This window comes from Dama dama, chromosome 2 (assembly GCF_033118175.1).
Source record: "Dama dama isolate Ldn47 chromosome 2, ASM3311817v1, whole genome shotgun sequence".
NCBI lineage: Eukaryota > Metazoa > Chordata > Mammalia > Artiodactyla > Cervidae > Dama > Dama dama.
Genome location: NC_083682.1, coordinates 10509729 through 10635872, shown reverse-complemented (window position 1 = coordinate 10635872; position 126144 = coordinate 10509729). Strand labels below are relative to the sequence as shown.

Below are 126144 nucleotides of genomic sequence, written 5' to 3'. Positions count from 1 at the left end.
ATAACAATAGTTTCCATTTTGTGACTGCTGGGAACTCAGCCTGGGACAGCATACAGCACAGAAAGAATCCCACTTACTCCTTGTGATTAAGTATCCCTCTACTTCCCCATCCCACTCTACTTGTGTCTTATAGGAGGCTCAGAGAGGGTGAGTTACCTGCCCAAGGACACACAGCAAGTAGGTGGGAAGCCAGGGCTTGAGCCCAGGACCCTACCCTCTCCTCTCTGAGCCTTGCCTCTCCTTCAGGCCCGCACAGTGCCCGCATCTACTGTGATGCCTTTCTTCCCCACCCCCTGCCATTGACTCCAGGACTGTACTACGTGACGTGGTCAGGGGGCGGAGCACCGGCGCCCTTCTGAGCGTGTGTTGTTAAATGTTCGTAGCTTGCTCCCCTCACTAATGCATGTTCTCACTGAAGACCAACAATGATGGCAAATAGCACTTACCAAACATGCCAAGCGCGATGCTAAGCACTTTTCATGCGTTAGCTCATTTAATCCCCATCACCACCTGAGAGGCAGGTGGTATTAACCCGTTTTATAGGTGAGGTGTGGAAATGTGCTCTAGGCAGTCGCCTGACAGAGAGCAGGGCTTCCTGAACTCCAGCAGCCTTGAGATACAGGGTGCTGGCCTTGTCCTCCTGTAATTCTCTCCTCTCTCCATCTCCTCTGGCCTGTTTATCCGATATCTGTATATTTATCCAGCGGCCTCAAACCTTTCTCTTGTCTGGTCTGATGTGTTGGCCTGTGTTGGGCTGCCTCCTTTGCCGTGGGGATCTGCAGCACCCATTTCAAGGGTCCCAGGATGGGTGATTTTAGGGAGACAGCAAGGCAGGTGGAGGCTGCCAGGCTTGGATCCTGTCTCTGGCTCTGCTGGGCAACTTCAGATGAGTCATTCAGCCTTTCTGAGCCTCAGTTGCCCCATTTGTATAACAGTAACAATGATATTTACTCTGTCTCCTTCTCTGGCTGTGCCCATGCTCGGAGGCGGTGCTGGGTGGGAAAGACACTCTGCTGGTCAGGGGTTAGAATTGCTTGTGTGTGAGATTCAAAGCTTCAGGAGCTGGCATGAAGGCCAGGAATGCTTACGACTGGGCATACACCCGGGCCAGGGATCTACACCCACGCTCTGAGCTGCCTGTACGGACTAGTGAATTCCGTGGTTTATCAGCTGGAAGGCCTTGCTTGAGGACCCTGCTGGGCCAAAAGCTGGGCAGGAGGTCCCTCAAGGGGGCCAGGCCACAGTCTGGTGTCCCGGATGGCTGACCAGTGTGCCTGGGCCCTTTGGGGGCCACCCCGCCTGCCCTGGGGCCTTGGGTCATGTGGAACTGCACGGGGCCTGCCTGAGCTTCCGACCTCACCACCCGTCTCGTCTGCCACTTGCCCGGGCAGCCTGACCAGGTCGCTTCAGGCAGGTTCGGTGCGGACAGAGGATGCCTCACCACGCCACCCCGGGGTACCTCCCCTCACCCTTCCAAGTATGCGGAAAGCCTGGTGGAGAGGTGAGCCCCGTGTCTGCTCCGGAAGGCGGTGAGACCGTCAGTCTCCTGATGGCAGGCTTCCCAGGGCGTTGGCTAGAAACCCTCTGCTTTCTCATCAGCTTTACTCCGAGCACGTCTCAGCCCTGGACCGGGTCTGGGGGTGGCGTCGGGGGGGGGGGAGGCGGTTCTCCCCCAGGCCCCGGGGAGGAGGGCAGAGGCCTCAGACTGTGGCAGGGGCGAGGCCCACCTGGCATGGCCTTTGGAAATCTGTGGCCGGGCTGCAGCGAGGTGACGGCTGGTTTCATTTCCCAAGTTTCCGCCCTCTGCAGGCGGGGATTACATCAGACTCTGCTTCATAGGAGCTCCACGCTGCCCTGGGCCAGCTGCCCCGCTACAGCTTCGGGCCGGCCTGGGTCCTCCCGGCAGCCCCGGGCCCAGCGGACCATCCTGGCCTCTGCAGTCTCATTGGATGCCCTGCCTCCTGATTGGCACTGCCCATCCAGCCCTCTCAGCACGGCCGAGCCTCCCAAGACCACGCTGCCCCTCTCGTTCTTCCAATCACCCAGCACCAATTTGTCCTCTCTCTCTTTAAAGTCAGTGTAACATGGGCCTGTGAACATGAACTTCAGCATAAAGCTCCATTCGAGTCCACTGCTGTGTGGGCAAGTCCCTCAACTCTCAGAGCCTCAGTTTCCTCATCTCTAAAGTTGGGGGGGGGGTGTCTAGTGGAACACGGCATGCCAGGCAGCTGTTGGGATCAAATGAGATGCCACCTCTTTGGACATTGCGCTCAATGCCAGGAGCACTGTAAATGTTAGCTGCCTTCCACTCATCTGTCCCCCCAGGGGACCCCCGCCACCGCTTTCGTGAGGCTGCATCTTGCAGCCAGGCAACCCTGGTGCTTCTCAGGGCTGGCAGTGGCCCGCCGGCCCTCTGGCGTCCAACCCTGTACCCGCCCCAGCACTCTCCGAGGTGGCCCGTCCCTCTTGGTTCCTCTCCTAGTTTGGTTTCCTTCCCTTTGGCGCCTCTTCCATCCGGCTGCCTTTTTTTTTTTTTTCCCCTTTCATCCACCTTTTCCTCCCCTGAGGTCTCTGGGAGAGGCCAGTCTTTCCTTAGAGAGTCTCTGACCCCTTTGCGCCAAGCAGCCGTCCCCCCGCCCCTCCCCCTCCCCACGACTGTGGGAAGATGGGCCGTGGGTGAGACTGTGCATCCCGAGCATGGGGGTCACGACTTGGACTCACAGCCAAGAACGCGGGCGACCTTGACAAGTCCAGAGTCCCATCCAGTCCTGTCCAGCCCTGGGAGCCTGTCAGCTGGGGCAGCCTCTCCCGCGACTGGAGGAGGCCAGCCTGCCGGGCCACAGTGGTGCTTCCTGAACCAGCAGACCCCCCTACTTCATCCTCCTGGGTTCCGGGGACTTGTGGAAGGAGAAGGCGAGTCAATCCCGGTGTCCCGGAGCCAGAAAACCCAGTCACATCTGGAGTCTCTTTCCTCCTAGGAACTCAAGGAATGTTTCTCAAGAGGTGGCTTCAGACTCATACCTTTGAGAGAACTTGGTCTTCCGCCCGGCACCGTCCCCGGGACCCAGGCCAGCCTGCAGAGCCAGGAACAGCCCCGTCACTTGTAAAACTCCCGTCCACCCACTCTCAGGGACCCTGGTCAAGCAGCTACTGCAGGCCAAAGTTCTGTGCCTGGAGCTGGGAGTAAGCAAAGTTACCACCGCTTCCTCAGAGAGTTCCCAGGTTAGGGCCGGATACATAAACAGACAATGTAACAACGGCAACAAAGCGCCAAGAATCCTCTCCCTGCCAGGCACACCTTCCTCGGTGCTCTGTCTGCGGTTAACTCATTTAATGCGAAGAACAGACACAGCTCTGGTGCAGTGGGCACCCACCCAGCTCTGTGCTGGGGCCGTGCCCTGGGAGGGAGGCACGTGCGTTTGACAGCTGAGGGATGGGCTGAGGATCTCAGCTTCCTTGGAGGATTGAAGAAACCTGCTCAAGGCCGTGTGTTTGCAGCTGGCCGGCTGGGCCTCGGACCCTCATTGGTCTGGCCCCTGCTCTCGGGTGTGGGGGGGTGTTCCTTCTTGCTCCCCGACCTGGCATTGGGTTGGGGGACCCCTTTAGGCCCAGGAAGGACAGGTTCCTACAAAAGGAAGACCCCTCCTGGAGCCACCCTGTTGCTGAGAAGACCAGCCTCCCATCTCCTTTGTCACTGCCCACGTGTGGGCCCGTCCGTGGCTCAGGCCCTGCTCCTTGGCAGGCCGCACGGGGGTGGGGGGGGGGCTTCCTCTCACCCCCACACCCCCTGCCAGCCTTGCTGAGCTGCTGCAGATTGTTCCCCTTGTTGCCTGCCTGCTCCACCGTGCGGCGTAATAAATGGCTAACAGAGGGCCCCCATTCTTTGGGACCGCCTTCTCCATTTCTTGGCCCCTTCAGAGAACCTGATCCCTCCCCCCTCCACCCCAGGTGAACCCTATTCAGCAGGCTTCCGGCGGTGGTAACTAAGCCAGGCGCCCAGCCCACCACCTGCTCAGTACTTTATAAAAGTTTAACCTTAATGGTGTAATGAACTCCCATCATAAAGCGGCGGGAGCAGTGCATCCTGAGATGTATAAATTACAGGCGCCTCTGAAGTTGTAATTGGAAATGGCAGCAAGGGGAAGGTTGAAAGGGGCCAGCCTCGTTGGGCTGAGCACAGATATTCTCTGCTGCCTTTCAAAAGGCACACATAGAGCTGAGTCTGGCTGCGAAGAAAGAATGTCCTCAGACCAAACTGAGCTCCTGGTACCTCCGCCCCAGTTCCCGCTTCCTGCTCCCCACCCCCACCCCCCCACCGTGTCCGCAGAGCCTGTAGGTTTCAGGAGGCGCAACCCCCACCCAGACCAGGGCCACCGACAGAGTGGGCCCAGAGGGAAGGAGGCGGGTGTGGACACAGCAGACAGCCCACCCCCGAGCCCCGTCTGCATTTCCCTGGGAGCACTTCTGAGCAGTTGGTTTGATTCCCCTGGTCTCTGAGGTCTCACCTCTTGCCATGATTGTCGGGCTTGAACGGAAAACTGCAGAGGGTGTTGAGAGTTGGGGTGAGGAACCCGGGCTCTGGGGCTGGACCATCCGGCTTCCTGTTGCAGCTCCTGCTGGTGGCACTTATGAGACCTTAACAACGTCACGTAACCTCACAACTGCAGAATCTCGGCTGTAAAATCGGGAATAATTGACCTGCGTCGGAGGAGTGTCAGGAGGATGACACGGGATGACGGAGTTCAGGTCCCCGCAAAGTGCCGCTTTATGGACTTCCCTGGTGGTCCAGTGGCTGGGACCCTACGCTTCCACTGCGGGGGTCACGGGTTCCGTCCCCAGCTGGAGAACTAAGATCCCGCAGATTCCCTCTGAGGCCGGTGGGGCCCAGATCTGCCCCCTGGGACGAGGCTCGCGAGCGCAAGGCTCATCTTGAGCGGCCGGGGCAGAGTTCAGGCCCTCAGAAGAGCTCACTCAGTGCCCGCTGTGACTGCCCTTCCAGGCAGGTGCCCGGCACCTGCACTTGCCCACTGTACTTGGACACGGTGCCCACACCGGTTTAGTCTGAGTGCTCTTGCGTGTGGCCCATGAACCAGCGGCAATGCCTGAGAACAGGTTAGAAAGGTCAGAATCTCAGGGCTCCCTTTCCCCCACTAAATCAGAATCTCTGGAAGGGGGGCCCAGGACCCTGCAGTTCAAGCAGCTCTGAGGTGCCTCCTCGGCTCACTCAGGGAAGAGAAGCATGCTGGGCTTCATCCTCTCCAGGAGGGCATCTCTCAGTGCCAGGAGGCTCACCCAGCCTCAGAATCTCCTGGGGTTGACCTTGATGGCCTTGATGGGCTCAGCTGTAGGTTCCTGGGCCCTACCTCAGACCACTGGCTTTCACAATGCCTGGTGGGGCCTGGGAGCCTGCGTTTACCCACCTCCTCTCTGCCTAGTCAAGTTTGAGAGTCCCTGGAAATCACTCATTGTCTGAGAGCGGTGGAGAAGGGCAAGACCCTTCTACCCACCGCCCCATACTGCACACAAGGCCCTGCCTCTGCTGGGGGAGAATGGACCCCAGATGGGGGCCAGGAGCCCCCAGTAGCCAGCACCACCCCGCCTGGGGGCCCGGAGCGGCTCATCCTTGGGTCCAGCTGTGGGGCTTTTCTCACAGTGAGAAGGGGAAACAGCCTAATGGCCACCAGTAGGAAATTGGTTGAATAAACTCACATACTGCATGCACATGGACTGCTGTACAATAATGAGGGAAGATTGGGCTAGAAAAATGTTTAGTGAGGAGAAATATTCACCTTCTCTGGCTCAGTTAAAAAAAAAATGTGGCAGGTACAGAATGATCCTGTATTTGAACAGGGAAGAATGACTACACAGATCTTAATAGTTAATAATTTTCCTGGAGGGATCCTGGATGATTTCTGTTTTTTTGTTTGTTTCTGTTTTCTATGGAGAACATGTACTTTGTGATAAGAAGGAAAAAGAAGGCATAGGTAATCTTCTCTGGTCCCGGGTCCTCAGGCCACAGGCGCCGGTAGCAGCCTAGGACCCCCAGAACAGTGTTTCTCTTGCTCAGCCTGCCCCCCGGGGTGTCCTTCCTCTTGGTCTCTTCCCTTCCCCTCCAGGCTGCGCCCAGTGTTCCCCAGTCCTTCCCACTGTTTCTCCCACTTTTTCACTTCTTCCCTTCTTTAAATTTTCCCCTGGTGATGGGAAGGCACCTCCTCCTCCTCTTTACACAAGAGAAATGAGTGGGAAGGAGAGAGCCAAGGGAGGGGCCATGGGAGGCCCCCTGCCCACCCCCCGCCCCCCAGCTTGCAAGCCTCAGGGGACAGACTTCAGTTTTCATCAGGGCATCATCTAGGAAAAGCCGAAGCCTAAATTCCAGAGGCTAGGCACCTAGGATGTGCTTGAGAAGTAACGGTTGAAGTGAATGAGTCTTGGAATGAAGCCAGGGACAGGACAAGGCCCCATAGCTGTGTGACCTCAGGCACATCAGCGTACCTCTCTGGGCCTATTAGAGTCGTCACCACTCAGATTCAGGGAGTCTTGAACTCTGAGTTCCCTGGCCCCTTCCAGCTCTCATCTCTGGTGAGTCACATACCTTCCCACTCTTGCTCCTTTGCCTGGTTTTGTAAGCAGTTTGTGCAGTCCAGGAAAATCTCACCTGTCCGTTCTGGCTGCCCAGTTGTTGCAGGAAGGGGGGACCCCTTCCAGGGTCCGAAACTGGGCTCTTGTCTAACACTCAGAAATGAACTGTCCAAGGAGACACATGTGCTGACAAAGCAAGAGATTTTATTGGGAAGGGCACCCGGGTGGAGAGCAGGAGGGTAAGGGAACCCAGGAGAACCGCTCTGCCGCGTGGCTCGCAGTCTGGGGTTGTATGGTGATGGGATTAGTTTCCGGGTGGTCTTTGGCCAATCATTCTAATTCAGAGTCTTTCCTGGTGGCGCACACATCGCTCAGCCAAGATGGATGCTAGCGAGAGGGATTCTGGGAAGTGGACGGACACGCGGTGTCGCCTTTCAACCTTTCCCGAACTCTTCCGGTTGGTGGTGGCTTATTAGTTCCGTGTTCCTTACCAGGATCTCCTGTCATAAAACAACTCATGCAAATGGTTACTACAGTGCCTGGCCGGGGTGGGCGGTTTCAATCAGTGTGCTTCCCCTAACAACTCCCCCTGAGAGACTTCATACTCAAGATACTTCTTGGGAATTGGGGCGGAGGTCTCTTTCTTCTGTAACTTCTTCCTGCTGTGCATGGGCATAGGCCTGCCTAGCAGAGCAGAAGTCTCTCTCTCCCTGATCTAAGTTGGGGTGTTCCACATCTGAAACCAGCTTTCACTCTTGTAATAACAGCAATTTAGTTTGAAACTGTTGGCACCTCTCAGAGATGAAATAGAAAGGGGCCAAACAGGAGACCTAACAGGATGGTCATCACTGGTTCCCAGAAACAGGAGGCAACATTTGGGATGAGGGCTGCAGGGTTTGTGGCTTTTTTTTTTTTTTTTGATTGGTTGGTGGTGAAGCAACAGAGCTATGCTCCAGGAATCTTGTGTTTAGTCTGAAGTTACCATCCTCCACCTGGGTGGGGGCTCCTGTGACGTCGCTCAGTTGTGTCCAACTCTTTGCGACCCCATGGACTGTAGCCTACCAGGCTCCTCAGTCCATGGAATTTTCCAGGCAAGAGTACTTGAGTGGGTTGCCATTTCTTTCTCCAGGGGATCTTCCCAACCCAGGGATGGAACCAGGGTCTCCCACACTCCAGGCTGAGGCTTTACCATCTGAGCCACCTCAAAAGACATTGTTATGCATATTTCTTTGAGTAGGAACCAGGACCCTGTCTGGAGGCTGTACCACCATTTGATTGTTTCTCCTGTTTCTGTATTCCCTCCCTTCCCTGATTAGCAATCGTTTGAATCTACCCTTTGGAACTCAGAGAAGGTCAAGGAGGCTGAATGAAGCCTATATCCTACAGATAAGAAATGGAGAACACACAGCAGATCTGTACTCCAGAGTTGCCACCCCACAGAGTCCTGCTCAGTTTTAATTTAGGGAACAGGGCAACTATGACTGTGATAACTTCCTGTCAAAATGGGGCATAGGACTGCCTCAGCTTGGAGAAGAGACACTGAATTGGAAGTATTCCTGAGTTCCAAGTCCTACATCTGAGCCTTGTATGATTAAAATCTCAATCCCTTGGTCTGCCATTTTGTTGTAACAGACCCAATTAGTAGTAGCTGGAGGAGGGATAACTGGAATTTTCATAGACAAAATAAATCTCTTTCTTTTTAGAAGAATAGGCCTGAAACCCAGTCTTGACCTGGCACTTCGGGGAGACTTGTAGCCAGGTGGCCAGTTGCCTAGTTTTATAAAAAGTAAGGTATAAGTTACTAGCTTCCAGCAGACACTGTTTTGAGAATGGTGGCATCTAAGCCTGACACGACCCAGAAAACTCAAGTGTTTAGCAATACAACGTCTAATCTGAAATTTCACCCATAGTAACACCTGGTTATTTCCCAGGATGTCTGAACCATAGCTGAGTACTCTATTTTGACTTTTAATTGTAAAATTTTCCTTAATAGCCAAAGCAGATGTCACCATTAATGATGTCAGTGTTTCTCTAGGTATGAGAAGATGCAAGAATTTGGACTCATAAAATCTCCTGAAAAGATCTAACTATCTGAAGGCCTGTTCTGCCAGTTTTTCTCAGAGCACAGAGTGCCTCATTCCTGATTTTCACCCTGAACTCCTTTCAGGGCCATTGAAAGTCAGCAGTTGCAGTGGCCATGATTTAATCTCTGTAGATGTAGATAGCAAGTGTCAATCTTCAGTTGGCAGAGCCCCTTTTGCTCATAAACTTGACCATGATTTTGAGGGGGGCATTTCATGACCATTTTATCCCATGGTGCTGAGAATGTCCATTCTCAGGTTTGGCAAAGATTTTGTTGACAGGCCACTCAATGTGCTGTTACTAGACTAGGCCATAAAACAGTGTCCAAAATTCTCTGGACCACCTGTCTTACTAGCCTCTTGGTTCAGGAAAACATTCCCTCTTGTTGCTTCTTCCCATATCTAGAGTTACATTGTTATCATCCTCGATCTCATAGGGAACTATATACTATTCTCCGAGGCCTCATCACACATTTGGCAGTGTAAGAAACAGCAATTTTGTAAAACAGGTGAAATACAAAGAACATAGCCAGCAGTATTAGTAAAGTCACAAGTAAGACTTAAGTTAAGAGCTTCCATTAGATGTAGCCCAGTATATCCCAGGTCGTCTGACTTAGTCTACTCTGCACGAATCTTTATCTTTCAGTGAAATTATACATTGGCACCACCATCTATAAGGCACATAGCCCAGTTTTCTAGTGTTACTAGACTGATTATCCTTAGTATGATTTAATTGTTTCCAACACAGAGGAGACTTTAAACCTAAATTACCATAGCCTGGTAATATGTATATATATATATTTATATATATATATAAATCCATCTCATAATTGTGGGAGATTTCTTTCTCCCTTGCTGAAACTTTTCTTGTTGCTCTGATTGAGCTTGAGTAATAGAAAAAGGCTCAAACTTATGGCCAGAATCAGAGTAGGCATTATTAATTGGCCCAGTGAGGGGATCCCGTCTATTAGTATCACAGTGACCTGAATATGACTATAATTTTTTTTTTTTAAATAAATTTCCTCAGGGCCAACCAGTTAGAGTCTTGTAGTAGTGAAATTTACCAAGGTAACCCAGAACTAGATACAGGTAATTGGCCACAAACCCAACAATTGGATTGATTTCTCAGGCCTATGAAAGAAAAGCATTTGATTTATATGCAAAGGTCTAAGAAGTCAAGAAAACATTATAAATGATCATACGAATCAGGTCCAGCATCTTGGGCAAGCTGTCTACCTCTGATGTCGTCTTCTTCTCATTCTGGTGTAGTGTAGTTTCTCCTGACAAAAAGTCCTTGCATCCAGGTTGGAGACAGTCCCTTAAATTATGTCTTTTTCCATCCTGGTTGCAGGTCATGAGGCATCTGATCTTCACCCAAAGATAGATTACTGAGATAAGCTTCAGAAACTAGATACAGGTAATTAGGGTGTGTTTAGGGGTGTTCTTTAAGAATTCAAACTTAGGGTGTTCTTTAAGAATTCAATTAAATTTTGCTTAGGGTGTTCTTTAAGAATTCAATTAAATTTTACATTAATATCAATAACAGCAAAGAACTATCCAAGAAATGAGTCTTACTATATGCAGCCCTCCATTAACAAACTGGGATTTAAGGTTTTTTGAAATATCTTTTTCTCCCTGAAGTTACCCTCATTTTTTTCCCCTCATTTTTATCAAATACAACCAAATTAAAGCTAGTTTGTTTGCAAAATAGGTCTGTTCTCACTAATTTTGGTCTGATGATTTATATAACCATAATTGATTATAGACTTTTTATTTTGTTGAAACATTTATAGACTCTCAGACTGAACTTTTAATATAAAACAGGGCTGGGAAACTCACACCAAAGGCTTATCACAGATTTTGCCTAACAAATCTAGGTGAACTCTTCCCTTTTTAAGGTCTCAAAAATTCCTTGAGATTTTTGTACCTGTTAGTGAGATAACCTTCTTAGCTCATTTGATAAACTTACTGGAAACCTAAGAGTTTCAAATTTCTGGAGGCATCAGATAGAGAGAAAATATAATTGTTTTGTTTATAACGTATAATTTTACCAAATTATTTTCATAATTAGTTTGAGAGGAAGGTTTTCCCTACTCCCGGAAAACACAAGATTCAAACCTGTAATTTTTCAGATAGAAACGATAAAAATTATAAGCATATTCGCTGGTTCATTCAGTCCTTTGTTAACTTTTGTGAAGTCATCAGGTTTCTCATTAGAATACCAAGACATATCAAAATGTTAAGAACTCCATATAATTTCTAGGATGTCTGTATTAGTAATTTTACCATACATTATAACATGAGCAGATTTATTACTCATTTGATAATCTTTTTTATGTAATTTAACCAACCAAATAAACACAGTTTAATATTTCTCTTTGGGATGTTTCAGGGGCCCTCTGAAGCACCCCCAAAGTTAGCTAGAGGTCAAAGGAACTTCAAAAGAATTTGATTTAGGAAGTTTTATCGAAAAGATCAATTAAAAGTTTAGAACACTTGGTCAGATTTAGTCATTGTTGATGGGTGTATCATTTAGCTTGTTGATATGTCACAATGGGCGTAAATACCAAGGCTCAAGGTCTAGTGAAAGTCAGCTCCGCCATCTTGGACCTAAATGGCTCTAACCAGTTTTTTTATGTCATTCCTAACAAAATCCATTTATCTAACTAATTGTAATCCAATTTTAGAAAATCCTGATCATGCATAACTCTTTTTAGTATTTTTTCATACCTTTTTTTACTGAAAGCATACTTCCTGCTTTCCTTCAGCAACCAAGAGCTAACTTTTATATTAGCATTTTATAGATTGGTGAGCATAAATACCAGTGATAATTTCTAAAACCCTTGCTTTCTTAAAACATTTTGGGATGGCATCAAACATTATTCATGTATAGTCCCAAATCTCTTTAGTTTTCCTGTAGAAGGAAATCAGTGTTTAGTAGTAAATGTTTCAAAATCTTATTTTATTTGGAAATGACCTAATTATTCAATAGACTTCCAATACTTAGTTTAGCACAACCCTTAGAAATTCAAGTTACGCCAATCTGGAGAGACTATTGTAGACAGATATTCTTAAAGAATAATTATTCTTAATAGAGTTTATATACAAACTCATATCTCATTTACATTTTTTAGAAGTTTTTTCACTCGAGGTAATTTCCTTGTTGACAAACTTGTAACAGATATAATATTTAACTTACATTAAACCTAGGTACAATGAAAATATTCTACTTGATGTTAATTACTCTGACATGTCTATATTAGATAGGTCAACAAACAAACATTAATATCAGGTATTTAATACTGAATATTTCCCAGTTCACCTGAACCTGGTATTTATTGTTTAATTTAGAATTTTTTGATTTGTAACTGCTTACCTTTCTCTAAGCCAATTAAATAGAGCTCATTTACAAATTAACCTAAAAAAATATTACCCAGAGACAAAGACATACCAAGACATATTTAGACAGATACAGTGCGAGATCTAGCTTCATTTTCTAAGTTTGGTCATGAATTAGATATTACAATATAAAATTTACTAGTTTATAAAAAAAAGTTGAAATAAATAAAAATTTTAAAGGCTTTTTCCCTTTTCCCCTCAGTCTCAGGAGTTAGAGATGGTCTAAATAAGTATTGCTGAGAGCCCTGGTCTCAAGGCACAGGGAAAGAAAATCAAGGTCTAAACCAAATGGTGGCCAGACAAAGGAAAATGGCCATCAAAAATCACAACACAGAACAGAGTTAAAACACACACGTATAAACCTGGCAGTCCTCATCAGACACTCCCTTAAATACAAGAATACAGTCTCTCAGAAAACCTTCTATAGAGACACAAAACTTCAAAAGGAGGAAAGGAAGGCAGGTTGAAAGAAGAAGGGGGAGGAGGCGGGAAAGGGGGGCAAAAGGGGTGGCCTTGCAGACATCTCCTGCCACCTGCAGATACCCAGGCATTACAGGACTTTTCCCTGGGCTTCCAGAGAAGGGAGGACTTGAGCTCGGCCCTACCAGAACCAGAATTCAAGTTCTCTGCCAAGAGGAGGTGATCAGTCTCCAATCCTCAGCTCAAGCTGAGGCCCTTTGACCAGATTCCTGTGTCCAGGACCAGGGGATTAGAAAAATGGGAAGGATAGGAAGGGCTAAGGAGAGGAGAGAGAGGAGGGGAGAGAGGTCAATAAAGTCTCTTGTTCCTTACCAGTCGGGGCACTCTGGCCAGTTGTCCACATCAGCAGGAGACCAGGGACAAAAGGGTCCCAGTTGTGGCCGCTGGGTCTGGTCCATTTGCAGGCAAGCTGGCCCCTGAGTACCCCGAGTGGTCAGGATGTCAGTCTCAGCGAAAAAGAGTCCCACCAGAGTCGCCATTTGTTACAGGAAGGGGGACCCCTTTCCAGAGCCTGAAACTGGGCTCTTGTCTAACACTTGGAAATGAATTGTCTGAGGAGACACATGCTGACAAAGCAAGAGATTTTATTGGGAAAGGGCACCCGGGTGGAGAGCAGGAGGGTAAGGGAACCCAGGAGAACCGCTCTGCCATGTGGCTCGCAGTCTGGGGTTGTATGGTGATGGGATTAGTTTCCGGGTGGTCTTTGGCCAATCATTCTAATTCAGAGTCTTTCCTGGTGGCACACACATCACTCAGCCAAGATAGGTGCTAGCGAGAGGGATTCTGGGAAGTGGACGGACACACGGTGTCTCCTTTCAACCTTTCCCAAACTCTTCCTGCTGCTGGTGGCTTATTAGTTCCGTATTCCTTATCAAGATCTCCTGTCATAAAACAACTCATGCAACTGGTTACTATGGTGCCTGGCCAGGGTGGGCGGTTTCAATCAGCATGCTTCCCCTAACACAGTGAGACTGTGCAGAAGCAGCTGCTCGGGGCAGGGCCCTCAAGGCGCGGGTGAAGGGAGGAGCAGGAGAGAGGGGGACCCATGGTGCTGGGAAAGCCACCCGAAGTCGAGGGCTTGAGGGTATCCGAGCGTCCCTGGGTCTGATGCTGGCCTCCCACGAGTCCTCCTCTGTCACCTTTGCCCTGCCTGTGGTCGGGTATCATTTTTCATCATCTCCTGCCCAGAGCTGCCTTTATCCCAGTGCCTCCTGCCCAGCTTTGTAGCTGACACTCCGTTTCTATTGGGCCCCAGCAGCCCCGAGTATCTACCCTGTGAGCTGCTGTTTTCCAGTGAGTGGCTCAGTGGGGAGAGAGGGTGGGAGAAATCCATTCAAGCCGTTTGCTTTAAAGACATTTCAGTAAGCTCATGGGATTTGTGGTCACATCTCTTCAGTGCTCTTTGAAAGAAATGGATGGGTTTTGGGTCTCTCCCATCACCAGCTTCCCTGCCTGGCAGCAACCCAGAAGCCGGAGTTGGGAGCTAGCCCTGATGCTCAGCCCAGAGCGCCTCCAGGGCAGAGGTGAGGGGGGGCAGGCTGAATGCTGGCTGGGGCCAAGCCCCTGCACAGGCTGTGTTTGCCCCCCAGGGGTTCTGGGAGGCTAGTGTGTATGGGTGCAGGAGGAGGGGGAGGACAAGAGTGACAAGTGCCTCCCCCCTCTTTAGGCCTGGTGGTGAACTCCTACTCAGCCGTCAGCACCCGACTCAAAGCCTTCTCTGTCTTGCCTTGGGCTAAGCAGCTGTCCTTGCTGCGGGGTCCCTGGCGTTAGAGCCCTGTATTCACTGCCCCGCGTGTGGGTGTCCTCATTATTCTGCACCGTGAGCTCATCAGGGTTGGGGCTTGTCACTTTCACGTTCACAGCCCCGAGGCTCCTAATTAAGAGTTCATTGAGCACATCGGCTGGGTGGGGCGGGGATGGTGTCTGCTTTCCCACCCCTGGTCTGAGGGTAGAGGATGCTCAGAATACCTCCCTGCCCTCACCTGTGCCCAGAAGGTGGTCCTCCCTGGGCAGGTTTAGGGCTGGGAGGGAATGAAATAACGGATTGGGTGGGGTCGACAGTGAGGCACCCGCTAGGCAGGATCTTGCTCAATGGGGCCCCCCGCCCCAGCACTCTCAGGCAGCCGGCAGTAACGAGGTGGCCGCTAACCGGTCTGGCGGGTTTGTGGGGACCTGGCTGGGTTTCTTGAGGGACAGGACGTCCTGCTGGGGCAGGCTTTGTGTCCGTCTTCTCTGTCCTCCCCACTCAGGCTGCTGGCCTTGCTCTTCGCTTTGCTCTGCCTCACTTCTCCTGGACAGGGCCTTGACCCTGCCCTTCCTGGAGACCAGGACAGCTTGTGGTGGGGGTGCCCAGGCAGGAGACTGGCCAGGGCCCCCCAGGAACGAGGGAGAGATACCGAGAATACCAGGAACGTGCTCTGGAGATACCGAGACCCCAGGAAGCAGAATACCCACAGGCTGGGGTGATGGGCGCTGGGCTGGAACTGGCGGCCGCGGTAGCGACCATGCTCCCACCTCCTTCCCAACCGATGCTCCAAGGATGAGAGACCAGAGTCCCGAAGAGGCCGCAGAGCAAGGCCCAAGCATGGAGCTCCCATTCTAAAGCGTCTCTTGAGCAGTTACTCCTCCCTGCCCCGCAGCCAGGCTCCCATCTCAGGGAACAGGGCGTGGGGGTGGGGAGCCCTTGGGGTGTTCCTCTTGCCCTGTGCCGGGAGGGGCTGGGCGCCCTGCTCTGGAGGTGTCAGCGGAACAGTCACCCAGCAGTGGGTGCAGGCGTAGGGATTCCCCTGGCTGACTCACTCACCCCGGCCTGCCTGTGCCTCAGCCCAGGCGGGAGCTGTTCGTGAAGGTGTTGCTCACTCGGAGGGTGTCCCGGGAACCAGGGGAGCTGGGGCTGAGTGGCCCCGGGCGGCTGGGGGCAGATTTGCCCACGGAGCCCTCAGGCCTCCCCGGACCCCTGCACCCAGCTGCCTCCCCCACCCATCGACATCTCCATTAAGCACAGGGATCCCACTTTCCAACACAAGAGGAGCCTTGAGGCCTCGGGGGTCCTGAGTCAGGGCCTGGCTGCTCCCTGCCTCCCTGAAAGATTCCCCCCAAGGGTGATGAAATGCCTTCCCTCTGGAGAACAGAGAAGCCATTGATTCCCTTGATCCGCCCGGGCACTTCAGAGCCAGGGCGACCCGATGGGGACTGAGAGGCAGGAAGTGGGGCCAGGGCGGTGACCCAGCCTGGGGGCCAAGAGCCCCTGGAGAAGGAGAGAAAACTGCAGGCTGCCCCCCGAGAAGAGTTCACACAATCCAGTGCGCGATCTCCAGGCCCACAGATGCCCCGCGGAGCCCGTCTTCAGACCCTCTGGCCACCGGCTGCCTGTGCCGTCCTCCGGAGAGCAGGCAGTGGGATGGAGGTGTTGCAATCATGGCGTGTTGGGGTGGGGGGGTTGCTGGGGGAGGACCAAGCAGACAGAAATGTGGAGCGCGCGGCTGGAGAGAAGGCCTGTGGGGGCGGCAGCAGCAGGCTGCGTGGGGAGAGCCGGGCTGGGAATGGGATGGGAGGCACAGTTCTGGGTGATTGCCCCAGAAATCCTGCCTTCCGGGTGCCAAAGGGGGTGGGGGTGCTGCCCTCTGACTTCTCCAGGCTGGAATGGCAGGGGCCGGCAGCCCCTTAACCCACCCTCTCCGGGGACTGGGCTGCCCAGGGCTGAGTGAGCTCCACGGAGGGGCATTCAGGACCCTGGCACAGTTCAGTCTAGGCGGGCAGGCTTCTCCGCAGCCCACCTGCAGAAACCACCCTCCTGGTCTGGTGAGAGAGGTCGCACGTGTGGTTGGCCGGGTGCCACGGGGCAGCTCCAGCGTCTCTGGTGAGTGGGCCACCCAGCACCCCTGCAAGCATGCCCAGCCTTGTTGGCCACATGAATCCCTCTGTAAGCAGGCTCCGGGCAGGGCGACCCGGGGGGAGGTCCAGAGCAGGCCTGGGGCACAGCCAGGAAGACAGGCCTCTCCTTCCCTGGCTTTCAGCTCAGCCCCCTGCCGCAGTCAGGGGCATGCAGGATAAGGGAGGCCTGGTCCAAACCAGGATGGGCCCTTGAGGCAGGGCCAGCCCCCTTAGCCCTCCGAGGGCTGCGTTCTTTAAAGGCCAGAGAACAGCCCTGCATGGGAGCCTGCTGAGGCCCCAGGAGCCGGGTCCCAGGCCAGGGTTCTGCTCCCAACCTCCAGCTGACCTCGGGGTGGCCTGGGGCAGTTCTCCACATCCTTAGTGCTCCCTTCCCTCCCTGAAATGCAGGTGTGTGACTCTGTGGCCCGGAAGGTCCCTTCTCACCCAGATGTTCTCCTGTTGCTCACTGAGCTCCCCCAGCTTAGAGAATAAAGGAGGGCCCAAGGACCATCTCCTAACGGTTCTCGGTGGCCAGGTGCCCCACACCCTGGGGCAGAGCACAGGTGCCCTCCTGGACTCTCCGTGTCTCCTCCCTCCTCCCTGGGGTGACGGCCGAAGTGAGACGGTGGCCGCGAGCTCCCAGTACAAGGCCTTCCGGCAGGTCATCTAGCTCTCACTGAACTGGTGTTGTTACCCTTGTTATCATGATGTCTGCAATGTTATTATCATTGTGATGGACTTGTCCCCTCAGAGCCTGTGGGGGGCTCCCTGGAAGAGGTGGCTCGCGTCCTGGGCTGGCATCGCCTCCCCCTGCCCCCTGCCCCAGCCTGCTTGAGAAGCAAGAGGTCAGGCGGGGGCACCTGAAAGGTCTGGGTGGTGGGAGGGGGCCTGGCCCCTCTTGGGCTTGGCTGAGCCCGCCGGCGCCCATCTGCGGAGGGGCGGCCGCCCTCCAAGAGTTGGCTGGGAGACCTCCAAGCCAAGGAGTGCGTGTTCTCCAAACATCTTGTTCACAGCAGATGGCAGCCACGACTCCCTTTCCCCCTGCAGTTCCGGCTGCACTTCCCTTCCCTGTGCTCACCCTCCTGTTAACTTTGCTTTCTGCTTTGGGAGACGGGGAGGCAGCCTGCAGCCCCCGAAGCCGCCTCTGACTGTGGGGAAGCTTGGTGCGCAGAGCGCGGACGGTGTCCAAGCAGAAGAATCCCCGAGCACCCATCAGCTTCCTGAGGGAAGCTGTCTTGCCTAGGTTACCACACGCTGCCTGAGTTTCTTTGGCCAAAAAAGGCCAGTGGCAAGATCTCGGAAGAACAAGGGCCTGGGACTGGTTTGATGTTTCTTGAGCAGCTGCGAGGCCCCAGGCGTGGTCTGGGTGCCAAGGACACAGGCAGAAGGTGCCGTCCTGCCCTCCATGAGCTCCCAGCTTGGTGGGGAACCAGAGTACCTGGGGCAGGAATGGAGGGGCACCAGTCGGATCTGCCTCAGGGCTGGCAGGCTTCTGCGGGCTTCACAGAGGAGAGCGTGCTTTGGCTAAACCCTGGTAGGTTGAGGAGTTCGCAGGAGAATAGGACTAGAAAAGGCATCCTCTGCCAGGAGAATGGCCTGTGTGCCAAGGCACGGAGGCATGATGACCTCTGATGCCGCAGAGCACTCGACCATGGTGAGTGATAGAGCAGAGTGATAGAGCAGAAAGCCAGGTGGTTTCACCAGCGTGTGCTGCTCAACCCCAGAGGAGGGTCTGTGAGGAGGAGCAGACCGTGACCCTCTGGTTGCTTGTGGGGCGGGGCCAGCCTGACGCAGTAGCCCTGCATGGGGGCCAGTGGGGCCCTCGGCAGCTGGAAGGAATTCTGGGATCTGACTCATGGTTGCCCTGAGTTTGGGGCCAGCAGGAGCATCTTCTGCTAGTGGAGCAGCCCTGGCTGGTGGAGCACCTCCTGCTGGTGGAGTATCCCCTGCTGGTAGAGAACCTCCTTCTGGTGGAGCACTCCTGCTGGTGGAGCACCTCCTGCTGGCGGAGCACTCCTGCTGGTGGAGCACCTCCTGCTGGTGGATCACCTCCTTCTGGCGGAGCACTCCTGCTGGTGGAGCATCCTCCTACTGGTAGAGCACCTCCTGCCTCAGCTGGTGGAGCATCTCTTGCTGGTGGAGCAGCCCCTGCTGGTAGAGCCATTGTCAGAAGTCTCTCCCAGAGGCTAAGACAAGGGAGCCATGAATAAGCGTGCCCTCAGAGGGTGTGGTGCCCAGACTCCCACGGGTGCTGCCCCTCGTTCTGTGACCTGCCCCGGCTTCACCCCACGTCCATGTAGCACTGGACAGAGCCTCCGTGAATCAAGACCCTAGTCTATGCCAAACCGTGCTAAGTGCTCCCACACAGGCCTCCTCCCAATTAACCTTCACAAGAGCGGTACCTGTGGGCATTGCCCCAGGTCCCGAGACTTGTTCAGAGTCACCCAGTCAGGAACATGGCCAAGGTCCAGGCCCAGGTCAGCCTGACTCTCCCTGGCAGCCTCCTGCTCGGGTACATACCCTGTCCCCTGGAGAAGGCTTGGTGTGCAGGGTCGGGTGGGGGTGGCCCGCAGTGTTTGCTTTTCCCAGCCCTGCTTTTGCCCTGCCGCCAGCACCTGGCTGACTGTTTGCCCAAGGATCTGCCCTCCAGGAAAGTGGGTGGGACTGGGCGGGGGTGGCGGACGAGTGGTCCACTGCTTTTGGCGTCCAGCTTTTCCGTGTAACCGAGAAGGGCTGCGCTGCCCGTAAGCGCCACACCCTGCAGTCCGACGCTGCCCCAGCAGTGCCTGGCCTCGCCCGCGCACAGCATGTGACTTTGCACTGCTGGGCCTGGCATGCCTGGCGTGCCAGGGCAGCAGTGGCAGCGGCAGCTGGATGGTCAGCAAGGAGCAGGAGAGGTCCCCAGAGCCCTTGAGTCAGGGCAGCAGCATGGAGGCGAGGCCTGGCATCAATGGGGCTTTTGTGCGGCCAGGGGCAGAGGAGCACGTGGCCTAAGCTGGGAGCATCCCACCGGACACCTGTGTCCCTTCCTTTCCTGGGGCAGCTCCGCCTGTCCACGGCCCTGCTCTCTGTCCCAGCGAGGAGAGTCTGCCTTGATTCAGGCCTTCCCTGCCCTGCCCTCACCTTCTTTCAGATGAATCAGAACCAGAAACTTCCCTGGTCCTGGGCCTGCCCCCACCTCTCCTCCTGAGAGCGGCATTCACTGACTGGGGAATGTGTTTGGTGGCTCCCTGAAGTCACAGGCTGGATTTTTGGGACCAAGGGGAACAGATTAGGTAAACAGAGGCTGGGAGGGTCTCGCGTCCCAGTGGAGAAGGAGCAGTTTCTCCCCAGAAGCTGGGACCCCAGGGAGAGGCCTGAAGGAGCTGGACAGGGAGCCAGCACCCTGCTCCCTGCAGTCCTGCCTGTGGCTCGGGTCCTGGGAGAATGAGGGATCTTGCCCCACCACGGGGTGCCCACCTTGCTTTGCACTGTGGCCTTTAGCAAGCCCACTGCTGTGGCCCGTGGTCACTCCACCCCTTGGTGCCTGCCAGACAAGCCGTGGGGGCCAGAAGGCTGTCACCAAGGGGCTGGACTGCACCCACCATGGGCTGAGAACTCTCTACACAATGGGCAGCCAGGAGCACGTCCTAGCTCAAGTTGGGGACGGTCTTCCCAGGGGGGCACGGCCGTGTGAGGTTGTCCAGTCACTCCCATGCTGGCCCTGGGGGAGCTGGCTGTGTGCTGGGGCTAGGGAGGCAGCCTGGTGTCTCCACCACCACCTCTTATCTGGGGAGCAGGACCTACGTGGAAGAGGGGAGTGCTAGTCCTCTGAGGCTGTGATTTAAGTCACAGATTTAAGTCGGACACTCAGTCGTGTCCAACTCTCTGCAACCCCATGGACTGTAGCCCACTAGGCTGCTCTGTCCATGATATTCTCTAGGCGGTAATATTGGAGTGTTACTGGTTGCCATTTCCTTCTGCATGGGATCTTCCCAACCCTGGGATTGAACCTGCGCCTCTTGCATCTCCTGCATTGGCAAGGGGTTCTTTAGCAGCTGTACCACCTGGGAAGCCCCAGCTTACCCACAGGTAGTATAAACCGAGCCCAGTATGAAGCCTGGGTTCTCAGACAGCGAACCCCATGCATCTCCCCCGTCTGCCCCCCGAACCTAAACCAAAGTGCTAATAAATGAGCCCATTGATACGTAATCCATCCCACTTTGGATTCCTCTGGCTTTTTTTCTCTGAGGAGCTCCGAGCACTTCCCAGATGTGATCTCATGTGTCCTCCCAAGTCCCAGAAGAGCTGAGAGGATTCCAGATGCCAAGGGTGGGCGGGCCGCACAGAGCCGGCCACAGGGCCGAGAACCAGCCTGCCTGCCGTCCAGACCCGCCTTGGTCCTCTGCCTCTAGTAAGGGGAGGCTGGGGCGTGTCTCCCGCTGGGCCTGCCCTCAGCCTCCGGTCTCGGTCTCCCGATGGTGCAGGAGGAGGAGGGATGCTGGGAGAATCCCGATGAGGCCCCACAGGGGCGGGGGTGTCGAAGCCCAGGGTTCTGTCTTAAAGGGAAGTAATCATACTTTGAGGCTTTTTATAGTGCTTTCCTTCTAAGAAGCTTCCGCTCTGTCTTGTTCTCCTCCCATTCCTAGGAAGTTGGCAGAGAGCAGATGAGGGCCACAGGGAGGAGGGAGAATGAGGATCTGCAGGGCAGGCCCTTTCCCTGGTCATCTCTGGTCCCCACCCCCAGCCAGCCCCCAGCCCAGGAGGCAGCCACTGTTCCTATGCCCATTGTCTGGAGAGGAAAGAGGCTTCAAGGCTCCGCAGTCACGGGCAAGTCACCGATGGCCTAGGTTTTGGCCTTGGTTCTGATTGATCTAAAATACTGGGCCTAGAATGATCATTCCTGGCCCATCTCCCTCCCAGGGCAGCTGTGCAGTGGTATCGATATTTCAGCATCTTTCCTAGGATTATGTCTGCAAAGCAGAGGCTGAAGGCCCTTGGCAGGTGAGCATTCGGGAGGAACAAAAAAGTGAGTCCTGGGGAAATGGGAGAGCGTGTGCATTGCATGCTCAGTCGTGACTGACTCTGCGACCCCATGGACTGTAGCCCGCCAGGCTCCTCTGTCCATGAAATTCTCCAGGCAATAATACTGGAGTGGGTTGCCATTTCCTTCTCCAGGGGATCTTCCCAACCCTGGGATCGAACCTGCATCTCTTGTGTCTCCTGCATTGGCAAGGGGTTCTTTACCAGCTGTACCACCTGGGAAGCCCCAAACAGGAGACGACTGAGGCTCTAAGAGGGGAGTCATTTTCTGGTTGTTCCCTTTCCTCTTTGCTGACAGCATCCCTGGGATCCTGGGGAGCCCCCTGGCCCCCCGGGCTGCAGGCACATGGGTCTCTCAGGGACCCTGTCGTGGGGAGGGGGCTCGAGTGCTCGCCACACTCCGAGAACACAAGCCCCAGTCTCCCCGCTGACGTGTGCCTTCCCTTCAGCGGCAGGCTTTGCGGTGGGGGGTACCACAGGCCACCCTCCCATGGACAGGCAGGCCTGGGCGCCTGCTGGGAGGCCACGGGAGCAGGTGCATCCATGCAGTGGAGCCCCTTAGCCAACAGGACGCCCCAGACAACTGGCCGCACCCTGGCTCCACCGTTCAGTGTCACCCCAGCAGATCACCAGCACCCCGATGCTGCATTTCTGCATCATCGAAGCAACGACAGCGCCGCGTTTCTCCCCCGCCTCGCCCGCAGTGTAGTCTTCAGGCACCAGGGAAGCCCGTCCGTGGCCTCTGCTGCAGGAGAGCCATCCAGGCCCGAGCTGGGACTCAAGGCACATGGCCAGTGGGTGGAATGGAAAGAGCTGGGGCTGGAAATCAGGAGCCTGGTCTGGGCTCCACTCTGCACTGGATTCCCCAAGGCTGTACTTTAGATGTGGCTCCTGCCACCTGCCAGGCCCTCTGCTGAGGGCTGGGGACACACCAGGGAAGGAGACAGACAAGGCCCCTGCGCAGGAGCCACATCCTGGTGGGGAGACTCAGACAGTAATGTGCGTGCTAAGTCACTTCAGTTGTGTTCCGACTCTGTGTGACCCTATGGGCTGCAGCCCGCCAGGCTCCTCTGCTCATGGTATTCTCCAGGCAAGAATATCAGAGTGGGTTGCCTCTTAGATAGTAAACACATCAACCCATGAATAAACTAGAGAGGGTTAGATGGTGGAAAGTGCTGAGAGGGAAATAAAATGGTAATGTGATGGAGAGGGCCTGCGGGCTGCCCTGAGGCTGGGCAGGAAGGCGGGAGGAGGGATGCATGAGCTGGGATTGGAATGATGGGGTGGGCAGGGGGGTGGTGTGTCCAGGAGACAGGACAGGCTTGGCTGTCTGAGGGACAGAGAGAAAACCCGCGTGCCTGGGGCTTGGTGAGCAAGGGCAGCGTGGAGGTGAGGGCAGGCCGGCCGGCAGAGGAAGGAGAGTGTTTTCTACATGTGATGAGCTCCGCATGGAGACTGGAAATGGGGTGTGGGGGCGGGGGGGAGGCTGGTCGACTGGCAGAGACATCCTCTCTCCAAGCCTGTTTCCCCGCTTTAGTGCAGCACACTCCCCCCTCCCCCGGGTGGTGGCATTTGTGGTCAGAGCCAGCGGCCAGGAGAGTGAGGACATGAGCACGGAAGGAGGAATGCCTCCTCCCTCAGGCTCGTGATGGGGGTCCCTCGGCTGGGGGAGTGGAGCCCAGGGATCACCTCTGAGTGGGTGCCTGCTGGACAGACGCCCTGGCCTGCCGCACCGCCTGAGGGCAGAGCTGAAACTGGGGAGTGGGTTCCCCTAGGATGTGGTGGAGCGGGGCATGGCCCATCCTCCCCTGCCTGCAGGAAGAGACTGGACAGGAAGTGCTCCAGGCGGGCAGCCCCGGGTGGCGGCTCAAGGCTCTGAGGGCTGATGTAGTGCCGGCCCCTCGGCCTATCTGGGGGAACCATCATCAGGCTGGGGCGCCCTCAGCAGTGCCTGGTCTGTCAGTCCCACCATCTGCTGTATCTCGGTCTGGCCCCCACTTCTCTCCCCTATCATGCCCACCTTGGCCCGGAGCTTCCCACCCAGCCCCAGGGTGAAGCTGGCTCACAAGACCTCAGGAGCCTCTCCAGCGCATCCCTCCCCTTGGCTCCCATCTGGCCGGTTCTGGTCTTCACTCCATCCTCCAGGTTCCCCTCCCCGCCCCGCACATGGACCTGCCGCCCTCTCCGAGGGGCCAGGTTACTCCACCTTATACTTCAGATCTCAGCTCTGGCTCCCAGTTCTTAAGGCAGCTGCCCCTCAGCTCTTTGCTGGGGCTCCGATGAGGACCCCTCTTCTGAGCACAAGTTGTAGAATTTTTCACTGTCATATGTGAAGATTAGCTTCCAGCCTGTCTTTCCTTTCTGGCCTGCCGGATCCGTGAGGGCTGGCCCCACCTGAGCCTTTACTTATTGCCGTGGCCCCTTGGCACGTAGTGGGCTCTCTGATTGTGTGTTGGAGGGTGGAGGATGGTTCTGTGTGGGAAATTAATTTTTACGACGTTTCACCTGTGCTCACACCCTGGGGCCCCACCCCGGGGCTGCTCCTGGCCTCCTCTCCCCTTAGGTCCCAGCGCTGCCCTGAGCCAGGGAGTCTGGAACCAAACTGGCCACATGTGGGGATTGGGGGTCCTCGAAACCACCAGGCCTGGGGCCACACTGTGTCCTCTGCTCCCAGGTCCACTCAGCCCTGGGGTTTGGGGCCTGGACCTGCCTGGGGTCCCTCGAGGGGGAACGGGCCCACTCAGATGCCTGCCACCGACTGGAAGGAGGAGAGTCAGTGTCGAGTCCATCCAGGCTGGTTTCCGGGCGGTGGCAGGTTTGCAAGCCAGGTGGCGTTGCCAAGGAGCCGTGGACTGGGGCGGGGGGCCCGGAACAAATGGCCTTGGGGCCTTTGCCCATGGGCTTTAGGGTGGAGGCTGCGGTGGGTGGTCTTAGGCCTCCCACCTGTCTCCTCTGCGGACTGGCCAGGCCGTCGATCTCGGGGGACCCAGCGGCCCTGGCGCTTGCCACCAAGTGGTAGAAAGGATGGTGGTGGGAGACGGGTTGGGAAGCCGCAGCCATCCCCCCCAGTGCCGGGGTCTCCCCAGCCCCGGCCGAGGCCATGCTCACCATGTGGGTGGGCTCTTGGGATGCAAGGACATTCTGGTCAGGCTGCCGCATCTGATGCTGGCGGGGAGGGGCGCCCAGGAGGCCCCAGAGCCCACAATTCTAGGTCACCTCCTGCACCATCGGAGGCAGGAGCCATATTTATAGCAGCCAGCGGCCACCGAGGGTGGGGCAGTCAGCAGGAGCCGTGACGCAGGCCACCCCCTCCGGTCCCCTAGCTCTCGCCGACTCCCCCACCGCCACCCCCGACTCCAGAGGCTTCCTGGGCAAGCGGCGGAGGGCTGGGCCTACTGAGGAAACAGGCCTTGTCACCCTGCTCCCCAAGCCCCGGCAGGGACACGGTGCCACTCTCCGCCTGGCAGGAGCCTCGGCCCCAGTCGGTCTGGCCAGGACCCTGTCTGTCTCCTGGGCCCCAGGTGGGCACCCCGTCACAGTGCTCAGCGCCCGGCCCTGCCGGCCTATCTCCGTGGTGCCGTCAGCTCTGGTTGAAAGGTCTGGGCCCTGGAGTCACTGGCAGCTTTGCCAGCCTCCCTGCGGCTGCCAGGTGTGTCCCTGCTGGTGGCGGGCAGTTAATGGGGCCGCGGGCGCCTGCCCTAGGTCGACGGGGCGGAGACCCTGCCAAATGCCTGTCACCTCCCCACCGTGACCTTGTGAAATGGCCGTGGAGTGCCACTGGGGGTGGGAAGGGCGGGCAGCGGATGCAGTCACCAGGGCTGCTCCTCCTTCCACCCCAGGGAGCACGCCTGGAAGCCGAGGCCCCAGGAGTGACAGTGTGATGAGCCTGGGGCCCCAGGCCCTGAGGGTGAGTCCTCTGGGGAGGAAAGTGACACCCTACTCCGGCGCCCAGGTCGGGCCCTGCTCTCTCCCAGGCCTCATGTGCCCAGATACAGAGCTGGCCCTTAGGTCCCACCCAGGCCTGAGGAGGCAGAGGCTGACCTCTATTCGGGGCCTGATGGAGTCACTCCCACTGTGGAGGCCAGTGTCCCCCAATTTCCAGTCTATGTTGTCCTGAGCCACTGGGCCCATCCCCTAGCCTGGGGGGAGAAGTAGGGGGAGGCCAGTGGGGGGGCCTCCGGTGTTAACAGACAAGGTGAGGCAGGAGGGCCCGGAGCCTGCAGGATGGTGAGCCAGAACTTCACTGATGAGGCGTGGGCTGACCAACCAGGACTGGGGCTTAAGGCCGACAGGATGGGCCCTGGGCTTTGCCAGGGAGGAGCCCCTAAAGTGAGCGGGTATCCAGAGAGAAAGAAGCACCAGGCAGGGGCCATGCCACTAACGAGCAGGAGAGGGACATGGGTGCAGGGAACAGGCTTGCTCAAGAGCTGGGCTGGAGGGGCTGGTTGGTGCAGAGCTCAGTAGCTAATGGTTGGGCGTTGTCATCTTATTTGAGAGGAATTTAGGGGCTTCCTTGGTGGCTCAGTGGTAAAGAATCTGCCTGCAATGCAGGAGACGTGGGTTTGCTCCCTGGGTTGGAAAGATTCCCTGGAGAAGGAAATGGCAACCCACTCCAGTATTCTTGCCTGGAAAGTCCCATGGACAGAGGAGCCTGGCGGGCTATTGTCCACTGGGCCTCAAAGAGTCGGACACAACTTAGCAACTAAATAGTAACAACAACAAGGGGAATTTAGGAGTTTTAATGCACTTGTGAGGAGGGGGTTAATTTAGTTAAAACTGTAAACAGAGGTGTGTGTGTGTGTGTGTGTGTGTGTGTTCGTTCAAGGCTGGAACCATCCGAACAGCAAGTATCCCGTGTATGCAGGACCCAGCTCTCAGCACTTCACAACTTTGAACTCACTTTGTCGTCTCCCACGAGGAAGGCACTGTCATCACCAGCCCTGCTTTCCCGAGGAGGAGAAAGCAGTGGTTGATTCATCCTGACTTGGAAGGTCATGGCTCAGTGCACGCCTGAGTGGACAGAGACACTAGAACAAAGAGCAGGTCTACCCTGTTCTCCATCCAGCGGCCTTTGGAGCCCCCAGCCCTCCCTGGAGACTTGGGGTCACATGCTTGGGCCTGACTCTGCTGTGCCCAAGGAGATGTGAGGGAACGAGGGGGCCAGAGGGAGTCTCCGAGCACCTGGGTCAGTGTTTCCTTCGGCGCCTTGTGGCGCAGGCCAGGCAGACACTCGTGATGGCTGAATTTGCCTAGACCCCTGGGTGAAGCCCCAGGCTGTCTCCTGCACCAAAATAGCAAGTAGAACTCTAAAAGCCAAGGCCAGAGTGGACCTACCTGAGAGGTCAGGCTGTTTCCAGGGGTTTCTCAAACGTTTTTAAGCCCTGAGACCATTTAGCTCAAACACAATGTCACAAGGAGCCCCAGTGAGTAAAAAAGCTAAAATAGCCACTCTGACCAGCATAGCCTGCAAGTCGCAGCCTGCCGTGACCCGCCCCCCCCCACCTCCCGAGGCCCCAGGGCCCATGGAAGCAGCACCTGCCGCCTCCTGCAATGCTCCTGTGGCACACGGGGACTCTGCAGACCTCGTCCCCTGGGAGAGAGCTTGTGTTACCCAGTCACTCGATCCTTGCCCGCTTCTGCGATGCCCAGGGAATGGTTGACGTGAAACTCGATACCCGAGCGCAGGGCTATGCCCGAGATGGCCGTGCTGCCCGGGGAGGTGGCCCCCCTCTGCGGATCCTCCGTAGCCCATGCAGCCCCCGACCCCGGAGTCGGGAGCCCCCCAGTACAGGCTGCAGAGGCAGGCGCGATAGGACCGATAGGACCGAGGTGGCACAGGGTATGCGGGGCATGGGGGCGGGGTTCCCGGCGGGAAGGTGTCAGGCGAGGTGTGCCCACTTAGCAGACTCATTAGCGGCCTCGCTGGGGGCTCCTCATGAAGTGGAGGGTGCTAAATCCTCTCGGAGGTGTTGCCAGCACCCCGAACAAGGAGACTCTTCTCGGAAGCTCTGGGAAGCCAGGCCAGAGTGCTGCAGATGAACTGCCTGGTGGGGTTTCTAGCGACTGGCTTGCCAGAGAGCGGAGGCCCCGGGGGAGGCCAGGGGCCAGGGGGTCCACAGGGGTCACTGCCCGCAGGATGCTGGAGTGGGCACATGGGCATGAGCGGTGGGCCTCTGCCCCTTGGGGCATCCAGAGTCTGGGCTGGGAAGGGCCCTACAGGGGACCCCCTGAATCTTTGAGACAGACGACGGGGGGCGTCTGCAGGAGCAGGGGGAGCCTTGGGCCGGAGCTCCCCCTTCCGAGCTGAGCTGTGGGATGGTGATTCTCATCTCAGTGGCTCGTCCTGGGTTAAGGAGTCAGGGCTGGTGAGGCTTCGGCCTGGGCAGGTGAGGCTCCTGCCATCTACCCAAGAAGGTGGGTCAGGGCATCCTGTAGGCTGGCTCGGGTGAGGGCAGGCATGGGTCAGCCTGGTGGCCAGGGGTGGGGAGCAGGGCCTTTCTGTGTGGGAGGCCTGACTCGATCGCAGAGATCAGCGGCCCTGCCACAGCTCAGGTGGTGAGGGATTTGGGCCGTGAGGATGAGGTCTAAGCACTCTCAGGAGAAGATGATGGATAAATGATGATGGTGGCAACGAACACTTGCCAGGCGCTGAGTGCTTTCGACACGTTATTTCATTTACTCCTCACGACTCCCGGTGAAGCAGGGACCTTCGTTGTCCTCTCCTGCAGATGAACAAACAGAGACTCAGAGAAATGAAGGTCACAGACACCTCGAAGTAATAGAACCAAGATGCAAACTCAGGGCTGTCCCACCTCAGGCTGGAGGGAAGCCAGCGGTGGGCTCCTTGGAGGAACCATTACCCTCCAGGAGTTCGCATTTGAGACTGCGGGTCCCAGGGGAAGGGGGGACGAGACACAACCACAGGGGCAGCGCAGGAAAGACTCCGCCTAAATAGAAACAAACCTGTGATGGGCGCCTGGCTCCATGCACAGACAGGCGGGAGGAACTGGCCAGGAGCTGGGAGACCAGAGCCCGGCCTCTCAGGGCCGCCCCAGGGCACCTCGGCCCCAGGCACCAGAATGAGTGTGGGACAAAGGCCATTCCTAGTTTCAGGAACAGAAACTGTCTCCAGGGAAGAATTCAGAAACAAAATCTGGACTGGCCAGAGGGGAATCTCTTCTGTTCTCCGGAACAAGTCCATTCTGGCCCGGGACAAAGCTGGAGGAGTGGACCAGGGAGGACTGCAGGGTGGAAGGAGGGCCCGGCCTGACTGCCATGCCTGGGGTAGGGAGGGGTGGAGGGGTGGGGGGGGGCACATCCTGCTGCCTCTAGGGGCGGTGGCCCCCCCCCCCAAATTCATCCCCCAGCAGCCAGCCTCCCTCCCGGAACAACTAGCAGGAAACGAAAGGCCTCAATTGATTCCCAGGGAGTTGGCTGGTGTCAGTGACAGGGCCCGTGGCAGATGGCAAATTCCGCTTGTTGTAGACGAGTGGAAAATAATTAGCGTGAGAACGAGAAGCTGAAGCCTCTGCTAAACGGAGCCCTGATGAGGGCTTGTCGGGAGGGGCCAAGGGCACAGGCTGGAAGCTCGCGGCCCGGCTCTCACCAGCTGAGTGACCTTGGGCAAGGGACCTAACTTCTCTGGGCCTGTTTCTTCATCTGTAAAATGGGGTTGACAATAACACATAGCTCATAGGGATGCTAGAAAGATGAAATTAAAGTAGGTGATACCTATGAACTGCTCACTGCTGTACCTGGCGTGTAGGAAATGCTATGTTAAGAATTTTTTTTTTTTTTTTTTTTAATAACTGGTGATAGAATAGTTGCTGGCGCCATCTCCAGGTCCAGCCCAGCATGACTGTAGGTGTGGCCCCCAGCAGTGGGGCTGCTTCTCTGCATCCTCTTCCCTGAACTCTGTGCCCAGGCCCCAGAGTGCCGGTTTGTGGGCTGCCGCGGCTGCTCATGGGCTTCCCTGATAGCTCAGAAGGTAAAGAATCTGCCTGCAATGCAAGAGACCCAGGTTCGATCCCTAAGCCAGGAAGATCCCCTGGAGAATGAAATGGCAACCCACTGCGGTCTTCTTGCCTGGAAAATTCCACGCACAGAGGACCTGGTGGGCTACAGTCCATGGGGTCGCAGAGTCAGACACGACTGAATGACTAACACACGGATGCTCGTGGGTGTGGGGAGGACACCGCAGGGAGGCCCAGCTTCACAGCCTGACTTGGAACCTCGCTCAGTCGGTTGCTTAACCTCAGAACCTCAGTTTCCCCATCTGTGACATGAAAGCATGACATGAAGTCATGCCCACCCACGGGCTCCTAGTGAGGGGAGTAGGAGGCACCTCCCTAGGTCCTTCAAGGCTGCCCTGGTTAGGGGGGTGGTGGGGGTTGCAGGAAAGCTGCTCATGAGCCTGGAACCCTGGGGAGGGGGGGCGGCGTGGGGCGGGAGCAGAGACAGCAGCGTGCCCCCCCACTACCCCGCCGCGGGCCTCACCAGACACCTGTTTCCGTCCCAGGGCCTGGGCGTGTGAGGACCCATCTCTTGCCGAAATCCGTCCCCAGCCCTGGGCAGGCTCGCCTCTGCCTTCTGCTCCGGCACAGCTGACGTGTGAAAAGCAACAGCTTTCGGGCCCGGACTCCGGTTGCGCACACCCCGGCCCAGGCGGGCGGCCCCCGCGGCCCCTGCCCCCACGTGTTCACTCTCTGTTGCCTCCCTCGCCGCCCTCCCCCGGCCCTCGCCTCTGCAGGACCCTCACACCTGGGAGGCAGAGGGACCCCCAGGGCAAGCAGGAGGGGCAGAGACATTGTCTCCTTTGAAGTAACTCCAAGAGGCTGCTTTGAAATCCCAGCCCTGCAGCCTGATGAGGCTGAAGTAAGGGGACACATAAAGTTTCTAGCTCCGGGCTGCAGCCCACGCACCTGCAGGCAGCCCGTGGAACAGCCTCTCCTCAGCCTCAGTTTTCCTCATCTGGGAATGGGGTCGATGCTCACGGTCTCCCCCTAGTGGTGGGACCAGGAGTCTAGAGCCAGAGGAAGACCCAGACGGTGGGTTGTGGTCCCCAAGGCCCTGGCGCCTCCCTCCAGCGGGTGGGGGAGCATGAATAGCCCGCTCCCAGGGTTCAGAAACGCATTTAATTGGATCCTGCACCTCTGAAGTGCCGCTTAAGACACGGGCTGTGGAACTAGGCTATGTGACCCGGGGCAAATCACTTCATCTGTAAAATTCGGTAATAGCAGTGCCTCCAATGAGGACTGAGTGAGTTATGTGCACAAAGGGCTGAGAGGAGGCCCAGGACTCGATAGGCAGCTGACAAATGCTGGAGGGCGCAGAAGGGCTGAGTCCCCAACTCGCGGTGGGAGGAGCTCTCCTCCCTCACCCGGAACCGCCCTGCAACCTCGGGAGATGATTGGTTACTACGTGCAGCGCCCCTCCCTCTGCAGGTGCTCCCCGTTTAAGTCTCACAAGCCGGCAGGGAGGTTAACAAGCTCCCTAACAAGCCACATAGCTGAGTAGTAGTGTCCGTGCCAGGATTCCACCGCCCCGGGAGCCCGTGCTCTGGACAGAGATAAAGAGGGCAGGAGGCATCTGCCAGCCCACATAGGCCAAAGGGCAGCCCCTGTTGAGTCTGGCCCAGCTGGGACTGAGCCTCTAGGGGACAGCACCCGCCCTGCAGGCTGCCCGGGGGCCCAACCTCCCTGCAGTCAGTCCTCCAGGTCAGATGACCACCCTTCAAGACTAGTCAAGCTCCAGCGGCCAACACAGACAGACCCAGAGGGCCTAGGAGGCAGCAGGTCCCTTTCACCGTTTTGGGAGCATCTTCTCTAAGCCCTGTCGCATGGGGGCATCCCATTCATTATGGGAATGGGAGTCCTGGGCCCTCCCCTCAGAACCCCGAGGAATACAACACCTTACAGAGTGCTAAAAGAGGCCTTGCTAGCACGTGCATGCTCAGTCGTGTCCAACTCTTTGTGACCCCACGGACTGTAGCCCACCAGGCCCTTCTGTCCGGGCAATTTTTCAGGCAAGAATACTGGAGCCAGTTGCCTTGCCCTTCTCCAGGGGATCTTCCCAACCCAGGGATCAAACCCACGTCTCCTGCATCACCTGCATTGGCAGGTGGATTCTTTACCACTATGCCACCTGGGAAGCCCTAGAGAGTGCATACAGACTACCCAATTTCCCTTTTCACTTTGGCCACCAGGCAGCATGGAGGCTAATGCTAGTTTTACATGCAGCTCCTATGATGGGCTTTATGTCTTGTACATGTACGATGATTTCCCCAGCCTTCTATTTTAATTTACTTACTTTTTGTTTTCAAGTTTGTTTTTAAATTTATATTCCACCTTTTCATTGTTTTGGGTTCCTATATAGGTACATGCAGCCTTGGATGCAAATAAATGTTAACAAATACAAAAACATCAGCTGCCCCTTAGTCCAGGCTCCTCATTCTTCAGAAGAGGTAACTGAGGTCTGGAAGGGCAGTGACTTTCTGTCCTGGGGATGCTGCCCGTGGTCTGGGACTGGCAGCTCCGGAGCGTAGCTGGACCTGGCCCGATCACCAGCCTCAACCAGCAGGGCTGTTCAGGATCCAGGGAAGGTGGGCTCAGGGCTGAGGTCTCCTCCTCTCCTTTGTCAACTGAGCTGCAGAGCCGCGGGGACCCCACCCTCTGGGCAGTGGAGAGCTAGCCGCTGATGACTCTGCTTGAAACTGCTCAAGTGATTGATGCCTTCTTGCAGGTTGATCTCCAGCAAGGGAGCTCATGTGAATTTTGCTGGCTTCCAAGAGGGTTCTGTATCCAGAGTGTGATAGAGGATCTCAGCCCAGGCTCCCTGGGGCGACACTCTACTAACGGGAGCGGCTCTCAGGAGTTGGAGAAGGCGTGTGCTGTGTTGCAGGGAAGGGCCTGGCCGGCTCAGAGACTCTGGCTGCACGTCCAGCTCCCGCTGAGAGGGACATAATGGGAAAGCTGGGAGCCTCTGGGGCCTTCCTGAACGTGTTTCCTCACCCATAAATGGGGGCCCCAGGACAGTTTCCAGGATCCCCTCTAAGCCTGACATTCCTGCAGTGGGTGTGGGCTTTAGATGGCAGGAGGAAGGACCCGAGTCTCTTGTCTGCCCAGCCTCCTGCTCCTCAGAAGGTGTGGGGCAGGGTCTCTGAGCCTCAGCCTCCTCATTTTCAATGAAAATATGAGTGGAAGAGCCACGTGCGCTAAACATCTGTGACAGGTGCTGGCTTAAGTGTCTGCGACTCATTTAACCCTTGTGACAGTTCCGAGGTAGCTACTGTTCTTCGCCCCATTTTAGAAATAAGGAACCATGGCACAGAGAGGTTAAGTAACTTATCCAAGGTCACATAGCCAGGAAGTGCAGAGCCGGGACCCAGACACATGTGGAATGAGAGTGAGGCTGTCACCCTGCATCGCCGCTGTGAGGATGGCGGGCAATTCGTCCAGGACTCAGAACATGGAAGGTGCTCAGCTGATGTCAGATGTATCCTAGTGGCCTGGACCTGGCTGTCATCCCTTCCTTCAGGCTCAACTTCCAGCCCATCCTTGGGTCCAGATGCCCGAGGCCACCTCTGCCAGGTGGGAAATTTCATGGGCTGACCTAGGGGCTGCTGGACGGGCCTCCCACAGCACATCATCCTGTCCCCTGTGGTTGAGCCTGACTCTGGTCCCTGGCCCCACTGCAGACTAGCGAGGTGACGTCCCACCTCCCACCAGCTCGAGCTGGAATTCTCCGTGCCCTGGTCCCTCCCCCTGGAGCTCTCAGCACCCCATCAGCTGGGACCCACTGCTGAGGGGCTCTTCTCCCTGAAGCCTGCTCCCAGGGCCGAGCTCAAGGGGATCTTCGGGTCAGGGGATGAGGCCCAGCCCCATCTCTAAATAGCAGCCTCCCAAAGCCCATGGCAGGGCAGGGGACCCTGTTAGGATTCAGGTCAGTTCAGTCCAGCCGTTTCTGATCAGTTAGAGCTGATCAGGGACATCCCAGCAATACCTGCCCAGACCCTGCACCTGTCGCAGGTCACCCTGCCAGGAAGCCCCCAGAAGCCCTGTTGATACGATCCCCCCACCCACCCACGAGTGGAGCCTGGGCTCTGCCGGGACCCATGCAGACCTCTGTGACCTCATCCCAACCCTCTCTCGCTGCAGCCTTCTGGGGGCTGTGGTTGTCCTCCTTTTGCAGCTGGAGAAACTGAAGCCCTAGAATAGTTAAGATAGCCAGAGGAGAGAGTGGTGCTCTGAGAGCGATCAGGGTGAGGGTGCTGGGGAGGAACATTTCCTCCAAAGTGAAGGATTTGAGCTAAGAGGGGCAGGAGTCATGTCTCCTACCCTTACGGCAGCTGCTTCAAGAGGATGGAGCAGTGGTTTGGAAGGGCCAGGGCTGCCCAGGGGGAGAGGGGCTGTGTTCACACTCCAGGGACAAGAGCTGGGGGGGGGGAGGCGTGTGAAGGAGAGCAGTGCTGCCAGGCCCCCCCCCTCCCCGGGGACTCTCCGTTGAACACAGCCAGCCGGGATGGGCAAAAAGGAATCAGCAAGTGTAAGCCAGTATGCCCAGGGTATTGAGATGAGGGGATCCCATAAGGGAGTGGCTTGTTCTGCACGAGAAGGGGTGGGGGGGGGGGGTGCCGTCAGGGAGGGATTCAAAGAGGGCTGGCTTTTGGTTGGCTTACAAAGATGAGTAGGATTTTGCCTGCCAGAGGAACCAGGATAAACAAAGCAGATTCCAATGAGGTGTTTTTAAGGGAGCAACAAGTTTGGGGATTGGGAAAGGAGGGTGAGGGAATGTGAGGGGTCACTGGAGTGCCTCCCCAGCCAGAAGGCAGCCCTGTGCCTGTCTGTGCCTTGGATCCCTAGGAGTTGGGGAGTGACTTCCTGCTCCAGGACTCAGAGAGGGCAAGGCCCCTGCCCAAGGCTGCACAGCCTGCCTGCCAGCTGCTGCAGCCGTTAGGTGCTGCCTGATAGGCTTGGACTTTATCCTGCAGATCCCTGGAGCCATGGACGATTTTTAAAGTAGGGGTCAGCCTGTACATTTTTGAAAAACAGTTTTGCATTTTTAGAAAGAGGAACTCGGAGGATGGTTCATACTTAAATCAAAGGCCTGAATCCCCATCAAGGAAACTGGGTTTTGTGAGTGGAGGAAGAAAGGGCCTCAGAGTGCCCCTCGTCATTCCACCCATGTGTGGGGAGCGTCCTGGGCGTTCACACCTGCCTGGGCAGTGGGGGGGATGTCCAGTCAGCAGCATAGGGGGCTCCCAGCAATGCTTCTGTTCTGCACCCCCTGAAGGGGGCACTGCCCCTCCCCTGGAAGTGCCCCTGGTCTGGATGCCCTCCGTCCCATTGAGGCCCCTGTGCCCTGGGGGAGGAGAGCCAGAGGAGATGCTTTGTGGCCTCCCCAGACCAGGAAGTAGCCTCTGCCCTCCCCCATCCTGAGACATTTCCTCCAGATGAAATCACATCCCCAGCAGGGGAACAGGACCCCATTGTGAAGGGCTGGGGTCTCGAGAGAAAGGGCGTCTTTCAGGCCCTTAAAAATAGCAGTCCTGAGATTTATGAATCCACATGGAGTAGCAGGGTCCATCCTCCCCCTGCCCAGCAGCAGCACAGGCCCTGTCCTCACCCCCCCTCACCCCCCATGACCTGGTGGTGACCAGGCGGACAATCTGCCAGCCCAGGCAGGGGAGGGACAGCTCGTCCACCCGGTTCACACGATTTCTCTCTGCTTCGTCCTCCTGAGCTAAAACCGCTGCTGGCTTCGTCCAGCGCTGCCAAGGCCTCTCGTATGGTTCGCACCAGACCCTTAGCAGGTGGGGACCATCGACATTTTACAGATGGGGAAACTGAGGCACAGCTAGTAAGTCATACCATGAGTGGGTGATGGAGCCGGGGTCGGGAGCCAGGCAGCCCTGGACCTGGGATTCTGCAGTGGCGAGCTGGCCCCGGAGGTCGTGGGGTGTGGTCCCCAGACCTGTTACCGGGCACCCCGGCGGGGTCAGCCCGCAGCCACCCTGCCATGTGACCTAGGTGTGACCTAGTCAGTGCCTATGCGGGCAGTCAGCTGGGCACTCCTCCCCTCGCCGAGCTGGGGGGGCAGAGGCTGCCACTCTTCGTATCACTACAGGGGTCTTGACAGATCTTCGGCCCCCTCTACACGGGTGCCAGGCTCCCCGCCCACCCACTTCTACCAGACAGCCGGGAGGGTGGGGCCACGCGTGAGGTTGTTCGGTGATAACGTGTGAGTTGAGGGAGTTTTAGCCATTCTAGACTCTTTAAAAGGTGAAGGGTTGGGAGAGGAGGCGGTTGGGAAGGGTTCACTGGGTGTACCCCTGAAAACGAGACGTCCTGGGCTCCCGGCAGGGCAGCCCGCGCCTGCCAGCCGCTCTGGGACAGCCCTCCCCTTCCTCTGCTGGGGTCTGGCTTGCTGAGAGCGGCTGCTGCACCTGCTGGGACCTCGCAGTGGTTTCACATGTGTGTGTGTGCGAGGGACCGCCGGGGCCCAGCCCCACGCGGCTCCTCACCCTCCGGGGGCCACCTGGCGTCGAGGAGGGGCTGGCGGCTGCCATCCCAGCTGTTGACAGCTCCGTCCTCCCCAGCCCGGCCGCCGCCCTCGGCGTCCCAGCCCCTCCCACCCCTCCCGCCCGACCCTTCGAACCGAAGCCGGCGGCGCGGCCAGCCCCTCGTCCCAGACAGGCAACTAGAAGCCCCGGCCTCCCGCGGTCCCAGACCCCCGCCCCCGGACGCCCCGCCACGCAGCGCCGGGCTCTCCATCCTTCTCCCGCTTCCCAGAATCCGCGCTCCGCGCTCCGACTCCTCCTTGGAGAGAGTGGGATGATGTCACTTCCTGAGGGTGGGGGGAGGAGTAGGCACGACCCCGGCAGGCTAGCCCGCCCGCCTGCCAGGCCGCCACCTCGCTGAGAGCAGCCTGGCAGCGGCCGGATGAAGCGGCTGCACCCGGGAGAGGGCGACGGAGACCGGCCGGGCCGGATGTGCTGGGCCGGCCACCTGGCCCCACACCCCCCAGCCCACCCTGAGGGCCGTGCCCACCGGCCAGGGAGACTTGGCCACTTGCTGAGTGATGCTGGTCTCCACGGACGCTCTTCTTCCCTGGAGCCGTCACCGGGGAGAGGAGGACTTGCCACCCAGCCGGGACCAGGTGCCATGTAAGCCTCTGCCAGCCTGGGAGCAGCGGCCCACCAGCGCCCAGCCTCCTGTCGCTGGGGTTTCTCTGTTGAGTTGAGCGCGGGGCTACCCTGAGCCCCTCCCCCGTGTCTCCCCACCAGCCCCCTGTGGGGAGCCAGTGGCCTGCGCCACTGCCCTGGTTCCTGGGGCTCTTGGGAGGGGAGGGCCGGACTCCTGGGCCCTTCTCCCCAAGCTTCCCTGCGGCTAATTTGAATTCAGCTACTTCGGAGAGTTGGGATCCAGGCAGTAGAGACTGCATGGCTCAGGTGGAGCATGGAGGGTGGAGGGTGGCTGCCAGGAGGATGGGATAACCCCAGGGCTCACCCACTGCCCTTCCGGCAGAGAAGCTGGGCACCCCAGCGACACTCCTGACCCCCCCACCCCCCCCCCCGCCCCGGCTCCCCGTCTCAACCAGGTCCTTCCCTACCAAGGGGCGTCGCTGTGATTGGGGATTCTGTCTGATGGGTGCAAAATCAGGTCAGAGTGTCCTCCTGGCATTCCAGCAAAGCATGAAACAGACCTCATTCAACAGATATTTACTGAGCACCTACTATGTGCTGGGTGCTCCCATCCTCCATGAGTGCTCCCATCCTCCATGAGTGCCAGCCCCACGCGTGCGCTCACCCCACCTTCCCCAGCGCCTTCAGCCTTCCACCTCCCTGGCTTGGCTGATGCCGGGAGACAGGCTCAGGCTTGGGCTGGGAACCCCCCACCCCACACCAAGGACTGCATGCACTGGATAGGTGGGTGGGGGTCCCCTGATCCCTTGGAGGGGGGCAGGAATAAGCCCAGGTCTTTAGTGGAGCTTAGCAGTTCCTGTTGGGGTAACCCAACCCTGAGCTGATCTCAAGGGGCCTGTGCCACTCTTGGGGACAGGCAAGTCCTCGGGGGTTAGACTGAAGCCAGTGTCTGGCTACTGCAGTTTTCCATACTGGCTCCAGGGGGATGGACATGGTGGGAGGTGGGTCCTGCCCAGGGACGGGACTGAAGCCCTGGGGATGTTGTACTAGGAGGATGCCCCTGCTGCTGGGCCTGCCTGGCCAGGAGCACAGTGGCCCTGGATGCGACTGCGGCCCGGGCAACCTGGGGGTCATCTGCTCTGTTTCAGGAGGTGAGCGCCAGGCCCGCTGAGCCTCCGCAGAGCTGCCAGCCATGCCTGGGATCGTGGTGTTCCGGCGGCGCTGGTCTGTGGGCAGCGATGACCTCGTCCTGCCAGCCATCTTCCTCTTTCTGCTGCATACCACCTGGTGAGCCTCAGGGCCATGCACAGGCCTGCGGGTGGGGGAGTCACAGGCCTGGGAGAGGACTTCTGACCCTCTGTCCTGACCCTGTCCCAGGAGTCAGCGCTGAAACATCCACCCCCTTTAGGGCAATACCCGCGCGGAGCCCAGAGACCCTGCTTGGCCACTCCGGGAGCTGACCTAGCCCTGGGCTCCCTGCTCCCACTGCCCTGTCCCTGGGCGCCTGTGTCCTCAGAGGGCCCTGCTGCCTGGCGGACAGTGGTCCCCTGCCCAGTTAAGCCCTTCCTCCTGGAGTCCAGGCTGGGTGGGGCCGCCTGCCAGGGGCTGCCTAGCCCCTCTAATATACACATTCCCCCAGGTTTGTGATTCTGTCCGTGGTGCTCTTCGGCCTGGTCTACAACCCGGACGAGGCCTGCTCCCTGAACCTGGTGGACCACGGCCGCGGCTACCTGGGCATTTTACTGAGCTGCATGATCGCCGAGATGGCCATCATCTGGCTGAGCATGCGCGGCGGCATCCTCTACACAGAGCCCCGTGAATCCATGCAGTACGTGCTCTACGTGCGCCTGGGTAAGGGCCACCCGCCGTGGGCGGGGGCTATTCCGGCCCTCGCCACCCCCACCCGCCTCCTGTGCCTAACATTCATTCAGCCAGCACCGAGGGCCAGCAGCGAGCAGGCAGACTCCCTGCACCCACTTCTGGACCAGGGATGGGCAGACTGCAGCCTGGGGGCCAAATCCTGCCCGCTGTCTTTTTTTTTTTTTTTTAAATAAAGTTTTATTGGAACCCAGCCACACTCAACTCATTTAGTACTTACCACCTCTGGCTGCTTCTGCACAACCATGGCAGAGCTGAGTCACTGTGATGGAGAGTATGACCCACAAGGTCTAAAATATTTACTCTCTGGCCCTTTATGGAAAAAGCTTGCCGACCCCTGTTCTGTCTAGGCTGTGTGTGTCTCTTCAGCCGCTTTGTGATCCTTCCCCAAACAGGCCCTCCTCCTCGTCCTGGGGAGGCCCCTCAGGAGCCTAGACCAGCTCCCTGAGGACACACCTGTCTCCTCCTCCTGGACTCGGGTTCAGCCGCCTCCCCCGGTCACTCCTGCTGGACACTCTTGTGCTCCCATGGCCTGAGCTTAGCCCTCTTCCTGTGTTAACTCAGGGAGGAGCCCTTTGTTGGTCTCATTTTGCAGACGAAGAATCTGGGGCCCAGGGAGGTTAATTAGCTCCCTCAAGGTCACACAGCTAACAAGTGTGCAAGTGTCAGAGTTGAGATTTGAACCCAGGTTGTCAGACTCCAAAACCTGGACTCTTGGCTGCCACAAGGGCTGCCTGTGGAGCTGGGGCTTCCAGTGCTGTCCCCGGGGTGGTGGGGGGTGGCGTCCGTTCTCCCCCCTGCTCCCCACACCCAACCCCATGTCAGCCCTGGGCTCAGCCCTGGACAGGGCACCTTGAGCAGCTGGTTCGCCCCTTTCCTCTTGTTGCCTCAAGTGCTGGAGGCCGCCTCCCCGGGAACAGCCATTTCCATGAAATGAACACCCTGTCCCCCAGTTCTCACAGCCCTGAACTGTGGACCTCATCACTCCCATTTTACAGAGGAGGAAGTGGAGGCTCAGAGAGATTAGGTAACTTACCTAAGATACAGTATTAGTTGCTCAGTTGTGTCTGACTCTTTGTGACTCCATGGACTGTAGCCTGCCAGGCTCTTCTGTCCACGGGATTCTCCAGGCAAGAGTACTGGAGTGGGTTGCCATTTCCTCTTCCAGGGGGTCTTCCCAGCCCAGGGATCAAACCTGGGTCTCCTGCATTGCAGGCAGATTCTTTACCACTGAGCCACCAAGGAAGCCCCACATCTGATCCCAGAGTTCACCGATACAACTCTAATTCCTGAAAGAGCAGGGAAATGCCTCTTCATCATCCGCCTTTGCAGTCACCTTCTCAGGGAAGTGTCAGGGCCGAGGGCACGTGAGCCAGAGCAGGGGATGGGACGGCCACACTCCCCGGGCCTCTGCACCTTGAGGCCTGAGAGCGGGGCAGTGGGTGGTTTGCTGCCGAGGAGCCGGGCCCAGGTTCCAGGGCCTCCCCATCCTTCAGCCGGGACCCTGCTCTGCTTGCAGCCATCCTGGTGATCGAGTTCATCTATGCCATCGTGGGTATTGTCTGGCTCACCCAGTACTACACCTCCTGCAACGACCTCACTGCCAAGAACGTCACGCTCGGTATGTTGGTCGGGCCTGGGGTAGAAGGGCCGGGCCAGGTTAGAGAGGGCAGTCCTGGGGTGGAGGGGATATAGCATCCTTAACCCTGGGTTGGGGGCTTCCCCGATGGTTCAGTGGTAAAAGAATCCACCTACAACTGCAGAAGACATGGGTTTGATCCCTGGGTCGGGAAAATCTCTTGGAGCAGGAAATGGCAACCCACTCCATTATTTTTGCCTGGGAAATCCCATGGACAGAGGAGCCTGGCTGTAGTCCATGGGGTCTCAAAGACTCAGACACGACTGAAGTGACTAAACAGCAGCGCATTCCATGGACAGAGGAGCCTGGCGGGCTACAGTCCAAGGGATCTCAAAAGAGTCACGAGTGACTGAGCACTCATGCAACCCTGAGGTGGAGGGGACATAGCCAGCCCTAACTCTAACCCTGGGATCGGGGGTCCAGGGGCCAGGTTAGAGGGCAATAAGCTCAGGCACCTTGAGACGGAAACAGTTTCTGTGAGCTTGGCTGACGGATTGGCTGGGTGAGGCTGTAGCCTTCATCCTGAGGTCTGCTGTCCCCCCACTTGGGGGCCCTGGTCTGCGGGTGCACAGCAGAAGGCACAGAGCTGACCAGGGCTCTGGAAACCCACATAGCCATCTGCTCTGTGCCAAGGATGGGCCTGGCGGGGAGCAGTGGAGGGTGGTCACAGTTCAGCCAGGTAACGGCCGTGTAGCTGGAGGTTGGGGCTGGGGTCTTTGGAGTCTGGTTGTCAGGCCCCAGAAGCATTTTGAGGTAGGGAGGCCCCAGTGCCCCTTTCTTTCAGAGAGGTGTCCCCAGTGCCATGCCCCTTGGCTTCCCACCCCTCCTCCGCAGGGATGGTCGTCTGCAACTGGGTGGTCATCCTGAGCGTGTGCATCACGGTCCTCTGCGTCTTCGACCCCACGGGCCGCACCTTCGTCAAGCTGAGAGCCACCAAGAGGAGGCAGCGTAACTTGCGGACCTACAACCTGCGGTCAGTGGGCCGGGCGGGAGGGTGGGACTTGCTGACCCCGGGCAGGCAGAGGCCAGCCCTGCACCTCCCTCACTGCATCTCAACCTGTGTGAGTCCCAGGTGCTGGCCCAAGGTTTACCTCAATTTCCTGGTCTGTAAAGTGGGAACGCAATCATTTCTGCCTCATGCAGCTGCCATGAGGTTTATCAGAGTGATGAACACGGACGCTCACGGGAGCTTCGTGCTCAGATCATCTTCGGGACTGAAAACATGAGAGTAATAGTAGGAAGCACTTGGACAAGCAAGCCCAGAGATGCATGTATTAACTTACAATAACTCCCTGAGGTCGCTGTTCGTGTCATCCCCATAATACAGATGAGGAAACGGGCACAGAGAGGTTATGTGACTTGCCTGAGGTTGCACAGCTCGCGAACAGTGGGGCTGGGATCAAGCTCAGACAGTCTGGCCTTAGAGCCCTGACTCTTAACCACTAGGCGAGGCTGCCTCTAGGATTAAGGGGGCTAGAAGAGGTTAACCAAGGCAAAAGGCTTCTTGCAGTGGGGGGGTGTTTTGCACAATGTTTTGGAGAAGGAGGGAAGCAGAGAAAATGAGGCAGGGCGTCCGGGATGGTCACAGAGTTCCTGTTTATTGAAAGAAAAAGAGCAGAGGGGCTTTCAGGGTAGGCCACAGTGGCTCCCGTTCATCGAGCTTCTGTCCTGGGTTAGGCCCTACACTTCCACAGCAGTCTGTTTCATCCCTTTGCCAACCCTGGTGCGGCTGTGAGACCCATTCTACAGATGAGCGGTCCGAGTCCCAGGGAGGGCAGGCCACATGCCCGGGTCAGGTTGGTGGGGGAGTGGAGCTGGCACTCCACCCCCAGCCCAGGGCAGCAGGGTTGGGAGCCCTCAACCAGGGGAGCGGGTTGCCCGGGCCCCCACCCCACCCTCCCATGCCCCTCCATCCAGCCCCCCGGGCCCTCCACGTCAGCTGGGCCCTGGAGCCAGAGCTACACCCGCGCCTGGACTGGCCACCTCCCAGCCCCAAATGCCAGGTTTGGGAGCCAAGGCCCCAGAGCCTGTTGTTCCTCCCGGTGGCGCAGCTGGCCACCACCACCCGTCCCATTTTGCTCATTCCGAGCACATGCCCCCACCTGACCTGGTTTCTGGACTCCTGGGGCCCTGGGGGAAAAAAAAATTCCCCTCCCCTACTCTGGATAATTGCCTTTGGGGCCCAGGGCAGCCAGTGCCTTTACAGTGGGGGTGGGGGGGAGGTGGGTGTTGGCGGTGGCTGTCATCTGAATTAGTAAGTCTTCCGGGCCCTGTTTGGGTTGTAAGAGGTCTCAGGCTCCTAGACCCCCACCTGTTGCGGTTTCTCCAGCTCTCAGATGGGCTGGAGGGGGCAGCCCAGTCCACGACTGCGTTACTGTGACCACCTCTCCCGCTCTTCCCCCGGCCCCCTCACTCTGCTCTTAGACCAACAGAAGTTTTTCTTAACAAGGACATTTTTCAAGCCTGCTGACCCTTCATCCGCTTCCAGGTTTGGTTTTGTGCACAAGTCGTGCTGCTCCCACACCGATGGTTTATTTTAGTTTCCGGGAGTTAGGTTGCTGCTCAAGTCCTGGGCCCTTTCTTCTTCCGGTGAAATCTGGTAGGATTTGAGATGGGTTCTTCCCACCACTGCTCCTTGGGAGCCTGACCTTGGATCTCTGCAAGAGTGTCTGCCCTCCCTTCGCTTTAGTGAGCCCCAGGGCAGAGGGGTGCAGGTCCATGAACTTTCTGTCCAGACCGAGTGTCTTGGTCTCTGTAGCCCAACGGATGTATTAGGCCAAACTTGTCGTTGGTGCCATCTACCCCCTGGTGGGCATAAAGGGTACTGCAATATAGTATACAGGACTTAATCTGCCAGGGGGAAGGGAGGAAATTGTCTTTGAATGTTTGACCGCCAGTTTGGTTAGAAAGAGTTAAAGAATGTGATGCTCTGGGAACTTAGCTTAGCTGGCATGCTGTCCCTTCATCCAGCCCCCAGTAGGGGGGACATTGGCTTAGGATATGAGGCTGCCCAAGTCCCTTAGGGCTGGCAGGTTCCAGAAACAGCAAGTCCCTTGCCCTGTTTCCTAACCCCGTCCTGTCGCCCTGACGGCGCTGTGGCTTCCCTGTCCTTGTGGCCCATAGCGCTGTGGCACCAGGATTGGGAGCAGGAAGCGGCTGTTAGCTGCAGAGAGGAGGCGGAGGCAGCGACCGCCTGGCCTGTCACTCCTGATGGATGCTAAGTGCCTTGCAGGCATCCAGGGTCATTCAGAGCCTGCCCCTCCTGACCACCCAGCACCAGGCTCTGAAAGGACTGGCGGGGAGGGCGCATGTCACAAAAGCCAGCCAGCCCCTCTTGCTCAGTCTGGAAATTTACATTTTTAATGTTGGATCTGTGATCTTTATGCTCAAAACACACACCGACCTCTGGACACTCAGTGTTGGAACGGTCTCCGTGGATAACCGGCCAATCATTCTCGCTTTGAGTGCAGACTCCTGGGTATCCTGCCTCCCCATCAAAGCAGCCATACCCACTGGGGCTGGGGGTGGAGGCGGGGGAAGGGAGAAGGGCCAGCCATGCAGATGAAGGGCAGGGGCCCTCTCCCTTATAAGATAATGGATCCAAGGCACTGCAGCATGCTGAACCTCATTCAGCCCCTTAAGCTTCCCCAAGTACCGAGATGAGAGAAAGCCTTTCTGAGAGGGGAACAGGTCTGGCCAGCAGGTCTGCTCCCAACGTGGAACAAATCGGCAGGGAGGCCCAGCACCCTGCCGCCATCTCCCAGGGCCCTTGGTTAGAGCCTTTGGAGTGGGTTTCAGGGCAGCCCCCAGTTCGGGCTCCCAGCTCCGAAGCCCCCTGGGTGTGCTGGTGTCCCTGTACCAGAGGCACAGGCCCCGGCCTTGGCCAGCAGCGCGCCATCGTAGGCCAGCAGGAGCCCCTCAGGGAGAGCCCTGCAGGCTGACAGCTCACTGGCCACCCGGCTTTGGCCCGGCCCAGGCCTACTGCCCCCCAGACCCTCCTGCCGGGGAGCCCTTTGCCGGGGTCCTGGGAACAGGCTGCTCTGTTACTGTAACATCTAGGCCCAGCTCTTCTGGTCCAGCCCTCTGACCTCACACATACCAACTCTCCCCCACTGCAGGCACCGCTTAGAAGAGGGTCAGGCCACCAGCTGGTCACGTCGGCTCAAAGTGTTCCTCTGCTGCACTCGGACGAAGGACTCCCAGTCAGTAAGTACTGGGAAGTCGCCGCCCTGGGGCTCAGGTCCTCGTCTCTGCCGGGTTGGGTGGGGCTGGGCTTTCGAGCAGGACCAGAGGTTACAGCCTGCTCCTCAGAGGACCTGTTGTTATTCACCGCCCGACTCCCTCCTTCGTGTGAAACAGCCCTTCCCTTCCTTTGTCAAGGGACAGAAAAATGGGAAGACTTTTTATTTGACCCCCTTGGAACTTAGAGATGAGTCTAGGAGAAGAGGTACTCAAGTATCAGGGTGACCTGAAGACGAAGCAAAGCAAGCAGCATCTCACCAGCCACAAGGGCTTCTCTGATGGCTCAGTGGTAAAGAATCTGCCTGCCAATGCAAGGGACATGGGTTCAATCCCTGGGTCGGGAAGATCCCCTGGAGGAGGGCATGGCAACCCACTCCAGTGTTCTTACCTAGAAAATCCCATGGACAGAGGAGCCTGGCGGGCTACAGTCTATGGGGTCACAAAGCAGTCAGACTAAACCACATCCAGCTGCAAGTCCTTCTGTAAGATCAGCAGCCATGTGGTCAGTGCGGCCATCGCTGTCCTCCGCACCCACTAGGGCGCTGCAGAAGGAAGGTGGGTCAGCAGTGGGTGGCTCCCCGGGTCGGGGAGGGGAGGCAGGGCCCTGGGGAGCCCTCCATGGAGCGCCCCCCAGTGGAGCGCCCCCTGCAGTGCTGGCAGGATCCTTAGGGATCATCTAGCCCCACCCCTCATTTTGCAGATCAGGCAACTGAGGTCCAGAGAGGTGGAGTGACTTGCTCAGCGTCCCACAGCTAGGTAGTGGCAGAGCCAGTGAGGTCAGGAGACCACTCCTGCCCGAGCCAGACAGCAAGTGCCCTCCATGGAAGCCACCGGAAAAGCCTCCAGTGGCTCCTACCCACCCGCAGCCCCTGCTGAACCATAGAGTGAGTAATCCAGAGTAAGAAAGCCCCGCCCACCCCGAGGTTCCCTGGTGGGTGGGAAGCACCCCCCACGGGGCTCTCTGGGCCAGGTCTCATCCAGGGCACACCCACCCCTCCTGGCAGGCAGATTGGGGGCTGGTGTTGGACCCTGAGGAAAAGGCTGAAGTCTTTTCTCAAATAAGGCAGGGGGGCTCCCCAGAAGCTGGGTCCCACCAGACACTGATGGTGATCAGGTCAGGTCAGGTCAGGTCCCGCCCAGAGTTTTGATCAGCTCATGCTGTGTTGCTCAAACATTTGCACTGGATGCCAGGATTTAAAAATCGGGGGCGTTTGTGTCAAGTTCAGTATTTCTAGATTCGGCCCTTGCATTAGGCGTTTGAGTTTGCAGCCCTTGATTTTTCTTCTCTCACAAGTGCCAGACGCTCAGGGGCGAAACCCAGCAGGAGAAAGCTGGTTGCCATGGGTCTGTTCCCACCACAGCCTCTCCTGACAGGTTAGGGAAGAGGTTCCAGGCTTCCACTTGTCGGGAGGCAGACAGGACTCTGCACAGGACTGGCGGGGTTGCCTCTGTCCTCACGACCTCCCCCAAAGCCCCGGCCCCAAGCACGGGTGTCCTGAGGACAGAGCTTTCAGGGCAGCTGGGGGCCAGGGGCCCCGCATCAGACGCCCCTTGTCCAGGCACATGGTGGGGGTCTCTGCGCCTCCAGCTGTGGGCAGGAGGGGGAGGGGGCCTGAGACCCTGGGCTCCAAAGGGCCCTTGGCAGGGCCATTCAGGGTCACAGCTGGAGGGAGGCGGGAAGAAACAGCGTGGAGAAAAGCAGCCAGGAGCTCAGTTTTGGCTCCTCTGCTGGAGAGAAGGGCGGAAGGAGAAACAGGCCGGGCCTGCAGGCCTTGGTTCCTAGTCCTGGAGCAGGAAATGGCTTGGGGGCATCAGGCCGGTGCCTGAGTGCCGAAGGAGCGCCAAGGACAGGAGGGCTGGGAAGGGGGGGCCAGAGAAGGGTCCCTGCAGAGGGACCCAGAGCGGATGCCCATCCCCGGACATTCATGCCCGGCCTCTGTCCTCTCTCCTGCTCCCTGCCACTGCCCCCCGCCGCCTCCCCGGACCACGTAGGACGCCTACTCGGAAATCGCCTACCTCTTTGCCGAGTTTTTCCGAGACCTGGACATCGTGCCATCGGACATCATCGCCGGCCTGGTGCTGCTCCGGCAGCGGCAGCGGGCCAAGCGCAATGCCGTGCTGGATGAGGTGAGCCCATGCGCGAGTCACGTCCCTACACTGCCCTCTGCCGAGGCCGTCCCTGCCGCCCCCAGGTTCCATGCTCCCCTCCCTTCCCCAGCTCACCCTCTCAGGGCCCCTGCTCGAGCTGCTTCCTTCTGCAGGGCCCAGAGGCTGTCTACACCCATCTACCGTCTAATCACAGCGGCCCCACGACCCACCCAGTGCTGCGCTTCAGCCTCCCTGCTTGCCTCATCACCTGCCCCCCTGCAACTCGCCAGTCCTAGCTGGGGCCAGTCCTAGCTGGGGTCTCGCAGCTATGTTTTCTTCTGGCCCTGGGCCGGCTCCCTCCCCTAGCATGGATGCTTTGGGTGGAAGGGAAGCAACTGGATATATGAGGAGACCTCGGATTTGTAAAGCGGGCCCGGTCGTGGAAGAGCTAGAAACCACACACCTCTTTGGGTTCTCAGGCCCTTGGGAGGCAGGCAGAGTGCAGAGCCAGGGCCTGGACCCCTTTCTCGGGCTGGGCCCCGGGCAACCACCCTCACGCGCCTGTCTTGCAGGCCAACAACGACATCCTGGCCTTCCTGTCTGGCATGCCAGTGACCAGAAACACTAAGTACCTCGACCTCAAGAACTCGGTGAGTCAGGACCACCCCCACCGCGTGCCGGGTCCCTCTCTCCCTCTGCTGGGCTGACCCGAGCAGACCACCTGCCCGCGGCCCTTGAGGCACTGGCTGCACCTGCTCCGCTGTGGGTCCCGCCTCGGCCCTCCAAGCAGCCCCCTTCCTCCCAAGCACACTCTGACCTGCCTCCCTCCACATTTGTCTGGTTCTGCAGGCCAACCCCCTGAATCGGTTCCACTGAGCTCAGAATGTTTGGCCCTGGCCTCCTGAGATTGTCAAGTACTTCCAGGGGCTGAGCTGCTGTTATTTTTGCCACGGTTGTTATTGTTATAAAAGGCAGCAAGACGTAGCACTTGGTTTCCAAGGGTTTTGTTTTTTTTGTTTTTTTTTTTTGAGTAGCAGGAGCTCTTCTCAAGCGCTTTTAGTAGAAACTCTGGCGTTGTGTGTCCCAGTGAAGGGGGGCTGGTCCTAGGCTAGGGGAGCCCCTCACCCAGGGCTGGAACTGCAGCCGGAGAGCGGGCCCTGCGCTGGGAGCAAACGGGTTTAATGTGCGGCTCCCCGGCGGGGGCTGTGACCTTGAGCGAGTCCCTGACCCGGCTGAGCCTATTCCCGCAGCGGAAGCGGTGCTGGGCCTGCCTTCCACCGAGAGCCCTGGTGGGGAGGAGGTGAGTGAACACTGGTGCCCGTAAGGACAGCGTTAGAAAGGATTCGGCCTTCACATCTGACTCACCTGGAAACGCCGGTTCTCCATCGGCACCCCCCCCCCCGCCCGCCCCGCTCCCCAAAGCGGGCGGGGGTTGCAGCCCTTCTCCAAACAGCCCCTCCGTAGCAGGCCCCCGGCCTGCCGGTCCCCGCCTCCCTCGGGGACGCCCGCCCGGCTTGCTCTCCCCTGCGGAGGGGTGGGGCGGGGGCGGGGCCGCCGAGCCCCCAGGTGCCAGTGCCCCGCCCTCCAGGCGTGAGCCAGAGGTTAATTACCTCCTTCTGCGCCTTCCTGAAGAGCAGACCCAGCGGCCCGGGACGGTTCCATCCCTCTGGGCCCTGATTAAAGTCCTGCTTATTTCACTTCACAAGATGACTAATCACCGTCTTTAACTTTTACAAGGTGACTAATTCCCTCTAAGTGCAGGAGTCCCCCAGCGCCTGGGGCGCCCAGGACTGGGGAGAAGCGGCTTCCCTGGGACACGTGTGCCTCCTGACTGCCTCCCTGGGCAGTCTGGCTGATAACAGCAGCCACCGGCCTCAGACGGCGGCTTTCAAACCAGCGCCTTTCTCAGAACGATCCCGACTGCCCCAGACGCCCTTGAGTCAAGCCAGGGTCTCCCTGAGTGCAGAGCACAGTCGGGGTGATTGGTCTGGTCCCCAGCATGTCTGCATCTTCAGGGCCGGCCCTGCTGCTTCTGGCCTGGGCATCCTGCTCCAGAGGGGAGCGTCCAGGCCTCTTGGGGTTCAATTGCCCTTCCCGGGGCCTGATGGCCAAGGCGGGTGATTGTGGCTCTCACCTCCCCCTCTCCCCTTCTTGGGAAACCGGCAAGGAAATTGATCCAGTGCTCTGAGTGTTTTTCTGTCCCCAAATCATTAATTCTGAGATTGGAGCAACAGGACAGGTCTCGGGAGGTTTCGTGCCCTGGTTGCATGCAGATAATTAGGGAAATGCAATTATCATCTGGAGGCGTGTTCCCTCCTCCACGCGGGGTGGGGGTGGCATGGTCTGCTGCCTGTGGGGAGGGCAGCTCCCGCCTCCATTGCCTCCATGGAGGGGAGCCCGTGGGCGCCGAGGCTACAGGCGGGAAGGGCAGAAGGTAACCTTCCTCTGCCGCTTCTCTTCCAGCACGAGATGCTCCGCTATAAGGAGGTCTGCTATTACATGCTGTTTGCCCTGGCTGCCTATGGCTGGCCCATGTACCTGATGCGGAAACCCGCCTGCGGCCTCTGCCAGCTGGCCCGGTCCTGCTCGTGAGTACCCTGGCCTTTCCCCAATCCCTGCCAGTGGCGAGTGCAGAAGGGCTGAGGTCACAATGCTGGGCCAGCCCATGGTGGGGCAGGGTCTCCCTAAATGGACTGAACCTGCTACCGTGCCCCCCTGTGGCCCACACCGCTGCATTTCTGCACCATCTCTGGGCCAGGACCTTTCTGGTTCTGCATTATCATGGCTGGGGTTTTGGAATCACTCTTTGTGGGTTTGAACCCATACTTTGTCATTTTCAGAGTCAGGCAAGTCAGCATACCTCTGCAAGCCTCAGTTTCCATCTGTGAAATGGGGATGGTAATACATACCTCCCAGAGCTGTTCTGAGAGGCTGAAATGAACCCAGCATCTGGCTGGCTTGCCGCTTCCTTCCCCCCTTTCCCCATCTCCCTCCCTGCCCCTCTTGACCACTCCCCTCTGTCCACATCCTCCCTTCTCCTGACTCCCCTCCTACTCCCCTCCTGTGCTCTGCCTTTCTGGAAGAAAGGCCTTTCTGGGTAGAGGCCCAATCCGAAGAAGCCTCTGGAAAGGCAGCAAGAAGGCCCTTTGTGAACGGCTCCAATCCTCTTCACAAGGAGTTGGCAGGACCTCAGCTGGGTGCCACCCTTGGCCAACTGCGGGGGGTGGCCAGGGTGGACCCTGCTTTCCTAAGTGGGCCAGAGGAGGGCTTGGCTCCGTGAGGGCCCCTCCCCTTTTCTGGCATCTCCACCTTCTGCCCAGGCCTGGCAGAAGGAGGATGGTTGCCCGGGTTCCCTGTTCCAGACAGGCTGGCATGCTGGGCGGGCAGCTTCTGTCCACCACGGCCCTACCCTCGGGGCCCACAGCAGCCACCCTGTCCCTCAGTGTCCTTTCCCCAGAAAGCCGGGGGGCTCTCTGGGTTGTCATCACCACCCCCCAGTTGACTGATAGAGCCGACCAGGGCACCCCACGCCCCTCCCTATCTCTGCCAGCCCACAGACAGCATCCTTGGGAACCCTGCGGCCTCTGAGAGGTCCTCGGAATGAGCCCAGCACCAGGAGTTCTGAGACCCGGGCTCCCACAGCCCTGGCAGGGCTTTCTCACTTACTTACTTACACTGCTTACTCACTGGCAGGGCAGGAACGACATTTGCACAGGCAGGGTCTGCCTCTCCTGCCGGTGGGATCTTTCAGAAGCTGGGAGGGAGGCGGTGTCCCTGGCGGTCTGGGCATCTGAGGGGCTCTGCCAACAGGGGCAAGGCTGCATTCGTATCAGCTTCTCAGAGCTGCCAGGAGAGGCAGCAGAAAGACCTCAGACCCGTGAGGGCCCAGCTGGGTCCCTGCCGAGAAGAGCCAGGTGCCTGGTGGGTGGAGGAGAGGCAGGCCCGAAGTCCCAGCCCACAGCCCAGAGAGTTGGGCTCCCTTCTCCGAGCCCAGCCTGTCCACAGCAGCCCAGGTTCCCAGCACAGGCTAGAGGAAGGACTGCCCACCTGCCTCAGGCCCAGGCCTGTCACCTGGAGTTGTTTTCCCGTCCCATGCAGAGCAAGGCAAGCCAGGCCTGCCTATGTGCCCCCCAACCCTGGGGACACCCCATTCAGACCCAGCCCTGCCCTGGACGTGTGGTTGGTCTCCTGTGGGCAGGAGAGGCCCTGCCAAAGGCCAAGCAAATGCTCAGGGCTCCCGCAGCCTCTGAGCCCCTCAGCACCCAGCCTCCTCTAGGCGGGAGTGCTGGGCTTAAAGGTGCCATGGGCCCTTCCCTCCCAGGCTGCTGGCCCTGCCGCTCTCGTGGTTCCCCAGGCCCCCAGATCACTGACTCGGGGGCTGCCATCTCCCTGGTGCCAGGCTCTTTGTGCATCTTGGGCCTTTGATCTCACCCCAGCCTTGTGAAGTAGCTCTTGGCATCTGCCCCACCCCGCCAGGCCATCGCAGTCAGGAAGGGCCACCGGAGCAAGCATTCCAGCCCGGGCCTCTGTCTCCCCAGGCCTCACTGTGGCAGTCACAGGCTCAGTGCTGGAGGGCCAGGCTGAGGTTGGAGAGGAGTGCTAGCTGCCTGAAAATGAGAGCCTGGCCCACAGACCCAGAGCTGTGTCCATTTGGACCAGTAGTGGCAGGGGAGGGAGTAGGGGTCTCCCGGAGTAAATGGAAGTGGTCGCCCACCCCAGACCCATCGCTTCCAAGACGTGGCTTGACCCTGGGTTTTCCCGCGGAGGCCTCTTTCCGTTGGGAGGTCTGCATCAGTCCCCCAGGGGCTGCTGCAGTGAAGACAGACCTCTCCACATCACCTAAATCTAGGATTCTTAGTAAAATCTTAGCCATCAAATCAGGAAAGTAGATGGTGACCGCAGCCATGAAATAAAAAATGCTTGCTCCTTGGAAGAAAAGCTATGGCAAACCTAGACAGCCTATTAAAAAGTAGAGACATTACTGTGCCAACAAAGGTCCGTGTAGTCAAAGCTATGGTTTTTCCAGTAGTCATGTATGGATGTGAGCGTTGGACCATAAAAAAGGCTGAGCGCTGAAGAATTGATGCTTTTGAACTGTGGTGTTGGAGAAGACTCTTGAGAGTTCCTTGGACTGCACAGAGATCAAACCAGTCAATCCTAAAGGAAATCAGTCCTGAATATTCATTGGAAGGACTGATGCTGAAGCTCCAATACTTTGCCCACCTGATACAAAGAGCCAACTCATTAGAAAGACCTTGATGCTGGGCAGGATTGAAGGCAGCAGAAGTGGATGACAGAGGATGAGATGGTTGGGTGGCATCACTGACTCGATGGACATGAGTTTGAGCAAGCTCCAGGAGATGGCGAAGGACAGGGAAGCCTGGCGTGCTGCAGTCCATGGGGTCGCAAAGAGTCAGACACAACTAACTGAGGGACTGAATAGCAACAGGAATGCAGGCAGATTTGGGTCACATGCTTTCTGGTTCCCTGAGCCCCATATGTTGGGTGCTAGCTCCCTCTGGTGGCCCAAGGAGTAACTGCACCCAAGATGGGTGCTCTGCTCAGCAGCTCACCCATTCATTTTGGGGGAGCCTACTGTGTGGTGGAGAAGGAAATGGCAACCCACTCCAGTACTCTTGCCTGGAGAATCCCAGGGATGGCGGAGCCTGGTGGGCTGCCGTCCCTGGGGTTGCACAGAGTCGGACACAACTAAAGCGACTTAGCAGCTTAGCAGCAACTGTGTTGTGGGCAATACCAAAGAATGTTCAAACTACCCCACTATTGCACTTATTTCACATGCTAGCAAGGTAATACTCAAAATCGTTCAAACTATGCTTCAACAGTGTGTAAACTGAGAACTTCCAGATGTACAAGCTGGATTTAGAAAACGCAGAGGAACCAGAGATCAAATTGCCAACATCTTCTGGATCATAGAAAAAGCAAGAGAATTCCAAAAAAATCTGCTTCATTGACTACACTAAAGCCTTTGATCATGTGGATCACAACAAACTGTGGAAAATTCTTCAAGAGACGGGAATACCAGACCACCTTACTTGCCTCTTAAGAAACCTGTATGCAGGTCAAGAAGCAACAGTTAGAACTGGACATGGAACAATGGACTGGTTTCAGATTGGGAAAGGGGTATGTCAAGGCTGTATATTGTCACCCTGTTTATTTAACTTATATGCTGAGTACATCATGCAAAATGCCGGGCTGGATGAAGTGCAAGCTGGAATCAAGATTGACAGGAGAAATATCAGTAACCTCAGATATGCAGATGATACCACCCTTATGGCAGAAAGTGAAAAGGAACTAAAGAGCCTATTGATGAAGGTTAAAGAGGAGGGTGGAAAAGCTGGCTTAAAACTCAACATTCAAAAAACTAAGATCATGGCATCTGGTTCCATCACTTCATGGCAAATAGATGGGGGGAAAATGGAAATAGAGACAGACTTTATTTTCTTCAGCTCCAGAATCACTCCTGACTGTGACTACAGCCATGAAATTAAAAGGCACTTGATCCTTAGGAAAAAAGCTATACAAACCTAGACAAGGTATTACAAAGCAGAGACATCACTTTGCCAACAAAGGTCCATAGCTTTGACTATGGTTTTTCCAGTAGTCATGTATGGATGTGAGAGTTCGACCATAAAGAAGGCTGAGTGCCGAAGAACTGATGCTTTTTGAACTGTGGTGTTGGAGAAGACTCTTGAGAGTCCCATGGACTGCAAGGAGATCAAACCAGACACTCCTAAAGGAAATCAGCTCTGTATATTCATTGGAAAGACTGCTGCTGAAGCCGAAGCCCCAATACTTTGGCCACCTGGTGTGAAGAGCCGACTCATTGGAAAACACGCTGATGCTAGGAAAGACTGAGGAGGGTAGGAGGGGAAAGGGGCAACAGAGGATGAGATGGTTGGATGGTATCATCGACTCAAATGGACATGAGTTTGAGCAAATTCCGAGAGATTGTGAAGGACAGGGAAACCTGGAGTGCTGTAGTTCATGGACTCGAAAAGAGTCAGACACGACTGAACGACTGAGCAACAACTGTGTTTTTGGTGCTGGGGATGCCCAGACAAGGAAATGCAGCGCTTTGGAACACAGGAGTATTTTGGAGAAAATTGAGCTGACTGTGTGGTCAAACTGGGGAACACCGGGCAAGGGGTAGCTGTCATATGAGATGGCCCCAGGTGGATCTCACAGCAGTATAAACTTTGCACAGAGGCCTCAAGAAGTAAGGGATCCGGCCACACAGTATCCAGGAGGAGAGTGTTCCAGGCAGACGGAACCGCAGTGCAGAGATGCTGAGGAAGGAATGTATCACCAGTGCATCGGAGAGGAGTGGGAGGCAACAAGCCAGAGAATGGGGCCAGATGGAGCTGGGCCCTCAGTGCTTGCTCAGACTCTGGCCTTTACACTGGGCAGGAAGGGCAGCATTGGAAGGTGTTGAGTGCAGTGATGTGGCTCCTCTTATATCTTTTTAAAAAAATAACTTTATTTATTTATTTGTTTTTGGCTGTGCTGGGTCTTAGTTGCTGCACGGGCTTTTCTGTAGCCGTGGAGAGTGGGGGCTACTCTTCCTTGCCATGTGCAAGCTTCTCACTGCAGTGGCTTCTCTTGCTGTGGAGCGTGGGCTCGATGGTTGCAATTCCCAGGCTCTAGAGCACAGGCTTAATAGTTGCGGCTCATGCATGGGCTTAGCTGGTCCAACACATGTGGGATCTTCCCAGACCAGGGATCGAACCCATGTCTCCCGCATTGGCAGGCAGATTCTTTACCACTGAGCCACCAGGGACGCTGCCTCATCTTTTATCATAGAAGGTCACTCTGGCTGAGAACGTAAGGGGCAGCTGTGAGTGAGGAGGACCAGTTGGGAGCCCCCGTGACACTCTGAGGCAGGGAGGCAGGGATAAGGTGGCTTGGAGCGGGGCAGGGGGTGGGGAGAGGTGAGGGAAAGCATTTGGCATCTGGATGTGAATTTGAAGGCACAGCTAATGGATGTGCTGACTGACAATATGGGATATGAGGTGGGTTGAGGACCCAGTGGTTCTAAGCATGGGCTGAATGCTCAGGGGCAGGTGTGGGGGACTGTTGAAGCAAGGGGGCTAGGCCCTTGGGATCTGGAGCTGAGGGGACTGCAATCCTGGGGGATATCTGGGAGGAGGGTTTTCATGGGTGGTTGAATGTGAGCAGGGTCTTGGGGGCTCTTTGGCATTCAGGTGGTATTTAAAGCCCAAGACTGGGTAAGGCCCTGAGAGCTCCTGTCATTAGAAAGAAGAGGAGGTCCAGGGCTGACCTCTGGTCTCAGTGAGAAGACACGGACAAGAAGAAGCACTCCAGGAGAGGGCTCCCTCTGCCAGATGGAGAGAGCGAAGCGGGGCGGGAGAGACCCCCTGGGTCATGTGTTGTCAAGAGGCCGAATAAGGCGAGGCCTGGGGAACAGACTGGAGAGCTTTGCAAGGGTGGCTTTCAGAGAGGGCGTGGGCTGGCTGCAAGAACAGGTTCCCGAGAGGATGGGGGAGACCGTGGCTTCATCGGGGTCCCAGGCTCTGAGCCCTCTGCCCCCCGCCCAGGTGCTGCTTGTGTCCTGCCCGGCCCCGGTTCGCCCCCGGAGTCACCATCGAGGAAGACAACTGCTGCGGCTGCAACGCCATCGCCATTCGACGCCACTTCCTGGACGAGAACATGACCGCGGTGGACATCGTCTACACCTCCTGCCACGACGCGGTGAGGGTCCCGGCGGGCTGGTGCGCAGCCTCCCCGCAGCCTGGGTCCTGCGCAGGGGCAGGAGCCGTTGGCCTGGCTGGCATGGCTCCCCTAGGTGGGCAAGCCAGAGCTGGGCTGCCTCCTTCTCCCCACATCCTGGCCTGGGCCCACTCTGGGGCTCGGACGTGGACCCCAGCCCTGCACCTGCTGTTGCGGCTTCCTGGCTCCAGCCTTGGGGGGAAGGAGTTGAGGGACACGGAGAGGCACTCTGGAGGGGAGAGGGCAGCCCCTCGGACTGGGCAGGCAGGACCTGGTACTCAGGGCGCCCGAGTCAGCAGAGGTGGGAGGGCAGGGCAGGCTGGGTGCTGGGCTGGGAGGGACCTACTGTGACCCTTGCTGGCCTCAGGGGCCAGTGGAGCCAGACTCCTGGGCCCCGAAGGAAACCTGCTTCCGTCACTTCCCCACATCTGGCCCCAGCCCAGGGGCCACTGAGGCTCACGAGCTGCCCTTCTCCCAGGTCTATGAAACCCCCTTCTACGTGGCAGTGGACCACGACAAGAAGAAGGTGGTGATCAGTATCCGGGGAACGCTGTCCCCCAAGGTACGCCGTCCAGTGACCCCACCCGGCCCCCGGGCCCCCTCACAGCCCCTGGGGGGGCACCCACCTTCTCCCTGTTCTCAGCCCCACGCCTCACCGTTCTCCCTGCCCCCCAGGACGCCCTGACAGACCTGACCGGTGATGCCGAGCGCCTCCCCGTGGAGGGCCACCACGGCACCTGGCTGGGACATAAGGTACCCCCCTCCTCTCGTGGGCCCCCAGTGGCCCCCAGGCTTCTCCTCTCTGCTGCCAGCAGGCAGGCCTGGCCCGCGGTTGGGGCGGGGGCTCCTCCGGAGTCGCTCCTCTCACCAAGAGATATGGTCAGAGCGGTGTGGATCAGTCTGGAAGGTCCACTGCCCCCCACCGGCCGGGAACCGCACAGCCCTGTGCAGCCCAGACCCTGTCCCACAAGAGAGAGTTCAAGCAGGCAATGGAGAAGAGATCTCACTGGTTCCTCTTAGACCCAAAGTCCCTCTGAGCCTCAGTCTTCTCATCTGTAAAATGGAAATAATGTGATCAGGTGTCCACCAGCCCACCCCCATCCCCCCCCCACCGCCAGGTTGTCCTGAGGACCCAAGGGGGACGTGGGCGGGACGGGGCTGGTGAGCTTCACATCACTGGCCTCACTGGTCCCTGACGGGCCCCCCTGCCTCCCCATGATAGTGACACCCACCTCTGTTCCTCCTCATCCAGGGGATGGTCCTCTCGGCCGAGTACATCAAGAAGAAGCTGGAGCAGGAGATGGTCCTGTCCCAGGCCTTCGGGCGAGACCTGGTGAGGGTTTTTTCATACCGCAAGCCCTCCCGCAAAGCGACAGGTTGGGGACAGAATGGGTGAATGATGACGCACCCCTACCCGCCCCCCACAAGCCGGACTTGGACACTCTCCTTCCATCCCAGGCCCCCAGCCTTCTGCTCACTGCTCAGCCCCTCCCACCCCCTCTGGCCCTTTCTTCTTTTGTACCAGCTCCTCTTGGACACCTCTGCTTGGCCCCACCCGGGGGGTGGGCACCTGCTCGGTGCCGGTCAGCTGAGGCACAAAGGTGGCTCAGGTCCAGAGCTTCTGAGATGCTGAGCAGAAAGAACACAGAACGTGATTGCAAAGCAGATAGAAGGGGTGCTGCTGTGGATGGGGTGATTTGGGCCCGGCCCACTGCCCACCCCTCCCTGTGCAGGCAGGCAGCTCCCAAGAGGCTCCCAACTGCCCTTCCCACAGTCAAGCCGTCCCTGGGCTCAGGAGACCTGGTCCAGCTGTTGGGAGCAGGTCCAGCTGTTGGGAGCAGGTGACCACATGGTCATAATAGAGCATAATCACCCATATAAAGGTCTGTCCCAGGTGCAGGCTTCTCTGGTGGCTCAGAGGTAAAGGATCCACCTGCCAATGCAGGAGACCCAGGTTCGATCCCTGGGTCAAGAAGATCCCCTGGAGAAGGAAATGGCTACCCACTCCAGTATTCTTGCCTAGGAAACCCCAGGGATAGAGGAGCCTGGCGGGCTACAGTCCATGGGGTCTCAAAGAGTCAGACATGACTTACTGACTGAACAACAGCAATAATCCCAGGTGCAGGTGCATCCTGGAAAATCAGGAAGCGCTTCTCCAAGGAGGTCACCTCTGTGCAAGGTTTTGAAGGATGAGTAGGAGTTTGTTAAATAGTCTCTCTAAGAAGTTGCTCCTTGGGTGTCTAGCTTGGCTCTTCCTCTGCCCAATACAACACAAGACGTGATCCCAGGACTCTGGGGAGCACCCTCTGCCTCCCTGGGGTCAGCCTGGCAGCAGCAGGTCAGGCGTCTCAGGGCTTCTCTCTGCCCCCAGGGCCGCGGAACCAAACACTACGGCCTGATTGTGGTGGGCCACTCCCTGGGCGCGGGCACTGCCGCTATCCTCTCCTTCCTCCTGAGACCCCAGTACCCAACCCTCAAGTGCTTTGCCTACTCCCCCCCAGGGGGCCTGCTGAGGTAAGCGGTCCAGGGCCCCAGACTTGGCTGGGGTTGGTGGGGCAAAGAAGGATGGTGGGGGGAGCTGGCTTGGGCCGGGGGCTGCACTTGGCAGACTGGTATCTGGTCATCAGGGAATCTAGGGATGGCCTGGAGGGTGGAACCGGGTGCTCTGTCAAATACCAGGCCCACCCTGGGATCCAGCCCCAGCAAAGAGTTGCTGACAGGGTAGGCGGGGCAGGGACCCCAGCCCCACTCCCCACGGGGTCTTTTTTTTTAAATTTCTTTATTTGGCTGTGCCAAGTCTTAGGTGTGGCACTCGAGGTCTTTGCTCTTCCTTGCGGCCTGTGAGATCTTTGTAGTTGCCGTTTGTGGGATCTAGTTCCCTGACCAGGGATCGAACCCAGGCCCCCGGCCTTGGGAGCATGGAGTCCTAAGCCACTGGACCACCAGGGAAGTCTCCCCCCAGAGGGTCTCGAGTCAAGAGACTGCCTCCAGGAGTGCTGGAGCAGAACCCCCCCGGGACACACCGCACCCCTCCGCTGCCTTAGCACCCCTTGGATTTCCTTGCAGCGAGGACGCCATGGAGTACTCCAAGGAGTTTGTGACGGCTGTGGTTCTGGGCAAAGACCTTGTTCCCAGGCAAGTGGGTCCCTCTCTCCCCCGGCCTGGTCTGGGCTGTCCTCCCCCTCAGCCCTCACCCAGGAGGCCCATCTTTCTCACTGAGATTCCCACCTCCTCGAGGGACCCCAGAATCCCCCCCACTCGTGTCCAGGGTGAGAGGAGAGGGTAGGCCCGGCCTGCCCCACCGCCCTCCCTGGCCCCGCTTCCTCGCTGGGCCCTGCTGAGCTGCAGGCCCTGCCCCACCCGCCCTGTGACCCTGATGGACCGGTCTCCTTGTTCCTGGGGCTCCGGCTGCCCCTCACCCCCACCTCCCCATCCCTGGCCAGTCCCAGCTGACGTTCTGTCTTGATCCCTCCCCCAGGATCGGCCTCTCCCAGCTGGAAGGCTTCCGAAGACAGCTCCTGGATGTCCTGCAGCGAAGCACCAAGCCCAAAGTGAGCTCGCTCCCCTCTCTCCCGCCTGGGCAGCCAGGGCTCTGGTCTCCCCGACCTCCTCCTGGCCCATGGGTCCCTCGGCGCAAAGCACAGGGGCCCTCGCCACGGGAGGCCAGACTGGGGGTGTGGCTGGTGTCTCGGGGACCTCAGGCTCTTAGACTCTCAGCATCTCTGCGCTCTCCCCAGCTGCCCCCTGTCTGTCCTTGTGCAGATGGGGAAACTGAGCCCCACAGTGGGCAAGGGACTCACTTTTGCTCACACATCCCACTGTAACACAGTCAGGACTGGAGCTGAGGACTCCTGAGTCCTGGCCCCTGGGCCCAGAGCCACCTACAGTCAGGCCAAAGCAGTCCCGAGGTTCAGTGGTCCCATGTGACTGGAAGTCCTCCTCCAAAGCCCACCGCGATCCCCCAGGCTTAGGGAGGCTGGAGGTCACCTGCAGAGGGGACCTGGGGGCAGTGGGTTCTGATTTTGCCTGCAGCTGAGAGGAGAGAGCCAGCCCTTCCTAACCCCCTTGCTCAGGTCCGTGTAGGGTGGGACACTGGAGGCTCCTCCTGTAGCAAGCTGGCCTTCAGCGTGCTAGGCCGGGGGTGGGCAGGCTGCAGCCAGGCTCCCCGAGGCAGGCAGGGCCTCTGTGCCCCCAGGCCGGCCCTCTCTCCACTCACTCTCTCAGCCCAGGTGGGACCATTCCCAGCCTTGGTGCACAGGACCCTCTGGCAGGCAGGGCGCTGGGCCAGGTGCCAGGTGCCAGGGTGGGCAGGCAACAGAGCCTTACGAGGGGCCTGGTTCCAGGATGTGGAGCTGCCCCTCCCAGGTGCTCGTCTGGCCCAGGAGGCAGTGGGGGGACCTGATGCTGGCCTGGCCGAGTGGGTGCAGCTGACCTGAGCTTCAAGGTCTATTCTGCCTCTGACTTACAGCCTAGAGCACGTCCCCTTCCTTCGCTGGGCCTGTTTCCCGTCGCTCCACAAGGGGTTGACTAGTTTTGCAGTCCCAAAATCCAGCCATCCCACGCCAGCTGTCCTTGGCACCTTTTGGCCATCATGGCCACCAAGCACTCCAGCCCCGGCCTCTTCACTGGGCGCTGCCCTTCCCCTGCCCCCTCCCAGCTCGCCCGTCACCTGTGAGCCCTCCTTCTGAGCACTTCCCCAGCTGGCCAGCGCTGCTCAGCCCTGACCCCCCCTCTCCCCCTGTCCCCACAGTGGCGAATCATTGTGGGGGCCACCAAATGCATCCCCAAGTCAGAGCTGCCCGAGGAGGTGGAGGTGACCACGCTGGCCAGCACGCGGCTCTGGACTCATCCCAGCGACCTGACCATCGCCCTGTCAGCCAGCACTCCCCTTTACCCCCCCGGCCGCATCATCCACGTGGTCCACAACCACCCAGCGGAGCAATGCTGGTAGGTGCTGCCTGTGACCCGGGCAGCTGGGAGGCGGCAGCGGCCGGGGCAGGGGGGCAGGGGATGGGCCGACCTTCACTCGGTCATGCTCGGGGCAGGGGGCAAAGGCTGGGCAGTGATGGCCCAGGGCCCCCACTGCGGGGCTGCCCCCGTCTCGGGCCCTGGACATGGAATGATCGGCCAGCCCATGCCCCCAGCATCAGCCCTTCCCTGGTGTTCCCCCAGCACAGCTCTCCCCACTTGCGTCCATTTAAAAGCAAATGCCCTGGAGGGTCACCCTAAGGCCCCGGCTGGCCCACACCTCAGCTGCTGGGATCAGCTGGCAGTCAGCTGGTGGGGGCAGGAGAGAGGAAAGGAAGGGGGGCATCAGAGAAACTTCTCCCACCTCACTCCCCCCACTCTGATCTCTCAGAGGAGTGAACTGGGACCCTGCCCCAGGGATGGAGCAGGAATGGCCAAGACCACAACTCGGCTCTGTGATCAAAGGCTCTGTGAGGGTCAGGACAGGGCCCCAGGTCAGCCTCTCTCGCTCCGTTTGGCATAGGTGTTCCAGGTGCAGGTGGGGAGCGAGGAGCCCAGGGACGCAGCCCAGCTGGCCTGGCCAGGCAAGGGGTCTCCAAATCCACGCAGGGCCGAGAGCAGGGCCAGGGGGCCAAGGTCAGGCCGCCCTCACCCCCTCCCCCTGCTTCCCTCTGGCCCCTGTATCCCTCAGCTGCTGCGAGCAGGAGGAACCCACGTACTTCGCCATCTGGGGCGACAACAAGGCCTTCAACGAGGTGATCATCTCACCGGCCATGCTGCACGAACACCTCCCCTATGTGGTCATGGAGGGGCTCAACAAGGTGAGCTGCGGCCCCCGCTGTCCGGGTCCGTCCCCACATTGCACACAAGGGGGCCACGACACGCAGAAGCGTCCACTCCCTGGACACCCAGTGGGCCGGGGAGCCCCTTCGTGTCCTGGCCTCCACACCCCGGCTCTGTCCACACCACTGTGTGGTCCTGGGGTGGGAAAGTCTAGAAGATGCATGGGGACCTGTCCCTGAGGCAGGCTGGGCTCAGAAACCCTGAAGCCACCTGGCGCTGGGCGGATACACAGCCAAGCCGGGGCCGCCTTGGCCATCTCCCGGCCGTGGAACGGCCGACCACAGGGCAGCTCCAGTCTGGCCCATGTGTGGGGCGAGGCTCCATCACAGGGCCCGTCCCTGGCCTTCCTGGAGGAGCGGGGGCCTGGCAGGAAGGAGAGTGGGCCCGGCTGACCCCATGAAGGTCTCTTGGGCCTGCCACCCCGCGCCCACTCGTGATTGTCACCCCTCAGCCACTGCCTGCTTCCCCGTCCCATCCCCAGGTGCTGGAGAACTACAACAAGGGGAAGACTGCCCTGCTGTCCGCTGCGAAGGTCATGGTGAGCCCCACGGAGGTGGACCTGACCCCCGAGCTCATCTTCCAGCAGCAGCCGCTGCCCACGGGGCCACCTGTGCCTGCCGGCCTGGCCCTGGAGCTGCCCGCTGCAGACCACCGGAACAGCAGCGTCAGGTCAGTGCTGTTCCCCACCCCAGGAAGTGCGTGCAGGGGCCCCAAGTGTGCCTTCAGAGCGTGAATGCTTGTGGACCTTCGTATATACACCCTGGGCCCTCGTATGTTCACACAGCTCTGTACGCATGCACGGGAGCAGTTGCCCCCTTGTTTGGGGTCACTCTGCTCTGCCCCCCACTGCCCCTCAGCCTGCCACCACTGAAGCCCATGTGGGCCAGTGGGCGTCTAGGGATGCACACACCCCCAGTCACAAACACAGATTCACTCATTAGCCGTTTAGACCCGAACAGGTGGACACCCATGCACTTACACATAAACACACACATTTGTTGTTCTGTCGCTCAGTCGTGTCTGATTCTTCGTGACTCCCTGGACTGCAGCACGCCAGGCTTCCCTGTCCTTCACCATCTCCCGGAGTTTGCTCAAACTCATGTCCATTGAGTCAGTGATGCCATCCGATCATCTCATCCTCTGTTGTCCCCTTCTCCTCCTGCCTTCAATCTGTCCAAGCATCAGGGTCTTTTCCAGTGAGTCGGCTCTTTGCATCATGTGTTAAAGCATACATGTGTATATACTTGTGTTCACAGATAGTAGCTCTGAGTGTACAGAGCCGCATACAGACAGACTCACATATAGAACACACACCAAGACAGCAGCCAACACACTTGTACGAACACAGGTATATGCTTGCACGGGCAGCCATGCATGTAAATGAGGGATGCACTGTGCCCAGACCCAGCCACTCAGATACCTGGACTGGCTGACACGCAACGCATGCTGCATACAAACAGAGGTGTGCGCACACACCCTGCGTTCATACACGCCCTTTGGGGCCTCTGAGGCTGTGGCTCTTGAGGCGGATGGGGCTCCTCCTGCCTCCCTGGGACCCTTCCCTCCCAGGTCCTGGGTCCCGGTGACAAATCTGGCCCAGAGGCAGTTGAGAAGGGTGCTGGTGGCTTCCCGGCCCTTGGCGGGCATGCTTAGACGTCTCTCCCTGCTGCTGACCAGACGGGGGAGCCAGTGTCCGGGCAGCCACAGTAACCGCTGCTTCCCCGTCCCTGGACTTTCATTCACTCCCTGCAGCCCGGTGTGCGGAGCCCGGGGCTCCGGGGCCCCATCCAGCAGAGGGCTACACCCCCTGGGAGAGGTGGGAGGGACCCCCCAGGATGAGGAAGGAAGTAACAGCAGCTCGGAAGGGACCCCCTCTGGGTGCTGGCCCGGAGGGTGCTGGACCTGGTGGATGCGGCTCTCAGCTGTGCCGCCTCCCTCCCTGCCTTCCCTCCTTCCCTTTCTCTCCTTCCCCTCTGCCTGCAAGGACCTGGGGCAGCCAGTCTCTCTGGGCCTCAGTCTCCTGGTCGGTACAATGGCACTAGTGTCCCCTGCCCACCGCTGTCCTGCTCAGCTCTGCATCAACCCTCCTGTCTTCTATCTTGGGGTCTCCTGAGCTGGTCTTAAAAATGAGGGTTCCCTGTTCTCAGACCATTCAACTACCTCCCCCTCCTCCCCTCCCCAAGTTCCGTCCAGCTAGAGGAGCTGGGGGTGGGTCTCCCCGCCCCTGTGAGTCTCACCCTTCCCTGCCCTCCCCCGCTGCAGGAGCAAGTCGCAGTCTGAGATGAGCCTGGAGGGCTTCTCGGAGGGCCGGCTGCTCTCCCCCGTGGCCGCGGCCTCGGCGGCCCGCCAGGACCCGGTGGAGCTGCTGCTGCTGTCCACCCAGGAGCGGCTGGCGGCCGAGCTGCAGGCGCGGCGGGCGCCGCTGGCCACCATGGAGAGCCTGTCGGACACGGAGTCTCTGTACAGCTTCGACTCACGCCGCTCCTCCGGCTTCCGCAGCATCCGCGGCTCGCCCAGCCTCCACGCCGTGCTGGAGCGCGACGAGGGCCACCTCTTCTACATCGATCCGGCCATCCCCGAGGAGAACCCGTCCTTGAGCTCACGCACCGAGCTGCTGGCGGCCGACAGCCTGTCCAAGCACTCGCAGGACACACAGCCCCTGGAGGCCGCCCTGGGCAGCGGGGGCGTCACCCCCGAGCGGCCCCCCAGCGCGGCGGCTAACGAGGAGCCTGAGGAAGGGGGCGGAGCCCCCCGCAGCGTAGAGCTGGCGCTGCAGGAGAGGCGCCTGGGGGACTCGCCCAGCCCGCAGGTGCTAGAGTTCGCCGAGTTCATCGACAGCCTCTTCAACTTGGACAGCAAGAGCAGTTCCTTCCAGGACCTCTACTGCATGGTGGTGCCGGAGAGCCCCACCAGCGACTACGCCGAGGGCCCCAAGTCCCCCAGCCAGCAGGAGATCCTGCTCCGAGCCCAGTTTGAGCCCAATCTGGTGCCCAAGCCCCCGCGGCTCTTCGCCGGCTCGGCCGACCCCTCCTCGGGCATCTCGCTGTCACCCTCCTTCCCACTCAGCTCCTCCGGCGAGCTCATGGACCTGACCCCCACGGGCCTCAGCAGCCAGGAGTGCCTGGCGGTGGACAAGGTCCGGACTTCTACCCAGGCTGGCCGCGGGGCCAGCCCCACCAAGCAGGACGACCTGGTCATCTCGGCACGCTAGCAGCACCCAGGAGTGGCTACCGACCTTGGCCCAGGCCAGAGCAGGTGGCTCCTTCGGGCTCCTGGTGGCTGCCCCTTGGGCCGGGCAGCTTTAGGGAGAGGCCCCTCCTGGGCCAGTGTCGCCTCAGGCGTTGAGCACTGCTGCTGAGCTGGGGGGTCCGCCTCCCTACCTCAGCTTAGGACCCCCCTGGAGCCAAGGCAGCTGGGATCTGGGCCCTCCAGATAGGGAATGACAGGGAGGGCCGTGAGCAGGGAGGAGGCTGCAGGGACAGCCTGCCAGGGGTGGGGCAGGGCCGCACTCTGCCCTCCCAGCCTGACTGCTCCCCTGCAGGGGCATCCTGGCACCCCCTATTCCGGGACAGGCCATGAGTATGCTGACTCCCCATCACTGCCCTCTGGCTGCTCTCCCAGGGCCGAGATGGAGAGCGGCCCCCTCCCCACATATTCTCATCTGTGGTCCAGGCTGGCACCTGCCCTGGCCACCCCGAGATCTGGTGCCTGCTGGCCAGCCCCCTGGGGGTGACCCCCCCCAACCAAGGTGGCCCGCAGTGCCGTGTATGTTTACAGAAGCTGCTGGGCTGGGCTCAGGATGTGTCCTGGGCTTGCAAGCCCCCCTCGCCCTTGCGATCGTGTGTTCAGCCGCCCCTTTCTAAGCAGGTAGCGGCCAGCCTCCACACGGCCCACAGCAGCCATGGGGCCTGGAGGGGGCCCATCCATCTCTGCTTGATGTCCCTCACGGTGATCCCTCTGTCGATGGGTCCCGGGTACCCGGGCCTGCCTGCCCTGCCAGCCTGTCCCTTCCTGGCCTGCCTTCTACCCCCAGGATCCTGGCCACTCAAAGGGTGGAGGGCACAGGTGTGAAAAGCCCTGGCTGCAGATTCAGTGCCCTGGGCAGAAGGAAGGCCCCACCAACACCCCCCCCCCCTTTTAATCACCTCCCCCAGGCCTCGGCACTCCAGGCCCTGGGGTCTGAAACCAAACAAGCCTCCGCTCCCCGCAGCTCCCACTCCTTGCCCCCCGCCCTGGGCTTTCTCCTGGGAGCTGGGCTCTCTCCCCTCCCACCTGCCGTGTCCTGTTGTCAGGAAGTGGGGCCAAGAGTAGGGTATTGTGGGACCTGGCTAGAGACCCGGGAGGGCCAGGGGCTTAGCCTGAGGCCTCCACAGCCTCCACTGGAGGGGGGTCTTCCCTGCTAGGTTGGGGAAGCATAGGGGATGGGGTGGAGACCCTGCCTGTCCCTGGAGGCCCAGCAGGGGGTGGTGCATGCTGGGGTGGGGATGTGTGTGTGTGCATGTGCATGAGTGTGTGCCGTCCCTGAGGACAGGGTCGGGGGGGTGGCTGGAGCGCCCTCCCCGCCCCGTCTGCCCACTGGCCTCCACCTCGGCCTGCCGAAACAGCAGGCAGCGAACATGAGGGGCGCCATGCAGTGGGGGCCATGGGAGGAGCTCAACTTCTGACACACGGTCCCCCCCTTGTCTCGCCGGCCACTGACCCCTGGTTTAGAAGACGGGTGTGTGCCGAGGCGTTGACCGCCTGCTTGTGCCTTCATCTCCTCGGAGGCATGGTCCCCCCTACTCTGGGCTCACCCACGGCCTCCCTGGGTCGCCTAGGGCTTCCCTCACCAAGACCCCCATCTCACGATCACTGCTATCTGGGACCCCTGCCCACCCTACCACATGGGGACAGAGACCTGGGAGCTGGGCCTCCCTCACCCTCTGTGACTCCCACCCTCATCAATCTCCCTCACCCACCATCAATCTCCTGCCCCTGCTGGCTGCCCCCCCACCGCCCCCCTGCACAGAAGCAAGATGGAATCAGTGGCTCTTAGAGTTAAAAAAAAAAAAAAAAGACAAATCATAAATCAGAGTAAAGTTCCAACTAGCACCCCAGCCAATAGCAGGGGGGCTTGGGATCTGGCCTTTTAATTCCTCCTCCACCAGGGTGGGCCTGGGACTTCTGAGGGGGCGTGGTGCCCACCCATGCCCAGGACTGAGCCATCAGGGACAGACTCCCCACCCCCAAGGCTGCAGCCACACAGGGTTGCAGGCTTGGGGCTGGGGCAGGCTCGGACTCAGCCCTGGACGCCCCCGGGTCAGCCCACCCCCTCCCCACCTCGCCCCTGGAGGATGGGCCTGCTGCGTATGTCTCCCTTCCTCCACGCACCACACTCAGGGGGGTCTGAGCCACCCCCCTCAGCCCAGCTCGGCTCAGACAGTCCCCCCACTCTGTCCCCCAGACCCGCAGCACAAGGTCTCCCGGACGGCACCGGCCCGTCCTCCCAGGGGCCTGGGCGACCTCCATATGCAATCAGTAGTGAGAGCTGGGCGCCACAGACACTCATGCACTGTTCGTGCCATCCTCCCGTGACTTTTTTTGTACCTAATGTATGAAAGATCCAAACTAATATTGCTGTAAAAAGGAGAGACAAATTAATATAGCTTATTCTATAAATACATCTGTATATAAAGGTTTCTGTATATTGTATAGAGCTGTGTATAAACTGGATGTAGAAGCACGCTGGCTGCCTGGAGTGACCTCTCTTGCCCGCAGGTTGGGTGGGGGTGGATCTCCGTGGCAGAGTAGTGGGAGGGGAGCCCCCCACCCCAGCCCGAGGCCGGCTGTCACCGCTGTTAATGCCCTGGTCCAGGGCCACCCTTGAAGTCGCAGTGAGAGACCAGAAAACACTTGAAGCCCCGTTTGAATGGGGGCAGCTCCTTGTTGGGCCCTGCCTGTGTCAGACACGTGCCAGGGGATCTGTCTGACCTTGTTAGGGCCCTTTCTTCCCCCTGGCAGATCTGACAGTGCCTGCCCTTCCCCACTCCGACACCGACTGCTGGAAGCCAGGGGTAGGGGGTGGCCGGTTGGTGAGGGCACTGAAACTCCTGATCTCGGTAGCACTGGAATGCAGGGGCCACTGGAAGTCTTTGCCGAGAGCTTCCCTGTGAAAGTGTCTAGTAGCTCAGTCGTGTCTGACGTTGTGATGCCATGGACTGTAGACCGCCAGGCTCCTCTGTCCATGAGATTCTCCAGGCAAGTGGGTAGCCATTCCCTTCTCCAGAGGATCTTCCTGGCCCAGGGATCGAACCCGGGTCTCCCACGTTGCAGGCAGATTCCCTACCGTCCGAGCCACCAGGGAAGCCTGTCTTGGCAGCACTCAGACCGGAACTCAAGATCTCCCATCATGGAGACCTCCTAGCCCACCTCCCCTAGGGAGGGTGCAAAAGCCCTGGTCAGGCCCAGGGACCCCCTTCCAGCCTGGCCCCAGGCCAGTGAGTCCTGCGGAGTGGCTGCAAGGCCAGGGTGGGCTGGTGGCCAGGCCGCCTGCCAGCCCGGTGCCCAGGTCTGCCCCTTCTGCACAGCAGATGGCGCTGTTCCTCCAGCCAGTCCCGAGGGGACCTGCACCAGCACCGCCCAGGCATGGACCAGCCAAGGTCTGACCAGACCTGGACCTTCCCCTCCCAACACTGCCCAAGCTCCCAGCTCTGAGCGCAGACTGAGGGGTTGGGGAGGGTGACAGAGTGGTTCTGTCTTCCCCCAGGCCTCTTTGAACAGAGGAAGCGGAGGCTACATAAAGGTGGAAACCTTCTTGAGGGCGCTCAGGCCCAGGGACAGACCTAGGACTAAAATCCAGGCCTTCCCAGCCCCGGACGGTGGCCTCCACACTCGCCTAATGGTTTTCAGAGGTTCTTCACACCTTGTGGTCTCATTTGATTTGCAAATTGTCCTATCAGGGGAGCAGGAGCAGAAGCTAAGGATCAGAGAGTTTCTGTGACTTGCCTGAGGTCACACAGCCAGAGTGTGGAACGGGGAAAGGCTCTCATGAGGAGCGACTGGGGGAAGGACTGGAGCAGTGCCTTGCCTCCCAGACCCCACTAAGCACCCCCGGATGGCCTGTCCCGTCTCAGCTGGGAGGGAGGTGGGAGAGAGAGGTGAGTCTGCAGGACCCCTCGCTCGCTGACTCCCTGGGTTCACGCTCACCACCCTTTGGGCCCTCCTCTCTTCCTCTGCAAAGTGGGCAGGTGCCAAGGGCTGTCTGAGTCCACAGGAGGCCCGGAGTCCTGCAAGCTGCAGTAGGGAGGGTTCTGTCCCCAGCGCTCCACCCTCCCCTGGGCCAGCCTCCAGCCCGTTACTTATTAATGGTCATGTCCCTGCCTCCCTCTCCCCAGGGTTGCCTGCTGAGTGGCTGCCTCTTCCTGACCCGACTGCCCCCTCAAGGGCCAGCGCTGGGCTCTGACCTGGAATCAGAGAAAGCCTCATTTATCAATCACCTCCCTGGTACTTAACCTACACCGTGAGGTGGGAATAATGGGTTGACTCAGAGATGGAGATGCAGAGGACGGGCCTTACAGAATGGTTGAGCCAGCCCCAGGGACAGCTATGTCAGCACGGAAATCTTGGTCCCTCACTCGTGTGGCGTGGTGAGGAGGGGGTACTGGCAGGGACTCCTCTCCATGGAGGGGTTCCCTCAAGGTCCTGCTTACACAAGGCTCTCTGGGGCTCCCTCGCCAGCCTCAACCTCCTTCATTATGGAGTTGGAGGGTGGCAGCTTTGACTCTTCGCTGAGCCCTGGAGTCTGGGACCTTTCAGCCACCCTAGTCCCCCAGCACAGAGATGAAGACCCCAGGGGACCACTCCTCCCTCGCTCAGTGGTTTAGTGGAGTCAGGGGAGACAGCAGGACTAGAACCCCCTGAGCGAGTTCAGCTCCCATGAGATGAACAGGAAACCCCATCCCACCGCATGCATCTTCAAGGCTCATGCGCCAAGACCCAACAACCCAGCCTGAGGACTTGGGTGCTGAGGACGAAATACGCATAGCCCCACCCACCCACTGCCAGGGTAAGGCATCACTTGCGGATGGGGACCGCCTCCTAACGGTAGACTTTTTGGGCACCGCGTGGGATGTGGCAGGAAGACCTGTGGATAGGGGAGGCTTATAAAGAAGCTGATTTTCCAGGCGGTCCTGGGCAACTCCTAAAATAAATTCATTTTAAAAAATCACTCGGCGTAGGCGGGTGTCTACTTTGTCCGCTGGGCGGGCCTGACCCGGGTGGGGGAAGGGGCACAGCAGAGAATAACAATTGTCTTAAGGGAGGCTGCAGAGGGGGAAAAACCTCTGGGGTGTATCAGCTGGAAAAGAATAGACGTCTCAGTGTGGCCCTCTCCCTCCCTCAGTCGGGCCCTTGCGGGGGGAGTGCCGGTCAGCACACACAGCTGGGGCCTCCAGCAAAATCCATTTCTATATATCTAAGAGCAACAGCTCCGAGAGCGGCCCCCGGGGGACAAAACCTCATTGTGAGGTGCCCGCCGGCCTGGGCACCCCCTCCCCCAGTCCCAGAACTGTCGTGGCATTGACCCTCCTCGGCGGGCCACCACGGGCCTGCTGACTGGGCCACATCTGGGGCTCGGGCCCCGGCCGTCCCCCCAACCCCCACCAAGGCTGGCTGCTGGGGAGGAGGAGGAGGGTGGCGTGGGTGGGAACCGCTTTGCAGGCTCTCATCGCCACCCCCACCCAGCAGCCCAGCTCGCCCCCCACCCCTCACTGTCTTCTGAGGGGCCACCGGTGGGCTGGCTAGACCGGCATCTTGATCTGCCTGTGGGTCCCCCCACCACCCCCTCCTTGCCCTCTGTTTCAGTTTTGTCGTCCGGCAATCAGCGCCGAGGAAACCGAGCCTGAATATTCACGGCAAGGACTGAAGCTGAGGCTGAAGCTCCAATACGATGGCCACCTGATGCAATGAACTGACTTCCTGGAAAAGCCCCCGATGTTGGGAAAGATAGAAGGCAGGAGGAGAAGGGGGTGACAGGGGCTGAGATGGTTGGGTGGCGTCATCGACTCAATGGACATGAGTTTGAGCAAGCTCCGGGAAATAGTGAAAGACAGGGAAGCCTGGCGTGCTGCGGTCCCTGGGGTCGCAAAGAGGAGAACACAGCTTAGTGTCTGGACAACAACAAAACAGGGCTGGGGTGGGGTGGGTTTTTTTTCCAGCCCCCGTGCTGTGTCTGAGGACCCAGGGAGGCTGTGAGCGGAGCCACTCTGTAGTGAGATGATTTGCTGGGTCCGGAATTCCAGAATTCCCTGCTTCCGAGGTTTCAGAGTTCTAAGATTCTGCAGTTTGAAGACGCCACCCTCCAGTCATTCATTCATCACATCTATCAATATTTTGAGCACCTACTGAGTGCCAAGTAGCATTTTTGGTGTTGAAGTTAGAGCAATGACCAAGTCAGAAAAAGCCCTTACCCTCATAGAGCTTCCATTCATGAGCGAGGAGAAGAATGATACAAAGAGTATCATACAAAGAATGAACAAAGAGTAGACACAAATCTTTTATGTGGTGAGAAAGAAAGGCTAGGTAGGGGGACCTGGGCTTCCCAGGTGGCCCTAGTGGTAAAGAACACGCCTTGTGAAGTAATTAGCCTCCAACTAATAAAAAAAAAAAAAAAAAAAAGAACACGCCTGCTATTGCAGGAGACTTTAAGACATGCGGATTCAATCCCTGGGTCAGGAAGATCCCCTGGAGGAGGGCATGGCAACCCACTCCAGTATTCTTGCCTGCAGAATGCCGTGGACAGAGGAGCCTGTGGGCTACAGCCCACGGAGTTGCAAAGAGTTAGGCACAACTGAGCGACTTAGCACTTACGCACACAGGGGGAGTTGCTTTCAGTAGGATGGCCGGTGAGGTGATGAGTGACCTGAGACTGACTACTCTGAAGGAACCAGCTCAGGGGAACCAATGTTGCAGACAGATGGAACAGCATGTGCCAAGGCCCTGCGGCAGGTGTGAGTCTGGCATGTTTGAGTGATGGTAAGGAGGACTTTTGGTGGCTGTGACTTAGCAACGAAGAGAAAAGGAGATGATGAGGTCAGCATTACAGGCAGGAGCAGGTCACACATGGCCTTGGAAACCAGGGTGGAGGTTTAGATGTTGTTTTTATTTTTTAAATTTTTATTGGAGTATAATTGATTTACAATGCTGTGATAGTTTCTGCTATATAGCAAAGTGAATCAGTTATACATACATGTGTGCTAAGTCTCTAGTCACGTCTAACTCTTTGCGACCCTACGGACCGTAGCCCATCAGGCTCCTCTGTCCATGGGATTCTCCAGGCAAGAATACTGGAGTGGGTTGCCATTTCCTCTTCCAGGGGATCTTCCCGACCCAGGGATGGAACCCTTGTCTCTTAAGTCTCCTGCATTGACAGGCGGGTTTCTTTATCACTAGCACAAACTGGGAAGCCTATTAGTTATACATACACAAATATAATGCCATTTGCAGGAGCATGGTAGGACCTAGATACTATTTTCAGTGCAAAGGGAAACCCCAGGTTTTAGGAAAGAAGTGACATGATCCGATCTACGTTTTAAAAAGAGTGATTTGGGTGACTACCCTGGCCATCCAGTGTTTAAGACTCAGTGCTTTCCAATGCAGGAATACTGGGGTGGGGGTATCCATTCCTGGTTGGGGATCTAAGATCCCACATGCTGTGTGGCTGGCCAAAGAATAAATAAATAAATATAAATAAACAAAAAGAGTGATGTGGGAGGGTTATAGAAGAGATCAGTGGAGAGAGAGGCTGTGCTGTTCGGCAGAAAAGAAATGAGAGGCGCTCACAGAGATGGAGACAGAGAGAGAAGGCTGGTGGATTCACTCGGTGGATTCCTCCTGGATGACGGATGGAGCAGTTTCCCAGGTCAGACGGGACCTGGCTCTGATGTTGCCTTTGACCCTAATCACTTTGAAACTGTTAGACCTGGACTGTCCAATATCGCAGCTACACATAAGCTATTTAAATTTGAACTAAATTAAAATTAACTAAAAATTGAGAAGTCAGTTTCCCAGTCTCAACAGCCACTTTTCAAGTGCTTGGCAGCCAGATGTGGCTGGCGGCGACCCTGATGGAAGACAGAGAAGGATTCCCCCATCACTGCAAGGTTGTACAGGACAGACTTCCTCAGACGGTACTGAACTTCACTGAGCCTCAGCGTTCTCATCTGTAAAATCACATAGTAGTCTCTCCTTGACTTAGCAGCAGCAGTCTCTCCTTGGTAGGGTACCTGAGAGGATGTACTCAGAGATAATCCCCGTAGAGCACTCAGGGTGGGCCTGGCCCCCAGCGAATGTTTGAGAAATGCAAGTTATTATTGCTGAGATGGGCGGTGGGTCAGCAGAGGAAACGGGGGCTGTCCCTGAGGTTTGGTTCTGAACATCTAAGATTGAGAAGCCCGCTGTCTTCTCTTACCCCAGGGGCAGGCGAGGACTGCGGGGGTCCTGGCCTCCCGCAGCCCAGGGGTCTGGCGGCGCATAGAGCCCCCCACCCCACCTCAATTAGGACGCCCCCCTTCCCGCCGAGCGCCCCCTGGAGGAGCCGCGCGCAGCCTGCCCGGCGCGGGGCTGCGGAGGACCGGCAGGGGGCGCGGCGCGCGGCCGGCGGGCGGGGCGCGTGCGGGGCGGGCAGGGGCCGGGCCAGGGCCGCGCTGGGGGCGAGCGCGGCGGCGGGCCGGGCGGGACCGCAGCGGGAGCCGAGCCGGGACTGTCGCGCTGGCCGCGCCGGCGATGCCGCGCCCCCGGGCCGGGCTGTAGCGGGGCCGGGGCGGAGTACGCGCCGGGCAGACCGGACATGGAGGTGGTGGACGAGACGGAGGCGCTGCAGCGCTTCTTCGAAGGTGAGGGACCGCGCGGGGCCGGCGGGGACGGCGACCCTCTCGCGCTGGGAGCCCCTAACCCGGTCTCCCTGGGGACCGGGACCTCTGACTGTGCTTTCACCACGCCGGGACCCCGCCAGAACGCCTGCTCCGGACGGGGGCCCTCCTCCGTCTCCTGCAGGTTAATACCCACCTCTGCTGAACTTGGGCTCACCCTCCCTGTCCCTCCCACACCCAAACACACACAACTTCCTAGGAGCTGCGTCCCGTCCCTACTCAGCCCTCCTTCACGCCTTCCAGGACCGCATTCCCCTCTAAATTCTGACCCTTCCCGACCCCGGGGATCGTCTCTGTGCTTCGCTGGAACCCCCTCTAGCCTGGAGCCCCCAGCACGCCTTCCGGGGGGTCTTCCATGCCTCTTAGGCTGGCACCCCAGCGTGCCTCCCAGAGACTGGGACCCTCGCCTAACGACCCAGGCGCCCTGCGTGCCTTTCAGGTTGGCACCCTGCTCCCGCGCCTCCCGGCCTGACTCCTAGGAGCGGGGACCTGCCCCACGGTGCTTCCCGGAGCCTAGGACCCCCATTAAGATGGGGAGACCCCCTTCAGGACGGTCACCCACCTTCTCCAAGGCCGCCCCCTTCCCCACGGCTGGACTTCCCCTGGAAGCAGCTACCCCTCCCCTACTAGGGGCTGGGGTACCCCTCCCCAGCATTCCTCTGTGGGCAGGATCCCCCCCCCTCCCGCCCCCGCCACCTCCAATGCTCTCCTTGGGCTGGAAAGAGTTGAAGTTGGCATCACCCCCCCCCCCGCCCCCACCCCATTAGCCACCTCCACCCTCTGAGACCCTCTGGCTGCCTCCTGCCACCCCCAGGGCCCTCTGGGCTGTGTCTCACACCTGTCCCTGGAGCTCTGACCCCTCAGACGGTGCCCCTGTCCCAGGAATGACCTCTTCTCCTCACCTTGACCCTAAAGGACCCTCGCCAGGGCTGGGATCTTCACACACCCTACAGTGTTTTCTTCTGCCCTCTCCCCGCTCCTGAGCAGTGGTTTTGGGGGCGCTGCACCTTCATCTTGCCAGCTCCTCTCCCCTTTTCCTGAGTAGCCTCCACCCCTCCTCCAGGCTGTTCCCCTCCCGGGTGCTGAGTTCAGGAGGGAAGGGACAGAGGGGGAGGGGGACAGGCGCAGGCGGACGCCCCCAGCTTCTCAGACCCTTGCTGGAACATCTAGCCAGACCTTCTGGGTGCTTTTGTGTCCTTCTCCACCCACCTCGGCAGCCCACCTTCGCCCCTATCCGCTCCCCCGTCCCTGAACCCATACCCTGCACCTCAGTGCTTTCAGAATGCAAAACTCGATGATCCAGAACCTTCCGTCAGTGTGAACCTGCCCCTGGCGAGTTGCGGGTGGCCCACGGGGCACACAGGACAGGGAATTAGGGCCCAGGTTTCAAGCCCAGCGCCCAGACCCCTTTGGAGTCCTGTGAGGGAGTAAGGAAGGCCTTTCTTTGACTCAGTTTCTCCCTGCAACTTCCGGGGGGTGAGGGTGGGAGCCTTTGTCCACTCTGCTTGCTGCCCCTCAGCCGGAAGTCACAGACAGGGAGAAAGCTTGCTGAACAGCCCAGGTAAGGGCATTCCCAAGCCTCAGGCCTCCCCACTGCAGTTTTTGGGAACCCCCACAGCCCCAGATCCGAGAAGTCAGTTTGGGACTGGGTTGAATGGTTCATCCTGAGTGGTTGGGCATTTGAGGGTCCTGACATTTCCCCATCGGTCCCAGGGGCTCTGGTCCTCCCTAGCTCTTGTTCATCCTTTAGGAGACTTGAGGGGCTTTATGGGATCCCTGGGGAGGTAGGAAGGGGACATTCGTCCTTGCTTGGAGGCTACTCTTTTGGGGGTGCCCTGAGCATGCCAGACGTCCCAATGACTCACAAGCCAGACCCCCTTGCTTCCGGCAGATATCCCTGTGCCTCCTCCCCCCAGGACCCTAGGCCCGGGCAGAGGGGTGGGCCTGGCTGGCCCAGGCTCCCGGTCTCCGGAGCCAAACTTTCCCTCCTGGCCGTGGGTGGGGGGTGGGGGTGGGGGCTGACGCCACGGCTCAGCCATGCGGCTGGCCTGGCTGGCCTGGCGGGGAGGCTGTGCTGCTCCCTCCAGAGAGATAAGAGGAGACTCAAGAATGTCTGTGGAGGGAGCCAGGGGCTGGAAAAGTGCTCCCAGAGCCTGCGATGGGGGGAAGGTGGGGCAGGCGCTGAGGGCTGGGGTCTCCCAGGCAGCTTGGGTAGGGAAGGCCTGCTGGGAATCTGGTGGGCAGTGACACATGGGGGACTCAGTGTGGGTGTTAGGGAGCCCCTGGGGGGGTGGGGGCTGCTGGCGAGTGTGATCATGAGTGGAAGTGTGGAAGTGTGAGCAGAGGTGCTGTTGTGCGCGTGGTGGATGTGTTGTTCCAGGGGGAGGGAGGAGACGCGCTGCGTATGTCCCTTGGGGCTGGGGGACACCTGAGCTCTCATCCTGGGTCCTGCTTGGCTGTGGTCACCCCCCAGGACAGTGGGTACGTAGGCGCAGGGTTTGTGCTTTCAGCTCTGGGCTTGGAGACGGGAGAGGGCTTGACTGAAGGGGGCAGGGCGTGCCCAGGCCCCTCGTGTGACATGGCCCTCTCTCCAGGCACATCAGGCGTGTGTCCTGGGTCCTGCCTGCACAGGGTGGGGGGCCAGGCTGTACCCGGCCCCAGGGTGGGGGGCTGGAGGCTAAGGCGCTTTGAGCCTCAGGTGGGAGGCTGGGACAGGGCGGCCCCCTCGAGGCTGGTACAGCCGGGCCCCCGTGACCGCCTTGCTAATCCCCTAGAGGGAGGCTACGGCCGCCCAGACGTGCGGGCACAGGGCCTGCGGAGAGCGGACCCTCCGGGCACGATGCACTGGCTCCCAGCAGGTAACCGGGACGCAGTAGCAGGTGTCCTCCTCATCACGTTGACCGGCTGGGGCCTGGGGCTCCCAGAGCTGGTCAGGGACAGGGCCAGGCAGCGTCGGAGGATCCCTATCGTGTCTTAGAGGTTGTGGGGCGGGCTTGGCCACTGAGAGCTGTGTAACCTTCTCTGGACCCCTTTTCCTCATCTGCAAGACAGGAGTGGGTGGCAGAGAAGGTCTGATGAGCCTTCTCCTCCAGCCCTGGGGAGGAGGGATGTTTTAGAAGGCAGAGGGTACTCTGGCTTCAGGGACACATGGGGTGTGAGTGAACAGCGGTCAGCCCTCAGGAAGCTGGTAGGGATGGAGGAAGCGACTGAGCGGAGCTGGGCTGCCCATATGTGCTGGAGAGGCCACCCCGAGGTTGGGGTGCCTCCCCCGGCCTCTAGAACTGTGCTAGGGTTGGAGCGGGGAGCCGGGTTTTCACTCCTGCTGGGTAGCTTGGGCAGGTGACTTCCCTTCTCTGGCTTCATGTCCCCTCCTGGGGTAGGGAGGTAGGCTGGACCGGAGCAGGGGCTTCCAGTATGATTCTTTTTAGCCACCAAACAAAGGCAAACTCCTGACCTCGCAATAGGACATATACACTGGATATGGGGAGCGGGGGTGCTGGGCTCCTCACCGACCCCAGAACACCAGATCCTGGTTTTGACCCTTCCTCAGCTCTGGGATGGGGAAGGGAAGGGATGGCATTGGCCTGCTTTTCTCAGAGTCCAAGACTGTGGCTCCGAGAGAAGGGGGTCAGCCCAGGTGAACCAGGGCTGATACCCAGGCTTCAGCACACCCCGTCGCCAGGGCCTTGGGGAGGGAGGGTGGCCTTCCTATGGGGACCAGCCCCTCTGCCTGCAGAGGGGACCCCCGGGGGAGCCCAGCTGACCACTCGTGGGAGAGGATGCCCACCCTGGACGGGAGTCTGGAGCTGAGATGCGGTGTGTGACCAGGCACTGTGCCTGAGTCCACCTGTCTATAGTAGGTCTGGGGAGTCGGTGGGTGGGGGAGACCACCAGACCCCTGACTCTCAAGGGGATGAGATGGAGTGCCTCCTGGGTCCACCCAGAGCCCCTCTGGAGGACTCCTGTCCCAGCCCCACCTCCCTAGGTCCTGACCCCAGCTGGAGGGGATGTGGTAGGTAGCGGGGGCAGGGGCAGGGGGCCTGACTCATCCCCCTGTTCCCAGCACCCAGCACAGGGCCGCACGGGGTGGAAGGGGGCAGGAGATGGAAGCAACAATGACCGTGAGCAGAGGCAGGGTCGGGGGCCTGGCTCAGCACAGAGGACCAAGCTGCTTCCAGCCTGCCGACCCCAGGGCCTCTCCTGAGTCTGGGGGCCTGGGCAGAGGGCCCCCCGGAGTCTTAGGCAGAGCCAAGTTGGGTGTTGGGGGGAAAGAAAGGCTGCTTTGGGCAGAACGGCCCCCTCCTGGGGACCTGGCCCCCGCTCCCTGACTCCTTGCCGGACCGGGGGCCCTGGCAGCAGAGGCTACTGGGTAAGTGCCCAGCGGGGGCTGCTGATTGGCTGCTGCCCTTGGACTTTGCCCGCTCGATAAGGATGGGGAGAAGAAATCATTAACTGAATTATTAACCGGGGCTGGCCCCGCCCTACCCAGGCTGCCTGCCCTTTTTCTCCCACCTTCTTCCTTTTCACCGAGCCCTGCTCTGGGCCTCAGTTTCCCCCGCAGCCTGGGTGTGTGCACGGAGGGGCATACTCTCCCGTCTTGGTCTCCAGCCCCGACATGGTTGCCAGCATGTCGGGCAGCCCCTTGGGCCCATGTGGGTCTCTGCATTCACCGAGGTGGGCTGTGGGTCTGTCCGTAGCCTTCTCCTGGTCCTGTCCCTAGACCTCTTTGTGCCTCCACCTCCCCATCTGTAGAATGGGAACACAGCTGTAGGCGTCGTAACTGCCTCTCAGGGTTTCCATGGGGATTAGGTAAAGGGGGTCTGGGATGGTGCCTGGTGGGGTGCCTGCAGCCTGGACTGTGATTGCTGTCCCCTGGGAGGCTCACATCAGGTACCATGCTCCCCGCTTTGAGGAGTTATTGGTTCAAGGGCATGTCGGTACCCCCAACGTCAGACTGGGGCCTGTGGCTGGTGTTGTGTGTCTTGGGAAAGCCCCTCACCCTCTCTGGGCTGCTCATTCCAGGGCTGAAGGGAAGCTGTCACCTCCTTGAGCACACTGTACTCAGAGGCCACTCCGTGGCCCTGATGCCACTCCGGGTCCCCGGTGCCTCCAGCGGGGCCTGCCCCACCCTCCAGCTCAGAGATGAGGAACTCCTGGGCCGGTGGCTGGGGGAAGGGGCTTGACCATCCTTTGTCTTTGCCAGCCACCCCCAGGCTGGAGGTTTAGGCGAGTGTTGTCTCCTGGGAGTCCTGGAGCCCTGTGAAAGTGCGGCTGGGGTCCCCTCACTTCTGAGAGGGGGCTGCTGAGGCAGGAGGAGGAGGCAATGGGGCAGGCTCACTCAGGGCGGCCGTGGCAGAGCTGGGCGGGATCCCATCTCCTAAACTGCAGCCCGTCACAGCTGGGTGCCAGCTTGGAGTGGAGCGGGAGGGGGCCTAGCATTTGTGTGCTGGGGGTCCCAACCCATCACCCATGGCTGTGCTGGGTGACTTCTGTCCAGCCCCTGGACCTCTCTGGACCTCAGACCCCTTATTCAGAGGGTCAGGGTTTTCTGATGGAAGCAGTGAGACCCCAAGACTGTTGAAGCTGGAGGCAGGAAGGAAGGGAAAACCCTGGGTCGAGGGGCAGTTGGCGCCTAAGCAGCCCCTGGCCTGGACCGTGGACAGTGGGCTTCAGGGCTTCCTGGCCTCTCCCTGCCTCCTTGCTCATCGGTGTGAAAGGTTTTCCTCCATCTGACCTAGATCCCTCCAGCCCCACTAATGCACAACCACAGCCTCTGTCTCTCTGAGGAGCTTGGGGACCCACCCCCCTCACTCCCCTCTTTATCACCTCAGTCCCCTGTGCTCCCTTCTCCCCGCCGTGGTTCTTCTCCTGGGGTCTGTGGTCTTGGAGGATTAGGGAGGAATCCTCATCCCCTGCTTTGCTAACTTGGAGGGGGCTGCCTTTGGTGACGGATTTGGACTGGCTCACACTGAGTTCGCTCATCTGGACTGGCTTCACCTGGAGCTGATGGGGAGGTGTGCTGGCCTGGGCCTTCCTTGGGTCAGCGAGCACTGCAGGCACGCCTGCGTGCTCACTCAGTCATGTCCGACTGTTTGCGATCCTATGGACTATAGCCTGCCAGGCTCCTCTGTCCATGGGATTTTCCTAGCAAGAAGACTGGAGTGGGTTGCCATTTCCTCCTCCAGGGAATCTTCCCGACCCAGGGATTAAGCCCACATCTTCTGAGTCTCCCTCACTGCAGGCAGATTCTTTACCTACTGAGCACAGATGTAGAAATGTGAGGTGTGTTGAGATGTGAACATGCCTCAGGGCCTTTGCACTGGCTCCCCACGGCCTGGAATGCTCTTCTCTGTTGTCCATGTGGCTCACCTCCTCTGTGTCTTTGCTCTGTGAAGCCTTCCCTGCTATCCTGCTTAAAATGGCAACTCCTCACTCTCCTAGCACCCCAACCCCATCTCCCTGGTTTATTGTCTCCATAGCATTTGCCACCTTCTAAAATGCTGTGGGTTTTAACCATCTATCTTGTCACCTGACTCTGCATGCAGAATGTCAGCTCCATGTAGGCAGGAGGTTTTTTATTTTTATTTTTTTAGGAAAGTTTAATTTATATGTATAGCCAATAAGTCTGATATAGAAGAGGGGACTGGGACAGGCCGGGAGTGGGTGTGAAGAGACAGGGAGAGGGGCAGCCAGAAAGTGAAGGGGAACCAAGAGGAAGTGGGGGGTTCCTTGTGCAAACTGCCACCCTCCTCAGCCCCTCCTGGGGAAGAGAGTGTGCCCGTGCCTCCCTAGCTTGCCCTTTGCTGTTTTGCTCTGGTCCCAAAGGCAAGGTCGTCCCCTGACTAGGCCCCCTACCTGGTCCACAAGCGGGACAAGGCAGGAGGTTTTGTCTGTTTACTGCCTTATCTCCAGAGCCTACCATCATGACTGATACATGGTAGATGCTCAGTAAATAATTGTGTGAAGGTATGAATGAGAACACTTGGAACATGCTGGTGTGTGCACATATGTGTGTCAGTGTTCTATTCCTCTGCATAGGTGTATGTTTGGATGTACACGATCATGTGTGTGCCAGTGGATACATTCCTGGGAGTGTGCCCCTGTGTGCACACGTGCATGTGGGGCATGCTGGTGTGTGAACACAAATGGGCCTGGGTGACCCTGGTAAGCCCATGCCGAGCTGCAAGGTGCCTGTTTTTCCTCTGTGGGGAGGGGTCTTCCCCAGCCTGCCTGGCCTGGTCACTGTGGGAGAAGGTTGGGGGTTGCAGAGCAAAGTGGAATTCCCTAGGGACCAAGGTGGGTTCCCTAAGAAGGGGCCACAGTTGCTGGGCCCAGCTCTGTTGAACCTGGTTTGGGAGCATCTTGGGGCTGAGAGTTCAGCCTTGTGTGGGTCTGAGGACAGGGTGGTAGCTGTGTGGGGACCCAAGGAGGACACAGCTATACCCCAGAGGGGGCTCAAGATCTCAGGTCCCCTGGACTAGAAGGGTCTCTGCAGACAGGATGCAGGACTCGACTGCATTTTTGACAAGAATTTGAGGGAACAAAGACAACTGTGGATCAGATTTAAGGATCTGCTGGCAATGACTCCAGAGCTGCATCCTTGTCATTCAGCCCCAGGCTAACTGGGGATTTGGTGCTGAGATGCAGAGGGTAGCTTGCAGAACCAAGCATTTGACCTGAAGGCATTTCGGGTGAGAAGGCTCTGGTCACAATTTGAAGCCTGAATTAGTTATCATATATTAATCATAGGTCATAATAATAAAGATAGAAAGTCCAGACCAAGGGAGGTGAGAGCCCGTGTGCCCTGTCCCAGTGGGAACTAGTTTGGCACATGTTGATCAGCTCAGTCAATACTGGGAGATGAAACCACAGCCCTGGGGCCCCTCTGTGACTGGGGTGATTGCAGAAGGACCACCAGGGCAGGCAGGCAGTCATAGAAGTCTTACCCACTGGAGTAGGGATGGCTAGAGCCAAGTCCTGGAGGCTGGACTATGCCACAGGTGTGCCAGAATAACAACATGGCACTGGTTGTGCCTGGGCAGGAAAGGAGACGGGAGTCCCAAGGTTGATGGAGACAGGATAATTAACGCTAACTGAGGAATGGCCTTCTGGGGTGAGGAACTCTCCCACCATCTCATAGAAGACTCACGACCACCCCGTGATGCAGGAATCTCCTGCACTTGAGAGAGAAGGAAGCTAAGGCCCAGAGAGGTCAGGCCACTTACTGAGGGTCACACAGCAATGAAGGAGGGGCCCACATTACCAACCAGGTCTCTTTGACCCCAGGGGTGTGCCAAGGTGGGCAGTCTCCTGACCATTGCTACCCTGGCCCAGCCCTTGTCTGCATGCAGGATGCCTGGAGTGGACCCTTGATGGCGAGAGGACAGACCTGTGCCCTTACAGCCCAGGCTCCGATCAGCCAGGCCCGGACGGCATCCTTAGGCCCTGGCCTGCCCTGCCCATAGCCACGTGGCTGACGGGATTTCCGCCATGTTTGGGGCATGAATTGACAAGTGCCCCATTGACGGGTCGGGGGGAGGGTGTGGACAGGGCACAAGCCTCCCACTGTGCCGTGTCCCCACCCTCCCCCGTTCCCCGGGACAATGGCCGAGACTCAGCCAGCAGCCACAGCTGGTGGTGAGGGGGCGTGAGTATGAGGGGGGAGGAAGGGAAGGGTCCAGGGTGGAGGACCACCTGGGCCCCCACCAGCCCTCAGCCCGCACCTGGCTTGTGTCCCCTGGGTTACCCTTCTGCCCAGCTGGGTGGCCTTAGAGGGAGGCGGAGAGAGGAGGGCAGGGGGCTTCCTTCCCATAGCCCCGATCCCTGTCTCCCTGGGAAGGAGCAGTGTCTGGCTCCTGTTAAAAGCAGGTAATAAAGGGCCTAATTAATGAGGAGCAGCTGGGGTGCATAGCTCAGTGGGGTGGGGGTGATGTCTGGAGGGGCCCTGTCTAGCCCCAGAGCCTGACCACAGCACAGCTGGGCGGAGGTCCCCAGACCCAGGCCGGCCTGGTTCCAGTGCCCCACTTGCCACTCTGCTCATTCATCGCACGAACATTTATTGTGTGCCTACGGTATGCTTAGATGCTCATGCCACAAAGGGCGGAATGGGGAGGACTCAGCCCAGCTGCCATACCTGCAAGGCAGTGGAAAGGCATTTATCCTTGCTGAACCACAGTTTCCTCATCTGTGAAACAGGGAACAAAAAAACCACCTACCCTGTAGGATTGTCTTAAGAAATATATATGAATTATATATGGTCCAGTGGTCAAGACCCCGTGCTTCCAATGCAGGGGGCATGGGATCGATCCCTGGTCGAGGAACTAAGGTCCCACATGCCTTGCAGCCAAAAAAAAAAAAAAAAGCTGTATAAAGTGTGTGACATGGAGCTGGGCAGAATGACCACTTGGTGAATGGGGGCTGCAGGTGGGCAGAGGACCAACTCTGCCCCTGGGGCGTGTGAGCAAAAAACCTGATGAGAAAGTAGAAAGGAGACTGCCACTCAAGGGATTGGAAGAGTTAGACACTGTCTCCGGGAGGCTCTTACACTTAAGGCAAAACCTAATGAGTGACGAGGAATGGGAACAGCGTGAGGGACAGAGGATGAGATGGCTGGATCGCATCACCGACACAGTGGATATGAGTTTGAGTAAGCTCCAGGAGTTGGTGATGGACAGGGAGGCCTGGTGTGCTGCAGTCTATGGGGTCGCAGAGAGTCGGACACGACTGAACTGAACTGAAGAGGGAAGAGCATGTGCCAAGGGCCCGATGAGCAAGTGGGGCTTTTTGTCCCAGGAGGGAGTGAGGTGGGGGCTGGACCGTGGAGAGTCACGGCGAGGGGCACTGGGGCAGGAGCAGCCGTGGAGGCAGGCAGGGGGCCTGGCTGCCAGGCCTTGCAGGAGGGTTCTGGTTGTCCTGAGCAATGGGAAGTTGGAGGGTCTGGGGAGAGGGAGGGCAAGGATGCTGGTTTATGACCTGGTGGTGCCACCTTCAGGCTGTGGGACCTTGGCAGCCTCCACACCTCCCAGGGAGGTCTTGAGGATCAGCAGGAGACACTCTTAGCTTCCTGCCTGATAGGTGTCTGCTCCTGGCTCAGCGGTTTCCAGGGTTCTTTTGGGAGCAGTGGGGAACGGGGCACCCCAAGAGTGTTCCCCAGGCGCCCTGCCTTTCTCCTGGGTTCCTGGGGGCCTCTGCTCCAGCCTCAGGAGTCCCTGGGCCAGAACATTGGGTTAGAGATCTCCAGTGCGGTTCACGGACAGACTGGGGGCATCTGCTCAGTGGCTGGACCCTTTAGGATGGGTGGTGTGGGGAGAGGACCAGGGAGGCCTCGAGGACTCCCAGAGAAAGCGAATATTTGGGGTCAGTGTTCCTCAGGAGGCCCACCAACCCCCCAAACCTCATACTTCTCTCCCACCCATTGGCCCACCCCCACCCTGCCCCAGGGGCTCACCCCTCCCTCCTGCATCCTCCCGTCCGCCCGGCCCCTGGCACCGGAGGGCCTCTCCTCCCCCCAACCACATCTGGTTCTCGTTAGGGTCTCCCAAGATGCCTCTGTCTGAGCACCCCCCCCCCAATCCCCAGGGTTGGGGGAGGTGGGCAGGAGGATTAGGGGTGATTAGGAGTGCTCCTAGCCAGGGGAGGAGGGGAAGGAAAGGAGGAGGGGGCCTGGCCTGTTATAAATAGCAACACCATGACTCCATCACCCCATCATTCACTGTGGATTCCAAGTTCAGTCTCAAAAACCTGCAGCTTCGGCGGCCAAGGTGGGCGTGACGCTCCAGTACCTCTTCCCTCCCCATTCCCTGTGCCCGATCCTCCCTCCCTGGGGACCATCCCCCCATCCAGGAGGGTCGCCCAGGATGGACGGGAGCCTCTGAGACCACCAACCAAACCTTCCCTCTTGGAGTCAGGCCCGTGCCCCTGGTCTCTCCTCGCCCTGTTGCCTTAGGCAAGAGACTTGGCTTCTCTGGACAAAGGGAATGAGGCTAATAACAGACACCAGGTCTTCAGGGGCGATTGGGAGGTAAACCCATCAAGCACTTAGAAGGGTGCTGGGGCCTGGTGGGCACTCAGCGGGAGCCCTTGTCAATATCATCATCATCATGTCATCGTCACCATTACAGGTTGGGAGAATGAAGTGTCTCACTGCACGGGAAAGGCCTGTAGGATGCCTTGCATAGAATAAACTCCTATGGTTATTAACGTACTCGGCTCTAAAAGTGCCCGGCACACAGCAGGCGCTCAATAAATGGGACCTTCAGTTAACTGGGAAGGACGGGGTGGGGGCCAGAGTGTGATCGGAGTCCTAGAATCTCGGCCTGCAGCCTGGTGACTCCCAGCTTGAGAAGCTCCCCTTGGCCCGGGCGGCCACTGGCGATGCTTGGTGGGTGTCCCTTGTTCCCGGCCGGGTGAGCCCAGGCAGGAGGGCCTGTCCCAGGCAGCGCGTGACTCCTAGGAGGGCTTAGCCATTCATTAATCACCTAAGCGGGGCTCAGCATTCTTGAAATGCCGGCCGGGGCCAGGGAGAGGCCTGGGCCGGGGGTTCCTGGGGACCCCAGGGCTCTGGGCGCTGGGGAGTGAGGACAGCCACTGTTTGCTGAGCACACACTGTGTGCTGGGCCCCTTATATACCTTAATTTGTTTCATCCTCAGAACAACCCTTTAAAGTGTTAACTGTTCGTGTCCCCATTTTACTGAGGAGCTTGAGGCTCCGAGAGGGTGAGTGACCTGCCCAAGGTCACACAGCAGGGAGTAGGTGATCTAGGATTTATTACTGGACCTGAGGTCTGTTCCCAGGGTTCACCAGGGGAGTGGGCATGAGGTGCAGACCCCAGACTCAAGGCCTAGGGGCCTGTGGGAGGGGTGCCTCCTGCCTCAGTGGGGCCAGCCAGCCCAGGCCAACAGGGTGGGTGGGGCCAGCCTCCATTATCGGGGTTGACGCATCTCCCACGTCAGCCCCCTTATCACCCCGCCCTCCAACTCTCCCTGCAAGGTGACCCCGGGAGGGGAAAGGCCAGTGCCTCCCCCTTTCCTCCACTGCTGATGCACGGGGGCGCCTTTTCTGAGAGTCCCTCCCCTTGGTGGGGCCAGGCCAGGCCAGGGGGAGGGCCCGGGGCCCCCACTGTTCCCCGTTGAACCTCCCTGAGGCTGTTTCCTCCTCTGGGCTCAGCACCCTCGCCCTCATTATGAGGGTGGTGGGCACACACACTGAGGGTGGTCTGGACGCTCCTGACTCTGACCCCAACTCCCTCTCCACCTGCAGCTGGGCCTGGGGTGCAGGAGTCTCCCCCAACCCCATGCGCCGCCCCCGCCACCCCCCCCCCCGCCCAGGATGTGTGGTCCAGCCCGGCTAGGCCTGATGCTCCCGGCTGCCTGCAGCTGGGCTGTTTGGAACCTCCGCCTGGAGGACAGGGCAGGACAGAGTCAGCGAGTCTGGGCCCAAGTCCGTGAGGGTGGCGGCACCTCATCTGCTGCTCACGGCACCCCGTAAGACGGGGACACGTTCACCCCATTTTACAGACAGATGAAGGGACTTGCTTGTGTCATGCGTCTGGGAGAGGGGATGGAGGGGCAGGAGGCGGTGGGTCTGTCCAGATGCGGACTGTGGGCCCCTCCCCTCCTGGGGGCAGTCCAGGGGACCTTGTGGGCTGGGGGCAGCAGCGTCCCTGCCTGCCGGAGGGGCAGCAGGTGGTGACAGTGAAGGGCTCTCCCTCCACGTGGACACAGGTGGGGGGGGTGCTGGATGCCCTGGCTCACGTCCACTCCTCCCCGCAGGCCACGACATCAACGGCGCCCTGGAGCCCTCCAACATAGACACCAGCATCCTGGAGGAGTACATCAGCAAGGAGGATGCCTCTGACCTGTGAGTGGCCCCGCCCCCAGCCCCTCGGGCCTCACCTGGGAGGCCTGACAACGCCCCGCCTCCAAAAGCCGCTCCTCCCCCTCCCCCAGCCTCCGAGCCCTCTGCGGGGTCCAAGCTGCCCCGTGGGTGGGGCCCCGGGAGGGGCTGGGGGCCCCGGCTGGCGCTGAGCTTCCTCCCTTCTCCGCAGCTGCTTCCCTGACATCTCTGCTCCAGCCAGTGCGGCCTCCTACCCCCACGGGCAGCCAGCGATCCCCGGCTCCAGCGGGGTCCACCACCTGAGCCCCCCGGGGGGCGGACCCTCCCCGGGGCGCCATGGGGCCCTCCCACCCCCGAGCTACAGCGCCCCGCTCAACTGCAACAACAACAACGGCATGGGTGTTGCTCCCAAGCCTTTCCTGGGGGGTTCTGGGCCCCCCATCAAGGCAGAGCCCAAGGCTCCCTATGCCCCCGGGTGAGTGAGGGCAGGGAGTGCTGCGGGTGGGGTAAGACGCAGGGGTCCAGGGCCAGGCAAGGTGTGGACGCATTGACGGTGGGCCTGGGGCCGAGGCTGGGCAGTGGGGAGCAGGCTGCCCTGCGGGTAGTAAGGTGGGGGTGGGGGGGAGGCTCCAGGGGTAGGCGGAGGAGACGCTCACAGCTTTGTGCTGAGACAGTGGGCAGCTGAGGGTTAGGAGCAGGGGAGTGATGAGGGCTGCTGTAAGTGCTAGAAAAGGCTCCATCCCGAGCTGTGTGGAGAGTGGGGGGAGGGGCTGAGACCGGCGGCAGGACTGTTTGCATTCAAGGGCACTTCCATATGTGTGCAGGCACCCCGAGCGCCCAAACCCCTCACTGCGCTGTTTTCTGCGGCCCCAGGGAGCTGGCTGATGGTGCAGGTGTGGGACCTGAAGTCAGTGCAGCTGTGGGGACACGCCAGCCCCCACCCCAGGTCCTCCCCGGCTCCTCTCCAAGGAGCCCACGTCCCCACCTGACCCAGGGGCTCAGCCTGGGCCCGGCTGTGACCCGAGGCTCCAGGCGGCCACCGGCCCAGCCCACGTAGACGCAGGGAGTGTGGGTCTGCCAAGCTCTGCAGAGGCGCTCAGAGAAAGTTTTGGGTCCCCCCCCGCCAGGCTGAGGCAGGGGGCAGGGGACCCTGTCTCTGAGTGGAAGGATAGTGGGGTGCTGGGAGCACTACACCCGTCAGGCAGCCAGGCTCCGTCTCCAGCTCTGCTATTCCCAGCCTTCTGGGATTGCAGGCAGATTCTTTATCAGTGGAGACACCAGGGAAGCCCATCCTTCCGGGTACTGACCCGCACCTCCGTTAGGGTCTCAGCACCCCTAGCTGCAAAGGGAGCCCCAAATGCTTCCGCCCTGTCACGTGACTGTGGGAATCGGGGGAGGAAGCCCAGAGGAAGAGCTGGGGGCCAGTGGCCATGTCCTGGCTTATGGGGGGAGGCCAGGCAGGGGTGAGCCATTGCGGCAGAAGGCAGCTGGCTGCTTTAGGCCGAGATGCTGTCCCTAAGCCGCCACCCCTGAAGGGCAGGGAGGGAAGAGAACTAACACCACCTAACAAGCATCTGCTGGCTGCCCGCTGCCGTACCCCAGGCCTCTGTGTGAGCTCATCAACTGCCCCAGTAGTCAGCCCCTGGGGGACCCCAAAAGCAGCCAGCCTGTGCGTAGAGCCCCGTCTCCCTCACAGCAGGATTTGGATGGCCCACTGAAGCCATTTACCAGGGAGAGAAAGCACATGTCCAGAGCCACGCAGACACTCCGGGGACCCCGGGTGGCTCCCCGCGCCCCACCCCTGCCAGGCTCCGTTCTAGGTGGAAAACAAGTCAGGCCCGTCTCTCCTGCAGTCTGGTTGAGGAGGGAGTTAGTAATCAGTAAATCAGCAACTCGAGCGCTGTGAGGAGTTATGAGGAAGAAGGCAAGGTCCTGTAGACTTGGCACATGTGTTTGCAGGGGCTGGAGGGACGGAAGGGCCTTTACACAAGGCCACTGTCAGGGCAGTGCAGGCAGCAGGCGGGGGACGGACACGGAGCTGGAGAGGCCCCGGTCAGCCCGCCGGGCCGCGAGGGCCACAGCAAGGACCGGTTCCCCATCACTTCTTCCTGTCGTCCTCATCTGGGGGGCCTGGGGGAGCCGGTGGGGGGTGGCTTGTCCAGACGAGCTTGGGGACCCTTAGTCAGCCCAGGGCCGTGTCTGCAGTGACTGGGCTGCCTCAGACGCTGCCTGGGCCTGACAGTGGCCAGTCTTTCCAGATTTGGGGGTCACGATGGCCAGAGAGCCAGCCCCCTGCAAATGGCCACCGCCCTCCCGTCTGGGCGAGCGCAGGGTTCATGCAGGACGTGCTGACCTCTCAGAGTCGAGTTTGTTCTTTCTCGCCCGAACTACTGATGATAACACAAAACCTCTGAGCGCAGGCCTGGCAAGCTGGCTCTCTGCCCAGCCCACACCTGCCCGTGGCAGGGCAGCCCCTCCGGTGACCCACTGACGTTTCCCAGGCCCAGCCCCTTAGGGCCCCCTAGAGTTTCCAGGAAGTGGGGCTTCAGTGGGTGCAGGAAGGAAAGAGCGGGCCTGGCCCTTGGGTCTGGGGAGGGAATTCTTGAACCCCTGAGCCAGCATCAGGGACACAGGTGACAGGCCCCCCGGTGCCCCATAGGTCTGAGGGGATGCAGGGTGGGAGCCCAAGGCCCCCCTGACCCGCAACTCAGCCCCAGGCCCTGCCGGGCACCCCGAGGGGGCTGGTAAAGAGAAATGTCTGTAGTGGGGGAGGGGGGAGACCTCGAGGCCTCCAGCCCCCGGGCCTCTGGGACCCTGCCCCGCAGAAGAGCTGCCCGTCCTGTGGCCCAGCCAACAGCCCTTCCCTCTTCTCCACAGCACCCTGCCAGACTCCCCTCCAGACTCGGGCTCCGAGGCCTACTCCCCCCAGCAGGTGAATGGTGAGTCCAGCGGGCACCGCCCTCCCCCTCTGGGGTTTGGGCAAGTTGGTTGGGGCGGCCTTATCGGGAGGGAGGGAGCAAGCTGGGGGTGGGGGGGCCAGCGGCCGCCCAACAGGCCCAGATTATCGCTGGTCAAATACTCCCCGGCGCTAGCTATTGTTTCCCTGTGGGCGGGTGGGGAGCCGGCCGGCCTCTGAGCAAGTGTCCCTGCCGGTGATGCCACCCGCCTGCCCGCCTGCGCCATCATGGACGCACCCTTCGGCGGTGAGTGGACGGCTGGGGGAGGCAGCCTGGGTGTAGGCCTCGTCGCTGGCTGGGCCCACTGTGCCTTGGGGGGTGCTCAGGGGTGCCGTGGCCCCCAGGTGGCCAAGAGCAGAAGGATGGCAGGCAGCCGTCTCCCCACGGCCCAGAGAGGGGTCAAGAGTTCTGTTTATCTTACCAGAAACATCTCTGGAATGCCTCCTGGGGAACAAAGGGAGCTGGGGCCTCCCCCCCTCAGGCTGGGGCCTGGCCCCTGGGAGCCTGGTAGAGGGGCTGCCGGAGGGAGGAGGGCCCCCCCCCACCATAGGACTGTGCTGGGGGTCCCGGGAGACTCCTTCCTGAAGTCCAGAGGAGAAGCAGGCCTGTGAGGGGCTTAGGGGAGAGCCCTGGGATATGGGTCTTCCCCAGGGAGCTGGGCCAGGCCCGGCCCGGGGAAGGAGCTGGCTCAGATGGGGTGAAAGGCTATCGACCCCCTGGACAGGGTCTGGCCTCCCCGCCCAGGCCTGCAGTGGGATTGGGCTGCCCAGCCTCCTCCCACGTGGGATGGGTGGGAGGGCAGCCTCCAGGCTGGGCTCAGGAGGGGGTGGGTATGAGGAGACCCTGCCCCAGGGAGAGCTGGTGCCTGGAAACCTAATGTCCACTCCACCGCCCCCGGCTCTCCCACAGACCCCCATCTCCTGCGCACCATTACCCCTGAGACCCTCTGCCACGTGGGCGTGCCCTCCCGCCTGGAGCACCCGCCCCCACCTCCAGCCCACCTGCCAGGCCCCCCGCCACCCCCGCCGCCCCCACCGCACTACCCCGTCCTGCAGCGGGACCTGTACATGAAGGCCGAGCCTCCGATGCCCCCCTATGCGGCCATGGGGCAGGGGCTGGTGCCCACCGACCTCCACCACGGCCAGCAGTCCCAGATGCTCCACCAGCTGCTCCAGCAACACGGAGCTGAGTAAGAGCCAGGCAGCCTCCTGGGGGGTGGGGAGATGGGCTGATGGGGCCTGGAGGGGAGGCCTCAGGGCAGCAGCTGCAGGACAGAGACAGAGGTAGGAGCAGAGATGAACCCAGAAAGGGCAGAGGCTCTGAACCCCCAGAGACGGGGGTCAGTGAATGTATGTGTATATGCCCAGCAAAGCCTAGGGGATTTACAGTCAAGGCCACATGCTCACCACTAACTTATTTGATGAGCATGGCCATCCCTGTTGCCCAGATAGGAAAACTGAGGCTTGGTGGGGGCAGGGAGGGGATGCTTGCCCAGGTCACGGAGGTAGGAAGGGCAGAGCCACAACCTGAACCTGGGCCGGTGCTCTTACCCATATAGCAGTACTTTCTAACCACCACAGAGTCCTCAGGTTTCTGAGGAGATTCTAGGTGTAGACCCAGAGCTACTTCCGCTCTGACTCCAGCTGCAGAATTATCTTTTTATCAGTTTTGGACATTTGAGATTTCGTGAAAGATTTCATTCAAGGAAAGATTCCACTGGCAAAGTTTTTGGTAAACCAGAAGGGGAAGGGGTGCTGCATAGCCCCCCAAATCATTAGCCCCTTTCCCAGGAAACTCTCCCAGTCTTGGTGGTCCAGACCCTCTGGCTTGTTTCTGGAGGCTGCTCTCCAAAGAGCCCTCACTATAACGGGTGATGCTGAGAATGACCCCATAGGGAAGGGACAGACTCATTTGTTCCACCAATGATTCTGAGCACTTGGTGCACCAGGCCAGTTGCTGGGTGTGATGGGACACATGGACGAGTCAGGTGTGGTCCTGCCCTCTTGGATCCCACAGCCTGGGGGGCAAGGAGGAGGGACAGACACATGATGATATGCATAGAGTGATGGGAGAGCACAGAGGAGGTAAAGACACGGGCTTCCTGCAGGAGGTGTCCACTGGGCTGGGCGTATCGTGCTGGAACAGGGCAGAGAGGGGAGCAGGGATACTGCTCAGTGGGAAGGGTCCTGGGGAGAGGCTGGTCCCCCATGACGCACACCTGTATCCCCCAGGCTCCCCCCACACCCCTCCAAGAAGAGGAAGCACTCGGAATCACCTCCCAACACCCTCAACGCCCAGATGCTGAACGGAATGATCAAACAGGAGCCCGGGACTGTGACGGCCCTGCCCCCGCACCCAGCGCGAGCCCCTTCCCCACCCTGGCCTCCCCAGGGCCCGCTCTCACCCGGGCCTGGCTCCCTGCCCCTCAGCATTGCCCGGGTCCAGACGCCCCCTTGGCACCCACCAGGTGCCCCCTCACCAGGTACATGGCTTGGCCTGCTCAGGCTTTTGAGTTGGGGGGGTGGGGCCCGGGGTTCAGGGCCCATGGCTGTTCCCTTTCTCCAGGTCTCCTGCAGGACAGTGACAGCCTCAGTGGCTCCTACCTGGACCCCAACTACCAGTCCATCAAGTGGCAACCACATCAGCAGAACAAGTGGGCAACACTGTACGACGCGAACTACAAGGAGCTGTGAGTGATTCGTGCCCGTCCCCTCAGTAAAGAATCCGCCTGCCAGTGCAGGAGACCCGGGTTCCATCCCTGGGTCGGGACGATCCCCTGGAGAAGGAAATGACAACCCACTCTGGTATCCTTGCCTAGAAAATCCCATGGACAGAGGAGCCTGGTGGGCTACCATCCATGGGGTCGCAAAAGAGTCAGACACGACTTAGCGACTAAACCACCACCACCCCTCCTGTTCATGCCATCTGGGCACCCCCAGCCCTGGCTTCAGGATCCTAGAGCAGGGCCGGAAGCACCCTAGGAACAAGATAGTCCCCTTTCACAGAAGAGCAGACGGGCTCGGGGTAGAGCTAGGACTGCCACTCAGGGCTCCTGATTCCTGAGCCGGCCTGAGGCCTCCTTAAGAAGGTGGTGTCGGCCAGGGAGGGGCCAGTGGGGGCGAGTCTGTCAGCAGTGGGTGGAGAGGGGTGTTTTCTGGCTCCTCCTCCCCCTCCCCTCCCCCTCCGCATTCCAGGAAGGTAGCCGGAAGCTGAGTGTCAGGGAGGCCCTTCCAGCAAGCCCCCTCCCTGCAGGGGAGGGACCAGTGGGTGGGGGAGGACTGGTCAGAGGCTGCCCCAGCATTCCTAGCTCTGCTGCAGCACCCACCCATGCGGATTCAGCTTCCTGGGACCCGGCCAGGAGCACTCTGGGACCACTCCCCTCACTCCCACGGAAGGCCAGCGAGGGGTGAAAGCATGGCTCACCATCAGCGCACTTTGGACCTTGCCAGGCCTGGGCAGGGTATCCGAGACTTGCCTTCTCACAGCTAGTCCAGCCTCCTGGAGTTGGGGGTCCCAGGCTCTGTGGGGTTGTTAGCGCGAAGCCCTCAGGGCTGAGACAGGGAGCTGTCCAACTGATGTAGTGGCTAAAGGATCCTTTGAGGCCCTATCCAGGTGGCGGGGAGAGGTCTTTGGATGTCCAGCCCTAGGGCCTGGTCAGGACCTCCCCCCCATTCCTACGGCCATACTTCTCAGGTCAGCCCTGCCACCCCAAGTCCCAAGGCCAGGAAGCTGGCACCTGAGGTCCCTCCATCAGTGCGGTCCAGGAACTTTCTGGGTGTTTCCTGGGTGGTCAGGCAGATAAGCGGAGCCCAGGGAGGGAGAAGCAGTGAGCCCTGCGTCTTCCCGTAGATGTTAGCCGGGCCCAAAGGCCTCTCCAAGTTTGGCAACATTCTCCCTGCCCAGCTTCCTCCAGGCAGGCCTGGGAATCGGGGGCACTGCTTGTGCCTGGGGACCTGGGGGAAGGCGGGCCAACAGTCTCTCTGTTTCCTACCCCCTGGAGATCCCCCGAAGAGCCCAGACCTAGAACACCTTCCTAGCAACATATGGGTAAACTGAGGCTGAGTCCAGGCTGCCCAGAGAGTCTCCTCCCCACCCAGTAGGAGCCAGGATGAGGATGTCTGGGGGCTTGAGCAAGCTGGTGGGCAGGGGCTGGGCCCATGCAGAGCTGGCGCCTGGTTCCACCGTTTCCATGGCAACCAGCTGTCAGGCACAGTGAGGCTCCACAGACGCATCCCCTCTCACCCTGTCTCCCTGGAGGGAGGGGGCTTCGGGCAGCGTTCTGGGAAGAAGCCAAGTGTGGTGGGCTGTCAGGCCCCCTCGTCAGGAGCTCACTCCCATCCTAGGGTCTTGCCCAGCTTCCCCCATCACCGGGGCACAGTGGTCCCAGGCACGTAAGGGAAGGGTATTGGCCGAGGCATTGTCAGACCAGAGCTCAGATCCTCCTGGGGGGCTCAGTTTCCATTTCTGAGAAGTGGGAGCAATCCCGAGAGAGGTTTGAGGATGGGGGCACCAGGTAGGCAATTGGCTTGGGGACCCAGGCCACGGACGGGACAGGCAAAGCAGGCGCGGCTGGGGGGCCTCGGTTGAGTGTCCTCACCTGCCCCCAGGCCCATGCTCACCTACCGCGTGGACGCCGACAAGGGCTTCAACTTCTCGGTGGGTGACGATGCCTTCGTGTGCCAGAAGAAGAACCACTTCCAGGTGACGGTGTACATCGGCATGCTGGGCGAGCCCAAGTACGTCAAGACGCCCGAAGGCCTCAAGCCCCTGGACTGCTTCTACCTGAAGCTGCACGGAGTAAAGGCAGGTCTGGGGCTCGGCAAGGAGGGTGGGCAGGAGGCTGGGGGAGCCCAAAGAGCCTGAGGCCAGGTGAGTGTGTCCTGAGGAGGCTCCTGGGTGCTGAATCCAGCCCCCTCTTCCCACCTGAACTCCGGTGCCTGCCCCTTAAGGGTCATGTCCCCCAGCCCTCTTCTCGGTTCCGCTTCCCGTTTCCTTCTCTACCCTGTGACCCCAAGTCTGTGCCCCCAGCCAGGACCCCGCTCCTGACCCTGCCATCAGCTGCCTCAGTATAGCATCCCCAAAATGAACGCCCTGCAAACTTGCCCTCCCCAGGCTCTTTTCTCCGGGAATTGGGCTCCGGGGCCCTGGTTACCCAAGCGTGAATCTGGGACCTGCTTGCCCATCTCTCACCATGCACTAGTCCCCGCTCTGTCTCCTGGAACGTTCCACATCCTGGTCCCCTCCTCTCCTCCCCGCACCTCTGCCCAGACCAGGCCGGCCCCCTCCTTATCTGACCACCCACAGCTGGACTCCTGTCCCACCTGAGATGCAGGCGGGCCCGACATTCCCCATTCAAGGCCCCCAGGACCCCGTCTCCCCCATCCACCCCAGCAAGGCCCTGACTGCTAGGCTGAGCCGTCAGAGGCTTTCAGGACCCCCATCCTCACCTCGGCCCTGGTTTGCTGTGCCCAGTCACAGCCCCCACCTCCCCCCAGGCAGCTCCTTCTCTGGGACACCCTCTGAACCCCGCTGCCTGCCTCCTCCCCTGGCTGACCACTCCTTGACCTTCGCCATTTACTCTGCTGCCTCCTTGGGGACACCTGCCCTGAGGCCCATCTTGATGTGAGGCTCCTCCCTGTCCAGCACCTCCACGGTGGTGGTGGTTGGTTTTGAGCCCATGAGCTCCCTGATGGCCTGGCCACGTGTGTCTCCGTCCGTGTCATGAGTGGGGCCTGGCCTTGCTGTGGCTCAGCTGGTGCTGTGGAGGGCTTGAGAGGCCTGGGAGTGGGATGGGGTCTGGGGAGTGTGGTTTTGGGTGTGACTGGGTGTTTGTGGATGGGCTTCCTGGTTGGCTCAGCAATGAAGGATCTGACTGCAGGGCAGGAGCCGCAGGAAACACGGGTTCGATCCCTGGGTCGGGAAGATCCCCTGGAGAAGGGAATGGCTACCCATTCCAGTATTCTTGCCTGGAGAATCCCATGGACAGAGTAGCCTGCTGGGCTACAGTCCTTGGGGTCGCAAAGAGTCAGACAGGGCCGAAGTGACTTAGCATGCACGCATGTGTGTTTGCGGAGGCTGATTTAGGATGTGTACTTGGAGATGGGTGGAGTGCGTGGATGTGAATTGGTGGCCAGCAAAGTTGCCTGTGTGCGTGCTCACGTGTGTGCACATAGGTGGGGAGAGTGGTGTGGGTGTGGGCCCATGGGGGCCACCGCGGTGTAGGAGAAGGCACAGGAGTCTATGGGCCGAGGGGAGGGTGAGCCTCAGTTCCCTCAGGAGCTCCCGCTGGGCTGGGCCTGGGCAGAGAGGCTGAGGAGGGCAGGACCAGGTGGGGAGACCCTGGGCCCTGAGGTGCCCTTGGCCTCTGCTCCTCCCCCAGCTGGAGGCCCTGAACCAGTCCATCAACATCGAGCAGTCGCAGTCGGACCGAAGCAAGCGGCCCTTCAACCCCGTCACGTGAGTGTCTGAGCTGTGTTGGGGGGGAGGTCCCCAGGACGGCTCCCCTGGCAGGAGCCAAGGAGGGTGGAAGGCACCCACAACCTGCCCCTCCCACACATTCCTGACCCCGGGGCTCCACCGCGGCCTGGCTCTCCGCAGACCCCCTTCCCTGGCCCCTGAGTACCCTGCCCCTCCTCTGCAGGGTCAATCTGCCCCCCGAACAGGTCACGAAGGTGACTGTGGGGAGGCTGCACTTCAGCGAGACCACTGCCAACAACATGCGCAAGAAGGGCAAACCCAACCCCGACCAGAGGTGAGCGGGCTGCGCCCCTGCCCGGGAGCCCCTGAAGACCAGGGGCTGGAGGGTGTCTGCCCCCACCCCCAGCTTGCCAGGCACGGAGTCCCAGAGATTGACCCACTTCCCAGATGAGGGACCTGGGTTTCAGAGCCCTCCACCTCTTACGGTTGGGAGAGCGGAAGCTGGCTTCCTAGCTGTTTCCGCCCCCTAGTGGAGACTCCGGTTCCTTCTCTGTAGTGCGGGCTTAGTCGCTTCAGTCGTGTCTGACTGTGCGACCCCAGGGACTGTAGCCGCCCCCCCCCCCCGCCCCCACCCCGCCACCAGGCTCCTCTACCCATGGAGATTCTCCAGGCAAGCATACTGGAGTGGGTTGCCATGCCCTCCTCCAGGGGGGTCTTCCCGACCCAGAGATCGAACCCACTTCTCTTCTGTCTCCGGCATTGGCAGGCGGGCTCTTTACCGCTAACTCCACCTGGGAAGCCCCTCCTCTGTAAGGTGGGGTGTTCATGCTCTCCTCCCAGGCGTCTGGGGGAGATGACCAAGTGCACTGTACATCTGACCCAGGAAGGCTGGTGGAGGTGGAAGGGGAATGGGGTGGGACCCTGGGCGCCTCTGAGACCCTCTTGTGTCCAGGTACTTCATGCTGGTGGTGGCCCTCCAGGCCCACGCACAAAATCAGAACTACACGCTGGCCGCCCAGATCTCAGAGCGCATCATCGTCCGGGTGAGGGCCACCTCCCCACAGGGGGCTGAGAGTCCTCCCCAGACCTGGGAGAAACAGCGCCCAGGAGAAATACAGGGTCCTCAGGGGTCAGGAGCTGGAGTGCTGATTCTGTGTGGCCCTGGGCAAGGCTCCCACCCTCTCAGGGCCAGTGTCTCCTTCACAATAAAGTGTGGAGGTGGCCAGGACCCGGTTGGTGGCTTTTCTGAAAGTTGCAGACAGTTTAAGGACAGTTTAAGCTGAGCATGGGGGTGAGGAGCTTCTGCTGGAGCTGGAGGGGTGGCTGCGGGGTTTCCCCCTTTCCCAGGGCGCTGCACGTCCCCTAACCCCCAGGACTGATCCAGCCCCAACTCCTGCCAGGCCTCCAATCCAGGCCAGTTTGAGAGTGACAGCGAGGTGCTGTGGCAGCGGGCGCAGGTGCCGGACACGGTCTTCCACCATGGCCGTGTGGGCATTAACACGGACCGGCCGGATGAGGCGCTGGTGGTGCATGGCAACGTCAAGGTCATGGGCTCGCTCATGCACCCCTCTGACCTGCGGGCCAAGGAGCACGTGCAGGAGGTGGGGGCAGGGCCGGGGGCGGGGACTCCCTGAGCGGGGAGGAGCCGGTGGCAGGGGCGGGCTGGGGGCGGGGCTGTCTTGTGGGCGGGGCCCGAGGGCGGGGCTCCAGGGGAAGGCCATGGAGGAGGCTGGCCCTGGGTCTCTGGATCCTGCCACGCTGGTGGTAGCAGGGTCTGCCCACCCCCCCCCCCCCCAACTCCTGCCACCGGACGGGCCCAGGAGGGGAGGGGTTCAGTTGGGCCCTGGCTCCCGCGCAGGTGGACACCACGGAGCAGCTGAAGAGGATTTCGCGCATGCGGCTGGTGCACTACAGGTACAAGCCGGAGTTTGCCGCCACTGCCGGCATCGAGGCCGCGGCGCCAGAAACCGGTAAAGATCTAGGGGCCGGGATCTGGCATCTGGCAACCCCGCCCCTGTCCCCTGTCCTCTGGAAACCCTGCTTCCAAGAACCCCTTCCCTCGACTCGTGAAACCCCGCCCCTGGGAATCCTGGCCCTTTGGGAGACCTGCCCGTTCACCCGGAGCCCCTGCACTTTGACACTGGAAGTCTGGCACTTGTGGCCCCGGTATCCCCGCTGCTCTGCTCCCTGGATGAATATTGCTTTTATTCTCCTGGATCTCTGTCTCCTTTCCCTTGTGGTCCGTCCTTCCGGGAGTCTGCCCCTAGCCCCGCCTACCCCGCGGAACCCCACACCTTGATCCCTGGAACTGCCACCCTGTCCCTGGGAAACTGCTCCAGGGCCTCCTGGGTCTCAGATTTCTGGCTCCCAGAATTTCACCCTCACCAGTCCCAGCCCCTGCCTACGTTATGGTGCTGTGGGCAGTCCTCCCTCCAACACACTCTTGGCTTGTCCCTCCCCAGGTGTCATCGCTCAGGAGGTGAAGGAGATCCTGCCCGAGGCCGTGAAGGACACGGGAGATGTGGTCTTTGCCAATGGGAAAACCATAGAGAACTTCCTGGTGGTGAACAAGGTCTCTGGGTGGGGGAACTGGAAGGAGCCCAAGAGGCAGAAGGGTGGACCAGTTGGAGGGCATTCAGCACCACCCCCCACCCCCGTAGAGACAGGGCACTGAAGTGCAGAGAGTCTGAGCATCCCCCCACCCCAGTCTTCTCTCATGCTGATTCTAGAGCCCCTTCCCCACCCCACAGGGAGAGGTGGAGGTGGGAGATGAGGACTTGGCCAGTCTGTGGCTGTGTGATCAAGGGCAAGAGGAACCTCCTGAGAGTCATCTTCCTCTCCTGCAAAAGGCGGGAAACAGTTCCTCTTTACAGTCCCTCAGTTACAGCTGAGAACTTCTCATGCTATTTTGTTATTCACTTGCTCAGTCATGTCCGACTCTTTGTGGCCCATGGACTGCAGCACGCCAGGCTTCCCTGTCCTTCACCATCTCCCAGAATTTGCTCAAATTCATGTTCATTGAGTTGGTGATGCCATCCAGCTGTCTCATCCTCTGTCATGGGGTTATGGCAAAGTTTAAACACGTGGTTTGTTGAGGATGATGTTTGTAACTTTCATGGCATGAGGCTGGGTGCCAGTGAGCATGTCTTAGGTCTTGGCCTCTGCTGAAGTCTCAGACACCATGTCCATCAGAGGGGAAGATGGAGGCGGGAGGCTCTGAGGACCATGGGTTCTGATCACAGGTGGGGATAGGTGCAGAGGTGGGATGGTGTTCAGAGGCAGGAACAGGGAGCCGGGGAGCTGAGGCTGGATGAGAGGTGAGGCTGGCCGGGGTGGGGCTTTGAGGGCTCCCTCCTGCTCCCCCATGTGCCCGGGGCCCGGGGCTCCTAGGGGCTGACTGTGCCCTCGACACTGGCCATCGCCTGCGGCAGGAGCGCATCTTCATGGAGAACGTGGGTGCCGTGAAGGAGCTGTGCAAACTGACAGACAACCTGGAGACGCGCATCGACGAGCTGGAGCGCTGGAGCCACAAGCTGGCCAAGCTGCGGCGTCTTGACAGCCTCAAGTCCACTGGCAGCTCGGGCGCCTTCAGGTGGGGGCGTGGGCTGGGGGAGGGCCAGACCCCCTTCCCAGGGGCACCTCTGACCTGGTCCTCTTGCTGCAGCCATTCAGGGAGCCAGTTCAGCCGGGCGGGCAGCGTCCCCCACAAGAAGAGGCCCCCCAAGGTGGCCAGCAAGGTGAGGGTTGGCAGGATGGGGGGCAGGCTGGACTGGGGCCTCCCCATCCTCATGGCGCTCCCTAAGTCTGGGCCGTTGTCCCCTTTCCTCTTGGTCCTCAGTCATCATCTGTGGTCCCAGACCAGGCCTGCATCAGCCAGCGCTTCCTGCAGGGAACCATCGTGGCCCTGGTGGTGGTCATGGCCTTCAGGTGACTGGTCCTCCAGACTCTGGGGGTGGCTGGCTCGGGGCGTCGGGCTGCCCGCAGGCCCGGGCCTCGGGGAGCAGGAGGCCCTGGCCCAGGAGATAAAGTGGCTGAGCTCTCGGGCAAGGAGCGGGGGGCTGCCTCATCCTGTCTCCTCCTTCCCCCTCTCCTCGGGACTGGGGAGACCCACATACAGCCATCACTTTGGGAGCCTGTCCCCTGGGACCAAAACCCACAGGGCCCCATCCTGGGGAGAGGGCACTGGTCCGTGGCTCCGGCTCTAACAACAGCCCTTTCCTGTGGCTCCAGCGTGGTGTCCATGTCCACACTCTACGTGCTGAGCCTGCGCACTGAGGAGGACCTGGTGGAAAGTGATGGGTATGTCCCTGGAGGCCTGGCTGCCAGCCGTCACCAGGCCAGGTGGGGTTTGGCCAGGGTCAGAGGAGCCCTGGAGAATGTCTCCTGTAAAGGGGGCTCCACCTCAAGATCTCAGCCCGCTGGGGGTTTTTGGGGGGGTGGGGCGGGTGGTGGGTCAGGAGGTCCCCTGGTGTGGTGGGGAGGCAGCTGCTTTGCTGTCCTGCTGAAGCTGGTGTTGCTCCCTGGCCTGCTCAGGGCTTTTCCAGGTAGCTGGGCTTCCGAGGGGCCCTGGTTGGAGCAGAGGGTGGGGGAAGGAGGGCCAGGGTAGGGCCTTGGGCTCTTCTGCCCACTGTCACCCTCAGCCCTTGGGCCATCTCTGACCGTGTCTTCTCTCTCTCTCCTCCCCGTGCCTGTCCCCCGCCCCATTTCCTCTCTGCCACCCCTTAGCTCTTTTGCTGTGTCTACTTCCTGTCTTCTGGCCCTGCTCCGGCCCCAGCACCCTGGGGGGAGTGAGGCCATGTGCCCATGGTACGTGTCTGGACCAAGCCTTCTCCCCACTGCCTCCTTTCTGCCTTCCCTGTCCACCTCCTCGCATCCCTCCCACTTCTCTGTGACTCCCAGCCCAGGCTTGCCCAGCCCCTCTGAGCTCAGCCCACGCTTCCCCAGCAGGTCCAGCCAGAACTTTGGGACCACTCAGCTCCGACAGTCCCCCGTGACCACTGGGGTGCTGGGCCCGCAGCCCTCTCTGCTGCTGGGTGCGTGCTGGGGGTGGGATTGGAGGGGGTAGGATGGGGAGCGCTGGGTGTGTCCTGGGCGGGGAGCTGTGCTGACCCCTCCAGCTCACACAGCCTCTGGTTTCCTTAGGTACCACCGGCCCGACCCGCTCAGCCCCAGCTCCAGCACTCCGCACCTTGGACCTGTGTTCTACCCGCCCCTGCCCGGTCATCTGCTGCTCCTCGCCCAGCCCCACCCCCTCCACCGACCCCAGTCTGGGCCCCAGCTTTAATCCCAGTCCTGGTCTCAGCCCTAGTCCCAGCCCCCCCACCAACCGCTCAGGTATGGCTCACATGGGGCCCAGGGTTTGGCTTGAGGAGTTTTTACATGAGGCCTAAGAAAGGCCCCAAGGACCCATTAGCAGGAGGGTCTGATCTCCTGGAGCCCAGAATAAGGTTGTGGAAAAAGATTGAGTGTGGGAGATTGTGAGATGGGAGTGACCTGGAGTCCCATGGGGCCCTCGAGACAGCTAGATAGGAGGCTGCCCATGCCCTCCTCTCAGCCTGGGCCTGTCTCTCTCCACAGGCCCCAGCCAGATGGCCCTTCTGCCGGTCACCAACATCAGAGCCAAGTCCTGGGGCCTGTCAGCCAATGGCATTGGCTACTTCAAGCATCCAAAGAACTCGAACCCCGTGGCCAGCCCTGTGGTCCCCTTCCCTGGGGGCCAGGGCAAAGCCAAGAACGGCCCCAGCCTCGGTCTCCATGGCCGGGGCCGCCGATCGGCTCCTGAGCCTGGCCTGAGCCCTGCTCAGCCCACTCAGGCCCAGGGTCAGCCAGGTACCTGCCCTACCCTTTGCCCAGTTCAACCCAACCTTGTAGGGCTCACTGGCCGGGGCCCATCTCAGCCCATCACTAGACTCCCCAGGTGCAGAGTCGTCAGTCCACATTCACTGAACGTGACTGAGTTCCAGGAATCAGGTCAGGCTGATTCTGTAGCCTTGTATCGATGGCCTTGGTTAATCCTCAGAATACTCCCATGAGAACGGAATCGTCCCCATTGTTCACACAAGGAGATGGAAATTTGGGTGAAGTGACTTCCTGGGATCATACAGTCTGTTAGCAGCAGAGATGGAATTTGATCCCACGTCTGCCTGGCTCCTTCTGTGTCACCCTGCCAGGGCAAGGAGGGTGCTGTGGTCCCCCCAGTTTTCCAAACCTCAAACTTTTGGTTTTAATGAAGTTGCTGCTGCTGCTAAGTCGCTCCAGTCGTGTCCGACTCTGTGCGACCCCATACGGCAGCCCACCAGGCTCCCCCATCCCTGGGATTCTCCAGGCAAGAACACTCTAGTGGGTTGCCATTTCCTTCTCCAACACATGAAAGTGAAAAGTGAAAGTGAAGCTAGAGGACCCTTTACTGTATTCGTTTTCAAACTGGGTGTCTCCGAACTTCCCCCACCCTCCACCCCAGCTGCCTAGGAGGTTGAAGGGGAGGCTGAGAACCTTCCTGGTTTCAACCAAGCACCTCTGGCTCTAGGTACTGGGCCTCCTCATCAGCTTTCATTTGATGGGTTTTGTGGCTTAAAAAAAAAAAGCTTCGAAACTGGTTTGCTGAGATTAAAGTTCAAAGTGATGGGGAAACCCCACAAGGCAGACGCTCACCAGGCACCATTTGCTGGGCCCCTGCTCTGGGGCTGGCTCTCTGTACAGGGCACCCGGGGGTGATGGAGATGGATGAGCCCTGCCCCCAAGGGCTCACAGACACGAAACAGCAGTGTGGCAAGGCTCCCCTCACCTGTCCTGAGGGGACACAGAGGCGGCTTGGTGACTGGGGAGGGCACGGAGTCTGGACTGAGGTGGGGAAGTCATCAGGGGAGGCGTCCCTGAAGGAGGTGACATGGAAGTTGAATCTCTGAAGGACAGGGGATTTGTGTATGGGAATACTACCATGGCTGATTTCAAGCTACCAACTTGACATCCCTGAGCCCCGAGTTGGGGAGAAACATGTGCAGTCAGGAGCAGAGTCCTAAAGAGTGGGCTCCCGGACGCTCCTGGCAGGGGGTGTGGAAGACCCATCCCTGCTCCTGGGTGTTCTGGGTCCGTCAAGGAGGCAGACCTCGGGCTCATGGGAACTGGGGAGTCCTGGGGCTGCTGGGGAAGGTGGTGGTGTGACCTCAGTCTAAGTGGGAGCTGGAAAGAATAACCTGAAACTTCATGCTAAAGTGTGAATGACTGATCCAACTCAGGCAAGGGAAGATTTGACTCCTTCTCATTTGTGTCCTGACTTGTCACCCTCCTTTCTGCTCCAACAGCCTCTCTCCTTGCAGACCCAGTGCCATCCCTGACCTCCATCCAGGTGCTGGAGAATTCGATGCCCATTACTTCCCAGTACTGCGCTTCAGAGGATGCCTGCAGGTAGGCTCGGCTGCCTCCCTACATACCCCCTGGGGACAGGTTCCCTTGGGTGACATGAGCCCAGGGGACAGGATCTTGCTCCCCTCAGGGAGGAAGTTCCCTCACAAGGCGGGGCAGCCCCTCCCAGGCCCTCGAAGGGCTCCCCTCTAGTCTGGGGAGCTGAGGAATTGATGGGCGTTGGGGGTGGGGTGGCAGGGTGCCCTTGGGCTGAGGAGCCAGCTTGGCCCTTTCAGGCCTGGAAACGTCACCTACCACATCCCCGTCAGCAGCAGCACCCCCCTGCACCTCCGCCTGACCCTGCAGATGAAGTGAGTGCCGGTGCAGGGGATGGGGGTGCAGTGGTCCTGGAGATCTGGGGGAGGGGGGGCCCTGAGAGGGCTGCCGGCTCTCCTGCCCGCTGCATGCTTCACTGGCTGTGTGACCTGGCAGTGTCCGGGCCTCAGTTGCTCATCTGTGAAATGGGCTGTGAAGAGCGTGCGGGATGGGGGATGGGAAGGGGTCTATAGCCATCAGGGGCCTTGACGGTTGTGCCTTGTTGACTGGCCGAGAGGAGTCAGTAGCCAGTTTCTGTGGGGAGAGGGAGGCCGAGTGGAGGGCTGGCTGGGAGGGGGCTGGGGTGGAGGAGCTCGGAATCCCAATTCCCCGCTGACTGGGCCTTCCCCAGCTCCTCGTCCCCCGTGTCCGTGGTGCTGTGCAGCCTGATGTCAAAGGAGGAGCCGTGCGAAGAGGGGGGCTTTCCACAGAGCCTTCACGCCCATCAGGACACCCAGGTACGGGGCGATGGGGAACCCGTGGGCCAGCCAGGCCGGAGCTTCCTCTCCCCGGCACAACTGAGCCCCCAAGTGGGTGAGGAGCGGGAGCCAGGGTCAGAGCAAAGGCGTCTCCACAAGGGACCCTTTGGGACCTGGGCCTCTGTGCCCCAGGGAGGGGGTGTGCATGCATCCCTCCATGGCGAGTGTCTCCCGGCCCTGCCCTGCCCAAGGCCTAGCCTGGTGGAGACAGAGGGCGTCCTGGGAGCCCGGCAGGGAGGGCTGACCTTGTCTGGTCGCAGGGTCAGGATGCCTGCCTGCAGGTCGTGCTTGATTTAAGACGAGACCTGAAGGACGATATGGGATGAGCGGGGGGAAGGAAACGGGACAGCGTCCCAGGAGTCGGGGAACAGCGTGTACAGCGGCCGGGCCATCAGCGAGAGCACGGCACACCGGCAGAGTTGGAAACATGGTGACAGTCGTGCCTCAGCGGAGCCGGGGAGGCTAGACCTCAGGCTCGGGCGGGGGTGGTGACCCGGTCTCATCTGTGACTTTGGAAGGTCTTGGGCTGCCTGGAGGGGGCTGCCTCCTGGTCTGGGAACCAGGCGGCTGGGACCCAGTCACTGTCTGGCTCCTCTCTGGTCACATGACACTCAGCACACGTTAAGGCAGTTTCTTCTCACCGATTCGTGTGTTTATTCAATCAGTATTTCTTGGGGCCTCCCCTGTCCCTGACCCTGGGCTGGGCCCAGCTGAGGGGAGCCAGAGATGGGGTAGAAACAGACCTCACCTTCCAAGAACGCAGTCCCTCGCCAATGAGAAAAGAGGTGCAGAAGTAACTTGCGTAGAGGGTGGAGTGCTGAGAGCCCTAAAGAGGCTCAGGCCCCGGGGCCCGGCAGACAGGGGAGAGCAGAGAGGGGTGAACCCCAGCTTGGCCACATGTCGCCGTGGGAGTTTAGGCAGATAACTCAGCAGTGTCCTCATCTGTAAGCAGCACCTCCTCAGCGGCATGTAGCGAGGGCGGGCTTAGTGAAACACGTCCATGGGCCTGGAGCACAGTGGTGAGGGAGGGCAGTGAGACAGGAGGCCGTGGACCCTCAGGGCCGGGCACAGGGCATGCAGATAGATGGTGGCCCCTGCTGCTCCCCAAAGCAGAACTTGTGCCCTCCAGCCTCTCCTGATTTCTGCTTCTCCCCTCTTGTGGCTCAGCTGGTAAAGTATCCGCCTGCATGTGGGAGACCTGGGTTTGATCCCTGGGTTGGGAAGATCCCCTGGAGAAGGGAAAGGCTACCCACTCCAGTATTCTGGCCTGGAGAATTCCGTGGACTGTATAGCCCATGGGGTCACAAAGAGTCGGACACGACTAAGCAACTTGCACTTTCCTTTGTAAAACCTGCTACAGAGCCCAGGGCTGCGATGGCCATGGCGAGGGATGCAGGTTGTGGGGGTTGGGGGTCTGTGCCGCTGTCCTGACCCCTCTTCCTCTCCCTCCCCAGGGCACCTCCCACCAGTGGCCAGTAACCATCCTGTCCTTCCGCAGATTCACCTACCACTTCCGGGTGGCATTGCTGGTGAGCAGGGCACTCCACCTCCCCGAGACATTCAGTGTGGGGCTTGGGGAAGAAGTGGGCGGGGGGCGTTGGAGAGCACATGGTGGGACTTGGGGCAGAGTCAGGCGATGATCGTCAGCAGGGGGACTGCCTCCTGCCTGACCCTGGAGGCACTTCACTGGTTCCCCCTGCCCTTCCACCCAGGGTCAGGCCAACTGCAGCGCGGAGGCCCCGGTCCGGCCGGCCACGGACTACTACTTCCACTTCTACCGCCTGTGTGACTGAGCTGCCCTCTGGAGGCAGCACCACACCAGGGCCCGGGGGTTCCCGGGCGCCCCTTCCACACTGGATGCAGTGGTGTTACACTGGAGCCCGCCGCTGGCACTTCTTTGGAGACTGAGCCGGCTTGGCCCTCCCCGCGCCTGGTGAAACTGGAAGTCCTCACACTGGAGCTGCTGTTCCCGCTGGTGGCACCCCCACACCACGGATGGAGTTGGAGAGAGACCTGCCGGGCCCAATTCACGTCTATCCAGACACGGCCGATGAAGGCCTGGTGATGTCAGGTGCCCCAGAGGCGGGAGAAGCTGTGACTCTGTCCAGAGCCCACCCTCCCTGCCTCCCCTTCTGCCACTGGGAGCTGTCCCTCTTTGGGGAGAGCACCTGTCCACCTTTGGTATTGGCAGGGGCTTGGCTCAGAGACCTGGCCGAGTCAGGAGTCGGTGGAGGGCGGACAGCCCTGTCTCAAAGCTGCTCCCTCCCTGGGGAGGGTTAGGGAGCGGACGTTTTAGGGTTTGACTGTTACTGGACTCGGACTTCTAAGCTTTAAGCGTGGCCCAGGAGGTCTCTTCTCCCTGGAAGAGCTTGGCTCCAAGAGCTCCCAGGGCAGCTGAAGCCGGCCCTGGATGGGCTGGCGACTGACCATGTGCCTTCTCTATACACTCAGTGCCTGGCCGAACCAGGGGCAGGGCCAGTGGGCCAGGTAAGCCTTGGACCCTAGAACCTGGAGTATCCCAAAGGGAAGTTCCCTGTACAGCCACACAGCCTGGGCTCCAGGGAGCTTCCACTGGTCTCTGAGCAGAGGAGCCGGAATCCCTGCACGGCAGCAGGCTGGTCTTGGCTGGTGGATGAGTGGATGCAAATAGCTTTTGCTGTTATTAATGAAGTAATTACTAAAATGCACTTAAACCAGGGCAGAAGTAGAAGAATGGAGATGGAGAGTCCCGAATGGGCCAGAGCTCTGGGGGACACTTGAAAGGCAGGGCCCTGGCTCTGATCCGTCCCTGGGTGCCTCGAGACACCCACCCCACTCCGACCAACAGGACAGGCCTCTTCCCCCTCTCCTGTCTGCTGGTGGCCTCACTTTCCCAGATCAAGGGCCCCATGCTGGGCTCGGCCAGCCAGGCTGGGGGCCCTGTTCTTGGCAGTAGGCCCCAGTTCTGCCCATCCTCTCTGGAGCAGAGCAGTGAGTTTGGGTTACTGAAATCTTATCTCAAGTGCCAACATTAACCTTTCTTAGTGGGTATCTAGACCCTTCTGAGGCCACAGCCAGGCTCATGGAAGGAGTGGAAATCACTGCGCAGTGTCTGCCGAGGGTTCAGAAATGGGGACAGAACTGCCGTCCTCGCCTGGTGATGTTCTGCTGCCTCTTTGGGAGCCAGGCCTTGCCCCTCCTGCCTCTCATTCTCAGCTTTGAGTGGGAGCCTTTCAGGGGAGACCTGAATCCTGAAGAAGCCTAGGAACCATGGGCCCCGTTCTGCTACAGACATCAAGCACTTGTCCACACTGGCGGGATGGGGGGTAGCCAGGATACCTCACCTCCCAGCCCCTCCGCAGTGGGATTCCACGCCCTTCTTCTGACATAGGAATTAAGACAGTTCCCCACACCATTGCTCCCCTGGTAGCTCACCTTGTAAAGAATCCACCTGTAATGCAGGAGACCCCCTGTTCGATTCCTGGATCAGGAAGGCCCTCTGGAGAATAGGCTACCTACTCCAGTATTCTTGGCCTTCCCTGGTCTTCAGCTGGTAAAGAATCCGCCTGCAATGTTGGAGACCTGGGTTCAATCCCTGGGTTTGGAAGATCCCCTGGAGAATGGAACGGCTACCCACTCTAGGATTCTGGCCTGGAGAATTCCTTGGACTGTATAGTCCATGGGGTCACAGAGTCGGACACGACTGAGCAACTTTCAGGTCGCCACACCACACAGGTGGCTGAGCCTTACGTAGCACTACTGTTCTTTTCCCTCTGCGGGAACCCTCCCTAAATGCCATAAACCTGCCGAGCCTTGCCCCTTGTGATAGGATTCTAGGGCTTCCTCAGTGGGGCTGTAGGCTTCTTGGACCACAGCCGCTGAACTGGAGTTAAAGTGCTTAAACTGGAAAGTGACCCTCCACTGCCCCCTGGAGCCACTTGGACACAGCATCGCTCCAATCTGGTTAGCAGCTGGTTGTTTCCATGCCTGGGGAGGGGGTCCTCTGTGTGGAGGCTGGGGCCAAGTAGGGGCTCCAAGCTGCTCAAGGTGGGGGGGTGGGGAGGGGGTCAACCTTGGACCAAAGTTGCCTTAAGCCCACGGAGGTAAAAGGGCTTCAGGAAAGGCCAGTGGGCCACCTGCTGGGAGCTGACAGCTGCCCAGTGGGTGCTGCTGAGTGGGTGTCTTGGCTCTACCCCCTACCCGTGGTCCAGCAACCCACCCCTCCCTTCCTCTCTCCCGTTTGGCATTGACTCCTGTAGCCATTGGGCTAATCTCCCCAAGCTTCAAGCTGTATATAGGGCCTCTCAATGCACAAGCACCCCCACCCATGTTACAGCCCCCAAGAAAGCCTGCATGTGCATAGCGCACCCCCTCCCTCCCACGTAACTGCCCCCCGCCACCCTGCCCCTAGCTCTGACTCGTATTTATCGTACCAGCTCTGACTCGAGCGGGCAGAGGGAAGCGGCCCCAGGCCTGCTTGCTTCCTGTCCCCTGTTCTTTTCTGAAGTAAATATACATATATAAATAAATGTATAAATACTGCTTTGTATCTGAGCTTGCTTCCTGTCTTCTTGAGATTGTTCTGGGGCAGGGTGGGGGTGAGGGGAGGATGGGGTCATCTGTGGGGCTGGGGCCACGTGGAGCCCCTGAGCCTGATAGATGCTCTGTACGCCATTATCCCTCGTAGCTTCAGGCGTGGGAACGGGATGCGGTAGCCCCTTCCCCTAGCCACACCCCACAGACCTACTGCTGCCCGACCTGGGTTAGAAGGAGCCACCTTAGGGACAAGCTGAGCCTTTTGAGGGTCCCTGGCTATACTTAGAGGAGGGGACTGGCCCCAGGACAGACTTGACTGGTGCGGGTTCCTAAGGAAGTTTACTCTAGAAGCGCAGAAGAGGACAGGCTCAGTGCCTTCCTGTCCACAGGAAGCCCTCAATTCTAAGGATAAGACACTCCCCACACTCCCCTCCTAGGCAGAGCGCAGGGCTTCCCAGCCACAGGAACCATCTAGGAGGCAGCAGAGACACAGGAAGGGGAGGGACTGGGGAACCATGAGTCCCAGCACCAGACAAGCTGTCACATCTGCCTTTATTGTGAGCAACAGGTGGGACACTTCCAGCAACAGTAAAATAAAAAAATTAATTTACAAAAGCAGGGATTCAGTGAAGCTGCCTGGTTGGAACCTGAAAGAGAAGGGGATCAGAATGAGAGCAGAGACCCATCTTTCCATCACCTTCCCTCACACAACCCCTCCACCAAGTGACCAAACATCAGTAAAAATTCATCTCAATGACTGAGAACGCTGAAACTGACTAAAACGGAACTCCTGGCAGCAAGTCCCGGACCCTGGCCCACCGCCTGGCCACTTGCCGATGGCTTCCCAGCCACTGTGCATGATGTGTAAGAACACAGAAGTGGAACCATGTGAAGCCTGCACCCACAGCCCAAGGCAGTACATTCCAGCGCCAGACCCAGGTCAGACAGTGTGGAGACCTCAGATCTGACACAGGTCCTGCTCGGCTCAGATTCCCACCAGGGGACAGGGAAAGAAGCCCATGTGTCCGGTGTCCCTATCCTTTCTGCCCAGTCTGTCTCCATCAGCCAAGGGGGCACGCGGGCCTGAGGACCCTGATGTGGGTATGGGGAGGTTTCTCCAGCATCCCACCCTGTCACCGCTCTCACCCTTGGGAGCTCATATGTAGATGCCAACCCAGAGCAGCAGGAAGAGGACTCCAAAGCCCATGAAGAGTGAGGCCACCAGGGAGATGAGGAGCTCTTTGTAGATGTCCCGGGTGTACTTGGTGGACGTGACCTCATAACTGGCCGGGCAATTAAGGAGAAGCAAAGGTGTGGACCATGCAGGGCAGGGAACCTGGCCAGGGCATCTCTGGGAGAAAGGTTTGCGCTGAGGGCTTTCCAGGAGGCTGGTCTGGCTCCGTGCAGCTGGGCAGGGGGGTCCAAGAGATAACCTAGACCCTGGCGCTCCTATTGTTGGGGCCAGTGTGAAGAAAGCAGGAGAGACTCCATCTTGAAGCCTGTCATCCATCCTAAAGACAGGATGTGAACCCTGCCCAAGAGTGAGGAAACCACTGCTAGTGGAAACCAGGTCTGGTGACTTCCCTCCCTACAGACGGCAAATGGAGAATGAGGTTGGGCAGCCCCTGTTAGATTAACCATGGAGACATCCCCCCTTGATGTATAATCATTGTTCGCCGCCCCCCACCCCCACCCCCGTAACCTTGTTTGTTTGTTCTCCTAGAACTTACTTGTTGTAAAACTCAATCATACCCAACAAAGGGATTGCTAATATGTAACCAGTCAAGTAGGGGGGAGTATAAAACTAGGCCTCTCAGAAACATCAGGGGCCTTGTTGGGAACTGATTCCCCTTGGACCTGCTGGCGTAATAAACTGTACTCCGCTGTCTTGAGTGTCCTCTGAGGTGTGCTTTGCGACTCCAGATTCCACAACACCCTTCAACCACCCAAGGTCACATAGCTAATGAGCAGCAAAGCTGGGACTAGCCCTCTGATCTCCTGACACCTGAGTACATCACTCCTTATAACACTTCTCAACTTCAGGTACCGTGCCCAGCCTCCAGTCCAGCCAGGCCCTCTGCTTACTATGAAGCCTGAAGAGCAACTGAGCTCACCGGAACTTGGAAATTAAGGCCACAACCTGACTTTGGATGGCAATGGCCCTTACCCCTTAACCTCCTGACTGTCCTGCTTCCCCACGCCAGAACAAAACCGGCTGGGTGCCTGTACCCAGTGTAGTTCCTCCCTCCAGTTCCCACATCACTAACTCTGGCCCACTGGCTGCTCAGTCAAAGGATACACGAAGAACCAGGCGGTGAAGAACATGCCAATGGCCAGCAGCACCACGGTCAGGTGGGGAAAGACAGCCGGGTTCACGGGGCTGGTGTATCTGCTCATGGCCTCAAGTTCCTAGGGGAAGGCGTGAGATCAGAGCCACTGAAGGATCCCAAGACTTCAACCTCGGAGGACTATGGGGTTATCAGAGCCTCGTGCTGCTGTGACTGCAAGAAGCTTAATTCAGCCTGAGAGTCAGGGACATCCTTCCCGGTTCCTTTGACAGAACCACTGTCAAATGATACCTTTTGGGAATGACAACGATTATGATGGCATCTTAAACTAAGGTGGCGCTTTGTCTTTTCAGTAGGAGATGAGAAGGGCAGCTAAAAGTCAGAGGCTGAGACACACAAGGGGACTGATTAGCTACAGATCAATAGTCCTCAACTTTTTTTTTTTTTTTGGCTGCACCATGCAGCTTGTGGGATTTTAGTTCCCTGACCAGGGAATTGAACCTGCATTCCCTGCATTGAAAGTGCAGAGTCTTAACCACTCAACTGCCAGGGAAGTCTGGTCCTTAACATTTTCTGAGGCCACTGATCATCATGGGGAAAAAAAAAAATACATGATGAAAGGTCTGGACTCTTTGCCTGGGACAAATCACATACAAGAAAAAGTTTGTGGGAGGGGTGAGTCCCTTCACTGTTCACCTGAAACTATCATAACTTTTTTCTTTAATTGATTACACCCCAAGACAAAATAAAGTGCTTTTTTTTTTTTTTTAAAGAAAAAGTTTGCTTATGATTTTAGGAGCTTAATGGACCCATGTCTGTAGACACCAAGCTCAGAATCCCAACTGAAAGGCAGACTCTGACCTGGTCCAGAGTCTGCCTCAACTTCTAATTCTCTATTCTTCCCACTACACATTTAAGGAATCTCGGGATCTGCAAACAAAAGACATAAGTCAAAATTCTGACTCTACTAAATACCAGGAATCTCAGTAAGTGATTACAATATCTCTCTCACAAGGTTGATGTATGATTTAAGACAAACGTCACAGCATCTAACTCACTGCCTGGCATAGAGTTGTTGCTCAATGGGTGTTTGTTTCCTTCCCAAGGTTATAGGGAAGATCATGAGCTAATGCTTGTGAAAGAGGGCTGTAAAAGTAAAGTTCCCTACAAATGTTAATTTCCATTGTCACCCACCAGCCAATGTTTAAATCCAGAACATAACAACTCTAGACAAGTAAACTGAGCCCATTGTTCTAAGAGACACTGGAATTCAAATCAGTAAACATTTATGCCCCGCCCCCCCCCCATAAACGATAAAGACAATAGCTGCCTTTGAGCCTCCAATTGCAGGCCCTGTGTCTGGCTCTGGGAATACAAAGATGAATAGACATCATCCCAGGGCTAGAGGCACGTCTGATGGTGGTCACTAGGAGGCGTGGCAGATAACAAAGAAGTCCATGACACGTGGCAAGAGGGCTGTACATAGGTTGTGGGGGCTCCCAGGACAGAGCGGACAAGTGCCCGAGACAGCTGGAAGTGCTTCACCAAGAAGGTGATTTTTGCCCAGGGCTGGGTAGTATGAGTACGAGTTCCGCAGCAGGGAGAAACTTGTCAGATAGAGGTAACAGTTTGACCACAAGTAATAGAGCTAAATGCTGGAAGGTATTAAAAAATGCACTCACGCTCCTCATCCTTATAAATTGCGAGATCAGAAGCCCACTGAGATCAAAACCTTACCTAAGAAGTCAGCCCCTTCCCCGCCCCTCAGTCCAAATCGAAGGATCCAGGGTCCTCCCGCCCTCTAGATCTCGGGCACCAGACGCCTCTGTGAGAGAAACAGGCACAGGACGGAACTCGGGGTTCCCCAGAGCCCCGTCCGGAACTCCCCTCAATCCTCTCACCATTTTGCCGGGCACAGGACAATCCGCCACTCCGCCACCGGAAGAACACGTCGGCAGGAGCAGGCGCGCTGTTCAACCGGAAGAGGAAATGCAGCCACGCGGGTGGCTCTGTGGGACTTGTAGTCCCGTGGTTTCGGGTGTGGCGGGATCTGGGGCCTTCGGGAGCCTGGGGTGGAGTAGCGGCAAGCAGTGGAGAAGGGTAGGGTCAGGTCCCAGAGCAGGTCCGTCCGCCCTGGCAGGACTGATTGCTGTGAGAGAAGCTGGTCGAGGGGCCTGGGGCCTGTACTACACTTCCCAGGAGGCTGTGCGCCGCGGCAGGTCACGTGACGCGAGCGCGGGCTTTGGAAGGCGGTGAAGAGAGAGGGTACCACAGACTGGTGCTGAGGAGGCTTCGGGGCAGAGGCGGGAGTAGGCCTGAATTCTGTTCTGGGTCACCCGGGAGCACCCCAGAGGCCAGGTGAGACCCTCGGGAAGCGTCTCTGAGAGCGTCGGGCCCGTTTTGCGCCGGGTGTTGGGGAAGGCGGGCGGCTGCCGCGCGCGGGGAGAAGCGAGCGCGGGATTCAGACGGGCCCGCCACTTTCCCTCTGTGAGTCCGGGGCCAGCCCCTTAACTTCTGAGCCTCTTTCCTCATTTGTAGAAAGAGGATGATAACTCCCACCTCATAAGGTCGTTGTGTATTGTGACCGAGCTCCTGGAGGAGACACTTTGTTGACCTGCACTTGTTCATATCACTGCCTTTGTCGGACGCAGTGGGAGGATGTCTGCCCTCGTTCTAGCAAAGCCGGTAACTTGAGGCACGAACCAAAGGATCGAGTGGGTTCTGCCGGGGGAACGTTTGCGAGCACCTAGTGTTTGTCAGTTTTCGTCTGATATCTCACTTAACCCTGTCAGTAATTCTGCAAGGCAGGCATGGTTATCATCTTACTTGGTAGATGAGAAAACTAATCCTAAATGGCTTAGTAATGTCACACGCTAAGTGACTTAGTGATCACTATTATCCAGGTAGTAAATAATGGTGCCTGGATTCAAGGCCACTGCCATTCACAGAGGAACTAAAACGAGATAGAAAAGGGCTGCAGAACGGTGGGAGGAGCGTACAGCCGAACAGAAGTGAGACAGGGCAGTTTCATCCCAGTTTTTGTCTTGGATTCCCAGGCTGTCCAGCGTGTTGGACACACCACCAATGGATACATGATGACCCCCAAAATCCCTTTTTAAAAAAAATTTTTTGGCGGCTGTGGGACATGTGGGATTTTAATTCCCCAACCAGTGATCAAACCCATGCCCTCTGCATTAGGAGCACAAAATCTTAACCATTGGACCTCCAGAGAAGTTCCCCCGAATCTTTTTGAATACTTATGCATTTAACATGTAGTAAAATATAACTGATAAAGCACAGATATTATTGCTTAAGATGAATTCTCTTTTCCAATTTAGTTTTTAGAAAATGGTGTCCATATAAAGAAAATTTTAAGTGTAGGTTTTCGTGGGAAGTTGCACGGAATTGTGAGGGTAGTTTAGGCCTGACTGAAATTTGGAAAATACTGTCCTAAGGAGTCCAAACCACAGAACTGTGGTACTGGGCTAAGTGACTATAGCATCACTGGATCAGAACTCAGGGTAGAGAAGAGGCTGTGGAGAGAAAATACAAAGGGAAAGACTTAAAACAACATCATGACAGAAGTAGAAACTCTCTGACATGCTGAGGGGATGCTGAAGAGAGATTAGAGAAGTGTTGTGAAAACCACATTACTCTCACACAGATGTTATTCCTGACAGTTCTTCAAAGCTGCTCTGTCACCCAGAGAAGCAGAACAAACAGGATCTAGAATATGGATATATGGGAAGGCTGACTTTAAGGAATTGGTTCAGATGATTGTAGGTGTTGGAAAGTTGAAGATTCTAGGTCAGGTCAGCAGGCTGGAGACTCTGGTAGGAGTTGATGACTGGTCTTGAGGCAGGATTTCTTTGTGAGACCCGTTTTTGTGCTTATGGCCTTTCAGCTGATTTGATGAGGCCCTCCCACATTGTGGGCTTCCCTGGTGGCTCAGATGGTAAAGAATCTGCCTGCAGTGCAGGAGACCCAGGCTTGATCCCTGGGTCGGGAAGATCCCCTGGAGAAGGGAATGGCTACCCACTCCAGGGTTCTTGCCTGGAGAATTCCATGGACACAGGAGCCTGGTGGGGTACAGTCCATGGTGTTGCAGAGAGACACAGACAGGACCAAGTGACTAACACTTTCACTTTGCCACATTGTGGAATGAAGTCTCCTTTTCTTAAAGTCAGCTGATATAGATGTTAACCACAACCACAAAATACCTTTACAGCAACACCTGCATTAATGTTTGATTAAATAATTGGATATTGTGGCCTTGACAAACTGACACAGAACTAACCCTCAGAGCTGCTGAAAGGAGGTAAGCTGGAGAAGTGAGTTGGGAATAAAGATCCAAAGAAGGAACGAATGTGGTGTTCATGAATTGGCAAGAAGACAGATACTCCTAAGTTTGTTTACCACCTTAGACATTTGGTTGCCTTTTTATCTGTCTTGTCTCACCTTTGTGTAACTGGGATTTACGTGCCATTCAGGGGGCAGTTCTGCCATCATGGTCCCTGGACTCCTCAAGCTGGCCCAGGCTGCCTCCTCTGGCCTTGCCGTAGCCCTTTTTGCAAGCTAGCCCTGTTGCTGCCTTAGCCACAAAACTTTTAAGTCCCTTAAGGACTTGAACATCTTATCCTCTCAGCATGTAGTTTAGTGCCTGATACTCAGGAATCCTTAGTATTAACTGAGTGAACTAGTATTAATTGAGTAGACTTTCTTGCTGTACATTTCTTGATGACTTGATGTCCTTTTGTTGTGCTAAATTTGTTTAGCCGCAGGCATGACATTGATGACATAGTGCCCCTGGTAATCCTCCTGCATCCTTTAAGTTCCTCCTTGTCTTACCCACCTTTCTTTTTTAGCTGTCCCTCCTGTATTGCTATGGGAATTCAAGGACTGGCAAAACTGATCGCTGACGTGGCCCCCAGTGCCATCCGGGAGAATGACATCAAGAGCTACTTTGGCCGCAAGGTGGCCATCGATGCCTCCATGAGCATTTATCAGTTCCTGATAGCTGTTCGCCAAGGGGGGGACGTGCTGCAGAACGAGGAGGGGGAGACCACCAGCCACCTGATGGGCATGTTCTACCGCACCATCCGCATGATGGAGAACGGCATCAAGCCCGTGTATGTCTTCGATGGCAAGCCTCCGCAGCTCAAGTCCGGGGAGCTGGCCAAGCGCAGCGAGCGGCGGGCTGAGGCGGAGAAGCAGTTGCAGCAGGCTCAGGCCGCTGGGGCCGAGGCAGAGGTGGAAAAGTTTACGAAGCGGCTGGTGAAGGTCACCAAGCAACACAATGACGAATGCAAGCATCTCCTGAGCCTCATGGGCATCCCGTACCTCGATGCGCCCAGCGAGGCGGAGGCTAGCTGTGCGGCCCTGGTGAAGGCCGGCAAAGTCTACGCTGCGGCCACAGAGGACATGGATTGCCTGACATTCGGCAGCCCCGTGCTCATGCGGCACCTGACTGCCAGTGAGGCCAAGAAGCTGCCCATCCAGGAGTTCCACCTGAGCCGGATCCTGCAGGAGCTGGGCCTCAACCAGGAGCAGTTCGTGGATCTGTGCATCCTGCTGGGCAGTGATTACTGTGAGAGCATCCGGGGCATCGGACCCAAGCGGGCCGTGGACCTCATCCAGAAGCACAAGAGCATCGAGGAGATCGTGCGGCGGCTGGACCCCAACAAGTACCCCGTGCCGGAAAACTGGCTCCACAAGGAGGCCCAGCAGCTCTTCCTGGAGCCCGAGGTGCTGGACCCAGAGTCTGTGGAGCTCAAGTGGAGCGAGCCCAATGAAGAAGAGCTTGTCAAGTTCATGTGTGGGGAGAAGCAGTTCTCCGAGGAGCGAATCCGCAGTGGGGTCAGGCGGCTGAGCAAGAGCCGCCAGGGCAGCACCCAGGGCCGCCTAGATGATTTCTTTAAGGTGACCGGCTCCCTCTCTTCTGCCAAGCGCAAGGAGCCAGAGCCCAAGGGAGCCGCTAAGAAGAAGGCAAAGACTGGGGCAGCAGGGAAGTTCAAAAGAGGAAAATAAACGGGTTTCCCTTCACGATACCTCTGTGATCCCAGGATATTTGCCTCTACCTGTAAGAGCTGGCGCTGGAGAAACCTCCATGGGGGTGGGGAGGAGCTTTCATTGCTTCCCTGGCACCACCCTGCTCAGTAGTGCTTTTCCCTTTGTTACTTGATTTCATGGCAGGAAGGCCACAGAGGTACGTCATTGTCTTCTTTTTTAGCTCAGGAAAGTAAGTCAGGCTCAAGCCGTCTCTCAGGCAATTTAATGGACACTGAATCCATTGTTACATGAAAGCAACAAGTTTTGAAGAAGAGAGGGAGATAAACAGTGGAGATGAAAGACGGATGATTTCCTGCCTGGCCAACTGGTGGCTGGTGGGAGGTGACCGTGGAACCAGACTGCTGCTCTCTCTGGCTCAGCCTTGACCCGCCCTAAAGAGTAGCCATCAGGGAGATGCAGTGTCTTAAACAGATGGGAAGAGCTGCTGAGAAGTAAGATAGGCAGAGAGCTGGAGTCCCTGGAGTTGGCAACAAGGGTTTGATTACCGGCTTTGAATCCTGGGGTGGGTAGAAATTTGAACTTGCTATGAAATTCCGTACAGTGGTAATTCATAGGCATAAGGTGGTGGAGTGGTTCTCACGGCCTTCCTTAAGCATTTGAGTTGAAACTTTGGGATAAGATGCTGTTTTCATGTGCTGTTTTTTTAAGGTATGAGAAGAAAAGATTCAATAAAATTATAAAAAGTAACCAGAATGTCCTGTTCTTTGAGAACATTTGAAGATATCTCAAGTGCCCCAGGCTTCAGGCAATATAAAATGTTCTCACCCAAGGTAACATGTTAGAATTGTACATTATTAACAGGTGATTTGACAGTGGCCAGAAGATGGCACCATTCTCCACAGGATGGCCAAGGCAGCGTTGGAGGTCCTTCAGCCATGAAGCCTGGTTTACCTTGCTGGGAAAGGAGTTTCAATAAATTGAGTGAATTTCTGGTTTTGCACCTACTGTGTGAGATAAAGGAGCTCCTTTGAGAAATCTTCATAATTTAGATCAACTACATCAAGGCATCCAGGCATTTACTTTACCAGTTTTATTAATCATGAAAGCTGTCATTCAAAAATCACTTTCTTATTTCCTCTGTGATGTAAATTTCAGGTTACTCTTTTTCATAGAGTTGGAATGTTGTGGTTCTTTTTTTTTTTTCACCAACATAACTTTTATCAATAAAACATACCCTCAGTAAAACAACATTGTAATTATTATACTTCAATAAATTTTTTTAAAAACAGTAATTAACACAACATTGTAATTAAACTATACTTAAGTAAAAAATGAATCAAAAATATCTGGATAGATGTGATGTGATATCTCTTGTGATTTTGATTTGCACTTCTCCCATGATCAGTGAGGTTGAGAACATTTTCATTTATTGCTTTACCATTTTTACTTAATTTTGGGGAGATGTCTGTCCAGTTATTTGGTCCATTGTTAAGCTGGATTATTAGCCCTTTTTTGGAACTTGATTTATAGTTATTTCTTAGTGCTTTTTCAGTCATATGGTTTTAAAATTTTCTTCCCATTCTGTATGACTGTTGAAGAGACTTCTTTCCCATTGTGAAGTTTTAGAACCTTGGTGAAGATGATTGTGCCAGTATGTGCGAGTTTATCTGAGGGCTGTATTCTGGCCAATAGGTCTATCTGCCTGGTTCTATGCCAGTACCCTACTGTTTGGCTTTTTGTGCCTGTGTAATATATTTGAAGTCAATAAGTGAAGCCTCCATCTTACTTTCAAGATCGTTTTAGCCCTTTGGGGTCCTTTGTGTTTTTATATGCATTTTCCAAAAATTTCTATTGGCATATAGCTGCTTTACAGTGTTGTGTTAGTCTCTTGTATACAGCAAAGTGAATCAGTGATATGTTGGTGTATATTCTTTTAAAGACCAGTGGTGTTCAGATATTTTAAGAGTAAACTGTCTTTCAAGTGAAATATTACGTGAAATGTAAGACTGTTAAGCGCTCCTCTGGTTGAAGCACGAATGAGATACAGTCTCCCCAGCAACATCCCATAACCTCCAAACCTCTGGTGTAGACAGAAAGTTCTGTCCTTAGGGCAAGGATTTTAGTCTCTGTTTCTAGCAGTTGACAAACCAATTTTCCGGATTGAACCAAGCCACAAAAGTTGAGTTCCGTTTTTCTTTTTGGCTCTGCTGTACAGCATGTGGGATGTTAGTTCCCTGACCTGGGATTGAACCCTGCAGTGGAAGTGTGGAGTTAGCCTGCACCAATAGTGATAGGGGCCCAGAAGTGGGAAGACTTAGGAGTTACTGCGTTGACACAGTAGCCCTAGTTAAGGGCCTGTCTTCTGTGGTGGCAGGTAGAGTGCTTTGTCTTTGGAATTACCTAGTCTTTTCTAGAAGTTTATTAACCACTGCAGGGAGAATTAGTCCACATTTTATTTAGCACATTCTAATATTGCTTGGAGAGGAGAGCTGTTCTAGTAGGTCCCTGGTTAAAGGGGCATTGCCTTGCAGTCCAACTCTAAAGTATAAGAGTTGGCAAAGAGCAGTCTTATGGAGACCACCTACACCGAGATTAGATACGAGTTTAAAAGGGTGAGGGCATTGCCTCACGATAGGAGGAGATGATGCACTGAGCACTGAAACCGCTTAGTGTACGCAGGCCGTCTACACTGAGAGCTGAAACCACTTAGGTACACAGGCCATCTACACTGAGCACTGAAACCACTTAGGGACACAGGCCGTCTACACTGAGCCCTGAAACCACTTAGGGACACAGGCCGTCTACACTGAGCACTGAAACCACTTAGGTACACAGGCCGTCTACACTGAGCCCTGAAACCACTGAGGGACACAGGCTGTCTACACTGAGCGCTGAAACCACTTAGGGACACAGGCCATCTACACTGAGCACTGAAACCACTTAGGGACACAGGCCGTCTACACTGAGCGCTGAAACCACTTAGGGACACAGGCCGTCTACACTGAGCGCTGAAACCACTTAGGGACACAGGCCGTCTACACTGAGCCCTGAAACCACTTAGTGTATGCAGGCCGTCTACACTGAGCGCTGAAACCACTTAGGGACACAGGCCGTCTACACTGAGCGCTGAAACCTCTTAGTGTACACAGGCAGTCTAGCATTTAAATTTCTGAGCGTCATGGGAAGGGGTTGGCCTTTCTTCCTGCCACAGTTCATCCAAACCTTGGTGTTTTTCAGAAGGACCTGATGATCCGCCCTCTACCCCAAGGGGGCTCATGTTCTAGAAAGTTAGAGCCGTAGAGGTAGATAGTAATTTGAAGCAGAGGTACAGGCAGCCCTATCAACAGTTACAGGAAAGCATCATGCATTATAAGTGAAGAGCCTTTGTTTGATCCAAATTAACTTTTATTTCTCAGTTTGACTTCATCAGCATGTGGTAACAAAATTGGTACACACGAAAAGGATACTGACACAGGGTCTACTTAAAATGCCTATGGCAGAGTGGTAGGAAGATGAAAGTAACAGACAGCCTAGAAGTTGGAGTTTTTAAAAAGTGAGTTCAAATGTTAGTTCTGCCACATCTATGACCAGAGAGGCAACTTATCCTCTCTAATCCTGTTTTCTCCTGTTACGGTGTGGATCCTGTCATTGTCAGATCACTCACGTTATCTTGCAGCTCTGAGCTTTCTGTTACTCGTCTGTCCCTTTGTGGCCATGTGAGACCACACTGGGCCAGACTAAGGAGAGAAGGCCACAGTGGTTGAGGTGCTTTGAGGACCTGGACTTGGCTCAGTAAGACCTATTAGCTTTGCTCAGATTGGGCAGCCTGGGCCCAAAGCCAGATGGCTTGATAGGCTGGGTTTAGCACCTATTCTAGAGTGAAGGAGCCAGTGGAAGTAGACTCTCCAATTCTGCTTATCAATTGTTCTGCCCCAGTGGAAAAGATCTAAAATCTGTAACCTGGTTTCCTGTGTGTGTGTGTGTGTGTTTGTAAAAGTCTAAGTAACAGCAAACCCTGTTGGGTGGGTGGTGCCTCTGACCCCACCCCAACATGCCCTAGGCCCTTCATCGCCCTGATTATCACTCTCATCTCTTTGCCATTCTCTTCCTAAACTAAACGTGACTGCTCCTAGGCCTCTGCTTTTTTCTTCTAGTTTAAGGTTCTCTCTTTGCAGTGTCCAGAATACTCAATATGCTTAGAGAAGATGCTGTTGAACAGGTGAATTGATCTCACCTGAACTGAAAGGCTAAGGGGGTGGGGATGTGAATGCTGATAAACCATGGGGCACAGTCCTGGGGTTCCCTCTCTAGAGATGGGTTAAACTGTTTTCACTCTTTAAAAAAAAAAAAAACGAGATTAAAAAATTGTATTTCAGTGTTAGACTGATACACTTTTAAGAGATTCTCCTAAATTCCTACCTGGTCTCCAGCAGAGAAAGACACTTGAATACAGTTGCCAGAGTAAGGGTTCTAAAGGACAGCCTTGATGGTCAGACTTCTGTTTTTTACCTTCCTATTTTTGATAAGAACTATGAAGTCATTATATTTACCCAATGCCCCTGCTCAAAAGTGATGCTGTAACATAATTTGTTACAGAAAATCTCTCACAGCCCTTATGTTCTTTGACTGAACTCTTGTGTTTTCATCATGCCTGGTGATTCCAGTCTCTCCCCTGGCCTGGTCGCTTGCGCTCACTTGACTGCTATTTTTACTAAATTTGGAATTAGAAGTAGGGGAGTACAGGGAAACCACTGGGAGCCCCCGTTTGTTTCTATGGAGAAGACTGAGTGCTGCACGTGCGCAACTTGCTTATGGAGCAAGTAGATGCCCCATCCTACGAGTGTTCTGTCCCTTGGGTGACAGTTAAGAGGTCAATCAAAAGCTGAAAGGATTTTTAATGGCCAGCGACCCCACTGGCAGCCTCATGTTCCCTTGGTACCCTAGATGGAACATGAGACCAAATGCAGTAGTGTTAGCATCCTTCAGGGCTGGATGCCTCCAATAGCACAGCCCTGGCCTCTGCTCCCCCCACCACCCTGCTTCTCAAAGTGGAAAAACTGCTTCCTGAGGAGTCTGAAGCAGACAAGGGTCATACCTAGCCCTAGAGTGAGCTGAGCTCCCAGGCCCCGCACTATGCCAGGCCTCAGAATTCTAAATCTTGCCCATGCGGTTCAGCTGCTCTGTCTTCCTCCAGCCTGTGAACCTCTTGAGGTTTGCAAGCCAGGGTAGAGAAGGCACCGAGAAGTGGGCCAGTGGGCTGAGCACCTCCCTTTCCTGGGTGAGATTTCAGTGCTAAATCTCTTCCTGATTTCTGGGCTCAGTAGACCTTCCCTATTCTCACACCCTCCCGCCTCCCTCTTAGCTCACCAGCCACCTGCACCTGCCAAACAAAAAAAAGAAAATTCACAGCCCTGTCCCAGAAGCTCCACCCCTCCTTTCAGGGGGCTTGTGTGTTTCCCTCTACCCCTTTGGGTCTTAGATCTATGCCTGGAAAATAAAGGGGAGGGGTTTGAGTGCAAACCTGTTGTCTCCTCAAACCCATCCCCTCTGGATATTAGGATTATAGTGGCATTGCCCTCAAGCCTCCGTCTGCTTTGGCGCCATAACCCTTCTTGCAGAGGGAGGTGACTGTTACTGGTGGAGATAGGCATCTAGCCAAAGCTGCCCGGACTCCTTCAGTGAGCTGCGGGGGCAAGATGAGGGCAGGTGGTAAGGGAAATAGGCTGGAGCAGAGCCCAAAGCCAGACCACCCACCAGAAGTGCAGCAGCAAGGCCCTTCCAGAGGTGATGCAAGGCCCCTTTGCTTGGTGACCCTCCATTCCAGAAGACCCGGGAAGCACTGCTGTGGCTCCCACCCCGCACTCTTTATCACCGACCCTGCCACCTTGCCCTCTTCCCAAGCTCAGATACTCACTGGACAATGTCAGCGAAGGCTGAGAGCAGGGGCTTGGACTGGTACTTTATGCCATGCTTGGCACACAGGGACTGCACCAGAGGGGCCACTTTGTAGTAGTTGTGTCGAGGCATCATGGGGAAAAGACTTCAGGGACAACAGGGGACAGTCAGTGGCTCCAGCTTCTCTGTCCCCACACCACCCCCCTCTTTCTCCCCTACGTGAACCCTCCCCAGATCCCTGCCACCCCGGCTTCCCTACTCACTGGTGCTCAATCTGGAAGTTGAGGTGGCCACTGAACCAGTCATTGAAGGCTGACTTGTGGACGTTGCATGTTGCCTGGAGCTGGAGGGGAAGGTCAGAAGGAGCATGGCTCTGGGTACCAGATGGAAGGGCCAGCCCAGCCTCCTTCAGGCAAAGCTGGCCTGCTTTGGTCACTCCCTTCTCCACGTGGTGGCAGGAGAGAAGTGTTCAGCTAACGAGGCAAGGTTTGGGAACTCCTGTTGTTACCACCACCCACCCCCTTCCCTGGGTCTGTGCCCACCCACCCTTTTAATTGTGTTATGCCCAGGTCTTTCAAGTGACTGTCCCTTACCTGGGTGGAGACCCAGTCCATGTTGCGGTCATGGTCAATGTGCATGGGGATGTGGTTCATCTGTGTCACCCACACAAACCAATTGCTTTCCAGGACCCTGGAGGATAAGGCACCCAGACGAAATCACTACAAGCAGAGCCCAGAGTTCTCATTCTCCCTCAAATAACTGCTCCAGCCCAGCACCTTCCCCAGCCAACACTCCCAGACTAGACTGGTTATTCCCAAACGTCTGCTTCTCTGCGCCAGCCCCTGCTCCCCCATCAAGTACTACCTGACCATGAAGAAAAGCCCCAGGAAGCCTTTCAGTCCCAACAGCGGCATGTAAGTGAGGAAGATGCGGACGTAGAAGGTGATCATCCAGGCCAAGTCCTGCAGCGAGAGGCAAGAGAGCACTGTGACGCCACAACGCACCTGTCCTCTTGCAGCGCTTGTTTCTCTGCATGGAGCAGCCACTCTCCCCGGCCCTGAGAGGAGCGTCGCGGCGGCCTCTCTCAGCCGCCCCCTCCAGTGCCATCTGGCACTGCTGCTCCTTTCCGAGCAGCGCCCCCAGCCCTCCCTGCTGGTTTCCTTCACAGGTGCCAGGTCTCCCTGTCTCCAATCCCCCCAGCCCATCTCTGTCCTTCCTCTGGCTGCCAAATGAATCTTCTAGGACTGCAGCTCAGTCCGGGCCAGTACCCTGATCAAACTGTCAATCAATTTCCCACATCACTCCCCGCCTCTGACACCCAAATTCGCCCATTCATTCCCAGCTTCTCTGCTCAGAGTCTATTGCCACTTCCCCACCTCTACCTGTCCATGGCCAGCTAGAAAAGTGATGTCATGAAGTCCTTTCTGATGCCTCCTATCCAGCCAGGTGCAGTCAGCTCCCTTTTGGAATCCCAGAACCTTCAACCTATACCTCTTCTCTGGTTGTAATCACATCCTGCTTCATCAGACATTTCCTGAGGGTAGGGGCCATCTCTTGTTCCTCTTCCCCCTACCCAGCCTGGCCCCTGCTTTATGCCGAGCACAGTGACCTCAGGAGATACTCGCTGAATGAAATAGGGCGTCAGAAGTCAGGTTGCCTGCTGAGCCCAAATCATCTCATCTAGAGATATGGGAGGTCTCTACCTGGTTCTGCTATTTTGCTCTAAATTAGGCCTGGAGTAAACCCCAGGGGCATTTTCCCTGGGGAACCCCATTCCCAGCCCTTAGGGTACTGGAGACAAAGGATGTGGGATCTGGGGGCCATGGATACTTACCACCCACTTCTTCCTCTTGATAACGAAGTAGAAAATATACCACTGGAAGTAGACAGGCAGCAAGGCTGGGGGCCCAACTGGGGAGGAAATGGAGACATGGGTGGGAGTGTGAGCCGCAGAAGGGTCGCCAAGGATCAGCTGTTACGGGACAGATGGCCTCCAGCACAGGGCTGCCTCTCTGCCACCTCCTGTCGCCCCTCCAGCCGCCCCCCTCAATCCATTGGGACCAACCAGGCACTGAAAGTGGGCATGAATGCCAGCCTGAAGAAAGGAGAATCTCCCATGGATGCTGAGAGGGTGAGCAGTAGGGCGTGGCATTCTCTTCCGTGGAAGAGGACAGCTGGGGAAACAATTTGGCGTGGAAGCTGCCCTCCACCCGTGCCTTGAAGAAGGCGCTGCTCATCCTCCCCGAGCTGAGCTGCCGTGTCTTCAGCCCTGCCTCTGCTGGGGGCCCTCTCCTGGCCCTATGCCCGTCCTTGCAGCCATCAGCCCCCTGCTCCTGGCTGCTCCACCACGCGGGTGAAAGGACAGGAGCTGGAAAGTGTGTGTGTTGAGTGGGGGGACCCTGCTGATCCTCCACAGGCTGAAAGCTCACTTCCCTGCACTAGGGAAATGAGCTGGTGCCACCCAACCTGAAGCAGCCTGGAGGTTGACTATGGAAAGGGGCGCAAGAGCATCTCTTAGTACTGGGAGCTGAAGAAGGGGCTCCCGTCCACTGTGCTAGTCGGTTTCCTTCTGTGTCCCTTCTCTGCAGGGCCCTGATGTTACCTATAACCCAGCGTCACGACACTCACCCATGGCTCTTCTAGCCTGCTGTGCCATGGAGTCTAGCCTTCTTCCAATGTTTCTGTCCCACCCTTCTATCCTATCCCCATTTCTCCACAGGGATGGAGTTAAGATAAATTCCTTGAACTAAAATGAGATCAATGGAATCATCCCCACCTTGGGGGAACGGCTGAACAGCCGTTTAAAATTCTTTAGGCATTATGGAAGGGCTTCCCTCGGAGGTCAGTTGGTAAAGAATCTGCCTGCAAAGCAGGAGACCTGGGTTCGATTCCTGGGTTAGGAAGATCCCCTGGAGAAGGAAATGGCAACCCACTCCAGTATTCTTGCCTGGAGAATCCCATGGACAGAGAAGCCTGGCAGGCTACTGTCCATGGGGTCCCAAGAGTCGTACATGACTTAGCAACTAAACCATCACCACAGGCATTATGGAGCAGATCTTTAACGCAGCAGAAGTCTTCAGAAAGAGCTTAACAACTTCCCTGGTGGTCCAGTGGTTAGGAATCCACCTTGTAATGCAGGGGTCTTGGGTTTGCCCCCTGGGCAGGGAACTAAGATCCCACATGCCATGGCGTAACTAAGCCCGCACTCCTCAACTACTGAGGCCGGTGCTCTCCAGGGTCTGCGATTCGAAGCGAAGTTCCCTCATGCAGCAGCTAAGACCCAACACAGCCAAATAAATGAGTATTTTTAAAAAAGGAAGAAAGAGCTTAAGACAACCATAGAAACATTGTCTCTTCCGCTCCCTCTTGCGGTCCAATCCTCCCACTGCTAGCCTAGCTACCTTTTGACCCCCCGGGGAGTTGGGCTGTGCTCCACCTTGACCCTGGTGCGTGCTTGACAAATCAAAGTGAAGTTTCACAGGTTTAATCAGGATTGCTCCCCAGCACTCAGTTCCCTTGTGGAAGCCAGGGTGGCCTGGAGGAACTAGTTTGATCCCAACACCAGTGACCTTTGACCAAACATTAGCCTAACTGTTGACTTTGCCCCTTAGAAGGTAGACTGCTCCCTTGCAGGGAGTAACCTGGTCCATGAGGAGAACTTCCTCCAGCCTTTACTTCAGACACTGTCATCCCAGGAGGCTTACTCCCTACTCACACCGCAGTTGGCAGCCCCTGCCAAGGCAGCGGCCCCCCTGGTGCTGGAGGAGGATACTCACTCAGGAAAAAGTATTTGTGCTGGTGGTTGTAGGGCATGTACTTTTTCTTCTGTTTCCCCAGCTGGGAAGGAAAGGCAAACACTCGTCAGCACCCACGGGCTGGTCGCCCATCCCCCGCCCCCCATGACCCTGGCTCTTCCCCAATCAGGAGCAGAAGCCTACTGCAGGGCCGTCAGCTTGCTGGCGCCATAGAAGGCCCCCATGGGTCCAGCCTGACCTCCAGCTCCTGGCACATGAAGCCCAAGCTGCTGGGCTTGCTAAGCTCACCACACGCTGGACACGGCTCGGTGGCTCACACCCGCACAAGGCGTGAGCACAGCAGAGCCTGGGGGTCCTCAGAGCTCCCCATGTTCATCCAGACACACCCTT

The 126144-nt window shown here is 58.1% G+C and overlaps 5 protein-coding genes across 12 annotated transcripts in view; 3 read left to right on the top strand and 2 right to left on the bottom strand.

Moving 5' to 3' along the window:
- Positions 1-36299: 36299 nt before the first annotated feature.
- Positions 36300-66704, top strand: DAGLA (diacylglycerol lipase alpha). The gene is made up of 20 exons (XM_061166170.1): positions 36300-36597; positions 37725-37863; positions 38216-38427; positions 39974-40075; positions 40928-41066; positions 44212-44299; positions 46328-46462; positions 46996-47073; positions 48887-49011; positions 55000-55153; positions 55650-55733; positions 55847-55924; positions 56424-56504; positions 57543-57685; positions 58238-58306; positions 58650-58722; positions 59922-60118; positions 60831-60960; positions 61464-61651; positions 63245-66704. The coding sequence occupies exons 2-20, from the start codon at positions 37769-37771 to the stop codon at positions 64191-64193; spliced, it is 3120 nt and encodes a 1039-aa protein (XP_061022153.1). The 5' UTR covers positions 36300-36597; positions 37725-37768; the 3' UTR covers positions 64194-66704.
- Positions 66705-72719: 6015 nt separating this feature from the next.
- MYRF (myelin regulatory factor) lies at positions 72720-108047 on the top strand. Of its 6 annotated transcripts, XM_061166142.1 has the most exons (27): positions 72720-72852; positions 85660-85747; positions 85935-86198; positions 88601-88662; positions 89590-89869; positions 90912-91162; positions 91246-91369; positions 93288-93483; positions 95060-95136; positions 95321-95431; positions 96050-96140; positions 96498-96698; positions 96956-97067; positions 97560-97669; positions 98529-98689; positions 98762-98834; positions 98936-99024; positions 99328-99396; positions 99823-99903; positions 100045-100130; positions 100240-100431; positions 100675-100926; positions 102399-102501; positions 102735-102809; positions 103166-103271; positions 104747-104821; positions 105005-108047. In XM_061166142.1, the coding sequence occupies exons 1-27, from the start codon at positions 72807-72809 to the stop codon at positions 105083-105085; spliced, it is 3456 nt and encodes a 1151-aa protein (XP_061022125.1). In that variant the 5' UTR covers positions 72720-72806; the 3' UTR covers positions 105086-108047. The 6 variants fall into 6 exon arrangements, with proteins under 6 accessions (XP_061022125.1, XP_061022098.1, XP_061022088.1 ...); XM_061166115.1 differs by lacking the exon at positions 99823-99903 and having other exon boundaries at positions 100042-100130; positions 102414-102501; positions 105005-108046; XM_061166105.1 differs by lacking the exon at positions 99823-99903 and having other exon boundaries at positions 105005-108045.
- A 298-nt stretch (positions 108048-108345) lies between these two features.
- TMEM258 (transmembrane protein 258) lies at positions 108346-112064 on the bottom strand. The gene is made up of 4 exons (XM_061166156.1): positions 111997-112064; positions 110107-110216; positions 108954-109090; positions 108346-108454 (listed from the first exon to the last, which is right to left on the bottom strand). The coding sequence occupies exons 1-3, from the start codon at positions 111997-111999 to the stop codon at positions 108964-108966; spliced, it is 240 nt and encodes a 79-aa protein (XP_061022139.1). The 5' UTR covers positions 112000-112064; the 3' UTR covers positions 108346-108454; positions 108954-108963.
- Positions 112065-112224: 160 nt separating this feature from the next.
- On the top strand, positions 112225-116851 carry FEN1 (flap structure-specific endonuclease 1). The gene is made up of 2 exons (XM_061166085.1): positions 112225-112453; positions 114961-116851. Exon 2 carries the CDS (start codon positions 114980-114982, stop codon positions 116120-116122), a length of 1143 nt encoding a protein of 380 aa, XP_061022068.1. The 5' UTR covers positions 112225-112453; positions 114961-114979; the 3' UTR covers positions 116123-116851.
- A 2636-nt stretch (positions 116852-119487) lies between these two features.
- FADS1 (fatty acid desaturase 1) overlaps positions 119488-126144 on the bottom strand; it is a 13826-nt gene continuing 7169 nt past the window's right edge. For all 3 annotated transcript variants that reach the window (XM_061166039.1, XM_061166060.1, XM_061166050.1), the window contains exons 6-12: positions 125776-125836; positions 123834-123910; positions 122864-122961; positions 122593-122689; positions 122263-122342; positions 122019-122144; positions 119488-121787 (exon numbers count right to left, since the gene is read on the bottom strand). In XM_061166039.1, the coding sequence (XP_061022022.1) occupies positions 121736-121787; positions 122019-122144; positions 122263-122342; positions 122593-122689; positions 122864-122961; positions 123834-123910; positions 125776-125836 (591 nt within the window). In that variant the 3' untranslated portion in view covers positions 119488-121735. The remainder of the gene's footprint in view (positions 121788-122018; positions 122145-122262; positions 122343-122592; positions 122690-122863; positions 122962-123833; positions 123911-125775; positions 125837-126144) is intronic.

Coding starts and splice junctions, on each gene's coding strand:
- DAGLA (XM_061166170.1), top strand. CDS start 37,769: ATGCCTGGGATCGTGGTGTTCCGGCGGCGCTGGTCTGTGGGCAGCGAT. Junction 55,925..56,423: donor GCACCTGGCTGGGACATAAG/GTACCCCCCTCC, acceptor CTCCTCATCCAG/GGGATGGTCCTCTCGGCCGA. Junction 58,723..59,921: donor AGCGAAGCACCAAGCCCAAA/GTGAGCTCGCTC, acceptor CTGTCCCCACAG/TGGCGAATCATTGTGGGGGC.
- MYRF (XM_061166142.1), top strand. CDS start 72,807: ATGGAGGTGGTGGACGAGACGGAGGCGCTGCAGCGCTTCTTCGAAG. Junction 95,432..96,049: donor AAACCCAACCCCGACCAGAG/GTGAGCGGGCTG, acceptor TCTTGTGTCCAG/GTACTTCATGCTGGTGGTGG. Junction 102,810..103,165: donor CGCCTGACCCTGCAGATGAA/GTGAGTGCCGGT, acceptor GGCCTTCCCCAG/CTCCTCGTCCCCCGTGTCCG.
- TMEM258 (XM_061166156.1), bottom strand. Junction 109,091..110,106: donor TTCACCGCCTGGTTCTTCGT/GTATCCTTTGAC, acceptor TTGCCCGGCCAG/TTATGAGGTCACGTCCACCA.
- FEN1 (XM_061166085.1), top strand. CDS start 114,980: ATGGGAATTCAAGGACTGGCAAAACTGATCGCTGACGTGGCCCCCAGT.